Source organism: Oncorhynchus kisutch, linkage group LG17 (genome assembly GCF_002021735.2).
Source record: "Oncorhynchus kisutch isolate 150728-3 linkage group LG17, Okis_V2, whole genome shotgun sequence".
NCBI classification, from domain to species: Eukaryota; Metazoa; Chordata; class Actinopteri; order Salmoniformes; family Salmonidae; genus Oncorhynchus; species Oncorhynchus kisutch.
In genome coordinates, this window is record NC_034190.2 from 62239806 (window position 1) to 62348699 (window position 108894).

At 41.6% G+C, this 108894-nt stretch overlaps 3 protein-coding genes across 6 annotated transcripts; 2 read left to right on the forward strand and 1 right to left on the reverse strand.

The window, feature by feature from the left end:
* Positions 1 to 7381: 7381 nt before the first annotated feature.
* Positions 7382 to 60734, forward strand: ano11 (anoctamin 11). The gene is made up of 24 exons (XM_031794329.1): positions 7382 to 8113; positions 8287 to 8501; positions 9034 to 9172; positions 9470 to 9669; positions 11273 to 11380; positions 11494 to 11630; positions 11773 to 11830; positions 12003 to 12113; positions 12843 to 13008; positions 13309 to 13399; positions 19084 to 19180; positions 19366 to 19509; positions 21204 to 21341; positions 21679 to 21777; positions 21992 to 22094; positions 22445 to 22556; positions 22636 to 22690; positions 22839 to 22936; positions 26124 to 26260; positions 26657 to 26862; positions 27094 to 27230; positions 32516 to 32606; positions 33033 to 33195; positions 60561 to 60734. Exons 2-24 carry the CDS (start codon positions 8349 to 8351, stop codon positions 60614 to 60616), a joined length of 2799 nt encoding a protein of 932 aa, XP_031650189.1. The 5' UTR covers positions 7382 to 8113; positions 8287 to 8348; the 3' UTR covers positions 60617 to 60734.
* Positions 60735 to 66031: 5297 nt separating this feature from the next.
* LOC109908068 (rho guanine nucleotide exchange factor 19) lies at positions 66032 to 74907 on the forward strand. The gene is made up of 9 exons (XM_031794333.1): positions 66032 to 66385; positions 66636 to 66765; positions 66955 to 67029; positions 67752 to 67841; positions 68119 to 68282; positions 72924 to 73082; positions 73184 to 73263; positions 73426 to 73530; positions 73760 to 74907. Exons 2-9 carry the CDS (start codon positions 66754 to 66756, stop codon positions 73915 to 73917), a joined length of 843 nt encoding a protein of 280 aa, XP_031650193.1. The 5' UTR covers positions 66032 to 66385; positions 66636 to 66753; the 3' UTR covers positions 73918 to 74907.
* A 121-nt stretch (positions 74908 to 75028) lies between these two features.
* On the reverse strand, positions 75029 to 86778 carry LOC109908072 (probable pleckstrin homology domain-containing family N member 1). 4 transcript variants are annotated; one of them, XM_031794331.1, is made up of 14 exons: positions 86387 to 86778; positions 85090 to 85650; positions 84839 to 84932; positions 82715 to 82955; positions 80982 to 81081; positions 80262 to 80405; positions 80013 to 80099; positions 79816 to 79894; positions 79496 to 79632; positions 79116 to 79262; positions 76358 to 76444; positions 76086 to 76161; positions 75827 to 75903; positions 75029 to 75535 (listed from the first exon to the last, which is right to left on the reverse strand). In XM_031794331.1, the coding sequence occupies exons 4-14, from the start codon at positions 82807 to 82809 to the stop codon at positions 75425 to 75427; spliced, it is 1140 nt and encodes a 379-aa protein (XP_031650191.1). In that variant the 5' UTR covers positions 82810 to 82955; positions 84839 to 84932; positions 85090 to 85650; positions 86387 to 86778; the 3' UTR covers positions 75029 to 75424. The 4 variants fall into 4 exon arrangements, with proteins under 4 accessions (XP_031650191.1, XP_031650190.1, XP_031650192.1 ...); XM_031794330.1 differs by having other exon boundaries at positions 85090 to 85660; XM_031794332.1 differs by having other exon boundaries at positions 82715 to 82836; positions 85090 to 86778.
* Between the last annotated feature and the right edge of the window lie 22116 nt (positions 86779 to 108894).

Consider the following 108894-nt stretch of genomic DNA (forward strand, 5'->3'; position numbering starts at 1 on the left):
CTAATTGCTGATGTAGACATGTCAAAATTCAATTTTTGTGTTGCTATTGGCGAGAGGAGAATTTATCCAATGCCATTGCTATCCTGGAATTGCTATCCTGGAATTGCTCTATCATCAGGAGAAGGTTTCTGGAGGCTTTCAGCTTCATTGCCAGTTGCTCCTGATAATCATGTGGCCTTTTTCGTTACCTTAATTTGATTGGAGATAATGGCCTCAGGCCCAATTTTTACCAAATAAAGTATTACTCTTGAATGTGGCCTTCTACTGCTGTTGAGAATTGGGCTTCTGACAAGTCATAATACACACACTGTTTACGTGTCAGTATAAGACCTATGTGTGTTCCTTGTCTAACCATTGCATTATAGTAATAGTAGTAAACATATTCTCTGCTTTGAGCATTGTGGTCTTGCCTCTATTCTGCTTTTTCTGTAGGCGTGGGAAGCCAACATCCTAGCATTTTGCATCTCAGGTTAGAAATGGTACAAATAATTTAAATGTAGTAGCCTAGATCCCATGCAGAAAAGACCCAACACCTCAAGCCAGGGGTAACCATGTCCTACATTTTAGTTTCAACTGACTTGTCATTTTATATCTCCTTTCGTACCTATCCTATACTTAAGTCTATTTTAGAGAAATGTACAATTACGGTACTTATACACTACCGTTCAAAAGTTTGGGGTCACTTAGAAAATTCATTGTTTTTGAAAGAAAAGCAACATTTTTTGTCCATTTTAAAATAACATCAAATTGATCAGAAATACAGTGTAGACTTTGTTAATGTTGTAAATTACTGTTGCAAAGAAAAAGCCATATCTCAGACTGGCCAATAAAAAGAAAAGATTAAGATGGGCAAAAGAGCACACACTGGACAGAGGAACTCGGCCTAGAAGGCCAGCATCCCGGAGTCGCCTCTTCACTGTTGACGTTGAGACTGGTGTTTTGCGGGTACTATTTAATGAAGCTTCCAGTTGAGGACTTGTGAGGCGTCTGTTTCTCAAACTAGACACTATAATGTACTTGTCCTCTTGCTCAGTTGTGCACAGGGGCCTCCCACTCTTTCTATTCTGGTTAGAGCCAGTTTGCGCTGCTCTGTGAAGGGAGTAGTACACAGCGTTGTATGAGAGCTTCAGTTTCTTGGCAATTTCTCGCATGGAATAGCCTTAATTTCTCAGAACAGGAATAGACTGATGAGTTTCAGAAGAAAGGTATTTGTTTCTGGCCATTTTGACCCTGTAATCAAACCCACAAATGCTGATTTACAGATACTCAACAAGTCTAAAGAAGGCCAGTTGTATTGCTGCTTTAATCAGAACAACAGTTTTAAACTGTGCTAACATAATTGCAAAAGGGTTTTCTAATGATCAATTAGCCTTCTAAATAATAAACTTGGATTAGCTAACACAACTTGCCATTGGAACACAGGAGTGATGGTTGCTCATAACAGGCCTCCCTGCGCCTATGTAGATATTCCATTTGAAAAAATCTGCCGTTTCCAGCTCCAATAGTCATACAGCATTAACTTCTTGACGCTACCATCCCTGTCGCGCAATCATTTTCGTCAGCAACCGCTGAATAGCATAGTGCAACAGTCAAATAATATTACTAAAAAATATTAATATTCATGAAATCACAAGTGCAATATTGCAAAACACAGTTTAGCCATTTGTTAATCCACCTGTCGTCTCAGATTTTGAAATGATGCTTTACAGCAAAAGCAATCCAAGCGTTTGTGTAAGTTTATCGATAGCCTAGCATAGCATTATGTACACGTAGCATCAGGAAGCTTGGTCACGAAAATCAGAAAAGCAATCAAATTATCCGTTTACCTTTGATGATCTTCGGATGTTTTCACTCACGAGACTCCCAGTTACACAACAAATGTTCCTTTTGTTCCATAAAGATTATTTTTATACCCAAAATACCTCCGTTTGTTTGTTGCGTTATGTTCAGAAATCCACAGGAAAGAGTGGTCACGACAACGCAGACGGAAATTCCAAATAGTCTTCATAATGTCCACAGAAACATTTTTTTATAATCATTCCTCAGGTAGTTTTTAAAATATATATTTGATAATATATCAACCGAGTGTGTAGGTTTTTCAATAACAGCGGGAGGAACAATGGCCGCTTTACTCTGTAGCGCAAAAACTCACTCAGAGCACCCACCTATCCACTTACGCAATGTGATCTTTCATGCTCATTTTTCAAAATAAAAGCCTGAAACTATGTCTAAAGACTGACACCTTAGGGAAGCCATAGAAAAAGGAATCCGGTTGATATCCCTTTAAATGGAGGATAGGCATGCATAGGAACAGAGAGGTTTCAAAATAAGAGGCACTTCCTGATTGGATTTTCCTCAGGGTTTCGCCTACAATATCAGTTCTGTTATACTCACAGACAATATTTTGACAGTTTTGGAAACTTTAGAGTGTTTTCTATCCTAATAGGTCAATTATATGCATATTCTAGTTTCTGGTCCTGAGAAATAGGCCGTTTACTTTGGGAACTTATTTTTCCAAACATAAAATACTGCCCCCTAGCTTCAAGAGGTTAACAATGTCGACACTGTATTTCTAATCAATTTGATGTAATTTTAATCGACAAAAATTGTGCTTTTCTTTCAAAAACAGGACATTTTTAAGTGACCCCAAACTTTTGAACGGTAGTGTATGTATTTGAAAAGTTTGTCAATATTTGATTGAGGAAAGGAAATATGAAGCATCTTGGAATCGCGTATGCAGAGTTAAGTGAAGTTTGTTGTTATGAACAGTAATTTGAATGTTGGACATTGCTGGCCGATGGTGGATTACATATTTTTATTGACTAGTTCTTACATTTAGTTTTTATATCTACAGTACCAGTCAAAAGTTCAGCCACCTACTCATTCCAGGGTTTATCTTTATTTGGACTGTTTTCTACATTGTAGAATAATAAATGAAGACATCAAAACTATGACATGACACATAGGGAATCAGTTAGTAACCAAAATTGTTCAAAATATATTTGAGATTCTTCAAAGTAGCCCCCCTTTGCCTTGATAACAGCTTTGCACGCTCTTGGCATTCTCTCAACCAGCTTCATGAGGAATGCTTTTCCAACAGTCTTGAAGGAGTTCCCACATACGCTGAGCACTTGTTCGTTGTTTTTCCTTCACTCTGTGGCCCAACTCATCCCAAACCATCTCAATTGGGTTGAGGTCGGGTGATTATGGAGGCCAGGTCATCTGATGTAGCACTCCATCACTCTCCTTGGTCAAATATCCCTTACACAGCCTGGAGGTGTGCAAATGCATTAAGAAGAAAAGAAATTCAACAAATTAACTTTGACAAGGCACACCTGTTAACTGAAATGCATTCCAGGTGACTGCCTCATGAATCTGGTTGAGAGAATGCCAAGAAGTGTGCAAAGCTGTCAAGGCAAAGGGTGGCTACTTTGAATAATGTAGAATTTCAAAAATATTTTGAAGTACCACTTTTTTGGGTTACTACATGATTCCATATGTTTCATAGTTTTAATGTCTTCACTACAATGTAGAAAATAGTACAAATAAAGAGAAACCCTGGAATGAGTAGGTGTGTCAACTTTTGACTGGTACTGTATGTATATTGTTTTAGCAGTTTTTTAAATTTATTATATAAACGATAATGGGATGAATTTATTATGCTAACCCTTGATCACACTAAATCCTGCATGTATTGAATGTTTTTATATTGTTGATAATGAATGTATGAAAAAAGGCTTGTGAATAGGACTACATTAATAAAATAATTAAAACCTTAACTTTTAAAGAGCAGGTCTTAGTTACTTTGTTTTAATGACCTGATTACAGGTGTTCTAAGCAAAGTTAATGAACAACGTTGATGGATGGCTTATTGCAACGGAGACTATGGAGAGTAAGGACTAGGCTATTCTTCAACAGCCTTTTATTTTATTTCCTGTTTTGCTTTGGTTTTGTTTGTTTCTTTAAAATTAATCTAAGAGGTGTCATTGGGTGTTTGAAAAGCTGTTTTTCCAACACTTTTGATAAACAGGGCTAAATAGAAATAGGCCTATAACAGTGAGGATCAGCTTGATCTCCCCCTTTAAATAAAGGATGAACTGTGGCTGCCTTCCAAGCAATGGGAACCTCCCCAGAGAGGAGAGACAGGCTTGGAGATTATAGGGGCAGCATCCTTAAAGAAGAAAGGGTCTAAACCATCTGACCCAGATGGTTTCTTGGGGTCAAGTTTAAGGAGCTCCTTTAGCACCTCGGACTCAGTGACCGGCTGCAGGGAGAAACTTTGTAACGGGGCGGGGGGAAAAGAGGGAGGAGCATTGAGGCTAGTTGCATTAGAAGGGATGGGAGATATGGCTGAGTCAAATGGGAATCCTGACTTAATGAAGTGGTGATTAAAAAGCTCAGCCATGTGCTTCTTGTCAGTAACAACCACATCAACTTTAAGGGACATGTGCAGCTGTGAGGAGGAGGGTTTATTCTCCAGGTCTTTAACCGTTTTCCAGAACGTCTTGGGGTTAGACCCACAGAGAGAGAGAACTGCTCCTTAAAGTAACTAACTTTGGCCTACCGGATAGCCTGAGTGTACTTATTTCTTATTTGCCTGAACAATAGCCAGTCAGCCTGCATATGCGTGTGCCAAGCCTTTCGCCAAATGCAATTCTTGAGGTGGCGTAACTCTGCAAGATCACTGTCAAACCAGGGGCCGAACCTGTTTTTAATTCACATTTTCTTTATGGGGGTGTGTTTAACAATATCACTGAAAATATTTTGAAAAAGGTCCAAGTGTCTTCGAGCTGATTCTGTACCAATTTACAGAGGTCAGGTCATGAAGGAAGGCTTGCTCATTAAAGTTTTTTAGCAGGTGTCTATGACAAATCAGAACAGGTCGTTTCACTCCGCAGCCATTACGAACATAGGCTGTAAAACAGTGATCACTAAGGTCATTACAGAAAACACCAGACTGACAGCTATCAGGATTATTTGTAAGGATAACATTGAGGAGAGTAGCCTTTTCTAGGTGTTTAGAGTCATACTTAGTGGGATTAGCATTAATAATCTGAGAAAGATTTAGGGAGTCCCATTGTTTTAGGACTTGGTCAGGTGGTTTAAGCATGTCCCAGTTTAGATCACCTAGCAGGACAAATTCAGACTTAGTGTAAGGGGCCAGGAGAGAGTTTAGGGCAGGTAGGATACAGGCCGGTGCTGATGGAGGACGATAACACCCAGCAACAGTCAACAAAAAGCTATTTCTTAGTTGAATGCTTAAAACCAGCAAATCAAATTGTTAGGGGACAGACTTGGTGGAGACAATTGAGCACTGAAGGTGATCCTTGGTAAAGATTGCCACTCTCCCACCTTTGGAAGATCTGTCTTGCCCGAAAAAGGTCATAACCAGAAAGGTTAACATCAGTATTCAAAACACTCTTTCTTAACGACGTAATGACCAACACATCTGGATTGGAGCTGTGAACCCACACTTTCAATTGATCCATTTTAGGTAATAAGGTGTTAAAGTGAGGAAAACCCAGGCTTTTACAAGAACAGAAATCAGTGAACCGATATCAGAGCACTTGTCAGAATTGGGGATAGCAACAGTAGAATCAAGGCACGGCAGAGGACAGGGAGAGCTCTGCAATGTTGATTTATGACATTTGATGGCAACAAGATCATATTATATATCTATTTCATCAGGTAACATGAATACAAAGCTGGCGAGAGGTGGTTAGAGTAGGATGGGGGGCCATGAGTCCGTGTAACCAATAGAGAGTCAGAGTCCCAAGTGTGGGAACAAACATAGTCTGTCCCACGGTTGGGTAAACAAGAAAGTTCATAGTCAACAAAGCATGCAGGAGTCATGTGTGGGCCTGGGAGAGCATAGGCCCACTCACCTGGGAATTAGTTTTTCCCCACAAAAATGCTTTATTACAGACAGAAATACAACTCAGTTTCATCAGCTGTCCGGGTGGTGGGTCTCAGATGATCCCGGCAGTGAAGAAGCCGGATGTGGAGATTCTGGGCTGGCGTGGTTACACAGTCTGCGGTTGTGAAGCCGATAGGACGTGCTGACAAATTCTCTAAAACGACAATATGGAGACTTTTCCCATTTTCTCCAGTTTTGCATTTAGCATTTAACTTTCATTAACCGGTTTTCGGTATGTGGTAGATTCTGCCAATTATCCTCAATGATGTCTTAAAAATGTGTAGTTGATTGTGGTTGGTTAACTAGAGTTTCTCATTTAGATTATACTATATAGCATGTACTATCCTTTTTTTTCAGTCTATGAATTTGTCATCACCATGTGTCTATTGTGTAACATATAGTACGTTAATGAGGAGCACCATCCTCCTCCCTGGATGAGCCTCCACTGGCAAACTGAATGGTGGCTCAGTAATGTTGTGTACTTTTTTTTTCTCTGTTCCACTGCCAGGAGATCCTTTGGGAACAAACCACAACCAAATCCATACATTTCAGTTTGTAAGGATTAACACCCCAATTAACACCCCAATATGTTACATGTTATATGTTACATGACCATACTGACCCACATTTTGAGTCTCATGTTGGGTGTATTAGACAGAACTGTTATACCTACCAATCTCGTTCCAACCACCTATAATTTACTTTCACTTTTCCAGTTGTGCATTTAGAGGGCTTGTTCATGGAGCTATTTGCTGACAATAATTTTCTGACATTCCACATACAAATGGAAACCCATGGAAACCCACATGTTCCATCTCAGCAGTTTGGTGACATTTGTGTTCCTCGGCTGCACACAGAGAACAGATCCACCTTTCAAGTCTGCAGTACATGGCCAGCAGTTTGTCATGCTGGGGACACAGCTTCTCCAGCTGCAGCTCCTTGACCACTACACCCACCAGAGTGTGCTTCTGTAACAGAGGGACATTCAGATGAGCTCTAAATTGAGACTGGCAGTAGGACCACTTACACTCCTGACAGCCTTTGCTTTCCTCCTGGACCCTACAAGAGTAAACATGTCGGGACTGGCGTACGGATAACCAAGAGTGCTGTTGAGTAGAGTCATCTTCCTCAGCTTCTCCATCTTTTCCAGCATTGAGTTCTTGGTCAGTGTGGGGCGCCTGCTGAACGTCTCCAGGCAGCAGGAAACCTCAGTGCTGCTGCTTCCACTTTCATCCCTGCATTTGCTGATGCAGAAGTTGTGTCCATTTCAAAGAGTTGCATGGTCTGTCAGGGTGTTCAAACAGACTGGACAGCTGATCTGTTCCCTTTTCCACGGCTTAGAGGCAATTTTGTCAGAGTGAATAAAAAAATAATAAATACTGTGGTTTATAACAACAGGAAATGCAGAAACTTGTAACAATCAGGAATCATGAACCAGTTTGTGACATACTGGAAACAAGGAGCTCCTTCTGACACATGAGAATGCAGAAGAATGCAGTTGCGCTGTGTAAGCTTTGTCTAGTTTCTTCAATCTTGGCTGGTGGTTGGTGTCATGTTAACTACTTACTCATTGTTTTTTAATGAGCACAAAGGATCTGTCTTTCCTCATCTGAAGTAAAAGCAGGAGTCCAAGTTTGAGTGGAACATACACTGACACTGTCTCCCCCTCGACCGCTTCTCCCCTTCTGTGTTAAAGCCCATGTAGATTAGTTGACGTTATGGTCGGGGAAGTAATACAATCCTAAATGTATCCCCCCCCCCCTATTATTCATGAGTGTGTACCAGTGTGTGAGAACCAACACACACAATGTGTGTATTAATTAAGATTGGGGCAGTACACTCCGACAGGATAAATCATTTCCCCTCTCATATGCCCTACATCCATCACCACCCCTAAAATAATGCTGGTCCTCTCCCTTAGTGGGTGTTAGATTATTTATTGGCATGGGGCCATGTGCATGTTTCCTCTGCGGAGAGTGATGGAGCAAAACTCAGCTGCCTCTTTTCTGGGAGGATTACGGTATTCTACTCTGTTCGGCTCTCTCCCTGTGGAGAGGAGGAGATAGAGCGAGGGAGAGAGGCAGAGATTACTGCAGATCCACCCGTTATTCTCTCCTATTTCCAGCCCCCTCTCCACTGAGGTAGAAGTATCCTGTCATTTCGCCCCTCCACTCCTCCATCTCTTGCTGGAATAATGTATCTATTCTTCCTTTTCATTTAATCTGATTTGATTCATTTGAATGATAGCAATTAATTAATGAACCTGCATGACAACACTGCATGAATAGCTTCATCAGAGTTTGAGTGTATATATACGGTACATGTGACATACAGTTTGTATGTTTATGCATGTATGTTGTGTTTCGTAGTTCTCTAAGCAGACTGACTGACTAGAGACGGACACTCGCAGACCCTCCTCATCTTCTTCAACATGCTGAGGAAGGGTTCGGAGTTGCTCCTGGCCACAGGAGGTGACAGGGAGGTGCTGCTCGATCTGGATTACGTGACGGGCAATCGGGGCGAACCCCAAACCACAGACAGCTATGGGAGTCTGCAGAACGGGGGTTTCATCCCACCAAGATATGTAAGTGTCCCCCACTCCCTCCCTGATTTGGTCTCATCCTATTGCTGCTCTGATGATGACTTACCTAGAATGTTGAATGTTGCAGTGCATCTTGAATGGCGGTTAGTGCTAATTTGACTTCAAGCTTTCTCCTCATATAGTTGTATTGATGTCAATATGATCCCCCAAAAATATTTTTCCTAAAAACTGTGTTTTCATTTTGACTAAAATATTATTTTATGGTGATTGAATCTAAAATCAATATTGCGAATAAAGCTTCTGTGCTGTTGCCTATTGCAATAGCTACAGCTCGTTCCAAATCAGTCACATTTTATTTGTCGAATACAACTGGTGTAGACTTTACCGTGAAATGCTTGCTTAAGAGCCCTTCCCAGCAATGCAGAGTTTAAAAATAAGAATACAAATACAATAGTAACACGGGGACACAATTAGATTTCACTGTCATTTACAGCCATTTTTCAGTCCTATTTATTTATCTGATATGTAAATGGACATTATATTGATATACATTATATAACGGAAATATTTTCAGCTTTCAGCTGCAGCGGCTTCTTCTGATGATAATGACGATGATGAGGATGACCCCATCTATATACACTGTGATAAAACGAGTAGCCGACCGGAACAACCACTAGGGGGGAACTACTTTAGAGATGGAAGAACCAAAATAGGTGCTTTTATGCTTTCTGTATATCTATACAGTATTACATTTTACTTTAAGTTGCTTGACTTGAATGTTTCCACCACAGCACAAAAATCACCTTTTTTTTAATAATTAAATAATTATGGTCTTCACTTTGGGCCTTAATCATTTGAATCAGGTGTGTTAGTGCAGGTCTGGAATAAAAGCCTGCACACCCAGTAGCTTTCCAGGAACAAGGTAGCAGATCCCTGGTAACAGACAGTATAAAGAACAAGCCACCAATCAAACTCTAACCTATGGCTTTGTCTGACTGATCCTGAATCAGACTTTGTTCTAGTATGGGAGGTGAAACCGAGAAAGCATCGCTCCAGATGGAGGGGCCAATCTGAGACCAGCGGTCCGGAGGAGGTCGGAGCCAGGGCAGAGGAGGGGAGCAGCAGGTCTGAGCGGAGAAAGGCTCAGCTGGCTCGATGGAGGAACAAATTCACCCAAAACCTGCAGAATGCCGGCATACTGCTGGAAAAGGTAATATAATATACACTACTAACTCACCTAGCTCCACAAGACTTAGTGGTTAGATCTAGTGTTTCTACTTTCCCAATAACAATCGTTCCTTCTTAAAACTACTTGGCACCACACGTCCCGCTAGGGCACCTCCCCCCACTGCTCAACTGACACAGTAGCACACAGAACGCAAAAAATATTCTTAGAAATATTTAACCTCCACACATTAACAAGTCCAATAGCTCAAATGAAAGATAAACACCTTGTTCATCTAGCCACCAAGTCAGATTTCTAAAATGTTTTCGGCCAAAACATAGCACATATTTATGTCAAACCACCACCAAAGATAGGCTAATTTACATAGCCATTTTGTAGAACAATAGATGCAATCACAAAAGCAGGATTAAAAGTAAAATAATTCACTAACCTTTTGAAAATCTTCATCAGATGACAGGAATAGGACATGTTATACAGTACATTTATGTTTTTTTCAATAATATGCTAATTATATCCATAAATCACGGTTTACATAGAAGGTCATGGCTAAAAAATGCTACAACAATGCCTGGAGAAATTATGGTAACTCTGCCAGATAACAGAAATACACATCATAAACGTTGACTAAATATACATGTTCTACATATACTTAGAAAGATACACTTCTTCTTAATAAAACAGCTGTGTTACATTTATTTTTAACTTTACAGATTTCGTTCACTAGGCTATAATGTGAGTCGGCGCTCAGGAATTAGCATTTTGGCTCCTCCACAGAAACCCAAATTTAACACATAAATGTTCCCTTACCTTTGCTGTTCTTCCATCAGAAGACCTGGAAGGGTTTATACTTACCAAAAACAGCTTTAGTTTTGAAGTCTGTGTCTTTCGGTTATCAAACACGACATATTTCGGTTGAAATGCAGCCAAAAAGTAAAGTTAGTTCGCACCAAAACGTCGAAATTACATATTATATGTCGACTAAACTTGTCAAACTTGGTTCAGAACACAGCGTTAGCATGCTATATAGCTTCACCGCAATTCTCAGGACAAAGAGAAACACACGCATCGTTTAATCAATCTTGGAAGAAAGACAGAATGCGCGTCAGAGTAACCTGTTTTCTCGCGCGACCGAAAGGTTTCGGCCCGTCATTAATCTCGTGAGCGCGCGATTCACACAATGAGAAGCCCCATTGAAAGCGGACACCGCGCTGAAGGCATAGGAACTGTTCCCAGGACTGTAGGTGCTTGGGAAGGGTGGGGGCGATGACGTCAAAGTTGGGCCAACTTTTTGGATGACGAGAGAGTTTGGGAGAATGAGTGCCCTGAGAGTTCTGCTTTACTTACAGACATAATTTAAACGGTTTTAGAAGCTTTAGAGTGTTTTCTATTCAATAATATTTATTATATGCATATATTAGCAATTTTTTACAGATTTTTTTTCTGTTTACTATGGGCACGCATTTCACCAACGGGGGCAGTATTCTGCCCTAGCCTTAACAGGTTTTAATGCTAATGCTCTGTTGACAGTTTTACTGTTCAATCTAATAATGCTTATATGCTGCAGCACACTGTAACATATAATTAATAATTTTGTGAATGTTCTGTAATGATTGATGTTTGGCACTAGGAGGAGACGGCGAGCGAGAAAAAAACCATCCATTATCTGAACCTGAGCGCCCCTTGGGATGTGTTGGTGTATTACGCAGAGGAGCTCATTCTGAGAGCACCCCTACAGGTCAGTGCTAACACTACACTTTATGACAGTGCAAAATACAGTAGTGCAAAATACGGTAAAACTGATACTATGGTGTGTGGAGTGTTACGGAGAATGTTGTTTTTGTATCGCAGGCCCAACCGAACCCAAACTTCAACACTTCTGACCGGATCCTTCGGAAACTATACATTCCCAACCTCATGGTGGAGTCCTTGCCAAACAGGCCACTGGACTACTACACTTGTGCCTTTCGAAAGTCAAAGATGGAGAAGTGAGTCCCTACATCCCGGAAACTTCCTGATATCGGATTTGATTAGTTGAGCCACATTGCGTGCTGACCTTTATAAAAGACCCTGTTACTGTAAGTTGTAAATGACTACAGGTTTAACCTCGCTCTGTTTGTCACTTCTCAGGTTCCTCGGCTGTGAGAACCATGACACCTACTTTACTAACACACAGAGACACCGTATAGTGAGTGCATCCATTGACTTTCTGCATCTTTACCCATTTGTTGGATAATGATGGATGTATACCAGGAATAGATGGACATACTGTACTGTATATAAGCCAACCTATATGTGGTCAAAAATGCTTTACTTCACACTATGTCATTCTCATATGGCCAATTGGCTGTCCATGGCAGGTGTATGAGCTTCTGGCGAGAACGGTGTACGGCAAGAGGAAGAGAGCGGAGGTGGGCGTGGCTCGACTGCTCAACGAGGGGGCATACACTGCAGCGTTTCCCTTGCATGAGGTCAGAGACATTCTTAATGTACCGCCGCTAGGGCTGACACCATTAGTTGACTGGTCGATAGGCTGTTGGTCGACCGAGATTTCTTCTTTTTTTTTGCATGGTGCACAAGAATCCTGTCTAATTCACGCCTGTCTCAGTGGACTAATCCATTGCGGAGGCTACGGGGATGGCACAGTCCATCACTCTAAGACATGTGATAATGAAATTGTATATGGTTATATTATGTACAAATAATGGTACAACACGAATAAATCTAATATTATTTTAATGCGCTTTCTCCCGTTTGGGTACGGTCACTGTCCGCGGTTCTGAAACAATCTTGCACTGTAGATTTGGCGCCTTTTCCTATGTTGCTATGTGCGTAATAGCAAAATTAACACGCTTATTAGGATTGAGAACAATGTGGTGGAGGCAAGAGCAGCAGAGACGAGGAAACAACCTTAGCCTAATTGTCTTAGAAAATTGAGGCAAGAGGAATCTCCAACTTAAGTAGGTCTATAATCAGTAGCCTAACTGTTAAATGTGTCTGGCTTTATAAATCATCCATATATGTCTACAGAGATAAGGCAGATCTTGCTTCTGTTGCCTTCTGTGTTTGTTAAAATAGCCTACTGATTCTGTGAGCACCAAGCCTCATGCAAAGGCAAAATGCTAACCGCCACACACAAAGACATCGGCCTAGTACACCAGTCTTTGTTAAATGTGTGTATGTACTTGTATGTTTGTTAGGGTCCCTTTGAGCTTCCAGAGTATGAGGTGCATCCAGATGAGCTGAACCAGAGGCAGGTTTTGTTCCGGTATTGGGCCCGCTGGTCTAAATGGTACAAGTACCAGCCACTTGACCACATCAGAGAATACTTTGGAGAGAAAATAGCCCTTTACTTTGCCTGGCTGGGTAAGCAGGATTCCTCATATAGTAAATCTGATACAGTACCAATATTTTGTTCTGTACTGCTTTTATGGTTATACTTTGGGGTGGGGGGGTTATGAAACTGAACACACATCAGAAAAATCTGAGATTTAGTGGCAAGCATCATACTTACGAAGACTTAGTTGAAAGAGAGATCAATATCTTTTCACTTATGATATGTGGTCAATTTACCACAACAGTACAGTTTTGTGAGTTACCCCCATTGTATTCTTTGACATAGAGAGTTGTTGAGGAGGTTTTTGTCTCTCTGTTCCTCCTCTGTAGGGTTCTACACAGCCTGGCTGCTCCCAGCGGCGGTGGTGGGGGCCTTTGTCTTTGTGTCAGGACTCATGTCCATGGGGACCAATACTCCTGCGTGAGTCCTGAAACTCCTTCACTTACAATGCTTTTCTAACAGATTCATTCCTTTGGCTGTAATCAAGGTTCATGGTTTGAAAACTGTACAGTATAGAGGTCAGATTATATATCTTTACTATGAATAGAGACGAAAAGCTGGATCAAAGTGATGTTGCACCAGTATAATTACAGTATAATTTATGCAACAGAGTGGCCTAGTGTAAGGCACAGTCTGGGGCTCTGCAAATGTCATGCAGGCTGCTCAGACATAATGCATTACCCACAAGAGTCCTCTTCAGTGTACTCATGCAGCACGTAGTCTATTGCATTGCTTCACTGTGCTGTGTGTGTTTGTATATGTGTGTTTGTGTGTTTGTGTGTATGTGCACATTTTACTATACTTGTGAGTACCAGAAGTCCTCACAAGAATAGCAAACCAACTAAAATTCAGAGAAGTGAGGACATTTTGCCTGTCCTCAATTCAAAATAAAAAGGCTATTTTAGGCTTAGCTGTTAGGGTTAAGGTTAGGATTAGGGGTTAGGATTAGGGGTTAAGGTTAAATTCTGGGTTAAGGAAAATAGAATTTGGAATGGGAATCAATTGTTGGTCCTCAAAAGTATAGTAAGACGTGTGTGTGTGTGTGCTTGCATACACTTGCATGTATGTACGTGTTCGTTTCTATGTGTGTGTTAGGGGGAGAAAAACATTTTGGTCAGTGTTTTCCGTCTCAAATCTGTTTCCATGGCAAGATGCTGATGATTGCTTCCTCGGGTATCAGTGTTTGATGGCTTGGTGGTGAATCACAGAAGATTTACATTAAGAGCGAACATGGAGAAAGTGAGACTAAAGATGCAATAATAGAGAGAAGGAAGAATAGCATTGAGCCTCTTACAAGCCCAAGGGCATTATTGTAAATCCTCCTGTTCATTGTGGATTAGTGCTATCAATCACTGTACTGTATAAAAGCCAGAGAGCTTTAGTCTCGGGTAATGTACTGTGTAGCAGGAAATCAAGGGATAATAATCTTTGCATTACATGCAAATGCAGACTGGGGTTGTGTTTGAAATTGCACTCTATCCATTATAGTACACTACTTAATAATAAAGTAGTGCACTACAGATTTCGGATCTTAACTTGATCACTATTTTTATGCAGAGAATTTTCCTGCTTTATCTGAAAATTCAAATGAGCCTTGTTTTTATTAACATTTGCATTTCTCTCTCTCTCAATGCGGGGGAGGTCGAGTCATTGGGATCAGGGCTTGCTATCAAAATAGTATTCTCTCTTGCTCAAATATGCTTAGGTCCTATTACTTTTTTATCTGAAATGCAGCCATACACATCAACAACCGTTGTTTTATATAGCTTAATAACACAAGATAGATATTGATCTCCACTAGGCTACAACATAGAAGTGTCAAGTGTATCCTAACGTCATGAATTAACTTTCAAAATTGAGTTCAGTTGTGGCCTCGGGTCTAGCGGTTAGGGTTGCTGTCTTCAGTGCGTACACATAGACCTACCATGTCAGCTTGGGTTCAATTCCGGCCAATGCCCTTCTGGCATAACTAACAAAATTCCTCCTACTGACTTGATTAAGTTACACATTTTGATTTTGGACATCAGTTGATTGACAGATATAGAACGATAAAATTTCCTCCGGTGTGGATGCTCGCCCACGTTTTATAATTAGGCTATGTATCATTTGTTCATTTAGTTATGGTCTTTGGTGTGGATTAAAAGCCTGTATTGTGTGGCTTTAATATTTTATTTCATAAAGTTGTGATGTTAATCAAAATACCTTTTTGTCACATGCGCCGAATACAGCAGGAGTAGACCTTAACGTGAAATACTTACAAGCCCTTAACCAACAATGAAAGTATTTACTAAATAAACTAAAGTAAAAATTTTTTTTAAGTAACACAATAAAATAACAATAATGAGGCTATATACATGGGGTACCGAGTGGGGGGAAGGGGGTCAATGCAAATAGTCCAGGTGCCCATTTGATTAGTTGTTCAGCAGTCTTATGGCTTGGGGGTAGAAAATGTTAAGGAGTCTTTTTGACCTAGACTTGGCGCTCCGGTACCGCTTGCCGTGTGGTAGCAGAGAGAACATTCTATGACTTGGGTTACTGGAGTCTTTGACAATTTTTGGGCCTTTCTCTGACACCGCCTAGTATATAGGTCCTGGATGACAGGAGGTTTGGCCCCAGTGATGTACTGAGCTGTACGCACTACCCTCTGTAGCACCTTACGGTCAGATGTCGAGCAGTTGCCGTACCATGCGGTGATGCAACCGGTCAGGATTCTCACGATGGTGCAGCTGTAGAAAGTTTTGAGGATCTGGGGACCCAAGCTAAATCTTTTCAGTCTCCTGAGGGGGAAAAGGCGTTGTCGGGCCCTCTTCACGAGTTTATAGGTGTGTTTCGACCATGATACTGTCATGGAAATTCTTACACAGGGACACTCGAAGTCAATCTTAAAAGAACAATCCTTCATTTGTCAGTGCGCTGGAGAGGTTCCAACCAACTCAATGCACCATAGTACACTTCAATCAGGAGCTCCCCCTGGGCAGTCCCAGCAGTTGTCTTCTATACATCTATACACAGTTATATTTGCATGATTTAGCATAATTAATTAATCATTACCATTTTGTTTCATTCATGTGACCGACCAATACTGGTTCATAACATGTGACAGACCAATACCTCACAAGGCTTTGTCTCTCTAAGCTGAGACCTTGAAACTGAGATATCTTTTGTTTTTGTTCTCAAAACAAGGTCTGGGCATACTGCCAAATTGCAGCTACTGATAGTGAGGATTTGTTCAGTCAGCCACTTGCATGAACACAGAAACTGGTTTATAGAAGAGCACATAAATAGAACACAGAAACTAGTTATAAGAAAAGCACAAACACAAAAAATCTGTTACATGAGTTTGTTGGTGATGTGGACACCAAGGAACTTGAAACTCTCGACCCGCTCCACTACAGCCCCGTCCATCCTTTTCCTGTAGTCCACGATCATCTCCTTTGTCATGCTCACATTGAGGGAGAGGTTGTTGTCCTGGTACCACACTGCCTGGTTTCTGACCTCCTCCCTATAGGCTGTCTCATTGTTGTCATTGTATCGTCAGCAAACTTAATGATGGTGTTGGAGTCGTGCTTGACCACGAAGTCATGGGTGAACAGGGAGTACAGAGAAGGGTACTAAGCACGCACTCCTGAGGAGCCCCGGTGTTGAGGATCAGCGTGGCAGATGTGTGGTTACCTGTGGTGGTGTTCCTTTTGTCCAGGTGTTAAAGGGCAGTGTGGAATGTGATTGAGATTCCGTCATCTGTGGATCTGTTGGGGAGGTATGTGAATTGGAGTGGATCTAGTTTTGGAATGATGGTGTTGATGTGAGCCATGACCAGCATTTCAAAGCACTTCATGGCTACTGACGTGAGTGCTACGGGGCGGTAGTAATTTAGGCAGGATACCTTCACTTTATTGGGCACAAGGACTATGGTGGTCTGCTTGAAACATGTAGGTATTACAGACTCAGCCAGGGAGAGGTTGAAAATGTCAGTGAAGACACTTGCCAGTTGGTTTGCGCATGCTCTGAGTACACGTCCTGGTAATGCGTCTGGCCCCACGGCTTTGTGATTGTTGACCTGTTTAAAGGTCTTGCTCACGTCGGCTACGGAGAGCGTGATCACACAGTCATCTGGAACCTTTGAACCTATTTGAGCTCAATCAAAGATGATTTTGTTGAGCTGAGACACTCTTCTCTGATGTGTAAATTGTCAGACTATTCAATTTACTTCTTCAAAACATTGAAATAAATGCAATTAACGTGTGGGCCTAATGCAGGCTCAGGTTTGTCACTAGATCGCCCAGCACTGGACACGAACTCACGAAGCTCGGAGCCAGAGAGCACTGCCAGAGAGTAAGAGGCAAAGCGAAAGACCCATCTCGGCCAAAAATCTGTGTTCTCCAGTAGGTGACGCTGTTTTGTTACTTTCAATCAACAAGAGAGGAGTTTTTGTATGGAGGTCAATGAGTGTCAAATTTTGTCAACAAAATATGTAATGACGTATTTGCTTGCTATGTAAGGATGATTTGATCTAATAGAAGTTTTGTAATCCTTAGGTTGTTACGAGTGTACTGATATAAGTATAACGTGACATCCCAGCAACTTTTAGAAAAAACACTTTATATTGGAGTTGTCTTGAGATGCCTATGCATATTCATGGAATGAGGCGTTTGATATCAACAACCCTCATCGAAAATTGTGACCTGCCTTAGGTCACGATTTATGCTTGATCCGGAAATGTGGTCAGGAGGCTCCGTACAGAGGGTGTCACGCTATTGCAGAGGATCCGGAGGCTTACGGTGGACCAAATCAAGTGAGGGAAGTTGTCAAGTAAGTGAGTTTACGGGCTCAGGAGAGTCAACAGTCAAGAGCCATGCGTCCTCCGAAACACGACCCTGCCAAGCCGCACTGCTTCTTGAAACACTGCCTGCTTTACCTGGAATGCCAGCCGCACCAATGTGTCGGAGGAAACACCGTACAACTGGCGACCGTGTCAACGTGCATGCGCCCGGCCCACCACAGGAGTCGCTAGAGCGAGATGGGACAAGGACATCCCGGCCGACCACTTATGTAAATAAGTATTGATTGGGGCGGCAGGTAGTCTAGTGGTTAGACCGTTGGGCCAGTAACCGAAAGGTTGCTGGATTGAATCGCTGAGCTGACAAGGCAAAAATCTGTCGTTCTGCTCCTGAACAAGGCAGTTAACCCACTGTTCCCCGGTAGGCCGTCTTTGTAAATAATAATGTTCTTAACTGACTTGCGTAGTTAAATAAAGGATAAATATAAAGTTATTTATTTTTTAAATGTGCAAACATTTATAAAAACCTGTTTTTGCTTTGTCATTATGGGTTATTGTGTGTAGATTACTGAGGATATGTTTTTATTTAATCAATTTTATAATAAGGCTATAACATAACAGAATTTGGAAAAAGGGAATGGGTGTGAATACATTCCGAATGCACTGTTTTAAGCCTTCCCCAAACCATAGCCCGCCCCTAAACTTAACTCCTCGGAATTAATGCCTAAACTGTTAACCTTTTGTGTTGTTTCTTTTTTAACCCTTTTTTAACCATGTGGAATTAACCCTGTAACCACGTAGAATTAATGTGTCAAAAATAGGCATTCATCCATGAGTCAAAGGGGAGTGGGCCGGATTCGAACCCATGCCAACTCTGGCATATGTGTGTCGGGTAAACTGCTAGACTACACAGGCACAATTGCTTGCCTTGAACATATAAAAAAACGATTGATAATTATTATTTTTTTAAGATTTTCTGTAACGAAAACGACATATAGCCCCTCCAAATATGTAAATGTATTATAATCCACATAATAATCCACAAGAGATGCACTGCAGCCTGCACCTACCTTACATAAGGTTCAATGTAGGTATGGTACTGCATTGGATACAAACACTGCTTCCAGCTGCCCCCTGGCATCGATTCTAAATATTTTTCAGGTATTAAAGTCCTCCTGCTTCAGGATTATTTTCCTACTGCAACAAAAGGGGTCAAATTAAGATTCAACATCTGTATATAGGAAATAGGGTGCCATTTCAGACCATTTCAGCCTGGACTAAAAGTAGTGAAGTCTGTGTCTGTGATTGTGTGTCTGACTGTCCACAGCAAGGAGATCTGTAATAGTGGGGGCAGCTACCTCATGTGTCCTCTCTGTAAGACCTGCAAGCCCTGGAACATATCTGATATCTGCCCCATGGCTAAGGTATTGTATGCTGGACATTTAAAGTAACAAGGGGGTGTGAGTGACTGTTTGATGTGCCTATGGAAACCTCTATGCCTAATGTGTTTCTTTTATCACAATAATGAACGATTGTTATGGATAGCTTAGCCGTCCCACTATAATGAATCCATAGATGACAGGCCCATGTTGTGTGTATGTGTTGGCAGGTGGGCTACCTGTTTGACCACCCCGGGACAGTCTTCTTCAGTGTGTTCATGTCCTTTTGGGCTGTCACCTTCCTGGAGTACTGGAAACGCAAGATGGCCACCTTAGCTCACCACTGGGACTGCATGGACTTCCAGGAGGAAGAGGTCTGGATAATAGCCAATTTATTCATTTCAATTTCTATTCTTTCATAATTCTGTGATATGTGTTACCGTACATACTATAAAAACAGAGAATCAACAAAACTAAGTTGAGCCTCATATTTGACATATTTGTAAAATAACCCAGTTCTTGAGCAAGGGCACATCTTTATCCAGTTTTACTGTAGTATTGTTCACAGATATGGAGACTGCTTTGTTAACATATGCAGCGGTGGAAAAAGTATTCAATTGTCATTAGAAAATGACTCAAGTAAAAGTGAAATACTATACTGAACAAATATATAAACGCAACATGTAAAGTGTTGGTCCCATGTTTCATGAGCTGAATTAGAAGATCCCAGAGATGTTCCATACACTCAAAAAGCTTATTTCTTATTCACATGTGTGCTCGTCATCCTTACCAGGGTCTTGACCTGACTGCAGTTCAGCATTGTAGCCGACTTCGTAACCGATTTGCTGTTGTCGATGTTTTGGACAGAGTGCCCCGTGGTGGTGGGGTTATGGTATGGGCAGGAATAAGCTACGGACAACAGACACAATTGCATTTTGTCAATGGCAATTTGAATGCACATAGATACTGTGACGAGATCCTGAAGCACATTGTTGTGCCATTCATCTGCCGCCGTCTCCTATTGTTGTGCCATTCATCTGCCGCCGTCTCCTCATGTTTCAGCAAGATAATGCACGACGCCATGTCACAAGGATCTGTACACAATTCCTGAAAGCTGAAAATGTGCCAGTTCTTGGCCTACATACTCATCAGACATGTCACCCATTGAGCATGTTTGGGATACCTTGGATCGACAAAGTACGACAGCGTGTTCTAGTTCCCACCATTATCCAGAAACTTCACACAGCCATTGAAGAGTGGGACAACATTCCACAGGGCACAATCAACAGCCTGATCAACTGTATGCAAAGGAGATGTCGCGCTGCATGAGAGAAATGGTGGTCACGCCAGATACTGACTGGTTTTCTGATCAACGCCTCTACTTTTTTTTCTTTTTTTCTATATATATCTGTGACGAGCAGATGCATATCTGTATTCCCAGTCATGTGAAATTCATAGATTAGGGCCTAATGAATTTATTTCAATTGACGGATTTCCGATTTCCGAACTGCAACTCAGTTAAATCTTTGAAATGCTTGTGTTTTATTTTTGTTCAGTGTACTGTATGTACTTCAGTCAAAGTCTAAAAGTATTTGTTTTTAAATATACTTAAGTATATCAAAAGTAAATGTAATTGCTACAAAATTTATTTACCGAAAGTATAAATCATTTCAAATTCCTTATATTAAACAAACGGCATGATTTTTTAATTTTTTTATTTTATTTACGGATAGCCAGGGGCACACTCCAACATTATTTACAAATGAAACATTTGAGTTTAGTGAGTCCGCCAGATCAGAGATAGTAGGGATAACCAGGGATGTTCTCTTGACAAGTGCGTGAATTGGACCATTTCCCTGTCCTGCTAAGCATTCTAAATGTAACGAGTACTTTTGTGTCAGGGAAAATGTATGGAGTCAAAAGTACATTATTTTCTTTGGGAATATAGTGGAGTAAAAGTCAAAGTTGGCAAAAATATAAATAGTAAAGTATAGATACCCCAAAAAACGACTTTAGTACTTTCACCACCGAACATATGTCCCCCATTGGTGTGTGTGTGTGTATCTAGGAGCGTCCGCGGCCTGAGTTTGCGGCCATGGCTCCTTCTATAGAGTACAACCCAGTGACGGGAGTGAAAGAGCCCTACTTCCCAGAGAGGGCCCGGCTGTCTCGCATGCTCACTGGCTCAATGGTCATCATCATCATGGTAAGACACTGAGTTTTACTCTCTTCGTGTCCTTTGTTCTATAGTCTTTTACGTGGCGGAGTACGTCAGGGGTAGCCGGGTCCCAGATCTGTCACTGACATGACAATAATAATTATTATTATTTGAACTGTTATAGAGCTTTTCAAAGAATCTCAAAGCGCTTCAATGACTAAACGAGTTGGCAAAACGTCATACCCTACTGATGAGGAAAGGGCCAGGAAAGGATGCCATTTTAGAGTACTGCATTTGAGACACAAGTGTGTAAATAAGGTGTAGTTGGACTAATAATTGTTGTATTCTCCTCACTCCTCTTTTTTCTTTCTACCCCTGTCCCTAGCTGTGTGTGGTTATGATTTTCCTGGTGTCAGTGATTATGTACCGTGGGATAGTGAGTGTGATGATGTACCGCACAGGCAGTTTTGTGCTGCGCACTCAGGTACAGTACAATACTCTCTGCTCTGATAAATACAGCTGCTGACACTGGGTCAGAATACCCTTCAAAACACCTGATAATGGCTGACATCCTGCATTTAGCTAATGCTAGGAGATGCTGTACATTAGCTTGGAGTGATACATAATCTTGGATACATTAGCTTAGGTTTTCTGTGTGTGTGTGGGGGTGTGTGTGTGTGTGTTTTTTCTTCCCTCAGGCAGGGAACATTGCTAATATCTCCAGCAGTATGGTGAATCTGGCCCTGATTCTGCTGATGGGGCAGGTCTATACTGCGTTGGCACTGCAGCTCACTAAATGGGGTAAGAACATGACCCTCTGACACCTCTGCTTCAGCCAATACACTTCCACGTAATACATCAACCCACAGGGAAATCCACTTCCTTGGACTTAGATTAAGCGTCTACATCAATCACAGTGGCCTATAATATAAAACATTGTCTATCAGATAAGCGTGAAGACCATTTGAGCACCAAGTAGTATATTGAAAGTGGTGGTGTCATTACAGTACAGCATATGCATTTGGATACCTGTAATGTACATTTAATGCATAATATTACCCTCAAAGATTTTTCTCTTACTTTCATGGATTCATATTTGTTTAAATATTTTTTTTATTGTTTGATTTGTTTGTTTTGGGATGTTTGGACAGAGATGCACAGAACACAGACCCAGTACGAAGATGCATTTACCTTCAAGGTGTTTGTATTCCAGTTTGTCAACTTCTACTCCTCTCCCTTCTATGTGGCATTCTTCAAGGGAAGGTGAGAATAGAAGGTAGTGTTTATTGTTAGATGATGCAACAGGTATCTGGCTGGTTTGAAAACTCTATTCTATTGGCAGGTTTGTGGGTTATCCTGGACACTATGGTACCTTGCTTGGCATGAGAAATGAAGAGGTAACTTTTCAGAAATTACAACCCATTTTGCATACAAAGAGCCATGTTCTCATACAGACATTTTCATGTTACCTGATGTAAGTGTGTACCAGTATATTGATGTTATGCATTTCTGTGTGTCTCTACTTTGCGCGTGTGTGTGTTTCAGTGTGGTCCAGGGGGTTGTCTCATTGAACTGGCTGAGCAGCTCTTCATCATCATGGTGGGGAAACAGCTCATCAGCAATGTTCAGGAGTTTGTTATCCCGTATGTTTCCTTCCTGACTATCCTACTTCTAACTCTGGGGCGAATCCTAACTTCCACTTAAAGATGAACTATGTAGAAATCACTTAATAATTCTATTAATTTCAGTTGATGTCACAAAACAAGCAAGTATAGTGTAGAGCAGTGCAAGGCAGTGCAAGGCTGTCAAAGGTACGCCAAAAAAAAATGTGATTAACTTTAATGATTTTCTTCACATTTTCAAACAGTATATTCATATTTTCCGAACGGATCTATACATTTGGGTGAGTTTTTTTTCTCTTTCTTTTTTAAATTGAGACACAAGCTTAAAGTTTTCTTTACTGACCATAATTTTCACTTGTCTGACCGCTTGCATGATGACGGGTTTCTCACACGACCTGCCCATATGGGTGATGTTTTTTCTCGCCTGAATGATCTGAATCTAGGATTACAGGGACTCCGCAACTATATTCAATGTGCGGGACAAAATTGAGGCTATGATTAGGAAGTTGGAGCTCTTTTCTGTCTGCATTAACAAGGACAACACACAGGTCTTTCCATCATTGTAAGATTTTTTGTGTGCAAATGAACTCAAGCTCACGGACAATGTCAAATGTGATATAGCGAAGCACCTGAGTGAGCTGGGTGCGCAATTACGCAGGTACTTTCCCGAAACGGATGACACAAACAACTGGATTCGTTATCCCTTTCATGTCCTGCGTCCAGTCCACTTACCGATATCTGAATAAGAGAGTCTTATCAAAATTGCAACAAGCGGTTCTGTGAAAATTGAATTTAATCAGAATACCATTACCAGATTTCTGGATAGGGCTGCACTCAGAGTTTCATCATTGATCTATACATAGAACAGATCAAGCGCTTCTTAGACTTGTGTTCAATGCAAATGACAGATCTATAACACACATTTCTATGTTAATTTGATCACGCCACCCAAAAAGTTACATACTGCAGCTTTATGTCAAATTTTCCATTAGTCTACTATTGACATCAATCCATGACTCAGTGAACATTTGGAAGTTATGACTATGTCATCCTTTGTATAACTTTTTGGCCATGAAAGTATTATTTTTTTGGTAGCACGATCTGCTTTGCTTTAGCCAACCCTTTTGTTGTCCATTCACACACCTTTACTTTTTCCATATTAGGTTGTGTTACAGCCTGAATTTAAAATGGATTACATTTAGATGTTTTTGTCACTGACCTAAGCACAATATCCTATAATGTCAAAATGGAATTATGTTGTTAGACATTTTTACAAATTAATTCTAAATGGAAAGCTGAACTGTCTTGAGTCAATATGTATTCAACGCCTTTGTTATGGCAAGTCTAAATAAGTTCAGGAGTAAATATTTGCTTAGCAAGTCACTTAATAAGTTGCATGGACTCACTCTGTGTGCAATAATACTGTTTAACATGATTTTTGAATTCCTTCTGTTCTGAACAAATAGAGTAAAAACTCAAACAGATGACAAGAAAAAGCTCAAACCAAGTTTATTCAACCCACTAGGTGCTATAGTTGCAGAGACACATACAAGTCACACAAGCATACTGTATATTTATACTTTCTGACTAGGCGGAGTCACCTTATATGACTAGGATAGAAATCTGTCTATGTTGCTAGGCAAGAACGAACACTCTGTTCCTCTCATTGGTATTGTCATGGGCATGTAAGCGTGTGTGTGTGTGTGGACTGTAGATAAAGGGTTGTTATAGCGGGCCTCTCTGGCCCCCCTCCCAGAGGTTTCTTCTCTCTTCAACTGTTGACCTTATCTCGAGTTGAGTACCACATCCCTCCTGGTACTAATTTCCCCGAAACCGGCCTGCCTTATCAGGAACTGACTAGATTGTTGCTCTTTACCTCCTTCCTTAGGAATTTAAAATTCAACATTAAGATGTTTTGGAAAATTGCCTCTTGTCTCACCCAGTAACTTCCCATACACAAAGTTCCTATTCACCCTTAAACGTAATCAATAAGTTATAATATGGTGACAGGAATAAGTATATTTCAAGTTAGAATCCAACACTACATAATCTCTGTTCCCCAGACATACAATTATCTGTAAGGTCCATCAGTTGAGCAGTGATTTTCAAGCACAGATTCAGCCACAAAGACCAGGGAGGTTTTCCAATGTCTCGCAAAGAAAGGCACCTATTGGTAGATAGGTCAATTATTTTTTTTTAAAGCAGAGAATTAATATCCCTTTGAGCATGGTGAAGTTATTAATTACCCTTTGGATGGTGTATCAATACACACAGTCACTACAAATATGCAGGCGTTCTTCCTAACTCCGTTGCCGGAGAGGAAGCAAACTGCTCAGGGATTTCACCATGAGGCCAATGTTGACTTTGAAACAATTACAGAGTTTAATGGCTGTGATAGGATAAAACTGAGGATGGATCAACAACATTGCAAAACACTCATCCTGTTTGCAACAAGGCACTAAAGTAAGTTCTGCAAAAAATGTGGCAAAGACATTTAACTTTTTGTCCGGAATACAAAGTGTTATATTTGGGGCAAACCCAGTACAAGACATTACTGAGTACCACTCTCCATATTTTTAAGCATAATGTTGGCTGCATCATGTTATAGGTATGCTTGTAATCATTAAGGATTGTGGAGTTTTGCAGAATGAAAAAGAAACGGAATGGAGCTAAGCACAGGCAAATTCCTAGAGGAAAACCTGGTTCAGTTTGCTGAACACTGGGAGATGAATTCACCATTTAGCAAGACAGTAACCTAAAACACAAAGCCAAATCTACGCTGGTGTTGCTTACTAAGAAGACAGTAAATGTCCTGAGTGGCCGAGTTACAGTTTTGACCTAAATCGGCTTAAAAATGAATTTGAACCCCTTTTTCACCAATTTCAATCTTGTCTCATCGCTACAGTTCCCCAAACGGGCTCGGGAGGCGAAGGTCGAGTCATGCGTCCTCCGAAACATGACACACCAAACCACGCTTCTTAACACCCGCCCACTTAACCTGGAAGCCAGCCGCACCAATGTGTCGGAAGAAACACAGTTCACCTGACGATCGATGTCAGCCCGTAGTATACTGTACTGCTGTATTGGCCCAGCCAGCAAATGAGCCATTGTGGTGGTGCTGAGAAATGCTCTCTCTATTTAAATTGTTTTTACACTCCTCCTTGCTCATTCTCTCCTCCTCCCTCTCCTCCTTTCCTCCTCTCCTTAGTAAGGTGAAGGCATGGCAACAGAAGAGGGCGCTGAATAAGGTGCGGGGAACGCAGAACTCCCAGGAGCCTCGGCGGTGGGAGGAGGACTATCAGCTGGTGGAGTGCGAGGGCCTGTTTGAGGAATACCTCGAGATCGGTAAGACAACAACCACACTCTGAGACTCTCAGAAAATATTCCTTATGGATTCAGTGGATTTTTATTGCAACCATGCAAATACAATATTTGAAGGCTAAAATTACAGTGTAAATCCATCAAGTTAGTAGAACTCAAAACTCAGGGATTTCACCGTTCAGGGACACAAACAAACAAAGAACAAACACAAATCGGTTTGCATACATAAAAATTTGTGAATCTTGCTGTGCATGACTTTTTTGTTCTTTCAAGTGGATATTGTTGGTGTATTGCCAATGCATTACTTTCTTATATTATCATAAGAATAAAGAAAAATCCCTCCCGTCAACTCCCCCCACCCTTATCCCTCGACTTCCTCAGTAGAGTTGCTAACTTATGACCTTCTCCATTCGTCAACAGTGCTCCAGTTTGGCTTCATCACAATCTTCGTGGCTGCGTTCCCCCTGGCACCGCTCTTTGCCCTACTCAACAACTGGGCCGAGGTGCGCCTGGATGCCCACAAGTTTGTGTGTGAGTACCGGCGGCCTGTGGCCGAGCGCGCTCAGAACATCGGCGTGTGGTTTAACATCCTGGAGGCCCTGTCGCACCTGTCCGTCATCGTCAACGTGAGTCGCACAGTGGTGCTCTCATCATTACCCGTGTGCTGTATTTTTTTTTTTTAAACACCTGGTCTGAAAACATCTGATAAACTTTGATTTTGTAATGTCACTTTAAGCAGTATATTAAAAGGATTCTAATATTATTATGTCTATTATTATGTCGAGTTTTTATCATTTGTGTTCATTTTAATTTACTGTACCATAAAATAATTTTGCATGTCAAACTACCCCTTTCAGGCTTTCTTGATCGCCTTCACGTCGGATTTCTTACCACGACTGCTCTACCAGTACAAGTTTGACAACGATCTGAACGGATATGTTAATTTCACTCTGGCTTATGCTCCTCCAAGCTACACCAGCCATCCCATGTGCAGGTAACTGTGATCATAAATACACACTGGAACATAATATAGTAGATATAGTATAGCTGTTGTACATACTTAAAGGCATGGTTCAGTGAAATGACATGTTTAGATATGTGATTCCATCGCTTGGCAGCAGTATATAGAAAAGGAGTGACTGCAATCCACATTTTGGTGTTGTTAAAGGGATAGTGCAAGATTTTTGCAATTAAGCCCTTTATCTACATCAGGGATGGGCATTTTTGATGGGGTGGGGGCCACAAAAAATCTGAGCTCATCATGAGGGGCCACAGTGGCTCGCGGGTCTGCGTACCCAAATACATCCCCACCTTGCGAGTGTGATTGTGGAGGCCAGGTCATCTGTTGCAGCACTCTCCTTCTTGGTCAAATATCCCTTAAACAGCCTTGAGGTGTGTTTTGGGTCATTGTCCTGTTGAAAAACAAATTATAGTCCCACTAAGTGCAAACCAGATGGGATTGCGTATCGCTGCAGAATGCTGTGGTAGCCATTCTGGTTAAGTGTGCCTTGATATCCAAATAAATCACAAGAGAGTGTCATTGGCAAAGCACCTCCACACCATCACACCTCCTCCTCCATGCTTCAAGGTGGGAACCACACATGCGGAGATCATCCATCCACCTACTCTGCGTCTCACAAAGACATGGCAGATGGAACCAAAAATCTCCCATTTTGACTCATCAGACCAGAGGACAGATTTCCACCGGTCTAAAGTACATTGCTCATGTTTCTTGGCCCAAGCAAGTTTCTTCTTCTTATTGGTGTCCTTTAGTAGTGGTTTCTTTGCAGCAATTTGACCATGAAGGCCTGATTCATGCAGTCTCCTCTGAACAGTTGATGTTGAGATGTGTCTGTTACTTGAACTCTGTGAAGCATTTATTTGGGCTGCAATCTGAGGTGCAGTTAATTGCCTATTTCTGAGGCTGGTAACTCTAATAAACGTATCCTCTGCAGTAGAGGTAACTCTGGGTCTTCCTATCCTGTGGCAGGCCTCATGAGAGCTTGTTTCATCATAGCACATGATTGTTTTTGCGACTGCACTTGAAGAAACTTTCAAAGTTCTTGAAATGTTCTGCATTGACTGACCTTCATGTCTTAAAGTAATGATGGACTGTTGTTTCGCATTGCTTATTTGAGCTGTTCTTGCCATAATATTGACTTGCTATTTTACCAAATAGGGCTATCTTCTGTATACCAACCCTACCTTGTCACAACACAACTGATTGGCTCAAATGCATTAAGAAGGAAATAAATTCCACAAATGAACTTTTAACAAGGCACACCTGTTAATTTAAATGCATTCCAGGTGACAACCTAGAAGGCCAGCATCCCAGAGTTGACTCTTCACAATTGATGTTGAGACTGGTGTTTTGCGGGTACTATTTAATGAAGCTTCCATTTGAGGACTTGTGAGGCGTCTGTTTCTCAAACTAGACACTCTAATGTACTTGTCCTCTTGCTCAGTTGTGCACCGGGGCCTCCCACTCCTCTTTCTATTCTGGTTAGGGCCAGTTTGCGCTGTTCTGTGAAGGGAATAGTACACAGCGTTGTACAAGGTCTTCAGGTTCTTGGCAATTTCTTGCATGGAATAGCCTTCATTTCTCAGAACAAGAATAGACTGACAAGTTTCAGAAGAAAGGTATTTGTTTCTGGCCATTTTGAGCCAGTAATCGAACCCACAAATGCTAATGCTCCACATACTCACTAGTCTAAAGAAGGCCAGTATTATTGCTTCTTTAATCAGAACCACAGTTTTCAGCTGTGCTAACATAATTGCAAAAGGGGTTTCTAATGATCAATTAGTCTTTTAAAATTATACGCTTGGATTAGCTAACACAACGTGCCATATATATGTATATATATATATATATATATATATATATATATATATATATATATATATATATATATATATATATATGTGTATATATATATATATGTGTATATATATGTATGTATATATATATATGTGTATATATATATATATATATATATATATATGTGTATATATATATATATATGTATATATATATATATATGTGTATATATATATATATATGTATGTATGTATGTATTGCACAACTGAAGAATTTCTGCACAAACTGTCAGAAAGCCTTTCAGGGAAGTTCATCTGCATACTCGTTGTCCTCACCACCACTTGACCTGACTGCTATTTGGTGTCGTAACCGACTTCTGTGGGCAAATGCTCCCCTTTGACTGCCACTGACACACTGGAGAAGTGTGCTCTTCACAAATGAATCATGGTTTCAACTATACCGGGCAGATGGCGTGTATGGCGTCGTGTGGGCGATCAGTTTGCTGATGTCGACGTTGTGAACAGAGTGCGGTTATAGTTTGGGCATGCATAAGCTACGGACGACAAACACAATTGCATTTTATCAATGGCAATTTGAATGCACAGAGATACCGTGACGAGATCCTAAGGCCCATTGTCGTGCCATTCATCCACCGCTATCACTTCATGTTTCAGCATGATAATGCACGGCCCCATATCGCGAGGATGTCCCAGTTCTTCCATGGCCTGCATACTCACCAGACATGTAACCCATTGAGCATGTTTGGGATGCTCTGGATTGAAGTGAACAACAGCCATTGATGAGGAGTGGGACAACATTCCACAGGCCACAATCAACAGTCTGATCAACTCTATGCGGAGGAGATGTCACACTACATGAGGCAAATGGTGGACACTCTGACTGGTTTTCTGATCCACTTTTTTTTAAAGGTATCTATAATCAACAGATGCATATCTGTTATCCCAGTCATGTGAAATCCATAGATTAGGGCCTAATGAATTTATTTCAATTGACTGATTTCCTTATATGAGCTGTAACTCAGTAAAATGTTTGAAATTGTTGTGTGTTGCGTTTATATTTTTGTTCAGTGAGTATACCAAGCATTACGAACACCTTCCTAATTTTGAGTTGCACCCCCCATTTTGCCCTCAGAACAGCCTCAATTTGTCGGGGCATGGACTCTACAAGGTGTCGAAAGCGTTCCACAGGGATTCTGGCCTATGTTGACTCCAATGCTTCCCACCGTTGTGTCAAGTTAGCTGGATGTCTATTGGGTGGTGGACCATTCTTGATACACACGGGAAACTATTGACTGTAAAAACCCCACCAGCATTGCAGTACTTGACACAAACTGGTGCACCTGGCACCTACTACCATACCCCGTTCAAAGGCACTTAAATATTTTGTCTTGCCCATTCAGCCTCTGAATGCCACACATACACAATCCATATCTCAATTGTCTCAAGGCTTAAAAATCCTTATTTAACCTGTCTTCTCCTCTTCATCTACACTGATTTGAAGTGGATTTAACAAGTGACATCAATAAGCTTTCACCTGGATTCACTTGGTCAGTCTGTGTCAGTTGTTTTTTTCGTGTTTTGTATACTCAGTGTATATAAAATATATTACTTTATTTGTAAAATGTATCTGCAGGCCTACAACAATGGCGTCCCTCGGGGCCTCCAGTTGCCCATCCCTGATCTTTGGCTTAATTGCCAAAATCTTGCTCTATCCCTTTGTTGTGTCTTTGCTATTCCGGATTAAGTGATATGACATGCTATTCTATGAAATAATTTCTCTGTAATTAATATTACCTGATTGAACTAATCAGGTAAATGTAATTAACTAGGAAGTCGGGGCACCACAAAATAATGTTTATAGAGCTTTTATCTTCCGAATTAACTCTTACAGACCTAGCAATCTTTTACATCAGTAGCAGTCAATTATTAATCGTCACCTTATTCAGTCTCATCTGAACATCGTAGGATTCTTGGTTATCTTCACGAAGCCTGGCTAACAAGTTGAATCAGCAATACAATTTTTTTCTTTAATATTTATTTACTAAATACCTAAAAAGTCACACAGAATTACAGAAACACAGGATGGATCATACATTGATTACTAATTATGTCATACATGAAAAACGTCCCTGGTGGACGGAGCCAAAATGACGGCTGGTTACACAAAGGAAAGGGGGTTGGGTTTGAATGAAAGCCCGGGGAGACTGAGGAACAAAAGGTTCTGTGTCTCTATCAGACCTTAGGAAGCTATGCTATCGTAAATACAGAATCTTATGCATTCTAAATAACCGCCCATTTGGAAAAGAAAAATGCAATAAATATTTACTCTGAGCTGCGATTCGATCGGTTGGTCGTAGATGGAAGGCCGGGTTGTCCTTTGAAGAATGTCTGGTGGTAGAACGGATACTTGGTAGTACCGTCGTCGTGTGGTAAAATGGCTACTTTGTCCGTCCTTTCCTAGCCCACGTTTACAGCTGCTGTTGCTAACGCAACGGCTAGGAGGTATCACTTCTTTAATGAATAAAAGTTAAAAGTTCATACCAAGTTGCCATGCTATATGCTCATGCTATATTCTGGCTGGTATCGTCAAAATTCATCCTTCCAGCGTGTAGATCGTCACCTTCACGTTGAGATTCGATGCTAATTTCATTAAGTTCTTGTTGTTCAACCAGAGCTCACGCTGAGGTTGGCTTAGTTCTGTAGGTGATCTTGTCCTTTTAACGCAGGGACCACAAGTCCTCACGTCCTTGGAACAGAAAGTAGTATTTTTGTCAACGGGCTTATATCGTGGTGAAGAGAAGGGCGTGTTTCATAATTTACAACCAATGTCTGTTCACTTGGGCGGGGCCTCTGAGTGAGCAGAGTTTACTCTATGACAAACCTTTCTCTCATTAAGAAACTAAAATTACATTTAATCTTTTCACAAATAGTTTCCTATTTTAACATTTAAATTGCACAACAATTCCATGTGAATCTGATAACTAGAATGTGTAGACTTTCCAAGATACACTTTATCACACTATCATTAGTAGTAATGTCTCAGACAACAACTGATCTGACATCATATTCATTAAGTACCAATGCATATTTTCAACTGGGTGGATTATCGAAATATGGTTCTGTTTCCCACCTTTTGATGTTACCAAACTTTGGATTTTAACAAAGGCTTTCCAAGAATCAACTCTATAAAGTAGAGAGAGGGAAAAGGGGAAAGCTATTTATGGGGATCATTAACCTCCCCCAACAGGCCAACATCATGACACCTTTAAACTAGCCAACTGCTGACAAATGCCAGAAGCATTTTTATACCAAAACTCCATGAAAGTCGAATTTTAGCATGTTTTAAATGTCATGCCCAAGTATGTCCAGTAGAGGGCACACTTGATGTTGGCAACCCTGATCTGTTGTTCTTACCCTGACTGTGTGCTCTGTTGTCTGTAGATATAAAGCCTTTAGGGACAACAATGGAAATTACACTCTGATTTACTGGGAACTCCTGGCTGTGAGGTTAGGCTTCATCATCGCTTTTGAGGTACGCAAGGATCTCTCTCTCTCTCTCTCTCTCTCTCTCTCTCTCTCTCTCTCTCTCTCTTTTGTATTCTTTCTGTTATACTGTGCCATGTCCACCTTTCTATTCATTACTTGTCTTGTCCTGTTCTTACCCCCTTATCTACTACCTGTGTATGTTATTGTGTACCTTTGATCATTTGAAGCTTGCTTGCTCCCTACTAATCTTTGCCTCTCCATCCTCACATGGTATTTTACTCTTTAATATTTTATCACCTTAACTCTGTTGATACTGCTCTTCTCAGAATCCCTCTACTTCCACTGAGGTTTCTCTGTAATTTCACCCTCGGTCCTCTTTTCCATCTCTGTCTCTCTCTGTCTCTCTCTCTCTATTCTCTACCTTCCTGTCACCGCTAATGTGTGCTATTTTTCCCTCCCTCCCTCTCTTCAGCATGTGGTGTTCATTGTCCTGCGAGCGATAGACTGGATGGTGCCGGACGTCCCTGAGTCTCTGGGGCTGAAGGTGAAGAGGGAGCGCTACCTGGCCAAGCAGGCCCTGGCAGACAACCAGGAGGCCCTGTTGGTGAGTCATCGAGGTTCGGCCTCCAGCCAAGGTTAGTGGAACACAGCGATGCTCACACACCCTCACCACACACACACTGCTTTGCTGCACGGAATCATTGTGCTGGTCAGGTCGGTCAGGTCGTTATTGCAAAAGAGAATGTGTTGTAATTGGTCATGACTTTCCTGGGTAAATAAATGCACAAAACACAGACAGGCACACTCACACACACCCACTGCAAGCCACCATTGGCCCCACCTCCTCCACTTTCATGCTGTATCATTGACCTACCAAAGAAGCAATGCAAAGTCATCTGCTTGTTATGACTCTTTGATATGTCCTGGATCCTTTAAAAGGCTTCCTGGTTTGTCTCCTTTCCATCATGACCGGTGATAAACGTACACTTAATGGGTTTCCACCACCATGCCATTTTAACCTGTCCAAGGCCTTTCAAATCAATGGTCATCAGGAGAGCTGATCGTGGACTACAGGAAAAGGCGGGCCTGTTCGCCCCCCATTAACATCGACGGGGCTGTAGTGGAGCGGGTCAAGAGTTTCAAGTTCCTTGGTGTCCACATCACCAACGAACTATCATGGTCCAAACACACCAAGTCAGTCGTGAAGAGGGCACGACAACACCTTTTCCCCCTCAGGAGACTTGAAGAGATTTGGCATGGGTCCCAAGATCCTCAAAAAGCTCTACAGCTGCACCATCGAGAGCATCCTGACCGGTTGCATCACCGCCTGGTATGGCAACTGTTCGGCATCTGACCGTAAGGCGCTACAGAGGGTAGCGCGTATGGCCCAGTACATCACTGGGGCCAAGCTTCCTGCCATCCAGGACCTATATACTGTCAGAGAAAAGGCCCAAAAATGGTCAAAGACCCCAGTCACCAAAGTCAAGCAGTACCGGAGCGCCAAGTCTAGGACCAAAAGGCTCCTTAACTGCTTCTGCTCCCAAGCCATAAGACTGCTGAACAATTAATCAAATGGCCACCGGACCCCCCCCCCCCACACACACACTGTTTATTATCTATGCGGAGTCACTTCACCCCTACCTACATGTACAAGTTACCGCGACTAACCTGTACCCCCTCACATTGACTCGGTACCGGTACCCCCTGTATATAGCCTCGTTATATATATTTTTTTATTGTTACTTTTTATTCTTGTTTACTTCAGTTTATTTTGTAAATATTTTCTTAACTCTTTCTTGAACTGCACTGTTAAGTAAGCATTTCACGGTAATATCTACACATGTTGTATTCTGGGCATGTGACAAATAAAGTTTGATTTGAGAGAAAGCCTCTTGAGGGGAAGGAGACAAGGAGAGAAAGCATATTAAAACTATTGGGGTCACAGGCTCTTATGTGTTCACTCACCTCACTCCATTGTTTGATACAGTGCCAATAGTAAAACACCCATTACCTCATTAGGGAGTGTGTTATCCATGTTAAATATTATACCTGTGGCTACTCATTAGCTAGGGCTCCTGTTCATATGAAATTATACAGACGTACAGTAAGTCATTAAGAATATGAATTGATGACTCGCGGTGAATCCCAAATGGCTCCCTATTCCCTACGTAGTGCACTACTTTTGACCAGGGCATCCATAGGGCTCTGGTCAAAAGTAGTGCACTATATTGGGAATAGGGTGCCATTTGGGACTCAGAACGCTCATTGAATCCACTGTACATTTCCTGGAGTATTATGGGTGGTAAAACAGGAGACATGTTGAAGTAACTGCTTGACTGAAATGATCTAAAGCTGCTGTATAAATAGAGCAAGCTGCGTTGTTATTAAGTTACATATTACACTATCACTGAAACCAATTTGGTCTTAATAAATTAATTGCAGACTTTATAGCCTTTTAAATGCCCCCCCACCAAAGGCTTGACTCAATGCCCCCCACCAATGGCTAGCCTGGTTGCTCTGTCATTCATACTCAATCAAATTAAAATAAATCTGATTCTGTTGTCTGCCGAGTTGACAACCTAGTTGTGCACGAACACGTGCGTACACACACGCACACATACACACACATAAGCAATGGCTAACCACACGCAATGTTTAAAGACTGGACTACAATGGTCATAATATGGCCCCAGAAATGCTCAAGTGCTCAAAGCCTAACCCATAAAACATTAACCTAAGTTAATGCATCCATAACGCTCTTCCACTGGAATGTGTAGTCTCTCTCTCTCGCCGCATCCCATCAGCACGAGACTGGTGCTTTCTCACCCATTGTTTCTCTTTGTGGTCGTGTCAGTTGTGTGGTGGTGTGTGTGCTTCCCTGTGTTCTGACCATGCCGTTTTGGTCATTGTGTTTCTTGTCGTGAAGGTCTTGGATGGGGTGAGTAGACAATCTCACTCCTGCAGTCTGTTGTGTTTCTATTAGGTATATATACTGAGTGTACGAAACATTATGAACACCTGCTTTTTCCATGACATATACTGACCAGGTGAATACAGGTGAAAGCTATGATCCACATGTTAAATCCACTTCAATCAGTGTAGATTCATGGGAGAAGAGGTTAAAGAAGGATTTTTAAGCCTTGAGACAATTGAGACATGGATTGTGTGTGTGTACCATCCAGAGGGTGAATGGGCAAGACAAAATATTTAAGTGCCTTTGAACGGGGTATGGTAGTAGATGCCAGGCGCACCAGTTTGTGTCAAGAACTGCAACGCTGCTGGGTTTTTCACACTCAACAGTTTGCCATGCTTGTCAAGAATGTTCCACCATCCAAAGAACATCCAGTAAACTTGACACAATTGTGGGAAGCATTCGAGTCAACATGGAACAGCATCCCTGTGGAAAGCTTTCATCACCTTGTAGAGTCCATGCCCCAACGAATTGAGGCTGTTCTGAGGGCAAAAGGGGTCTGTGCAACTCAGTATTAGGAAGGTGTTCTTAATGTTTTGTACACTCAGTGTATGTAATATTCTGATATGAAGTTTAAGGCGGACAACAAGAAAGGCCATTCTTATCAATCCATAAAAGATGATGTCTTGTAAAATGAGTTTTATGCTATAACTCAGTAACATAATATGATGTAGCACCTTTGTGTCTCTACTGTCTATGTTTGCTCTTGTGTGCTTCAGTGTTCTCTACAGTTGTTCTAACCAAAGCTGTACTCATGTTGTCTCTCCTTCCTCATTTTCTCCCTGAACAAACTCAACTGTACTGTATGCCTCGAAGCAAGCAACGCGTCCTTTGGCAACATGAGTTAGAACGGTAGTGCTGAACTTCTGCACCAAGAGAAGCAGAACAGATGGAGAGGAGGGGTAGAGGGAGATAAGAGATTCCTTTGCATTTCGGGCCCCATCAATGGATTTGTTTCCCTGTTGCTCTCCGTCTGTTGTCTATGGTCAGTCTCTAGGTTTGTTTACGGAAGGGATGACTTATCCGCAAAGGGCCGGTGTGGTTGCAGGTATTTGTTCTAGCCAAGCTGTAACAAATCTGATTCAATGACCAACGTATAGTCTTTCATTAAAACTTTGATTAGTTTAATAAGATTTGTTACTGCTGGGCTGGGACAAAATCTGGCACCTACAGTGGCTTTTTGCTGGTAATATTGGCCAGAACGGCCACCACCTGGTTTTCAGTATGTGAGAGTGGGTTTGTATTGTTCCAATTTTTTTGCTTGACTATTAGCAGATGACTTGACCTCCTTCAACTCTGATGATTTGTAATGCTCTCACTGTGTTAAATGGACAAGCTTGACTTACTCAAACAGTAATGTTGTCTACACTTTTCTTCAGACAGCCTGCTCTGTTGTGTGTAGGTATACATAAATATTTATATATGTGAAACTGGTCCTGCTTTTCTATACTATCACTACACTATATTTGTATGGAGATAAAAACCCGAAACATATCTTGTTTATCTTGTTGGTATAAGAGTTACTGCTGTACTATCATAGGATTGAAGTCCTCCTGCATGTGTTACCCGTTTTGTGCGAACTGTTTTGCATTTCAATATTAATAATGTTTACATACTGTTTTAATTACTTATTACTTACTTATATATATATATATATATACTGTATTTTAGTAATGGCTCATCCTATATAACTACTGCTGTACACACATTTATATTCACATACTGTCCATAATGTCTATACACATCATTCACAGACACATATACAGTATTATTTATATTCCGGACTCATTTCTGGAAGCTAATTTCCTGCAATTCTATCCATTTTCCTACGTGGTTTTGTACTGTGTACTTACAGTATGTATTGTATTCTTGACATAGCTCATTGTAGTATTTATACTATTGTACATTGAATTTTAGTTACACTGTTTATACACACCGCATATTTATTTATATGTTGGATTCTTGACATAGGTCACACTAATATTTCTACTGCTCTATATATCATTTCTAGTATATCTTGTGTAAATTCATCCAATGTTTACACTGTACTTATAGATTGCATTTGGATTACTGTTACAGTGCTATTTTCGTTGTTAATTGGATTTGTTCCGACATTTCTTGATTTCTTGTTGTTCTTTCCGTTTTTTTGGTTTTTGAAATTATTTGTGTACCTCTTTGATATTTCACTGCATTGTTAGGTGCTACTAACATAAGCATTTCACTGCACCCGCTACAACATCTGCTTGGTTGGATGAATTTGACATTTTTGATCCTCCAAAAACATTTTCAAAGTGCTAGATACTGCCGTTGTCAAATAAAATCTCAAATATGTTCTCAAATTTCGAAATGCCCGGAGAACTTATCTTACCAAAAAATCTCCTCCTCCCTTCCTCCCCACTCGCTCGGAAACATGACCCCCTCAGAAAATGAGAAATCCAGACAGATGAAACCCCTCTGATTTATTAGGAGTCAGAGAGAGACAGGTGTTCTGTTAATGATTTCTCTCCCTCCTTTCCCTCTTCTCCTACGCACCCTTCCAAAATATTCCTATTGCCTTGGGCAACTCTCTCTCTCTCGCCCTGTCTCTTTTCTCTCTCTCTCTCGCCCTCTCTCTCTACTGCTGTAGCGTTCATGTTTTGATTGTTATGATTGCTGTGAGTGTGTTCCTTTGCCATTCAGCCTGCAGGAAGTGTGCGCTAGTACATGTCAACTAGTGGAGGCAGGTATGCAACGTGGACACAGCCTCCAACAGACAGTGTGTGTCCCAAATGGCACCATATTCTATATACTGTAGTACACTACACTACTTGTCAAAAGTCATGCACGATGTAGGCAATAAGGTGCTATTTAGGACAGAGACACTGTACTAATAGTTCTCCCCTTATACCTCAACACCACACTTAACAGAGCAGGGAAGCACTCAAAGGCAGGGAGTGAGAACCCATAAACACCACCCAATGGTATTCAGTTGATGTGTTGATTGAAAAGTGTCAACTTGTCATTTATCCACAAACAAGTTGCCATTGTAAGATTGAATGTACAATATTGAGTAGTTATGAAAGCACATCAACTGCCAACTAGAGACAGAATTTATATGATTGATTTCTGGTTAATTGTTAGACATCATGAAAATAAAACTCAGAAAATCAACTTCAAAACACGTCAGTGTTAACTGTTGTTTTTTAAATGTGTAATTAGGGAGTTACAGTGCTAGAGAGGTAGAAGCCAAGGAGTTCAAGCATGTCTTGCAGATACTTTCTTTCTGCAAACTGATATTTTTCTACCTACTTAATTACACACACACACACACACACACACATACACATGCCTGAGCACACACACTGTCTACTTCCCACCCCTTTCCCCCTCCTACCTGCCTGCTATCCACTTGCAGTACATTTTTGTTGACACACGAGAATCCGACCCATGCATGCATGCACACACACACACACACAGACAGACACACTCTCACACATACTCACAGAGAGGAAATATTTTTCACTCACGCAGATGGCTGCTAGCTCACTCCTCTCTCCCTCTCTTTCTATAAGCAGGTGTTAATATGCAACACTAAACTATTAGAGACCGACAAAGAGAGAGGAGAGGGAGGATAGAAAGAATAGGAGAGAGTGCACTACCCCAACAGTAGCAGAGGGAGAGAAAGGGAGCGAGAAGGATTGTGAGCAAGGAGAGGGAGAGCAAAAGCTTAAAGAGGGATCTGCATGGTAAGTAGCCAGAAGAGCGAACACTTAAAACATTTTCAAACTTAAAACAGCTTTTTGGTGGAGAAGGAGAAGAGGGATACAACGGAGGAGTCTGGACCCTGTCGACCAGTTCCCTTTCCTGGGCACACTGGTCTTCAGACAAGTGGAGTAAAAAGTGAAGGAAAACAACTGAAGGGAAAGAAGCCGGGAGGAACACAAGGCAGTCATGGATAGCACATAGAGGCTCAGCCAGACGCTAGGATGGCCTGGATTCTCACACTGTCGCTGGCAACCGTCCAGCCCAGAAGCTACTGATACTCATGAGGTAGTATAGCATCCATATGGATTCCTATCTCTCTCTCTCTCTGTGCATTGTAATGTGGAATGTAGACTCAGTGTGTACCATTGTTAGATGTTGTGACCTTCGGATAAGGGTGTGGTCTGGTATGGGGCGGATTATGATGTTGAATATGAAAGTTAATCCTGGCTGTGTTTTTTTGTTTTTTTTGGACTATTGCTTTGCTGCGGGTCAGATGCACACATTTTGAGGTAGATGGAAAAATAGATCATCAAAAACACCCTCAATTACCCTCATTATATTGAAAAAAGCACCTATTTTCATGGCATTTGAACTGAGAGTGTGTGTTCCTCTAATGTGCAGTCGACATAATGTGCTTTTAGAGTAAGACAGTTTGTGATAGTTCAAGGGTCAATTTTCATTATCATATGGGTGTACTCCATAATATTTCACTGTTATGGAATTAAAATGTATTTTAAAGTGCATTTAACAACTCAATAAATGTAATAGAGTAAAATATGCACAACAACAATAACAATCCCTGACATTTGCTCTAATCCAGAGACTGACTTTACAGTCTGAGATAGTATTGTGTACTGTATAAGGATTATGTATCCATATAATGCACACAGGCATCTGTCACTACATATAGATACTTTAGGAACACCACCTAAAGTACAGATTCAAACGTTCACATCAATTATTCATTAAAATTTTCAAATATTATATTGGAAGCGTTCAGTGGTGTAAAGTACTTAAGTAAAAGTACAGTATTAACTGTAAATAAAGTATTCACACCCCTTGACTTTTTACACATTTTGTTGTGTTTCAGCCTGAATTTAAAATCGGATTATATTTAGATTTTGTGTCAGTGGCCTACAAACAATACCCCATAATGTCAAAGTGGAATTATGTTTTTAGGAATGTTTTGAAATGAATTAAAAGAAAAAGCTGAAATGTTTTGAGTCAGTTAGGAAAGCTAAGACTAGCTTTTTCAAACAGAAATTTGCATCCTGTAGCACTAATTCCAAAATGTTTTGGGACACTGTAAAGTCCATGGAGAATAAGAGCACCTCCTCACAGCTGCCAACTGCACTGAGGCTAGGAAACACTGTCACCACCGACAGATCTACGATAATCGATAATTTCAATAAGCATTTTTCTACGGCTGGCCATGCTTTCCACTTGGCTACCTCTACCCCGGCCAACAGCTCAGCACCCCCTGCTGCAAATTGCCCAAGCCCCCACCCCCCCACCCCCCCCAATCTGGTTTCCGAGGTAGTCGTGAGTGCACCTCAGCCATGCTCAAGGTCCTAAACGCTATCATAACCACCATCGATAAAAGATAGTACTGTGCAGCTGTCTTCATCAACCTGGCCAATGCTTTTGACTCTGTCAATCACCGCATTCTTATCAGCAGACTCAATAGCCGTGGCTTCTCAAATGACTGCCTCGCCTGGTTCACCAACTACTACTCAGACAGAGTTCAGTGTGTCAAATCGGAGTGCCTGTTGTCTGAACATCTAGCAGTCTCTATGGGCTGCAACATGGTTCAATTCTCTGTATATATCAATGATGTTGCTCTTGCTGCTGGTGATTCTCTGATCCACCTCTACGCAGATGACACCATTCTGTATACTTCAGTCCCTTCTTTGGACACTGTGTTAACTAACCTCCAGACGTGCTTCAATGCCATTCAACTCTCCTTCCGTGGCCTCCAACTGCGTTTAAATGCTAGTAAAACTAAATGCATGCTCTTCAACCGATTGCTGCCCGCACCCGCCCGCCTAGCATCACTACTCTGGACGGTTCTGACTTAGAATATGTGGACAACTTCAAATACCTAAGTGTCTGGTTAGACTGTAAACTCTTCTTCCAGAGTCACATTAAGCATCTCCAATCCAAAATTAAATCTAGAATTGGCTTCCTATTTCGTAACAAAGCCTCCTTCACTCATGCTGCCAAACATACCCTCTTAAAACTGACTATCCTACCGATCTTTGACATCGGCGATGTCATTTACAAAATAGCCTCCAACACTCTACTCAGCAAACTGGATGTAGTCTATTACAGTGCCATCTGTTTTGTCACCAAAGCCCTATATACTACCCACCACTGCAACCTGTATGCTCTCGTTGGCTGGCCCTCACAACATAATTGTCGCCAAACCCACTGGCTCCAGGTCATCTGTAAGTCTTTGCTAGGTAAAGCTAGGTCTTTGCTTATTTTTATGTTATTTATTTATTTAACCTTTATTTAACCAGGTAGGCTAGTTGAGAACAATATCTCAGCTCACTGGTCACCATAGCAACATCCGCCCGTTTCACACGCTCCAGCAGGTATATTTCACTGGTCATCCCCAAAGCCAACACGTCCTTTGGCCGCCTTCACTTCCAATTCTCTGCTGCCAATGACTGGAACGAATTTCAAAAATCACTGAAGCTGGAGTCCTATATCTCCCTCTCTAACTTTAAGCATCAGCTGTCTGAGCAGCTTACCGATCACTGTACCTGTACACAGCCAATCTGTAAATTGCACACCCAACTACCTCGTCCCCATATTGTTTTTTAACCTCTTGCTCTTTTGCACCCCAGTATCTCTACTTGCACATCATCATCTGCACGTCTATCACTCCAGTGTTAATTCCGAATTGTAAATATTTTGCTGGCTGATTTATTGCCTTACCTTCCTACTCTTCTACATTTGCACACACTGTACATAGATTTTTCTATTGTGTTATTGACTACGTTTGTTTATGTGTAACTCTGTGTTGTTGTTTTTGTCGCACTGCTTTGCTTTATCTTGGCCAGATCGCAGTTGTAAGTGAGAACTTGTTCTCAACTGGCCTGCCTGGTTAAATAAAGGTGAAATAAAATAAAAATAAGTATTTAACCCATTTTTTTAATGGCAAGCCTAAATAAGTTCAGGAGTAAAAATGTGCTTGACCAGTCACATAATAAGTTGCATGGACTCACTCTGTGTGCAATAATAGTGTTTAACATGATATTTGAATGACTACCTCATCTCTGTACCCACACATACAATTATCTGTGAGGTCACTCAGTCGAGCAGTGAATTTCAAACAGATTCAACCACAAAGATCAGGGAGGTTTTCCAATGCCTCACAAAGGGCACCTATTGGTAAATAGGTAAAAAATAATAATAATTAAAAGCAGGTATTGAATATCCCTTTGAGCATGGTGAAGTTATTAATTACACTTTGGATGACGTATCAATACACCCAGTCACTACAAAGATACAGACGTCCTTCCTAACTCCCCTGCCGGAGAGGAAGCAAACCGCTCAGGGATTTCACGATGAGGCCAATGGTGACTTTAAAGTAGTGATATGGTTTAATACCTGTGATAGGAGACACCTGAGGATGGATCAACAACATTGTGATTACTCCACAATACTAACCTAAATGACAGCGGAAAGGAAGGATGCCTGTACAGAATACAAATATTCCAAAACAATGCATCCTGTTTTTGTTCTGAATACAAAGTGTTATATTTTGGGCAAATCCAACATAACACATCACTGAGTACCACTCTTCATATGTTAAACATGGTGGTGGCTGTATCATGTTATGGGTATGCTTGTCATCGGCAAGGACTAGGGAGTTTTTTAGGGTAAAAGGAAACAGAAAAGGGCTAAGCACAGGCAAAATCCTGAAGGAAAACCTGGTTCAGTCTGCTTTCCAACAGACACTTGGAGATAAATGCACCTTTCAGCAGGACAATAACCAAAACACACGGTCAAATATACACTGGAGTTGCTTACCAATACGACATTGAGGGTTCCTGAGTGGCCGAGTTACAGTTTTGACCTAAATCGGCTTGAAAATCTATAGCAAGACTTGAAAATGGCTGTCTAGCAATGATCAACAACCAACTTGACAGAGCTTGAAGAATTTTAAAAAGAATAATATGCAAATATTGTACAGTCCAGGTGTGCAAAGCTCTTAGAGGCTTACCCAGAAAGACTCAAAGCTGTAATTGCTGCCAAAGGTGATTCTAACATGTACTGACTCAGGGGTATTTATGTAAATTAGATATTTCTAAAAACTTTGTCATTGTGGGATATTGTGTGTAGATAGATGGTTGAATAATTTTGTTTTAATCCATTTTGAATTCAAGCTGTAACACAACTAAATGTGGAATAAGTAAAGGGGTATGCATACTTTCTGAAGGCACTGTACTTTAAAGTACTACTTAAGTTGTTTTGGGGGTATCTTTACTTCACTAGTTATATAAAGTACCAGTCAAAAGTTTGGACACACCTACTGTACACATTCAAGGGTTTTTCTTAATTTTTTTCTACATTGTAGAATAATAGTGAAGACATTGAAACTATGAAATGGAATCATGTGGTAACCAAAAATGTGTTAAACAAAGTAGGCACCCTTTGCCTTGATGACAGCTTTACATACTCTTGGCATTCTCTCAACGAGCTTCATGAGGTAGTCACCTGGAATGTATTTCATTTAACAGGTGGGCCTTGTTAAAAGATCATTTGCAGAATTTCTTTCCTTAATGCGTTTGAGCCAATCAATTGTGTTGTGACAAGGTAGGGGTAAAAGACCAAGTCCATATTATGGCAAGAACAGCTCAAATAAGCAAAGAGAAATGACAGTCCATCATTACTTTAAGACACGAAGGTCAGTCAATCAGGAAAATGTCAAGAACTTTGAAAGTTTCTTCAAGTGCAGTCGACCTGTGCAAAGGTGCAAAAACCATCAAGCGCTATGATGACACTGGCTCTCACGAGGACCCACCAGGAAGACCCAGAGTTATCGCTGCTGCAGAGGATAAGTTAGAGTTACCAGCCTCAGAAATTACAGCCCAAATAAATGCTTCACAGAGTTCAAGTAACAGATACATCTCAACATAAACTGTTTAGAGGAGACTGCGTGAATCAGGCCTTCATGGTCAAATTGCTGCAAAGAAACCACTACTAAAGGACACAAATAAGAAGAAGACACTTGTTTGTGCCAAGAAACATGAGTAATGGACATTAGACCGGTGGAAATCTGTCCTTTGGTCTGAGTCCAAATTGGAGATTTTTGGTTCCAACTGATGTGTCTTTGTGAGACGCAGAGTAGGTCAACGGAAGATCTCCATGTGTGGTTCCCACAAAAAGCATGGGGGGGTGCTTTGCTGGTGACGCTGTCAGTGATTTATTTAGAATTCAAGGCACACTTAACCAGCATTCTGGAGCGATACGCCATCCCATCTGGTTTGCGCTATCATTTGTTTTTCAACAGGACAATGACCCAAAACACACTTCCAGGTTGTGTAAGGGCTATTTGACCAAGGAGAGTGATGCCTCAGATGACCTGGCCTCCACAAACACCCGACCTCAACCCAATTGAAATGGTTTGGGATAAGTTGCACCGCAGAGTGAAGGAAAAGCAGCCAACAAGTGCTCAACATATGTGGGAACTCCTTCAAGACTGTTGGAAAAGCCTGTTGGAGAAGCTGGTTGAGAGAATTCCAAGAGTGTGCAAAGCTGTCATCAAGGCAAAGGGTGGCTACTTTGAAGAATCTCAAATATTAAAAATACTTTTCTGGTTACTACATAATTCCATATGTGTTATTTCATACTTTCAATGTCTTCACTATTATCCTACAATGTAGAAAATAGTACAAATAAAGAAAACCCTAGAATGAGTAGGTGTGTCCAAACTTTTGACTGGTACTGGATACTATATATATAGTATTCATTACTTTTATGACTTTTAGTTTTAATTTACTACAATCCTAAAGAAAATAATGTACTTTTTACTCCATACATCTTTTCTGACACCCTAAAGTACTTGTTACATTTTTGAATGCTTAGCAGGACAGGGAAATGGTCAAATACACACACTTATCAAGAAAACAACCCTACTTTCTCTGGTCTGGCGAACTCACTAAACACAAATGAAGCATTTGTCAATTATATACTGTATGTCTGAGCGTTGGAGTATCCCTTGGCTATCCATAATTTAAAAATCAAGAACATTGTGCTGTCTGGTTTGCTTAATATAAGGAATTTGAAATTATTTATTTTTTACTTTTACTTTTGATACTTAAGTATATTTAAAACCAAATACTTAGACTTTTACTCAAGTAGTATTTTACTGGGTGACTTTCAGTTAAGGTATCTCTCTTGGGTGCTTTTCCACCACTGGAAGTGTTATTGTTTGCATTGATTCTATTTCCATCTTCTTGGGTACAGTATAGGACATTAGGTTTTGTGAAGCTTTGAGGCTGAGGTGTAGTGGTTACAGTAGGAGGCAGGAGCTGTGAGTAGTTGCAGAGCAGGGCAGGTAAGTGCACGTCTGGAATAGGTTGGGGGGGTATTAAATGAACTGTACATTGCTGAAATTTGGTGCTGTAGTGTTCACACACTCTTTCCACGTCTTAGTCTACACCAGGAGACAGTTCAGTTCAGCTGCAGGCCCTCTAGTGACTACACTGTAAACTGAGGAGCAGCCGTGTGTGTGTGTGTGTGTGTGTGTGTGTGTGTGTGTGTTTGTGTTTCTCACAGCAGTGTTTGTGCAGGGAGCGTGTTTTTCTCTCCCTCACTCTGCCTCCTAGCATGTTTGTTTGCCCATTTAACTCTGTGTCTCATAGGAACTGCAATCTGGCTAAGCTGTTTACAGACCTTTTTGAGGAACAAACAACTGATGCAATGATGACATTCAACAGCTTAGCAATATAACTGTTTAGTGCCTGTGAGGCTATTACATGGAGTTTGTCCCAAATAGCACCCTATTCCCTATGTCGGTCAAAAGTGGGGCGGCAGGTAGCCTAGTGGTTAGAGCGTTGGACCAATAACCGAAAGGTTGCTAGATCAAATCCCCGAGCTGACAAGGTAAAAATATGTGGTTCTGCCCCTGAACCAGGCATTTACCCCACTGTTCATAGGCCATCATTGTAAATAAAAAAATTGTTCTTAACTGACTTGCCCAGTTAAATAAAGGTTCAACAAATAAATACTAGGGAATAGAGTTTCATTTGGGATGCAGGCATGCTCTAATCGGCTTTGTTTTTTTAAACTAAGTTTGATTGAGGCCATGTCCCCAAAGACGACTTCTTGTTTAGATATAGATAGTTGATGTCACACTAATGACTGTAGTGAGAGAGAGTGCCAAGGTGATGCTTAGAGAATACCCACAAGTAATTTAGTCTGTCTTGTGTATGACTAAGTGCGCTGTCATTGGGAAAAGACTGTGTGTGAGTGTGTGTGCCTGCGTCCGAGCCTGTGCGTGTCTCTGTCTGTGTCTGTGCTGGTTGAATGAATGTGTGAGAGGGTATATCTCTGTGTGTGAGTCTGTGCTACTGATTTGCCTACTGGCTTATAGCATATATCTACTTGCAGAAACGGATAGACATACAACAGCTGCTGCACTCCAGGCTTATATGAGGATCTGTACATAAAAATGAATTAAGAGCCAATGTTTCACTTTACATAAACAGATTCAATATAGATTGCATAATTGTCCAAGTTGAATGTATCTTTCGTTGGGAAATTAAACATATCCCTTGATCACTGACTGTTTTGCTCCTAAGCAATTTTAACACCAGAATAAATTGCTGTGGAAAGGAAAGTATTGACAGAGTAATTTTATCATATAGGCAAATATAATAGAATATACCATAACACATATTGGGTAATGTTGTGACTAAAGCACTCTTTTGATCAGACCATAATTATTGTGTGGCTGTGGGGGCTTCCCACCGTCTGTGATGTCACAGCCATATAGTAATGTTTGTTGTCTGGGGGAGGTGAAGGAGACAGCCATAACTTGACTGACTCAGACCCCACAGACAAAAACACAGCTGTGGTGGAAACATTGACAGAAGGTTGGTTCAACTATGCCTGGTGGGTTCCTTATCATCACTGATCATTGAGTCAGTGGTAAATCATTCCAGGGAAATGGCCTGTATATTACTATAAACTTAGAATATCCATAATGGTTATTATTAGTTATCATGTTATGACTATGTTGATCTAATGTTTTCTTGCTGTGAGTCAACAGTTGAGTGATGGATTTTTATTTGAGGTCAAGAGTGATGTGCCTTCACTTAGACCTCACTGAGGTTTACAACTTAATTTACTGCAGTGTACACTTTACTCCCTCCCCTTCTCTTTCCTTCATATTCCCTCCCTACGCCCCTCCCCTCCCTCTCTCTGGAGCACCTGCCCCATCACTTGTCACTCAGACAGTCTGTGTGTGTATACATGTATGCACGTGTGTGTGTTTGTGTGTATGCATGTGTGTGCTGTGTATTTAATGTGCACTTGTGGCTGTGTTTGAGTGTGTACACGTATGCATGGGTGAGAGTGGCTAGAGGTGTACAGTGGCTTCGGAAAGTATTCAGACCCCTTGACTTTTTGCACATTTTGTTACTTTACAGCCTTATTTTAAAATGCTTTAAATTGTATTTTTCCCTCATCAATTTACACACAATACCCCATAATGACAAAGCAAAAACAGGTTTATAGACATTTTTGCTAATTTATAAAAATATCACATTTACATAAGTATTCAGACCCTTTATCCAGTAGTTTGTTGAAGCACCTTTGGCAGCAATTACAGCACTGAGTCTTCTTGGGTATGACGCTACAAGCTTGGCACGTCTGTATTTGGAAAATTTCTCCCATTCTTCTCTGCAAATCCCCTCAAGCTCTGTCAGGAGCGTCGCTGCATAAATATAATATTTCATTTTTTTTTTTTATAAGTTACCAAAAATGTAAAAAAAAAACTGTTTTTGCTTTGTCATTATAATAGCAATTCAATCAATTTTAGAATAAGGATGTAACGTAACAAAATGTGGAAAAAGTCAAGGAGTGTGAATGTACATAGGGCAGCAGTCTCTAAGGTGCAGGGTAGAGTTCTGGGTGGTAGCTGGGTATTGACTGTGTCTTTCATTTAACCCTTATTTTACCAGGTAAGCTCACAGAACAAATTCTAATTTACAGCAACAACCTGAGGAATATCTACAGGGGAGATGAATGAGCCAATTGGAAGCTGGGGATGATTAGGTGGCCATGATGGTATGAGGGCCAGATTGGGAATTTAGCTAGGAAACCGGGGTTAGCACCCCTAGTCTTACGATAAGTGCTATGGGATCTTTATTGACCACAGAGTCAGGACATCCAATTAGCATCCCATCTGAAAGACAGCACCCTGGGGCATTGGGATATTTTGGGGGGGGGGCAAGAGGCAAAAGTGCCTCCTACTGGCCCTCCAACACCACTTCCAGCAACATCTGGTTTCCCATCCAGGGACCAACCCTGCTTCAGAGACAAGCCAGCAGTGAGATGCAGGGTGGTATGCTGCTGGCTAAGGTTCAGGGCAGGGTACTGGGCAGAGGAAGGCTAGTGATGACTGTTTGATGGCCTGGATATAGATGCTGTTTATCAGTCTCTCGGTCCCAGCTTTGCTGCACCTGTACTGTCTACGTGTTCTAGATGTTAAGGGGGTGAACAGGCTGTGACTCGGGTGGTTGAGGTTCTTGATGATCATCTTAGCCTTCCTGTGGCCCCATATGCTGTAGATGTCCTGGAGGGCAGGCAGTGTGCCCACGATGATGTACATATAATTTAAATTGTAAGCAAGTGTGACTTTTTATTATACATTTGACACATTTTCTGTAGTAACATCACGTTGATACGTACAGTACATTGATCAAACGTGGAAAGGATGGAATGATAAATCTAAAAATGTACATAACATAAAACAACCAACCAGTTTTTCCTCTTGATATCTCATATAGAAAACATATATTTTAAAATACCCATTAGATTCACAAACTTGTCTGTTTCTCCTTTTGTTTATGAGTGTGTGTGGTGGATCCTGTATTTGAATTATAAAACAGAGCTGAGGGGAAATTTTGGCCCTGGTCCTCTATGTGAATTATAAACCCGAGCTGAGAGGAAGCTTGGTGTCACGGGCTGTGTGAATTATAAACCAGAGCTGAAAGGAAGCTTGGCTCACGGGCTGTGTGAATTATAAACCAGAGCTGAAAGGAAGCTTGGCTCACGGGCTGTGTGAATTATAAACCCGAACTGAGAGTAAGCTTGGCTCACGGGCTGTGTGAATTATAAACCAGAACTGAAAGGAAGCTTGGCTCACGGGTTGTGTGAATTATAAACCAGAGCTGAAAGGAAGCTTGGCTCACGGGCTGTGTGAATTATAAACCAGAGCTGAGAGGAAGCTTGGCTCACAGGCTGTGTGAATTATAAACCAGAGCTGAGAGGAAGCTTGGCTCACGGGCTGTGTGAATTATAAACCAGAGCTGAGAGGAAGCTTGGCTCACGGGCTGTGTGAATTATAAACCAGAGCTGAGAGGAAGCTTGGCTCACGGGCTGTGTGAAAGGCCCTTCCTGACAATGTTTCTTGTACACCCATCTAGAGCTGAAGCCTGCAGGCTGTTCCAACCACTGAGTTGGCTATGGCCTCACATAATCTAAATTGATATAGGGAGGGTTTCACACATGCACATATGCACTCATGCACAATAATAAATTTCTGTCCTACAATAAAGTTAAACAGTTCTTCAATCAAAGACAGTTGTGCAGTGTTCTTCATGAGTTAATCCCTTCAGTTGTACATGTTAGTATTCTGTTCAAAAATGAACCCCAGATATGGCTGCAAGGTACAGTGTCAGTCATTTACTTGCCAACTTCAAAGAGAACTATGGAGTTTGTCCTTTGAAATGTTCAAATGTTAGCATTTAGCCTGACTCCATTTCACCTCCTGAGGCTGTGCTCTTTCATCCTTTGTTTTTTAATAGTTTGTATTTCCCCCCCACATGCAAAACGAATATTACTGCATATATTTTAGTAATTTCACAGATGCTCTTATCCAGAGGAATTAGGGTTAAGTGCCTTGCTCAAGGGGACATAGACACATTTTTAACCAAGTCAGGTTGGGGATTAGAACTAGCAAACTTCCAGTTACTGGCTCAACACTCTTAACTGCTAGGCTACCTGCCAGCCTATTCAACTTTGAGGTGGTTTCTCTACCAACCCCAATCATGTTTCAAAACAAGCAGCCCTCAGTTGACTTGTCCATACCTGTCCAGATTATAAAGGAGAGAGAAAGACAAAAAATGCTGTCTTGGATCGAAACTGGAGCAGAGAAAGAGGGAGAAGTGGATGAATACCACAGATGCATCAACAGAATGTTCAAAGTACATGTACAAGTTCTGACACATGATCAGATCTGAATTAAGCAATCTTTGATTGAAAGCTGTTTGAGTGGATCTGAACTAAATGTAAATAACACATCTATAACAGAACTTGGGCAAGATTCCTTTGCCTTACTTTTCAAAGTCATAAGTTATTTAAGGCCTTCACAAATGCATCCAAATTTATGGATCTACCATCGTCAATGAAACAGTGCTGTCCATTGTTACGATGATGTGGATTCTCACACAGGATTGTTGAAAAGTTCAAACATCTCAGGGCTTCAGTTTGCTTTGTGATGAGAGGTCTTCAGTTCATCCTTAGCCTACTTTTTACAATTCAATATTATGGCATTCACCTGAATTCAATGCTATTCCTAGAAGAAGATGTAATGTAATTAGTCATTTATCCCCATCTATTAGGCAGCATCTTGCAAAATAAATGTAATCTAAATGAGACTAACCTAGATAAATTAACAGATCAATACAAAGCAATAATAGAGCACATTTGCTAATATTTTGATATCTGAGTTGAGACAAGAAATCAGCCTTTAATTAGAGTACGTCCTTCATAAACTCGTCAGATTTGGATTCAAATACTTTTTTAAATCGTTCAAATATTTTGACTTTACCCTGCCTAAAGTGCCAGATGGGCGGGGATTGTACTTTTGGGACTTTTCTAATGGTTCATTGTGACACAGAAGCTCAATCAAGCACAGCTAAAGTATTTGAAATGATTTCTAATAGTATTTGAACCCCAGGTTTGAAACTTACCCTCCTGACTAAGCCGAGTCTGTGTCTGCTGCTCGTCTCCCTCACACAATCTGTCTCTTTGACAGGGGGGATATTATTGTTGAGGGGACAGGATGTGCTGGTGCACCGAGAGGGGGATGGCAAAGCTGCAGATGCCTTATTATTTACATGCGAGATGCTCCACATTTTTGTGGGCTTTTAAATAATAAATTGTTGTTTGTGCTGTCTGTTAGCTAGGATCCCGACTCTTTGCCGAGTTTGTCGGAGGTCATATACTCAACAAGAAATCTTTCTAATGTTGTGTCCCTCTAATCAAAGACAGCTAAAATCACTCTCTCGCTATACTCAGGTGTGTGTCCGTCCACCAAAGTTCTCCATGTATGTCAGTTCTTTGTGCCATGGTAAGCCAGAATGTCAGTATGTCTTAAAAGGGCAGGGGTAGCTGCCCTAGGATCTGAACAGGCTTAGGACCCACACCAAGTGTCAACATTAAGGGCACTGTCTTTCCCATCCATGGCCTCAGAGAACCTCACCTATGGGTGCACACAGCAGACAAGGAGAAATCAGAATACCCCTTTTTAAAAACATCTACCCAGCAAGTCACATCAACGACTATACACTTTAGTCTTTTGATTTTGAGGGAATGGTCGCAGTAAGTGGTTCAGAGTGTTGCAATTGCTTTTCAGGTGGGGTTTCATAATAAATACATTTGATGTCATTTTCATCTCAGTATCCAGTCCTGAATGAATCTCCTCACATTACTCTCAGTTCTAGTGGAGGAAAGGTTTGATAATCTCCTTCATAGTCCGATACCACTTTGCCCATAGAAATATAATTACTAGAACTTAACTTGAATGGGAAAGCCCAGTCTGGCCATTTCAATGATATGGCAGTGCCTCACCAGCATAGCCGATAGTGCAGAGTCCAATGATGTCACATAGGGTATATCGGATGTCTATGGCATAGTGGCAGAGTCCCCCAATGTACTGCAGGCCGATTAATGTCACGATGTGACAGGGCTTCACTGCCTCCTCACACACACACAGGACGGGGTCACACCACACCGCCAGGCCACTCTGCTCCGCCTGCTCAAACACACTCATCCCATAACAGACCACATGACTCTGGATAAGGGACATGGAGGAGACGCACGACTCCATCTTCAGGACAAGTCCCTGTCTGTCCCCTGACTTTCCATTTGAAACTGGGAAGAGATACAGAGAGATTTATGCAAGTTGATCGAGATTGAGGAGGACTGACTCTTGAGTGTTGACTGTCGTAAGGCTGTTAATCAATCCCAACAGTGACACCAGTCATCATACCATATTACCACAGTCACAATGTGCTTGTTTAACTGCTGTGAATACCACGATGACATTATTACCATGTCTATCCCATAGAGATCACACTATGTTCTGTCTTTATGGTTTGTCCTGCCAAACGGAAAACATGCTAACTTAAAGTGTCTGAGGATACAGACATGGAGTGTAACGAACGTCGTAGGTGGAAGAAGGTGAGGACCAAGGTGCAGCGTCGTACGTGTTCATAATAATTTTTAATAGAACACTGAAAAATACAAAAACGAAACAGTTCTGTCTGGTGCAGAGACAGAAAACAAACACCCACAACCAAAATGGGGAAAACAGGCTACCTAAGTATGATTCTCAATCAGAGACAACGAACGACACTTGCCTCTGATTGAGAACCATACTAGGCCAAACACATAGAAATGTAACAACCTAGAAAAAAGAACAAAGACTACCCACCCCAACTCACACCCTGACCAACCTAACACAAAGACATAAAAAAGGAACTAAGGTCAGAACGTGACATGGAGACTTGAATCAGAATTGAATTTCAAATCAAATTCTATTGGTCACATACACGTGTTTAGCAGATGTTATTGCGGGTGTAGCGAAATGCTTGTGCTTCTAGTTCCGACAGTGCAGCAATATTTAACAAGTAATATCTAACAATTTTACAACATACACCCAATACACATAAAGGAATGGAATTAAAAATATATAAACATATAGACGAGCAATGTCAGAGCGGCATATTTAAGATACAGTAGAATCGTATAGAATATTATACAGTTTATACATTTGAGATGAGTAATGCAAGATATGTAAACATTATTAGAGTGGCATTATTAAAGTAACTAGTATTCCATTTATTAAAGTGGCCAATGATTTCAAGTCCATGCATATAGGAAGCAGCCTCTCTGTGTTAGTGATGGCTATTTAACAGTCTGATGGCCTTGAGATAGATATTTCAGTCTCTCGGTCCCAGCTTTGATGCACCTGTACTGACCTCGCCTTCTGGGTGATAGTGGGGTGAACAGGCAGTGGCTCGGGTGGTTGTTGTCCTTGATTATCTTTTTGGCCTTCCTGTGACATCGGGTGCTGTAGGTGTCCTGGAGGGCAGGTAGTTTGCCCCCAGGGATGCGTTGTGCAGACCGCATTACCCTCTGGAGATCCCTGCGGTTGTGGGCGGTGCAGTTGCCGTACCAGGCGGTGATACAGCCCGACAGGATGCTCTCAATTGTACATCTGTAAAAGTTTGTGAGGGTTTTAGGTGACAAGACAAATTTCTTCAGCCTTCTGAAATTGAAGAGGCACTCTTACGACTTCTTCACCACACAGTCTGTGTGGGTGGACCATTTCAGTTTGTCAGTGATGAGGAACATAAAACTTTCCACCTTCTCCTCTACTGTCCCGTCGATGTGGTAGGGGAATACTCCCTCGGCTGTTTCCTGAATTTATGGTCATATCCATGATATATGAGTCTGAAACGGGATTATGCCACAAATTACATTGTTCTTAATCATATTCAAAAGAGATGCTAGTGTACTACTAATTAACGATGTAGACATTCTGTCTTACAATGGCTTACTAAAATGACACAGAAACACCTACACCAAAGTTCATAACACTCCCAAATAACACCTTATAACCAAAATCAAATTATAAACTTTTGAATTGAATGAATGAAAATGTAACTTCATTAGAAATGTAATGAGTGCATGAAATACATAACTTACTCGGATGTATTTATGGAGATGACCTTGTTGGCAGTTATCAGTAGATGCGGTGCCTAGATGGATGGGCAGACATGGCAGGTTTGCAAGGTGTTACATGTTTTGCTGCATGATAGTAGCGACACCCTAAGGCTTTGGGGCACAACACAGTTGTAGACTGGATATGAACAGGTTATAGACTCAGACTGGATACTGTCTTATTGTACATGTGTGTTTGACCATCTAACTAACTGAGTGTGTGTCAGCCAACTTGTGTCTCTTATACTATCCCACACTGCTTTGGTAATAACATTTTCCCCACCTGACATGTACAGTGCCCTAATTATTGGGCCAGTGAGGCATTTTTTTCTTCTTTTGGCTCAATACTCAAAGTTCGATTTGATATCTGTCACGCCCTGACCGTTTTATTTCTCTATTTGGTTAGGTCAGGGTGTGATGTGGGGTGGGCATTCTATGTTTTCTTTTCTATGTTTCTTTATTTCTATATTTTGGCCGGGTATGGTTTTCAATCAGGGACAGCTGCCTATAGTTGTCTCTGATTGGGAATCATACTTAGGTAGCCCTTTTCCCTCCTTTCAGTGTGGGTAGTTAACTTTGTTAGAGGCATCATAGCCCTGTTAAGCTTCACGGTCGGCTTGTATATTGTTTTTGTTGGTGACATTCTAATAAATATGTGCGCTCACCACGCTGCACTTTGGTCCGCTTCTTACGACGCCTGTGACAATATCAAATAATGACTATGAGGTTAAAGGGAAGACTGTCCGCTTAATTTGAGGGTATTTTCATCTTGTCATGTGTGCTCCCTCTCCGGATTCTAGGTCATCAGGCTGCTCATTATGGTGCGTATCTGTCACCATCGTTACGTGCACCTGAGCGTCATCAGACACCTGGACTCCATCACCTCCCTGATTACCTTCCCTATATATGTTCCTCACTTTTGTTCCTTCCCCAGGCAATGTTGTTTCTGTTTCGGTTCCAGTGTTAAGTCTGTGCGTTGTTCTTGTTTTGTTTTATGTTGCATTTATTTATTAAAAACACTCACTCCCTGAACTTGCTTCCTGACTCTCAGCGCACATCTTTACACATCCACATTGGGTGAACCGTTTAGAAATTTTACGTAGTCCCCCCCCCATTTTAGAGAACCAAAAGTATCGGGACAAATTCACTTATTAAAAGGTTAAGTATTTGGTTCCATATTCATAGCACACAATGACTACATCAAGCTTGTGACACTACAAATTAGTGAGAAAATTATAGACACAAATATCATATCCCCTAAGACATGCTAACATCTCACCCTTGCAAAACAAGGGGAGGTTAGCATTTTGTGGGATGGATGATATTTGTGTGTCTGTAACTTTATCACTCATCATTATTCACGATTCATTCAGGATTATCCGTAATCATGGTAATATCCATTTATATGTAGAATTGTTTAGAAATATATTCTGACTCCAGAATGACACAATACATTATTTACCGTTCATTTCAATTGGGCACAAAATAATCTGAAACACAACCAAAACAAACAGCAAATTAATCCAACAAATTTGTAGAGACACAAGCTTGATGTAGTCATTGTGTGTTATGGGACCAAATACTTTGTTTTTACTACTTTAAAATACAGTGCATTCGGAAAGTTTTCAGACCCCTTGACGTTTTCCATACTTTGTTAGTTAAGGCTTTATTCTAAAATATATTAAATTATTATTTGTTCTCATCAATCTACACACAATACCCCATTATGACAAAGCGAAAATTAGGTTTTGAGGAATGTTTGCAAATGTATTAAACATTAACAGAAATACCTTATTTACCTAAGTATTTAGACCCTTTGCTATGAGACTCGAAATTGAGCTCAGGTGCATCTGTTTCCATTGATCATCCTTGAGATGTTTCTTAAACTTAACTGGAGTCCACCTGTGGTAAATTCTATTTATTGAACATGATTTGGAAAGGCACACACCTGTCTATATAAGTTCCCACAGTTGACAGTGCATGTCAGAGCAAAGACCAAGCCATGAGGTTGAAGGAATTGTCCCTAGAGGTACGAGACAGGATTGTGTCGAGGCACAGATCTGGGGAAGGGTACCAAAAAATGTCTGCAGCATTGAAGGTCCCCAAGAACACAGTGGCCTCCATCATTCTTAAATGGAAGAAGTTTGGAACCACCAAGACTCTTATAGCTGGCCGCCCAGCCAAACTAAGCAATCGGGGGAGAAGGGCCTTGGTCAGGGGAGGTGACCAAGAAACCGATGGTTACTCTGACAGAGCTCCAGAGATCCTCTGCGGAGATGGGAGAACCTTGCAGAAGGACAACCATCTCTGCAGCACTCCACCAATCAGGCCTTTATGGTAGAGTGGCCAGACGGAAGACACTCCTCAGTAACATGCACGTGACAGCCTTGGAGTTTGCCCAAAGGCACCTAAAGGACTCTCAGACCATGAGAAACAAGATTCTCTGGTCTGATGAAACCAAGATTGAACTATTTGGCCTGAATGCCAAGCGTCACGTCTGGAGGAAACCTGGCACCATCCCTGCGGTAAGGGATGGTGGTGGCATCATCATGCTGTGGGAATGTTTTTCAGCGGCACGGACTGGGAGATTAGTCAGGATCGAGGGAAAGATGAACAGATCAACAAAGTACAGAGAGATCCTTGATGATCCTTGATGAACACCTGCTCCAGAGCACTCAGGACCTCAGACTGGGGCGAAGGTTCACCTTCCAATACGACCCTAAGCACTCAGGCAAGACAACGCAGGAGTGGCTTTGGGACAAGTCTCTGAATGTCCTTCAGTGGACCAGCAAGAGCACGGACTTGAATCCGATCTAACATCTCTGGAGAGACCTGAAAATAGATTTGGAGTGACGCTCCCCAGCTAACCTGACAGAGCTTGAGAGGATCTGCAGAGAAGAATGGGAGAAACTACCCAAATACAGATGTGCCAAGCTTGTAGCGTAATCTCTGCCAAAGGTGTTTAAACAAAGTACTGAGTGAAGTGTCTGAATACTAATGTAAATGTGATATTTCAGCAAAAATGTTTAATAACCTGTTTTTTGCTTTGTCATTATGGTATACTGTGTGTAGATTGATGAGGGAAAAAATAATTTCATCCATTTTAGAATGAGGCTGTAACGTAACATAATGTGGAAAAAGGTCAAGGGGTCTGAATACTTTCCCAATGCACTGTGCATATACAGGGTGAATTTGTCCCAATACTTTTGGTCCCCTAAAATGAGGGGACTACTATGAACTACAAAAAGTGCTGTAATTTCTAAACTGTTCACCCGATATGGATGAAATAACCCTCAGATTAAATCTGACAGTTGGGACTTTAACCTCGTCCAACATTTAAAGTATAGAGCCAAAAGAAGAAAAAATGCTTCACTGTCCCAATAATTATGGAGTGCACTGTATATATTCAAGATGCATTCATTTACTGTGAGAGTAATTTACTCTTCTCTAGTGTGGAAGGATCACAAACAGTTCCCACACCCTCTTAGATATCTTGTGTACCAGGCAACCTACCCCGAGCCATAAGGATAAAGAAGGCCTTTGTCTAAAGCAGGGAACAGGCAACCGATTGTGTCTGCATTTGTGTGTGCTTTTGTGAGTGTGTGCGTGCGTACGAGGCAGAGAGGGCTGCAACTTGCCTATCTGTGCACTCACGAGTGGGTGTGGTTATGTGAAAGGAGAAGGAGCTGTTTGTGCAGCAGGTGTGCGTCCGTGTGTGTCTCTCTTTAACTGGGAGCCTGTGCCTGTTACCTGAGTGGTGTTAGAGAGAGAGTAAAGAGAGTTACCTGTGCTGTGAGGAGGGGTGCAGTAGGAAGAGACCGATGGCTAGGAGGATGTTCTTTTACTTAGAAGGCTACCTCTTTTTTCTTTGTCTATCTGAGTATATCAATCAAGTATGTGGTGAGAAACTATCACAGAATTATGAAGGTCTGTTGTGAGAAACTATCACAGCATTATGAAGGTCTGTTGTGAGAAACTATCACATCATTATGAAGGTCTGTTGTGAGAAACTATCACAGCATTATGAAGGTCTGGAAGTAGTTTCAAATTGATTAAATGCAATACTCCACTACCCCAAGACACTAGTATAAATGGTAATCATACTCACTGTCTGGGTTTGAAAACCCGTATACATTCCAAGAACATCCCTCAGTGTTCATAATTTCCTTATAGTTAGTAACACTAGTGTGAAGTTCAGTACTCTTATTCATGAGTCAGTGGATGAATCATTTGTGGGCCAACGGCCCAGACTGTGACTCTCTTTCTCCCTTCCCTCTCTCTCTCTCTCTCTCTCCTCTCTCTCTCTCTCTCTCTCTCTCTCTCTCTCTCTCTCTCTCTCTCTCTCTCTGAATCTATTGACCACTGATCATAACATCCAGGTTAAAGGTTAAACACTGTGAGAGAAAGATGGGTCTATATTCTCAAGTGAAAGGGTGAAAGGTCACAGGGGCTGAGGATACTGTCTCACTTGGTTTGGCCGTCTGTTGAAGGGTTCTGAATGTGTGTCTGTTGTGGCACTGGCCATGCCATCTGTAGATGAAGGAGGTGTGTGTGTGTGGAGAATAAATACAGGGGGCTGAGAGCTGTATGTGGAGCAGTCTTTAATTAAAGCAGGAAGTCATGGCTCAGCAGCCGCACAGGGCCAGTCCTGGGGGGGGGGGGGGGGGCAGGTGAAAGGCACACTCCTATACATGTATCCAAGTTCAACCTCCATTGTGCTCCAATGAACAGACTTCTTCCTCAACGAGTATATCTTTCACACTGTCCACAAGAGATTGTTACATAGTGAGTGAGAGGTAGAACAAACTGAATATATCACAGGAAACATACAATTTGTGAACAGTATACATTACAAAACCTGGACAATTATGAGTGGAGGGGGCCTGTTTTGGCATACACAAACTGTAAGCAATGGCTTCGGGACAAGTCCCTGAATGTCCTTGAATGGCCCAGCCAGAGCCCGGACTTGAAGCCGATCTAACATCTCTGGAGAGACCTGAAAATAGCTGTGCAGTGACGCTTCCCATCCAACCTGACAGAGCTTGAGAGGATCTGCAGAGAAGAATGGGAGAAACTCCCAAATACGGGAGTGCCAAGCTTGTAGCGTCATACCCAAGAAGAATTGACGCTGTAATCGCTGCCAAAGGTGCTTCAACAAAGCACTGAGTAAAGTGTCCGAATACTTATGTAAATGTTATATTTCAGTTTTTTATTTTTTATAAATGTGCAAAAATGTAAAGTCAGTATAAATGTGTGTGCATTTTATGTGTGTGTTGAAGTGTCAGTGTGGGTGAGTGCGTAGAGTCCTGTGAGTGTGCAGAAAAGTCCTGTCAGTGCAAGGGTCAACTCAGATAGTCCGTGTAGCCATTCTGTTAGCTATTTAGCAGTCTTATGGCTTGTGGATAGAAGCTGTTCAGGAGCCTGTTGGTGTCAGACTTGTTGCAACGGTACCGCTTGCCGTGCGGAGCCAGAGAGAACAGTCTATTGCTTGGTTGGCTGGAGTCTTTAACAATTTTCTAGGCCTAGCTTTAGACACTGCCTGACGTAGAGGTCCTGGATGGCAGGGAGCTTGGCCCCAGTGATGTACTGGGCTGTCCGCTCCTCCCTCTGTAGCGCCATGCAATCGAGGGGAGTGCTGTTTCCATACCAAGCAATGCTGCAGACAGTTAAGATGCTCTCAATGGTGCAGCTGTAGAGTTTTTCGAGGATTTGAGGGCCCATGCCAAACCTTTTCAACTTTCTGAGGGGGAAGAGCCGCTGTTGCGCCTTCTTCAGGACTGTGCCCGTGTGAGTGGAGCATTTTAAGTCCTTAAAGATTTGTACACTGAGGAACTTGAGGTTCTCGACCTGCTCAACTGCATTTCATGCCTTCTATAGAGGGAAGCAGGAACGAGACCAAATTATGAAGTGTTTAACAAAGATAAGTTAATACAATATAGCCTACAGTCAGTGCTGTTTTGCCAGATATGGCAAGAGGATATTATGTTGGCAATTGAAGTTTATGGCAAAAACATTTTCTCCTTTCTTCTGCAGCTCCCATGTGTTCTCTCAGTCATGCTTCCTGGGTATGGATTCTTCCCTCTCCCTGACTTCCAGCCTCATCTACACGCCTTCCGTTTCCGAGGAAAGAGCCCCATTATGTGGATCCCGGTCTCAGGCGAGTCCCAGGCTTTGAGCGAGGCCCCGGACGACATGCCTCTCCTCCGGCAGTGCCACCACAAGCACATCGCTGTGTGTCAGCAGGAGACTCTGACCTTCATCGAGCTGCAGCCGCCTGTGACACCCAGCGTCAAAGGCTGGGGCTCCCCAACTGCAGACACTCAACGCTTCAGCCCGTTGTCTCTGAATCATCCTAAACACACGAGTGAAGCACAAATTGGCAGTGGGAGAAGTGATTATTACACTGATACTAATACGAACCTGAGTTTACACTCTCCGATGCTAGGGGGCGAGGTTGAGCTGGTTATCCAGGAAGATATCAGGACTAACCCTCCAGTGCAGGAGCATGAGAGACCCATGACGGTGTCATCTGTGTTTCTTCCCCTCCACGCAGCCCTCAGCCTGCCCCTGTCCCTCCCTCTGTCCTCCCTGTACAGAGACACAGACTCCTGGGACTCTCAGCCACCTGGCTCTCCATCCTCTCCTGAGCTTCCATGGCTGCAGAGCCCAGATACCTGTCGACCCCAGAGGAGGTCATCACAGAGCTCCCTCAGGGAAAAGTCCATCCGTATGTACAGTATCTATCCATTTCAAATCTTCAACTCTCTGTTAGTCCTCATCATGAGAATGTTTTATCCCCCTTCACCTATTTTTATCTGTAGGACTTAAAAATCACACTTACTTCAGAAATATTTTGCACATGTCCATATCCAATATGACTGGACTGTAATTCAGGGGGGGAGCATTTTCACCTGAGTCTTGTTTGTGTTGTGTCCCAGGGCGTAAGGTGCGGGTGTACTCACCAGACAGCCTGAGTGACGAGTCTCTGGCCAGCCCCATTCTGGACGGCGACTACCTTTTCCCAGGACCCTTTGACTTCTTTCTGGAAGAGGACCTCAGGGGAGACCCTGAAGACGCCGTGAGTCCCTCATCAACAGGGGGTGCCGTAGACCCCCAAACCCCCAACCCTCCAAAGATTCCACCTCTGTCCGCAGAGCCACATCGGTCGTCAGAGGACTCCTCTGTCTTGAACTCTGGGGCTGTAGAGAATTCCTCGGCCACCGGGGGGAGCGCTTTAGCCTGCTCCCGTATGGCGGAACATGAGCGGCGGCGCTTCTCTGCCTCTGAGCTGATCTCACGGCTGCAGCTGTCCCAGAGGAAGAACTCGTTCACGCTAAAGCTAGGCAAGTCGTTGTCGGCTCGCGTGGCTTCCCGTGACAGGCAGACCTCCAGCAACCTCAGCCCCAGCGCTGACTGTAAGTGTCCCGCATTAGCCAAGAATGCTAATAAATAATTTTGCAATTTGAGGCAACATTCTGTGGTGGTTGTGTGTCTGCTAGTTTCCTCCACCTCCATCTAGAGTTCTTCATGGGTCCACCTGACCCGATATACATAAATTAATTTGAAGAAATTAAACAGACCGTTCTAAATGGACCCTCGGACAGTCAGACCCAAAAAGGACCTTGGAAAACAGACCCAAACAGACCCATGCTGGTTCAGATCCGAGAGACCCTTTCAGATCCGAGAGTAGAGAGAGAAAGAAACCTCCAACTGTGCACTGCCAGTGCCATCAATAAACAAACTATATTAGCCAAATTATCCACAGTTACGTGTCTTTAAAAACTGCCAATAGCAACTTTAAAAAAACTATTGTTGTTTTTCAATGTGTAGCATATTCAAAACATATAGTCTATTGTTTTATTGGTTTTTAATTTCCTAAAACAATAATTGTGTACCACATGGTTTAGCTGTCAGAGATTTGAGCACTAAATGCATCAGGGCATTACTTGCATATAGGCATAGGTCTGGGCGTCAACTGTATGATATTCATATAAAAAAATATTAAGGGAGACAACATTAGGCCTAGCGCTATAGAGACCAAGACAAAGATAGAGATATGCCGGCATCGTGTTCTCTACATTGACATGCATTTCTTTATACTTGTCAGAGAAGCTACTACTGCTATACAGATATAGGCGTACAGAAAGAGGCTAATTCGTAAATTTTCTAGCAGAGTATTTTTATAAAGATAAGCATTGTATTTTTTGATTAAAGGAGTAACTCTGGTAGACCTAAAACATTATTCCTCACCTCAAGTTCCACTGTCGGAGTCAGTTGTAGTGCCGACGCGCACTGCCTTCACAGGCCTGCAGTAGCTAAACCTATTCTAAACCTAACAATAGCCACACCACACCAAACTTTCACAAAAATTGCTTAACTTTATTAGGGTAAGATTAAAAGTAAGTAAAGTCATTGTTTACATCTTGCCTTCTATGGTTATTCCTTTTCATGGTTTGAGTGCGAGTAGCATAGTGGGCCTACAGGTAATTCTATTATATTGCAACAAACACAACATTACAACAAAAATGGCAAAAGAATGAAATCTTAAAAAAAGTTTTGAACAGGCTTATATTGCAGCTATTACCAACAAAGGTGGTTGCCTACCTTAGGCATACCCAACAAATGACAGTAATAGGCTAATGCTATTTATTTTACAACAGGCCTATAATAATTATTATTATTATTATTAATGACTAAACAATTGATAATAAATACTAAATAAATAAATGAAAGGTAGAAAATTGCATCAAACCTAAAGAGCTAGTTGCAGACAGTCCATTTGGCCGTGCGAACGTTCTTCTCATCTTTGTCCACTACAATATTAAAACTTGTCCCCGAGGACATTCCCCTCGTCGGCTTCTCTTCTTCACTATACTCTTTGTTTTAGTTTTTTTGTTTGTTTTTTTACCCCTTTTTCTCCCCAGTTTCGTGGTATCCAATTGTTTTATTAGCTACTATCTTGTCTCATCGCTACAACTCCCGTACGGGCTCCGGAGAGACGAAGGTTGAAAGTCATGCGTCCTCCGATACACAACCCAACCAAGCCGCACTGCTTCTTAACACAGCGCGCATCCAACCCGGAAGCCAGCCGCACCAATGTGTCGGAGGAAACACTGTGCACCTGGCAACCTTGGTTAGCACGCACTGCGCCCGGCCCGCCACAGGAGTCGCTGGTGCGCGATGAGACAAGGACATACCTACCGGCCAAGCCCTCCCTAACCCGGACGACACTAGGCCAAGAGTCTCTAACCCAGAGTCTCTGATGGCACAGCTGGCGCTGCAGTACAGCGCCCTTAACCACTGCGCCACCCGGGAGGCCTCCACTATACTCTTTGTCCTCTAACTTTCATTTTACTTCATTGAAAGAGAATCCATCCTTGCAATCAACAGTAGCCTCGCCCAATGCTTTGTTTACTACCTCTCTCTCTCTCTCTCTCTCTCTCTCTCTCTCTCTCTCTCTCTCTCTGTGTCTCTGTGTCTTTGTCTCTCTCTCTCTCTTTCTCTCCCCTAAGCAGCAGGTCGCACGTGAGGTGAGCAGCTGGAACCAGTTTCAGCTGGACATAAGCGTTTTATTGAGTTGCAATTGGCTGACACAGATAACAAGCTTGTGCAGTTCTCATCACACAAACAGTAAATTAACAGAGGACAGGTCCAAATGGGTCTAGTCGGTAAATCTATTTTAATTGCACATGCCCATGGCAATTATATCAGACCCACCCAGATCCAAGACAAAAGTCAGAATTTAAGACCCGGGCCTGCTCGTGTCCTGGGTTGGATCTCAGAATTTTGAGTCTGTTGGACTTATGAAGACCTCTACCTCATCTACCTTCTTCTTCTCCAGATAAGGCCACTTCCAGGCACCGTGGCTCAGGTGGTTCCAGTCACAGCGCCCCCCACAGTCCTGTAGGACCTGTACCGCCACTACCCACTGCTGACAATAACACGCAACAACATCGACGGAGCACTGGATTCGCAATCAAAAAGTGTGTTTTAACAGCTAAAATGGGTATATATTATCAAGATTAAACTCACAAAGTCACATTTCAACTATACGTCTTTGCTGGAAGTGGGTCGTAAAGATGTCTGCTGTAAATAACACTGCTATAATGATTATAACCACAACCCTTCCCACAGTATAAGGAAGAAATCCATCGAGGAGGATTGGTTTACTCCTCCCACAGTCAGCAGCTCCAATCGTCTGTCACGGTTTCTCCCCAGCTGTGAGTCTTACTTTCCTCTTATCCTGTGTCAATAATTTGGTTAATTCCACCTCCGTTCTCCACCTCTAGTGTCAGTGGTATTTATATGGCATAGCAATTGTTTCACGCTCGTTCAACTACATGCTACATAACAACATAACATCTGAAAGTATTTTTTAAAAACTTTCTTCAATAACGATTTTAATTCTCAATCAACCCTGTATACTCTTCTTACTTCTCTCTCTCTCTTGCGCTCCTTCATTCTTTCTTTCTTTCTTTCTTTCTCTCTCTCTCTCTCTCTCTCTCTCTCTCTCTCTCTCTCTCTCTCTCTCTCTCTCTCTCTCTCTCTCTCTCTCTCTCTCTCTCTCTCTCTCTCTCTCTCTCTCTTTCTTTCTCTCTTGCTCTTGCTCTTGCTCTTGCTCTTGCTCTTGCTCTTGCTCTTGCTCTTGCTCTTGCTCTTGCTCTTGCTCTTGCTCTTGGTCTCTCTCACTCTCCTCAGCAATTCTGTACCAGGAGTACAGTGATGTTGCAATCAACCGAGAAATCCAGAGGCAGCAGGGAGAGGAGCCAGGTGCTGAGGAGGAGAGGCTAAGGGTAGAAGGGGCTGGGGAGGCCCCATCTCCGTCCAATCTGTCTCCGTCTAGCTCCTTTTGCTCGTCACGAGGCTCCGCCTTCTCCCTGTGGCAGGACATCCCTGATGTCCAGACCAGCGATCAGCTGGACAACTTCAGCAACGAGGAGCGCAAACTACAGGAGGTGAGAGCATGAGGATGACATCAAGCCACATTGGGATTTAGGCAGCACTCAAAGAGATGCATAGAAGTTGTGCATGACTTTTGTGGAGGAGTGCACCCTCTATACATCTCTATGGCAACCCTACAGGCTTTTAGCATGTCCAATTAGCCAGCTAAGTGGATTTGTTTCATCTATGTGATGGATTACATTTTTTATGACATAACATTTGTGGTCATAACATTATATTCATGATTTTATTTTAACTATGTGTTTCCCCATAATGTCTCATGATAATATTTGATATTTTTTATATAAATAAAGCACCTTGATTTGAATTGTGAGTGAGAGGTGCTCCTATTGCTTCCGAAAGGCCCATAATGTCTCCTCGTCACAGGCCAAGTTTGAGCTAGTGACATCTGAGGCGTCGTACATCCGGAGCCTGGCCATCGCGGTGGACCACTTTATGCTGTCCCAGGAGCTGGGGGAGTGTCTGGGGACCCAGGACAGACAGTGGCTCTTCTCCAAGCTCCCTGAGGTCAAGGACGTCAGTGAGCGGTATAGTATAGTAACATGACACTGATGGGAGAGTACATTTCTTGAACATATTTCATGAGATTATTTCTGTTTTTTTCTGTCTTGTTTTTTCGCTCAGTATTTGGGGGTTCTGTTTCTCTGGCTTTCTATCTTAATCACTCACTCTTTTTGCACTGAATTCTTCACTTTCTTTGTTTCTCCCTCTCTTCCTCTCGCTCTCACTTCCTCTCGGTCTAGGTTCCTGCAGGACTTGGAGCACAGGTTGGAAGAGGACATCTTGCGTTTTGACGTATGCGACATCGTCTTGACCCACTGTCCCGCCCTGCGAAGGGTCTACCTCCCTTACGTGACCAACCAGGCCTACCAGGAACAGACCTACCAGCGCCTGTTGTGAGCCATCTTACTTTGTGTTTATTTTTATTGGTCTTTGTTGCACATTCGAGTCTGTAAGTATGATGCTTGAAAATGACCGTAATAATCAACTAATCATCAAGACCAAGTGCGTTAGTGCTGGGTTGGAACGAAACCCCGTAGCTCTCCAGGGTTCGTGACCATGGATATACACTACATATCCAATCCATACCAGTGAAGGTTTTCCGACTATGTTGCTTGATTTTAGTGTTTTATATTTTCTCTGTAGACAGGAGAATGCTCGCTTCCCAGGTATCCTGGCTCGTTTGGAGGAAGACCCCATCTGCCAGCGTCTTCCCCTTGCCTCCTTCCTCATCCTCCCCTTCCAGAGGATCACACGGCTTAAGATGCTGGTGGAAGTACGATATAGAGCGCCCCTGTTCACCATAAAATTCAACTATTCATGCCTGGCTGTAGGGACAGAACATTACTCTACCTTACATCAGGTTACTGACCAGCGAATATGCCAGGACACAGCAGTAAGTTTTTGCAGTGCCCTGAGGTGAAAGTCTAGATCCAAAATGTTCTATCTTCCTTCTATCTTATAGAATATCCTGAAGAGGACAACACCAGGCTCTAGGGGTGAAGACACAGCCACCAAGGCCTTCAATGAACTGAAAAGGGTAACAGAAATATACAAAATACTTTACGCACATTTTTGTGGTCACCCTCCCTTTACATTTCTCACTGTCAATCGTGATTGCTAATTCTTCAAGTTTTACCAGTAAAATGTCCATGCAGCATCTGCAAGCCAACCATTTGATCTCAATCAGTTTCATGGGGATATGCATTTGGGTCTTCTTGAGTTATGTACAGTGCTGTTTCGAAGTGCAGTGTTGTTTTGAAATTATGAACAGTGAGCACATTTTTGAGTAGATGGTGTTAACAAACTGTAACATAGGCCTACCTGTGTTTTGTTTCAATCAAAGCACACATTTTTCCGCATGAGTAAAAAAAAAAGAAATGAGGTGGTGTTTTTTGTCTTACAGTAGCCTTCTAATATGCTATTATAGTCGGTTGTGTTATGTCGAATACTGTCATCTTGCACGAGCACCATTCCCCAATCATCACTGAAATTCGCCAGATTAGCCTGTTCTTTGAGCAGCGAACAAGCAGAGCAGAGACTGTGCGTAAAGTAGAGAATCCTGCACATGCACAGAAGCTTCAGATCGTTAGTTATCGGCAAGAGGGTTACAAAGAATTCAAAACCTCAGCCACTCCTTATACCAAAAGCTGGAGTGAGGCCAATTTCTGGTCATTAACAGTAGACTTTGCATAGACATAGACATTGCATTTTGAAGAAACAATTAAACTTTTTTCTAATAGACTATTGTGCCCAAAACAGCTTATAAAGGAGTGTAACTCCAGTGTGCAATCAATGAAGAGGATGGAAGAGCTCATTCACCTCAATAAGAAGATCCACTTTGAGGGCAAGGTAGATGAAAACATCACTCATTATGAACATGGAGAACATTCATTCTCAGTACACCTACTGTATGTTCATGTACAGTATGTTCCCCTTTCCTCTATCCATTTCAGTATTGGTTTTGAAGAACAAAGAATCCTATTTCTTATTGCCATAGTATGGGTTAACCCTATCATGTTTGCCCATTGTATATCCCAAGTAAAGAAACTACTATGCCTCTAAACCCAGTAATAATTCATTAACTGTTCATTCATGCTCATTAATAACATACATCTCCCCATTTAAGATATTCCCTCTGATCTCCCAGTCTCGCTGGCTGGTCAAACACGGGGAACTGCTGGAGGTGGACACACAGACCATGAGTATTTCTGGGTCAAAGTTCAAGTTGCCCACAAGGCCTGTTTATCTGCATCTGTTCAATGACTGTCTTCTGCTGTCCAGGAGGAAAGAGTGAGTTCTAAATATGTAAAATGTACAGTTGAAGTCGGAAGTTTACATACTGTACACCTTAGCCAAATACATGTAAACTTTTTTCACATTTTTTAAAAATGTTGACATTTGACATTTAATCCTAGTAAAAATTCCCTGTCTTAGGTCAGATAGGCTCACCACTTTATTTTAAGAGTGTAAAATGTCACAATAATAGTAGAGAGAATGATTTATTTCATATTTTATTTCGTTCACACATACACTCAATTAGTATCTGGTAGCATTGCCTTTAAATTGTTTAACTTGGGTCAAACGACTGGGCCGTGACTGGGAGGTCCGTGGGGCGATGCACAATTGGCCTAGCGTCGTCCGGGTTAGGAAGGGTTTGGCCGGTAGGTATATCCTTGTCTCATCGCGCACCAGTGACTCCTGTGGCGGGCCGGGAGCAGTGCGTGCTAACCAAGGTCGCCAGGTGCACGGTGTTTCCTCCGACACATTGGTGCGGCTGGCTTCCGGGTTGGATTCGCGCTGTGTTAAGAAGCAGTGCGGCTTGGTTGGGTTGTGTTTCGGAGGACGCATGACTTTCGACCTTCGTCTCTCCCGAGCCCGTACGGGAGTTATAGCAGTGAGACAAGATAGTAACTACTAATAATTGGATACTATGAAATTGGGGATAAAAAGGGGGTTACATTTTTTTATTTTTGAACTTGGGTCAAACGTTTCGGGTACCCTTCCACAAGCTTCCCACAATAAGTTGGGTAAATTTTGGCCCATTCCTCCTGACAGAGCAGGTCAGGAGTCAGGTTTATAGGCCTCCTTACTCGCACACGCTTTTTCAGTTCTGCCCACAAATTGTCTATAGGAATGAGGTCAGGGCTTTGTTATGGCTACTCCAATACCTTGACTTTGTTGTCCTTAATCCATTTTGCTTTGGAAGTATGGGGTTATTGTCCATTTGGAAGACCCATTGCAACCAAGCTTTTTAACTTCCTGACTGATGTCTTGAGATGTTGCTTCAATATATCCACATAATGTTCCTGCCTCATGAAGCCATCTATTTTGTGAAGTGCACAGTCCCTTCTGCAGCAAAGCACCCCCACAACATGATGCTGCCACCCCCGTGCTTCACTGTTGGGATGGTGTTCTTCGGCTTGCAAACCTCCCCCTTTTCCTCCAAACATAACGATGGTCATTATGGCCAAACAGTTCTATTTTTGTTTCATCAGACCAGAGGACATTTCTCCAAAAAGTACGATCTTTGTCCCCATGTGCAGTTGCAAACCATAGTCTGGCTTTTTTATGGTGGTTTTGGAGCAGTGGCTTCTTCCTTCCTGAGCGGCCGTTCAAGTTATGTCGATATAGGACTCGTTTTACTGTGGATATAGATACTTTTGTACCTGTTTCCTCCAGCATCTTCACAAGGTCCTTTGCTGTTGTTCTGGGATTGATTTTCACTTTTCACACCAAAGTACGTACATCTCTAAGAGACAGAAGGTGTCTCCTTCCTGAGTGGTATGACGGCTGCGTGGTCCCATGGTGTTTATACCTGCGTACTATTGTTTGTACAGATGAACGTGGTACCTTCAGGCGTTTGGAAATTGCTCCCAAGCATGAACCAAATCAAATCAAATCAAATTTATTTATATAGCCCTTCGTACATCAGCTGATATCTCAAAGTGCTGTACAGAAACCCGGCCTAAAACCCCAAACAGCAAGCAATGCAGGTGGAGAAGCACGGTGGCTAGGAAAAACTCCCTAGAAAGGCCAATACCTAGGAAGAAACCTAGAGAGGAACCAGGCTATGTGGGGTGGCCAGTCCTCTTCTGGCTGTGCCGGGTGGAGATTATAACAGAACATGGTCAAGATGTTCAATGTTCATAAATGACCAGCATGGTCGAATAATAATAAGGCAGAACAGTTGAAACTAGAGCAGCAGCACAGTCAGGTGGAAGTTGAAACTGGAGCAGCAGCATGGCCAGGTAGACTGGGGACAGCAAGGAGTCATCATGTCAGGTAGTCCTGGGGCATGGTCCTAGGGCTCAGGTCAGTTGAAACTGGAACAGCAGCATGGCCAGGTGGACTGGGGACAGCAAGGAGTCATCATGTCAGGTAGTCCTGGGGCATGGTCCTAGGGCTCAGGTCCTCCGAGAGAGAGAAAGAAAGAGAGAAGGAGAGAATTAGAGAACGCACACTTAGATTCACACAGGACACCGAATAGGACAGGAGAAGTACTCCAGATATAACAAACTGACCCCAGCCCCCCGACACATAAACTACTGCAGCATAAATACTGGAGGCTGAGACAGGAGGGGTCAGGAGACACTGTGGCCCCATCCGAGGACACCCCCGGACAGGGCCAAACAGGAAGGATATAACCCCACCCACTTTGCCAAAGCACAGCCCCCACACCACTAGAGGGATATCTTCAACCACCAACTTACCATCCTGAGACAAGGCTGAGTATAGCCCACAAAGATCTCCGCCACGGCACAACCCAAGGGGGGGGGGGGGGCGCCAACCCAGACAGGATGACCACAACAGTGAATCAACCCACTCAGGTGACGCACCCCCTCCAGGGACGGCATGAGAGAGCCCCAGCAAGCCAGTGACTCAGCCCCTGTAATAGGGTTAGAGGCAGAGAATCCCAGTGGAAAGAGGGGAACCGGCCAGGCAGAGACAGCAAGGGCGGTTCGTTGCTCCAGAGCCTTTCCGTTCACCTTCCCACTCCTGGGCCAGACTACACTCAATCATATGACCCACTGAAGAGATGAGTCTTCAGTAAAGACTTAAAGGTTGAGACCGAGTTTGCGTCTCTGACATGGGTAGGCAGACCGTTCCATAAAAATGGAGCTCTATAGGAGAAAGCCCTGCCTCCAGCTGTTTGCTTAGAAATTCTAGGGACAATTAGGAGGCCTGCGTCTTGTGACCGTAGCGTACGTGTAGGTATGTACGGCAGGACCAAATCAGAGAGATAGGCAGGAGCAAGCCCATGTAATGCTTTGTAGGTTAGCAGTAAAACCTTGAAATCAGCCCTTGCTTTGACAGGAAGCCAGTGTAGAGAGGCTAGCACTGGAGTAATATGATCACATTTTTTGGTTCTAGTCAGGATTCTAGCAGCCGTATTTAGCACTAACTGAAGTTTATTTAGTGCTTTATCCGGGTAGCCGGAAAATAGAGCATTGCAGTAGTCTAACCTAGAAGTGACAAAAGCATGGATTAATTTTTCTGCATCATTTTTGGACAGAAAGTTTCTGATTTTTGCAATGTTACGTAGATGGAAAAAAGCTGTCCTCGAAATAGTCTTGATATGTTCTTCAAAAGAGAGATCAGGGTCCAGAGTAACGCCGAGGTCCTTCACAGTTTTATTTGAGACGACTGTACAACCATTAAGATTAATTGTCAGATTCAACAGAAGATCTCTTTGTTTCTTGGGACCTAGAACAAGCATCTCTGTTTTGTCCGAGTTTAATAGTAGAAAGTTTGCAGCCATCCACTTCCTTATGTCTGAAACACATGCTTCTAGCGAGGGCAATTTTGGGGCTTCACCATGTTTCATTGAAATGTACAGCTGTGTGTCATCCGCATAGCAGTGAAAGTTTACATTATGTTTTCGAATAACATCCCCAAGAGGTAAAATATATAGTGAAAACAATAGTGGTCCTAAAACGGAACCTTGAGGAACACCGAAATTTACAGTTGATTTGTCAGAGGACAAACCATTCACAGAGACAAACTGATATCTTTCCGACAGATAAGATCTAAACCAGGCCAGAACATGTCCGTGTAGACCAATTTGGGTTTCCAATCTCTCCAAAAGAATGTGGTGATCGATGGTATCAAAAGCAGCACTAAGGTCTAGGAGCACGAGGACAGATGCAGAGCCTCGGTCCGATGCCATTAAAATGTCATTTACCACCTTCACAAGTGCCGTCTCAGTGCTATGATGGGGTCTAAAACCAGACTGAAGCATTTTGTATACATTGTTTGTCTTCAGGAAGGCAGTGAGTTGCTGCCTTCAGACTTGTGGAGGTCTGCTACTTTTTTTCTGAGGTCTTTGCTGATTTCTTTTGATTTTCCCATGATGTCAAGCAAAGAGGCACTGAGTTTGAAGGTAGTCCTTGAAATACATCCACAGGTACACCTCCAATTGACTCAAATGATGTCAATTAGCCTATCAGAAGCTTCTGAAGCCATGACATCATTTTCTGGAATTTTCCAAGCTGTTTAAAGGCACAGTCAACTTAATGTATGTAAACTTCTGACCCACTGGAATTGTGATACAGTGAATTATAAGTGAAATAATCTGTCTGTTAACAATTGTTGGAAAAATTACTTGTCAGGCACAAAGTAGATGTCCTAACCGACTTGTCAAAACTGTAGTTTGTTAACAAGAAATTTGTGGAGTGGTTGAAAAATGAGTTTTAATGACTCCAACCTAAGTGTATGTAAACTCCTGACTTCAACTGTATGTTTTTTATATATATGGAGTTATTCTATGCTAAGATATGCTAAAATATGCTATGCTATACTACAGTATACTAACCTGTGCCATGCTATACTATACAATGACATGTATGGCTCATAGCATTATGTCCTAAATGCTGGTTGATTGAGTGATGCATGGCATACATTGACAAATTCCTGTCCTTGATCTGTCTGCAGCACGTGGAAGTTCATGGTGTTTGTTCACGCTAAGATTGGGCAGCTGAAGGTGAAGGACTTCAGTCAGAAGCTCCAGGGCATCTCAGGCTTTATATTCCACCTCCAGCTGTGTGAGGGCCAGCAGCTCAAACACCACATCCTGCTCAAGGCCCACACTGAGTGAGATAGTGCACATACCACTATCAATCACGATCATGATTTGTAATGGTAGTGATAATGTAAGAACTGACAGCCTCTACATGGGTTTTGTTTCTTCCCAGGAGTGGGAAACAGAGATGGATCACAGCCATGTTCCCCTCTGATCCATTGGAAGACATTGAGCAGGCCAGTGAGAATGATGGTGAGTATAAGCAGTCACATGTTGCAGTGTCACTGAGTTTCTATTGTTTAATTGACTGTAACCTGGAAGATATTGCTTCATGCTTTAAAAAGTTGTAAAAATAGATTTTAACAGCACTACACCTTTTTCATGAATTTCGATACATTTTGTTTCTCCTCTCAGATCTTTCTCAAGTTCAGTGCATCAAGAGCTACCAGGCCCAAGAGCATGACGAGCTAACATTGGAGAAGGCTGATATTCTTCAAGCCAAGACCATTACAAGTGACGGTGAGACACTCCATTTGGCGACCTCACATTAAACACTATCATAATAAGTATACATTTAAAGGGCAACTTCATTAAGATAAAAACATTTTACCCTTAAAGTAGTTCATAGGACTTTTCTATCATATGTCAAACCCAAAGTTTCAGTGTAAAACATATAGACCACCACAAGTGATAATGTCACTGGGTGTGATTTCGTTTGCTGAGTTTGTCGTGTATTCTATATCCACAGGCTGGGTGGAGGGCATTCGGCTGTCAGATGGGGAGCGGGGCTGGTTCCCCAAAACCAATGTAGAGGAGATCACAAATCGCAGTGCGCGTCTCCGCAACCTCAGAGAAAACATCCGCATCAAGTGTGTCACACAGAAACTGGAGGAGGAGCTCTTTTAAGTGTCCTCTCCACCCTGCAGCTTTTAACTTACACTTGGAATGTCCAATCGTAATGGTGTAGTAACTCTCAACCCCAAATATCTATAAGTCCCAGCTTTTACGCAACACCAGTTATATAATAGCTGAGCAGTTTCAGGTGATCTGGATGTGGGAGCTTTATTTAGTCTGCAGGTGCTCATAAGATTTGGCGTATCTTGACCATAAGCAATATAGCTAAGTAGTATGGTTTTCCAGCTGCATAGCAGTAATTTCCTTTCACTCATGCTTGCTATGACTGCATATACAACTACTGTAACACAACTACTGGGACATCAGAAATCAAGTGTTTTTCTTTGCCTCAAGCACTTTAATTGTCATCTTAAAGAGTCCTCTCAGCATTCGAAATAAACACAATTTCAGACATACTGTACATTCAAATCATGACTAGCCTACTAATTTACTAATGGAGAAAGTCCATTTCAACAAAACATTGAGGATTACAGAGTTTGTACATCTTCCCTGTGATTTGACATTGAGAGCTGTTTACGCGTAGACCAAAATTAAGATGGAACACATAATACTATTTACCAACCACTACTACAATCTACATGTAGATGTACACCATTCCATTGGCACATTATTATTATTTTTAAATATACCTTTGTTGAATTTCTGAAATGTTAGTACTAATTTAAATGATTGCTGTTGCAGCATGTGTATTTGTTTATGCTCCTAGCTGGTTATTCTCTATGGAGAAAATGATGTAAATGTACATTCTGTAGATGTACTTACATGTTTAAATGAATATATGTCTAATTTACTATTATGACTGTAATTTATAAGGGCCAGGATCTGCCAAAAACATACCATTATAACAAATATTAGAATTGAAAAATATAGATGACAAAAGACTAATAACACATGTGAGCTACTTGAGATCTCTGGTTGTGAGCACAATACTGTAAATGCTTTACCCCTGAAATAAATGCACATACTTACATTTTTCTGTGATTTAAATGACGACTGACTTTTTTTTCTCCCAATAATACAGTATGTAGGTGGAGCCTGAATGTTTGCTGACATGACATAAAGTTTGAGTTCCTTGTACAAAATAAGTAGGCCTACGCAATTTGGGAAAGGTAGTGATGAAAAAACAGTTTTTTATTGAGTTTGTACATACAGTATCAAGAACAACCTAATAGAAAATATGGAAAAGGTCATGAACAGCACTACAGTTTCTATTTTGGTTTAAACAGCGATTTGACAAAAAATATTGTAAGATCAGTGCACTAAAAATATACTCCCAATTTAGCCTATCCATTGCTATTAATGTCACTAGTGAAGCAGAGTTCTACAGACAGTAACCTACAGCATAAGACATTTCACCAGAATCTCTTAATTTCATTGTACCCGACTGAATAATGTATGCATATACACTGTATACAGTACATGCTATCCACAATTTCAGTGTCTATTGATGAAAAGAGGCATGAGTCTTCTATTGAGTGAGGCCATTGGCCAGTGAGTCTCAGTCTTGTGCTACTGTCATTGGTTCCCGGGACTCCTTCCTGCTCCACAGTTTTTTCGGCATGAGGGGTGGAGCCGTGTAGTTTGAGGTAGCTTGGAGTTTTTTTTCCAGCTATGTGAGAAAATAAATTAATTTTTAGGTTATTACATTTTGGGACTACTTTTGTGGACTTACTGTCACTAACTTGATTTCTTCTGTAAATTAATCTGCCATCACAACAGTTCAAGGCTAAGCTAACACATTTTTAGCATCCTGCATCTTCACAAAATGGATATACATGTATATATGGCTCAATTGGAATCAATATATATAGGCAGAGAAGGCTAGCCACACAGTTTTTCCAACCAGTTTTATCTTTGTTCCCTCATTTCCCTTTTTAATGGGACTGTAATGGTACTGTACCTGTTGTAGCTGGAAGATCCAGTTCTGATAGTCTTCAGGACAGGTGCAGGATACCTGCAGCGGCTCCATCAGTTCACCTGCACCACACAACATACAATAGAAGGACAATGCTCTTCACCACTGTCTACAGCAACACTTGATACAGTTGACTTGCTGCAGATCTAGTCGCAGTTTCAATGGTTAATTTAGGGTCCTTTTGCTTCATTATGCAAAAGTGTTAGAGCATTTTGACGTACGTTATGCCTGTTTTGTATTTTACCTGTTAACTCAAATTCCAGCCTCCCAGGTAATGCAGACCTCTCCACGGCTGCGATGCTTTTCCGAGACAATTTACCCTAAAGTGTTATGACAAACAGGTTGAAGTGTCATGTATTGGATCAGCTCTATAAATTACAACATCTTCTGAACTGTACATTTTAGAATGTCACACCAACATCTACTGTATAGCGGAAATTGGCAAACTAGGTAAGGTCACCAGATTCACAATGTTTACTGTGACATTGTATCCTTGAGAACATCATTTGACTGTACCTCATATTTCACACTGAGGCGCTCGTTATCCACAGAGAGCAGGAGGACATCTTGAGGGAAGAGCACGAGTAGCCGCTCATGAAGTCCCTGCAAGAATGTATCAACGTTGTCACAGTGTTTATTTTATCTCAAGTCCACTATTATCATTATAGTTACTGTTTTCATTAGCAATATGACTATTTGCATAATCAAGTACTATTATTAGCCCTATGATCATTATTTACTATTGGGGCGGCAGGGTAGCCTAGTGGTTAGAGCATTGGACTAGTAACCGAAAGGTTGAAAGTTCAAATCCCAGAGCTGACAAGGTACAAAATCTGTCATTCTGCCCCTGAACAGGCAGTTAACCCACTGTTCCTAGGCCATCATTGAAAATAACAATTTGTTCTTAACTGACTTGCCTGGTTAAATAAAGGTACAATAACAAAGATATGTATTAACATTATTTATATATGCTTTTTTATGTAGTAGATAGTTCTGACAGAGTACTGGACTAGTGTAGGATTCTTTTCTGAGTAAACTAGTGTAGGATTCTTTTCTGAGTAAACTAGTGTAGGATTCTTTTCTGAGTAAACTAGTGTAGGATTCTTTTCTGAGTAAACTAGTGTAGGATTCTTTTCTGAGTAAACTAGTGTAGGATTCTTTTCTGAGTAAACTAGTGTAGGATTCTTTTCTGAGTAAACTAGTGTAGGATTCTTTTCTGAGTAAACTAGTGTAGGATTCTTTTCTGAGTAAACTAGTGTAGGATTCTTTTCTGAGTAAACTAGTGTAGGATTCTTTTCTGAGTAAACTAGTATAGGATTCTTTTCTGAGTAAACTAGTGTAGGATTCTTTTCTGAGTAAACTAGTGTAGGATTCTTTTCTGAGTAAACTAGTGTAGGATTCTTTTCTGAGTAAACTAGTGTAGGATTCTTTTCTGAGTAAACTAGTGTAGGATTCTTTTCTGAGTAAACTAGTGTAGGATTCTTTTCTGAGTAAACTAGTGTAGGATTCTTTTCTGAGTAAACTAGTGTAGGATTCTTTTCTGAGTAAACTAGTGTAGGATTCTTTTCTGAGTAAACTAGTGTAGGATTCTTTTCTGAGTAAACTAGTGTAGGATTCTTTTCTGAGTAAACTAGTGTAGGATTCTTTTCTGAGTAAACTAGTGTAGGATTCTTTTCTGAGTAAACTAGTGTAGGATTCTTTTCTGAGTAAACTAGTGTAGGATTCTTTTCTGAGTAAACTAGTGTAGGATTCTTTTCTGAGTAAACTAGTGTAGGATTCTTTTCTGAGTAAACTAGTGTAGGATTCTTTTCTGAGTAAACTAGTGTAGGATTCTTTTCTGAGTAAACTAGTATAGGATTATTTTCTGAGTAAACTAGTGTAGGATTCTTTTCTGAGTAAACTAGTATAGGATTATTTTCTAAGGAATTGTTTAATTCGTATGGCATTTATACACATTTCTAATATGTGGTGAATCTGTGTTTTAGAAGGAAACTGTTAGCCTAATTCTGGAAATATGTCATTCAGTATTAACCTGTGAAAAGAGAAGAAGAGGCGAAGTGAGAGGGTTTACTCCGCCAAAAATCTGTCCATGAAAATAAAACCACGAAGTGAGGAATTCTTGTATGGAGGTCAATAAGAGAGTGTCAAATTTGGTCAACAAAAAAATCATTACTAATATGCTACATGAAAATGTATTGCTCGAATAGAAGTTTCGTAATGGTTAGGTTGTTACGAATGCACTGATGTAAGTGTATGCATTATGACAGATTTGAGAAAAACAACTTTATATCAGAGTTGTGCCTGTTGTTTACATGGGTATCTGCCCTCTCATTGGCTAGAATGGTCCCATCTGATCTCGTCTCCTCCCGACTGCCTTCCATCTTTGAGGACATGAATTTACATTGTTAGAGCGGTCATTAGACTATCTTGTCAATATAATAGAAAATCTTTGCATGGGAACTAATGATCTGTTATCTGATTTACCAATGAATTAATTGTGTTTTAATACCTTTATTGAAACAGGAAGAGACAGAGTTATTGAGTTGTGGCAAATGGTATTCGAAGGGTTGTCACTAGTTACCACAGCCTATTCAATGGGGTCTGCCTAAATAGTTATCCATCTCCATCATTCTCCATCATCCAGTCCTTGCTGCTTACAGGAAGTCATCCATCCAGCTGTATACAACCCCTGAAGTTACAATGGTGGCAGCAGTGATGCCATTTTTGGTGGATTTGTGTCTTTTGGTGAGTTTTAATCTCAGTACAATTTGGTTAGCTAGCTTCACCTACCCAGCTTACCACTTGCATAAAATACTGTTGAGCTCTTGAGCAGCTGTTGAGCTTTTGGGGCTTAGTGCTGGAGATATAATGGATTTCTGCAGTTTTATGGTCATTGTTCCACCATTTCTACCACCATTTGGTCCCGTGTTGCTCAGTTGGTAAAGCATGGCACTTGCAATGCCAGGGTTGTGGGTTTGATTCCCATGGGGGACCAGTACAAAAAAATGTATGAAAAATGTATGCACTCACTACTGTAAGTAGCTCTGGATAAGAGTGTCTGCTAAATTGCAATATATTGCTAAATTGCAATATGTCTGCTAAATTGTTTGACTTTTTCATTCCTGGACAACGTGCCTTATTGTGACATATTTCAATCGTTTAGCATTTCTAAAATTCCGGCTAGCATGACAACTATTAAGCTATCAAGACCCCTTGAAATGGACTTCAGAGTAGTGGTGAGTACAGAAGTTACAGCGTGGGTTGTGTTAGATACCTGTCCCTGTGTATTGAAGATGTGGACCATGGATATGTATCCTGGCTGGCCCATGTGCTGGATGGGGGCCCCTTCCCAGTGCCTTATTGGGGCTTTCAGTAAATACTTTTTCAGTTCCTCTTTCTTCCAGCTCTCATCGCAGGGTACCTACAGTAAATTACAACAGAAATGTAGCTTCATATTTGGAGAGTTTCTTTTTTACAAATGTCCTTTCATGATGATGTATTTAGCTCATTAGATGTTCAATTTGTGATCAAGCAAAGTAAACCTCACAATTGTTAAGAAGTTTTAGATTTAACAATGACACATCTGTTTAAGATCTATAATTTACTGCAAAAGGGGGTGGTTCTACTCGGGGGTGTTCTGATTGAATACCTTACCAGGTAAGACAGCGCACAGCTGGAGGGGCTTAGCGGTTGGCTAATGGATTTGTATCTCCTCTCCTCCATGTGGTGTATCCATTTGTTCAGCTCGGCTGCACTGGCACAGGTGAAGACTTTGGAGTCTACCATTGGACCTAATAGTGGGAGGGAGATGCTTGCCATGTTCAATACAATAATTAAACCCTTTTCTGATGGCTTGCTTCACACCTATGACCATAGCACAGCTGTGACAAACCACAATAAATCAAACAGCCTTGTGTATTAATTGCTTTATTGAACTGTGAAGCTTTTTGATCCATTATGATAATAGGACTCACCACTGATCTGGAATATGTGTTGCTTGTTGGAGTCCAGTGAGGTGGCTTGGAAAGACAGTCCAGAAAGAGGCAGGATGCCCTGAGAAAGAAGAAGCAACACACTGACTAGCCTTAGGGGAATGACATGTACATTCAAGTTAAATGTTCAACATGCATCTGTGTCATTACAGTATTTCCCCATTTGTAAAGCAACCAACCTCGTAGATAAAGTCTTGACGAGAGGGATCCAGATATAGAATCAATAAGTGGAAGGAGAACAGCACCAGATAGTGTTCACTTGTCTCCTATAGGAACATAAACAAAGAAAACATGAACAGAATATCAGTACAGAAGTCCTAGAGTCGGGAAAGTGGGTACTGGACAGTGAGTGCTGGACAGTGAGTGCTGGTCAGTGAGTGCTGATTGACATCTACAGCATATATGAACATGGTGTAGAGAGATGTTACCTGTGTGTAGCTGTTGTGGAGAGACACACGGGAGGAGTGCACTATCTCTCCATACATGTGTGCAGGCTGGCCCTCCCAATCACGGATGGGCTGGTTGTATATGCTGTGGTATAGCTCCTCTCTGCTCCTGCCCCATAGCACAATCTACGGGAATAGAATATAATATTTTAGGTGTCATGAAAAAATAAGATGTAGTGGAGGAGTTTACATTAGTATACATCAGTATTATTGTATCATTAATGTGGGGCGGGGCAGGGCAGGGCAGGGCAGGGCGGGGCGGGGCGGGGCAGGGCAGGGCAGGGCGGGGCAGGGCAGGGTAGCCTAGTGGTTAGAGCGGTGGACTAGCAACCGCAAGGTTGCAAGTTCAAACCCCCGAGTACAAATCTGTTGTTCTGCCCCTGAACAGGCAGTTAACCCACTGTTCCTAGGCCGTCATTGAAAATAAGAATTTGTTCTTAACTGACTTGCCTAGTTAAATAAAGGTAAAAAATAAAAATGTGATATAACAACTTTGACATAAAATGATATATTGGCACCATTGATACCATGCATTTACACTCGCTTGCACTCAAATTATGCGGTCCGCTGGGGGTTTTACCGTGTGATAAGTGCATGGCAGAACTTTTTCCAATTTATATCTTAGTGTCATTTTCATACAGACACTCCCTTTCTCTCTCTCTCTCTCTCTCTCTCACATACACCCTCTCCTTCTCCACTGACCTCCTGATCGAGGTGTCTCACTGAAGGGTAGCGAGAGGTTGGACCGTCTTTTCCATTCCTCACAGAGAGCTGAAGCCTGCTCTCTCCTAGAGTCCACATCCTGAAACAATAATATATACTGTATCAGCAGTCAACCCCAAATCTCATTTTACCATATCCCATTAAACCATGTTACATTTACCCCACACTCTACTGTAGCATCTCACAAACCTAACTAGTCTACAAACACATGTGCAATTCCCCTGAACTGAGTGTGGTGACAGCAAATGTAGAAGAGGGATTTATTTATTTATGTATTACTGTAGACCAATTTGCCCACCCCACTTACAGCCTGAGCCCTCTCCACCCGACCAGCGTCCATTCATAAGCAGATTAAAGTGGGGTGCACACAAGGAGCAGACACCCACCATCTGATCACCTCACACAAAGACCTGTTGCCCTCATTGGACCATTTATCTGGTAGTGATATAGTAGTCACACACCCCTAAACCATTCCTTAGGTATGGTAACAGTTCTGTTACATCTGTGTTTGTGCTTGTGTGTCTGTCTCTGTGTGTGTACGAACAAGCATCCTTGCGTGTGTGCATAGTATATGTTGCTGGTGGCTGATCCCTCGTCTTCTCTCAGTTTGGACACATGCTGTCTGTGAGCTGCTATTTTGATTAGCTCCTTGTTTTAATCCCCCATTCCTTTAATGAGGGGATTTAGAGGCCTGGTCAGTGTTAGACCAGGCTGGACAAAAGAGAGATGAGCGGTAGTATTGTCTGCTAATTAGCGAGACAATATCCCTCCCTCCTGTGCTTCTGCATCTGAATTGTTTGCTCTTTGGAGTTTTAGGCTGGGTATCTGTATAGCACTTTGTGACAACTTCTGAAAATACATTTTGATACATTTGATTGATTTCACCGGCCGTTCATGTCCTAATCATATCAGTGTCGCATCAATATGTTCATGTCTAAACAGAGTCCAAACTAGCGTTCTGCCTCTGTGTGTGCTTTTGTGTGAATGAAAACGACACAGATATATTCATTGTTCCATAATATATGCCCTCAAATGTTATTGTTTCTTACTCATGGAACTGAAGTGCTCAGAGAAAGAGGTCTTCCAATTTCATTGTCCATTTTTTAGTAAAACCACGATCAGCATCGCTTCGCTGTAAAAACTAAAGCAATATAAGATTGTGGTATTGCCTTAGGCTATATAGTTATTCTGATTGACTGGTGCTGGCAACTGCAAAAACTCTGCAGAAACACAGACGAAGACAATTGAATATAAACACGGACTGTTTACCACAGTGATCTCTCTTCCATAATTTGAAACGTGTTTCTTTGAAAAGGATAGTGGAAGCCACAGTGATTGAAGCACAATTTTTTCCACCCATCACCCAAAGGTTTGCCACTTCCTCTCAATGCCTCGTCTTATGACCTTTAATCAGCCAAAACCCAACAATAGGTACTATTTAATAGTATTCATTCAAACTTTCCTCCAAAGCTAAGAGGCTCAGTATTTTCAACAGAGATATCAGAGAATTTTCTTGTTAGTCTTAGATGCTGTCGTGTCATAAATATATATAAACAATCTCCACAGTCATGTTTCTGAATCAACTTAAAATGGGATTGTGAGGTTGTGAAAAGCCGAATGGCTATCAAACTTAAACAGACTGCTCTCATGAGGGATTGATATAGTTCATGGTCCTCTGTTATACATCAAACTATCAACAAACAAAGACTCACCCTGAGTTGTCAATCTCCAGAAGCTCGATCTCGTCAGGGCCCACCTCGTCAATCCCAGAATGCGCTCCTCTCTGAGTCACACTACAGCATCCCATGACCAGGTAGCCCTCTCCTCTTGCAGCCTAGTCCAGTCCAGACAGACAGAGAACTCTTTCCTTCACCCTCAGGCCCTACTCCTCACACTAACTATACTGTACCATTTGCCTCCATCTGCACCCATCCCCACAGCTTCTGCACCGCACTAAGACCAGACAGGGGGATATGTAGAGAGAGGGAGGGGGGATGGAGAGGAAAAGAGGACACGCTTGTCGCTTAACTTCTTAGTTCCCCCTTTTTCCTAAAACACAATATCACTATCCCTGAAATACCAAGAAAAAGGTGCCAAAGTTCCTGAGATGAGTTTAGTCAAGAAGCGAAAAACTGTGAGCAGCGTAACAGTGCACTCTTTCTTCCTTCCTGTCAGTTTGCACTCAGACCACCCAGAGAACCACGCAACTTCCTCAGTGGTCTTTTCACTTTGACGGTGTCAAAAAGAAAACTTAACTTCTTCTGAAGCCTGTCAGCCTCCCTTTTAGAATTCTGCAGATTAAGCAATTGAGAAACAAGAGACACTGTTGATTGTTGTTGAAAGAATCCTCCTGTTTACATGAGAGACAAAGCAGTCATAAAAACAAGCCACAGCTTCAACACGGTTGTGTGTGTATTGTGCTGCAGTTGTTATTGTTGTTACAGATTAGAACAGTTTTGAGTAAGTGTGCTAGGACCAGTTGTCATACTGATCGTGCAATTGTATTGTTGAAGCCACCTCAAAATGCAAAGCGTCAAAGACAGAATCATCTGTTTTGGTCAGAGGATAAACATACTTTATTATTTTCATACATGATCTAGGGATTTTCTGTAATGAAAAGCTAAGCGGGATTCCTTTCATGGCGAGGTTCCATATTGCTGCCAACTAACCAAAATGAGTGTCTCAGTGTGAATATATCACAGCTCCGTGTGCTCTTTCTCATCTTTCTCTTCCTTGGCTGAGCTCTGTGTGTCTTCACCTGGCTCCTGGCCCCCCTCTCCTCCCTGCCCCCCTTCCTTCTCCTGTTTGTCTGTCCACACGGGGCAGCTGGTGCCGGCTGGGCCAGGTGGAACTGGATGGGCCTTACGGAGTAGCAGAAGGGTTGGGCCTGGTCGGGGTGGGCATGGGGGCAGGCTTTGGTGACTGGCAGGCGTCGCACAGAGAGGTGAAAGCCTTCACTCAGAGCCAGAATGGAAAGGGTCATGAAGGTGCTCTTCACCTGCAGGAGGTCTAGGGGCTTGCAGTGTTACGTGTTCCCCCGGGAGCCACTGCCAGAAATTGCTGAGACGGAGCTCCAACTGAGTGCGGTCTCTCTTGGGGGGCCGAGTACTGGGTTTTGGGGTGGGATGGGCTCTGGGGGTGCCTGCTGGGCCTGTGGGTTGGTTGGGAGCAGCCTGCAGGGACGGATCATTAAGTGTAGTGACAGGGACAGGAGGGTCGGCGGCGGTTGAGTGGTATCAGTGCCAGTGAGGGATTCAGAGACAGCCATCATGACTGTAGGAGAAACTATGTTTCTACAATTACCTCCCCAGACACAGATGCTACAGACTCGGCCTTCTGAGTCCTGCTGGTGGTGGAGAGCTTTTGGGTGGAGGCACTATTTGAGTGCTGGACTCGGAAGTATACTGCCGTTTTGCTCCTGCGGCTGAGAGCAGGGACAGGGGCAGTCTCCTCATTATACAGTTGCACAAAGTTCCTTTTACTGGCCAGTGGCAGCAGCTTCAGCCAACAGTGACACTTGCTGAAGATCTCCAGAGTCAGACATGCAGGAGATAAGGCATAAGGCAGTAAGGCCTGAATAACCAACAGCTGGGTGGTAGCTACAGTATTACACAATAGGCTATTTTCAACGCTCCAACAGAAAAACAGAGAGCAGCCACACATGGGCAAACTAACAAATTAAAGGGGAACTGGGACACATCAACAAATCATCTCACTATCATGAATACCGAAGGCAAAGTTCCGAAATTAGTTTATTTCTGAGATCAGCTGTATTCGAGGAGAAATTATTTAGGTCACACAATCCAACAGAACTGGTTAAGGTAGTGTGTGCTCACCTGAAGTGTCCTCAACAGTACTGGGAATCACTTCCTTCAGGACCTTGCAGTTGGTGTGGTGGACTGGGTTACAGTTCATCTTCAACAGCCAAACCTAGATTAGGACAGACCCAGACACAGCAAGTACTTCAGCTGTTAATTTCACCAATCGCTCACTAATACATTGAAACCCACACACACACTGTGTATTAAAAACCAATTAGCCTTAAAGTTCTCGTCAATCATGAAGTCACCCAATCAGGTCAAAATACCTAGTACCCAGCACCCATTCCCTAGGCAGACCCTTGTCAACCCTGAGCTTGTCATTGATGTAGGTGTTAAATCAGTCCATGAACAAGTCGGCCTCCTCCTTCAGGACACTGTACAGAGGGTTTTTCTTCTGCTTGTACTGTGGGGAAACAGCAAGGGGATCAGGATACACATGAATGGGCCAGAGAGAGAGAGAGTTGTTGAAAGTGGACTGGTACCATTATTTTATGACCTGGTTTCTTTCTGGTCTATTTTCATGTATTTTCAGTATTCTATGGCGATGCATCTGTTGACTACCTGATTCAAAAATAGTGAATGTCAGATTATATTACTAAACTTGCAGGTCAGGGGATGCAAAATAATTTTGCAAGCCGAGCAAGAGAAGCATCTTTTTTCTACTCATCTTATTGGTCAAATGGGAAGAGGGGTTGTGGGGGTTGGGGTCATAAAGGTCACAGGAAGTGCAGGTAACCATGGTGAAAGAACAGGTGTGTGGGTGGGGCGCAGGCAATGAGGAAATAGAAGCACACGTCAAACTTTCTCTCCTTCAGGAGCAGAGTGTTCTGGACATACCTGAGGAAACATTAGTTATTATACATTATAATCCACTTGGCTGATCTAGGATCAAGCCAGTCCATATAATCTTATTCACTTTTATCTATAAGCTAAACTGATCCTAGACCAGCACACATACAGGCCCAAAGCATTGTATCCACAGTACATCTCTTTTATAAACAGATCTTGTATTCTCTCTGTTGGTAAAAAATTGAATAACATATCCGATTCTGGTTGACACTGGCAGTTTTGCAATTCATGGAGAATTTTCAAACACTTTTCTAAATTTGGTTTATACAAGCTGCGTGGCTGCCGCGGAGTACTACAGTATAACCAAATTGAATTAAACATGAATTTCTGAATGTATATGATCCATAGAGAATGATAGAGACCTCTAGTGGCCATTGAGGACATCGCCATTGAGGGCATCCACCACTTCAATGTAGTCAACTGCGTGGGACTTCCAACTTCATTGACTGATCCCTCCTGGTGACCTTGTTGGAGTCATGTCCAACCGAGTCATCAGGAGGGATCAGCCAATCGTGAAGAAGAAAATGTACTTCTTGAAATTGGAGATTGTCTTAATGGCGCTGCCCATGCTTTCACAGACGCAATAATGGCTCAGCTACAAGGATGTCCTCTATCTATCTCTATGATATGATAATATCATCTGCAATTCCATATGGCAGACAAAGTACTGAATGTCCTAATAGAGCAGTGTTCACAGCCCTACTGTTCATCTACCGCTGCACGATGCATTCCTGGGGCAGGCGAAAAAGCAGCTTCCTGTTGCAATGACTCTCAGCGATGTTCTGCAGCTTGAGTCTAAAGGCTGAGATATCAACCTGGTTCTTCAGGAGGAAGAATATCTCATGTCATCTTGGATTTAAAAAATGATGAGCAAGAGCAGTGTGTGGGTTTCTTTTTTCTTTGACGTTATCACATTATTCCCATCACATTATTCCCACGTGCCTGCAACAAGATAAATCAGATGTGTGAGTGCGTTTTTGAATATCTTATAAGAATATCTCAATTAGTAACCATTGTAGTTACAGTTGAAGTCGGAAGTTTACATACAGTTAGGTTGGAGTCATTAAAACTAGTTTATCAACCACTCCACAATTTCTTGTTAACAAACTATAGTTTTGGAAAGTCGGTTAGGACATCTACTTTGTGCATGACACAGGTCATTTTTCTAACAATTGTTTACAGACAGATTATATTACAGGCAATATTACCAAATACTAATTGAGTGTATGTAAACTTCTGACCCAATGGGAATGTGATGAAATAAATCATTCTCTCTACTATTATTCTTACATTTCACATTCTTAAAAATAAAGTGGTGATCCTAACTGAATGAAGACAGGGATCTTTACTCAGATTAAATGTCAAGAATTGTGAAAAACTGAGTTTAAATGTGTTTAAATATATTTCAATGTGTTTAAATGTGTTTAAGGTGTATGTAAACTTCCCACTTCAACTGTATATGTCACATATACTGATGAATTAGTAATAGCACCTGTGCTGACTATATTACCTATATCAAATCAAATTTATGTATATAGCCCTTCGTACATCAGCTGATATCTCAAAGTGCTGTACAGAAACACAGCCTAAAACCCCAAACAGCAAGCAATGCAGGTGTTGAAGCACGTTGGCTAGGAAAAACTCCCTAGAAAGGCCTAAACCTAGGAAGGAACCAGGCTATGAGGGGTGGCCAGTCCTCTTCTGGCTGTGCCAGGTGGAGATTATAACAGAACATGGCCAAGATGTTCAAATGTTCATAAATGGTAGGTGTGGAACAGGTAGCACGTTCGGTGAGCAGGTCGGGATTCCATAGCCGCAGTTGAAACTGGAGCAGCAGCACGGCCAGGTGGACTGGGGACAGCAAGGAGTTATCATGCCAGGTAGTCCTGAGGCATGGTCCTAGGGCTCAGGTCCTCCGAGAGAGAGAAAGAAAGAGAGAAAGAGAGAATTAGAGAGAGCATACTTAAATTCACACAGGACACCAGATAAGACAGGAGAAGAACTCCAGGTATAACTAACTGACCCTAGCCTCCCGACACATAAACTACTGCAGCATAAATACTGGAGGCACTGTGGCCCCATCCGGTGATACCCCCGGACAGAGCCAAACAGGAAGGATATAACCCCACCCACTTTGCCAAAGCACAGCCCCCACACCACTAGAGGGATATCTTCAACCACCAACTTACCATCTTGAGGTCAAGACCGAGTATAGCCCACAAAGATCTCCGCCACGGCACAACCCAAGGGGGGGCGCTAACCCAGACAGGAAGATCACATCAGCGACTCAACCCACTCAAGTGACGCACCCTTCCTAGGGACGGCATGGAATATATATGTCATAATAATTACTTATTTATGTCACAAAGCAATGGCAAGAGCACTGGCAAATTCAGCTCTGTTCTGTTGTTCTCCAGGCAGTATATCTCACTGGCTCACTCAATCACACGGGGGTCTCACACAGATGGTGGTACAGTATCTTTGGATTTGTTTACTTTGTGATAACCGCATGTTATATTTTACCTGATTGTTGTCATTTTGCCATAGTCTTGAGATATGCTGTTTCAGTTGATAACAATATGCAGATGCATCACTGTCATCCTTGTAACTTAACTTCAATTAAAGTTATTATAAACTGCATGTATGTTTCTACTTTTATGAAGAAACATGATGATTAACATTGCAAATTATACTGCATCCTTCTTCTACGACAGCTGAGTCAAAAGTCTATGTGTGCTTTGGTGTTAAGTGGAAGAACTGACTGTGTCATGGTTTCTTCTTCAACCCCTGTCTCTCTAACTAACCTTCTTACTATAGAAAGCACACACATCCCTGGGTCGCTCGTCTTCTCTGTTCACTGCAGCTAGCCACTGGAATGAGCTGCAACAAACACTCAAGCTGGACAGTTTTATCTCAATCTCTTCATTCAAAGACTCAATCATGGACACTCTTACAGACAGTTGTGGCTGCTTTGCGTGATGTATTGTTTTCTCTACCTTCTTGCCCTTTGTGCTGTTGTCTGTGCCCAATAATGTTTGTACCATGTTTTGTGCTGCTACCATGCTGTGTTGTCATGTGTTGCTGCCTTGCTATGTTGTTGTCTAAGGTTAAATAAAATAAAAATAAACAGGTTTGAAATTTGGAGAGACTTAATGGTGGAAATCCTTCTGAGGCGAGGCAGTAGGGACTTTTCAAAGGACTGTGGGTGTCCTGACTTCTCCCTGTGTAGCTCTCTCTGTGTCTCAGGCCTGCCCTCTGCCGACATGTCTCTATGGCAACAGAGCAGGTTTCTCTTGTGATTTTATCACACTAGCCTGCTGGGAACTAATGTTCTGTACTCTACAGTATGTACCGTAACTTTCCAACATAAAATCAACAAATAATAATACATTAAAATCACAAGGACGACTATGGTGTCCCTCAAACCTGTCAGTTACAAATTATTTGTTTTCATAGTTTGCTTTCATTGTCTCTTCCATGAAGCACAAATTCCTTTTTCAACTCTATCCCCCTACAGAATCTAGTTCTGTATTGTAGTGTGCTGTTATTGGCGTGTCATTGTGTAACTGGAGGCGTTATATTTGACCTGGGCCCATTTCTACCTTCCCACTGGGCAAAGAAAAGCTTTCTCTCATCCCTCACTTCCATGTGGATGGTAGCGGGGGAAAACTCCTCAATCTTCAACCTCCTACAAGGCACAGAAGCAGCTGTTAGATGAAAGGAAGTTTAACTGTCTTATTTAAAGGGATAGTCTACTTTTTAAAATTTAAAAACGGTTCTAGGAAAGACGACACCCTAGAGAAGTAAATAAAAAAAAGTTATTCTAAGTTAATATAGAACAGTGACTACAGGCTAATACTTCCGGGAACGCTGCCTCACGAAGCAGACTCGACAGACCCGGGTTTGGGTGTCAATGAGAGAAGTGAAAAATGTGTCCTTAGTTAGTTCATTTTCTCAATTTCTCAAGGCACAACCCATTATTGACAAACTGCCATGTTTTCATTTTTTTTTAAAACAACTTTATATCGAAGGAGTGCCTTGATTTGATGGCCTGCACATACAGATTTTGGCGAGACACAACCATTAGATCCAATGACGTGTTTCTGCACGAGCTTAGCTATCGCCTACAAGCGTGATCTGAGATTTATTTTGGAGAAGCAGTTTCTAGGCATCTTATTAAACCATATTTTGCAACAAAAAAATAAAAACATTACAAAAAGGCCAATACCATCATTAGTTATGTTTTTAAATGAACACTAGATGGGGTAGGTGTTCAAATTGAAATGTTTTTATTAATGGGTCACTCTTTTAATCATGTTAATGGACTTTATTTTATGTAAGTTTCACTGAAATTCAGTTTTCTTTCATGTAAACTGCCAAAGTGCACCATTGTGGCACATGTATTTGTGAAAACTTAACCTATCTATATCTTTGACTGTACTGTGAGTGACCTATGCACCCTCTTTGTCTCAGATGCCTCACCTCAGTCCTGGACCGTGGTTGACCTTGCTGCTGATGCAATCATACTCCCTTAGGTTGCTAAGGAGGACGATGTTAGTGGTCAGCACCTTGTTGTTGGGGATCTGGTACAGAAGCTGTTTACCTACAACAGGGTTTCCCAAACTCGGTCCTCAGGACCCCAAGGGGTACACGTTTTGGTTTACACCTAGTACTGAACAGCTGATTTAATCAACTAATCATCAAGCTTTGATCATTTGAATCAGCTGTGTAGTGTTAGAGAACAAAAAAAATATGTGCACCCCCAGGTCTCAAGGACTGAGCTTGGGAAACACTGACCTACAACATGATGACATATTCAAAACCGTTCTCCTTCCTATTGTTGTCCTCCACAAAAGACACAACATTTCAAACACTGAACCCAGATCTATATTTGGTGCTTATTTAGAAATAATCAAGACTGAATTCAAATGTAATGTTACTGTCACTGTATTGACACCTCTGAGGGGTGAACCACATGAGCTTGTATAGTACAGCTACCTTCTTTGAAATTGTAGTAGGTGACAGGAGATTTGGTCTCGGACCACTTGAGTTTAAAGTCCTCCAGTCTTGTCGTAGATCCGTTGCCATCCTCTACTCTCACAATAGGAGGTTAATACTCTAAATATTTAATCAAGATCTATGTTGAATTGTCTTAAAATGTCACATCATTGGTATAGGGGAGTGACTCCAAAGAAAAAGAAGGACCCCGGGCCCCTAGGCTCCTCTGTCCCTCTCCCTCTCTGGGTACGGTAGTAACAACACCACCCTGGGGGATGACCTCCTGCTCCCACTGAGGCACCTCTCCTCCAAACACACACCTTCCACACCCAGAAATATGGATTAAAACACACACACACAAGCGTGCATACACTCGCACACACACGCGCACGCACACACACCTAAACACACACACACATACATACACTCATAAAGTACATGCACGCATACAGCATACACACACTTGAATGTAGGTATGTTTAGTGTAGTACAATGGAGTTTCCGTGCCCTATTCATGTGTGAGCCTTCAACTCTGCTATTCACTAAGGCTCAGGCTGGTACAGTAATAACATAGAGGGCGTGGGTGATCCTATCTATTTAACCCTTCAGGAAACCAAGACCATGCATTGTTGGATAAGATATGCATCTCATTTTACTCATGAGGCTTTAGTGGTATACTGTATCGCTCAACTGACTCAGAGTGCCAAATTCTATTCAGCAAGTGTCAATAGATACTATAACTACAAAGGTGGGAACTCCAGAGAAAGTATTTTTTCCTAAACTATAAGAAATAACTTTGGTTGGACACTGTCTTTTCTTTTCTTTGTTCATGGAAGCACATAGGAACTGTTTTGCACTGTATGAGTAACTGGCAGTTTATGCCTCTCCTGTTACTTATTATCAAAAAACTTGAACAGAAATAATAGAATTGAACAAAATCCAAAATGACATCCTACCATTCCCCACACACACCTGGCCCTCCATTCTCTGTCGGCCCCCCTCCTCCAGTGCTGCAGACGTCTCCTGGTTACCTCGGAGGCCAGCCTCCTTGTCCTTTTGCGGTTGGCCTTCCCCTATACTGGGTTCTGATGTCACTTCCTGTATTTGGTTGTTGTAGGCCAGGGACTTGCTGTCTCCCACCTCCTCCTGCTGTGTTGAACCCCTGGCTCTGGCTCTCCTTGGGCAGGTTGTCTCCACAGACCAGCTGGGTGTCCGGCAGTCCTCTAATATTCAACTCTATTAAGACATGAGCCCAATATACACTAGGGTTTGACAACTGATGTACAACAATGGTTTTGATACTGATATTTTTGTTATGCAACCCAGTTCTCCGATGACATCACTGACCGCTGACCCAGATAGTGGGAGTACTGGAGCAGGAGGAGTTTTTCCATTCAATGTCAAAGTGGTACAAATTGTATTTTTCATTTATAGCCTAGAACATTTTGTCAAATTGTATCATTCTTCTATGCTTTATAGATAATTAAGAATGAAAATATTTTTATTTATTTAAAGTAATTCATATGTTACCAAATGCATGAAATGTAGGCCTGTTTTGCAACATGCAGAAGTAGGTAGGCAGTACGTGATGACCTCTGACCTTATCTAGAGCTGGTCCTGTTGCACAGTGATGCCTGTAGAACTGGAGGGAAAACTTGAGATATGCATATGGCTAGGTCCTAAACACAAGCCTTTTATGTATGCATTTCAACCAGTTGTCCACGAGGCCAAGAAAAGGAGAAAAAAATTGCCCATGCTCAAATGAAATAGTGTCAGCCAATATGTTGCAATTCAGTGTTAGTCGATGTAGGTCTTGATCTGTACCGTGCCAACTGAGTAATAAAGTGTGTAAACAACCACTGGTTGCATGGGAGATTGGTGCTTTGGCAACAGTTAGATTGAATCTTGCAACAATACCACCACAAAATATACTACTCAAGGATATGAATACCATTTGCACGCCACCTCCAAATTCGGCATCATTCATTATTAAAGCCCTTCCCAACAACGCAGAGAGAAAAAAAGAGAAATAATAGAATAAATACACAATCAGAAACAATAATTTGGATATATACAGGGGTACCAGTACCGAGTCAATGTGCAGGGGTACGAGGTAATTTAGGTATATATGTACAGTACCAGTCAAAGGTTGTTGGCTGCTTTTCCTTCACTCTGCAGTCCAACTCATCCCAAATAATCTCAATTGGGTTGAGGTCAGGAGATTGTGGAGGCCAGGTCATCTGATGCAGCACTCCATCCCTCTCCTTCTTGGTCAAATAGCCCTTACACAGCCTGGCGGTGTGTTTTGGGTCATTGTCTTGTTGAAAAACAAATGATAGTCCCACTAAGCGCAAACCAGAAGGGATGGCGTATCGCTGCAGAATGCTGTGGTAGCCATGCTGGTTAAGTGTGCCTTGAATTCTAAATAAATCACCGACAATATCACCAGCAAAGCAACCCCACACCTCATGCTTCACAGTTGGAACCACACACCACACACTCATCAGACCTATGGACAGATTTCTACCGATCTAATGTCCATTGCTCATGTTTCTTGGCCCAAGCAAGTCTCTTCTTAATATTAGTGTCCTTTAGTAGTGGTATCTTTGCAGCAATTCGACAATGAATGCCTGATTCACGTTGTCTCCTCTAAACAGTTGATGCTGAGATGTGTCTGTTACTTGAACTCTGTGAAGCATTTATTTGGGCTACAATTTCTGAGGCTGGTAACTCTAATGAACTTGTCCTCTGCAGTAGAGGTAACTTTGGTTCTTCCTTTCCAGTGGCGGGTCTCATGAGAACCAGTTTCATCATAGCACTTGATGGTTTTTGCAACTGCATTTGAAGAAACTTTCAAAGTTCTTGACATTTTCCTGATTGACTGACCTTCATGTCTTAAAGTAATGATGGACTGTTGTTTCTCTTTGCTTATTTGAGCTGTTCTTGCCATAATATGGACGTGGTCTTTTACCAAATAGGGCTATCTTCTGTATACCACCCCTACCTTGTCACAACACAACAGATTGGCTCAAATGCATTAAGAAGGAAAGAAGTTCCAAATTAAATGTTAACAAGGCACAAATGTTAATTGAAATGCATTCCAGGTGACTACCTCATGAAGCTGGTTGAGAGAATGCCAAGAGTATGCAAAGATGTCATCAAGGCAAAAGGTGGCTACTTTGAAGAATCTCAAATATAAATTATATTTTGATTTGGTTAACACTTTTTTGGTTACTACATGATTCCATATGTGTTATTTCATAGTTTGGATGGCTTCACTATTATTCTACAATGTAGAAAATAGTCCAAATAAAGAAAAACCCTTGAATGTGTAGATGTGTCCAAACTTTTGACTGGTACTGCACATATAGATAGGTGTAACGGATGTGAAAAGGCTAGCTTAGTTAGTGGTGGTGCGCACTAAATAGTGTTTCAATCGGTGACGTCACTTGCTCTGAGACCTTGAAGTAATAGTGGCCGTGGCTTTTGTGGAGCGATGGGTAACGATGCTTCGTGGGTGACTGTTGTTGATGTGTATGGGCGAGGGGACGGTCTAAAGTTATACTGTTACATAGGGATGAAATGACGAATATGATAAAGTATGGATAAAGTGAGAAATATGAGAACAGTGTCAATCAAAAGGATTTACCAATTTTCAAGGGATTGTATCTAACAAAAGTGCAAAATAATATTTGATAGTGGATGCACACATGCTTTTACATACTGGTATTATAATGAAAATGAAAAATCTATCCAGGGGACATTTCTTTCAAGCTTCAGGTACTCCACACCTTATTTATTCCATTTATTCAACTTTGATTGAATTGTTTTCCTAAATATTGCCAAATTTGATATGCTTTCTAGGTTTAACTTTGTACACTTTTTGTTTATTTTTGTGTATCATTTTTCTGCAATATGGATCAACTGGCAAATACTAGTAGCGAAGGAACCCTTTTCCTTTTTTCTCTCCCAGATAATGTTTTGCTTCCTGTTTGGTAAATCCATCACTCCCCATCTCAATCATTTGCTTACGGAGGACCCAACCCATTACAGTTGGCAATTACCACTAATCCTATCCCTACCTCCCAACACCCTGATCATTTACTGCTAGTGGTGTCATTGCATCTACCTTTAGCGGAGTTGCCAACAACCACAAGTATCCAGTTTTCAGAGACATACCTATCTTCAAACTAGCTTCCTTTGCAGATGAAAACCGGATGTGAGAACTTCGCTCAGGCGATCCTTCTACGTCTGCTATGTTAGGTTACATTGCATCAAACAGCCATGCAACTCTACAATATCCTATTGTCTGATTGGGTAGGATAAGGATTTAGATTTTATTGTATTTTATGTATGAATGGATTTTGTATTTCTTTATGAATATAAAAGTTGGTAAATAATGTCCAAAGGAAGTAATGACCAACAATACACCAATCAATTTTCCCGATAAATCCAAATATTACATTTAAGTTCAGTTGTTGCTTGTTAGGACATTGAAGACGCTAAGCACCCCTACCTTTTACATGGAACCCTCCCATATTATTGTGTTAAAGTGCTTTGTGTTTTGTTTGTGTTCAGCCAATGTTAGTCACACCTTGATAAAGAACTGCCATCTGATAGACACTGTGCAAAGTGCTGCGTAGGTAGACAAAGAAACAGGTTTGTTTTACAACCCTGACTGTCGGGGTTGGCGGGAGTCTCCGCTGACTCCCGCCTATTTGTGCACATTCATTGATTCATTGTGTCAATTGTGTGCACTTTGTTTGTCAACGTCTATCAATCCCCGCATTTCCCCAAAACTCGATAATGTTTGGTTATTGTAGCCTAATTTATGTTCAGTCATTACCTAAATATATTATTACATGCATAGCCTATATTTCTCATTCTATAAGTTGTTTGAAGAGCTCAGAAACTGCGCAACACTTGTTATAAAGAAGCTTTGGTTTATTTAACTCTATTTACCAGTTTTATGTCAATTGTTTCATTGTCTTTTGCTTGGAGCACATGTCTGGTTTTTCCACCTTGTCCGATGGTGTGTGAACGTGCCATTCCATAATGGCTACTGTGGCTAATGCTAGCTAGCATGAGGACGAAAAGGGCAGTTTTCCAAGAAAACTAGCAGTATTTCAATCTTCTCAATGGTGCATTGTGGATGAAGGTCAAATTTAGAATACCTGCATTGAGGTACGTTTTCCGATCCGATCTCGCACCGGCTCCACAGTGTCTTAAGGTAACCATGATTGAAAGTACGAAAGTCGCTCTGGATAAGAGACTCTGCTAAATGAATAAAATGTAATTGAGTTCCAACTCCAGTGCAGCTCAGAGTAAACTAGCATAATGGCTGTGACTTGAATGGTTAGTACAGATTTTGTCATATAATAAGCTTTTTATTTAGAATAGTCCGTTTGAAGTCTAGAACTTTGTATACATAATCAATTGAATTGTAAATGTATCACCATCATCACCAGCACTGTGTGAATAAATTCAACCACCATTTACACCTCTACCTGCCGGCCTACTGCTGAATCTTTGTCCTCACGACTGCTACAAGGTCACTATTTTACACCATGGCTCGCCATCAGCCAAGATAGAGAGAGTGTGTGTGTGTGTGTGTGTGTGTGTGTGTGTGTGTGTGTGTGTGTGTGTGTGTGTGTGTGTGTGTGTGTGTGTGTGTGTGTGTGTGTGTGTGTGTGTGTGTGTGTGTGTGTGTGTGTGTGTGTGCGTGCGTGTGCGTGTGTGTGCGTGCGTGCGTGCTTATGTGTTTGCCATTGGGGGAGACAGGGGAAGATGTGTGTATGTGGAGATTTGCCTATTCCCATGCCATCCCAACTGCCTCATGCACCAGGTGATAAGCAATTGTAGTGCACCCTCCAGTCATGGTGTCTCTGCACAACCCATTATACAGAGGGATTCTCCTTGTCAAGGTGTTATAGTGGAAGTGAAGGAGTTTGGTGTAAAGAAAGGCTGTTTTCAATGGCTCTCTCACACCATTCATGATATCCTTACAGAATTACAGTGGCAGTGGGGGCTTTAGGGGTGTTTCCCATGCTTAGGGTCAGATCCATTCCACTGAGGGAGAGATATACATCCTGTTACGTAAGACAGGATTTGCCCGCCTCCCCCAACTGTGAGAACCAGGTAAGAAGTGTCTATCATGTTTTTCAGTGAAACCTCATCCCTTTTGAGGGGAAATAGCAAAATGTTGTGAATATATTGTATGAGAATAATGCACTATTCTAGGATAGAAAAGCTCCTTGTCTTGAGTTTTGCTTTTGTGGATGTTGCTATTACACAAGATGAATATGTTTTTTTAGGGTGGTAGAACTACCTCCAATAGATGTTGGCTCATTGAGGATCATTCATCATCATAAATCTTTATACTAAACTATAACTGTAATGTCCCTAATCGAGACATACGCTCCCATCCAAATGAACCCCTTCTTGTAATTCAATTGACATACCCGTACGTGTGTTTGACTTCTCTCAGTGAAGATGGCTGTTAGAGGAGCTAATGACACTCGATGAAATAGCTCATCACTGCTCTAGAGGAGATCTGCATGGAGGAATGGGCCAAAATACCAGCAACAGTGTGTGAAAACCTTGTGAAGACTTACAGAAAACGTTTGACCTCTGTCATTGCCAATAAAGGGTATATAACAAAGTATTGAGATAAACTTTTGTTATTGACCAAATACTTATTTTCCACCATAATTTGCAAATAAATTCATAAAAAATCCTACAATGTGATTTTCTGGATTTTTTTTCTTCTAATTTTGTCTGTCATAGTTGAAGTGTACCTATGATGAAAATGACAGGCCTCTCTCATCTTTTTAAGTGGGAGAACTTGCACAATTGGTGGCTGACTAAATACTTTTTTGCCCCACTGTATGTATAAATATACAGTGTGTGCAAATGAGGTAAGATAAGGGAGGTAAGGAAATAAAATAGGCCATAGTGGCGAGGTAATTACGATATAGCAATTAAACACTAGAGTGATAGATGTGCAGAAGATGAATGTGCAAGTAGAGATACCCGAGTGCAAAGGAGCAAAATAAATAAATAAATACAGTATGGGGATGAGGTAGTTGGATGGGCTATTTACAGATGGGCTATTTACAGATGGGCTATGTACAGGTGCAATGATCTGTGAGCTGCTCTGACAGCTGGTGCTTGAAGTTAGTGAGGGAGATAAGAGTCTCCAGCTTCAGCGATTTTTGCAGTTTGTTCCAGTCATTGGCAGCAGAGAACTGGAAGGACAGGCGGCCAAAGGAGGAATTGGCTTTAGGGGTGACCGTAGGGATGGTGCCAGGTTTCTTTCAGACGTGGCGCTTGGAATTTAGGCCAGAGTTCAATCTTGGTTTCATCAGACCAGAGAATCTTGTTTCTCATGGTCTGAGAGTCTTTAGGTGCCTTTTGGCAAACTCCAAGCGGGGTGTCATGTACCTTTTACTGAGGAGGGGCTTCCTTCTGGCCAAGGCCCTTCTCCCCCAATTGCTCAGTTTGGCCGGGCGGCCAGCTCTAGGAAGAGCCTTGGTGGTTCCCAACATCTAGGAAGAGTCTTGGTGGTTCCCATTTAAGAATTATGGAGGCCACTGTGTTCTTGGTGACCTTCAATGCTGCAGAAATGTTTTGGTACCCTTCCCCAGATCTGTGTCTCGACACAATCCTGTCTCAGAGCTCTACGGACAATTTCTTTGACAACTGTGGGACCTTATACAGACAGGTGTGTGCCTTTCCAAATCATGTGCAGTCAATTGATTTGACCACAGATGGACTCCAATCAATTTGTAGAAACATCTCAAGGATGATCAATGGAAACAGGATGCAAACATTGAGCTGAGCTCAATTTTGAGCTCAATTTTGAGTTTCATAGCAAAGGGTCTGAATACTTATGGGAATAAAAAAAAAAAAATTGCAAGCATTTCTAAAAACTTTTTTGCTTCGTCATTATGGGGTATTGTGTGTAGATTGCAGAGTTTTTTAACATGTTTTATCCATTTTAGAAAAAGGCTGTAATGTAACAAAATATGGAAAAAGTCAAGGTGTCTGAGTGCTTTCCGAAGGCACAATATACCAATATACCAACTATGCCACAATGCCCTAAATCCTACTACATGTTCAATCTCTCTGACTCACTCTACCGGAGATCCCTCCCTGTGTGTGTGTGTGTGTGTGTGTGTGTGTGTGTGTGTGTGTGTGTGTGTGCGTGTGCGTGTGCGTGTGCGTGTGCGTGTGCGTGTGCGTGTGTGTGTGTGTGTGTGTGTGCGTGTGCGTGTGCGTGCCTGAATATTTTGGGTTCATTTTGTTAAGACCCTCCAGGACCGGACTTGTCCAGAGCAGATTGTTGATAAATACATTTTTCCTCTTTCTATCTGTCAAATGCATTTTTTATACATTTTTCAACAAATCAACAATTCCCTCTGGGCAAGTCTGGAGAATATATCTAAGGATAACCACACAGTATTTGGTGAATGCTTCTGAAGCTGAGAAACATTTCTTTGCATGAGTCTGATTTTCGGGCAATGTCAGTTAAAGACAAATATATGCAATTTATTCTACAAAACGCCAAACGTCGATTTAGACCCAATTACCAACTTTTCAAGGTTACTAAATATAGTCCAGTTTGTAACATTCTTTATGAAATGGGCTTTAAAAGTCTGTGTAATTAGAAATGATTGATGCATGTCCATTTTAAAGTGGTTAAAATTCATTAATATTTTGATGACCATAGTATGATAAACTAAAGAAAATGTACTTTTCATTAAGTGTTTTACATTTTTATGTATACTTTATGGAAATTCTAATATTAATAGACAAAAATCCAACAAATCTCAAAAATGACAGTTAGATGCAAAAATGTCAATTCAGCCTGTGGGGCCTGGCCTTAAACACGGCCCCTCTATCATGGGGCCGTTTCACCTCACTGGTAAACCCAGGTGAACCTCACCCTCCGTGGTGAATCGCAGGAATCTGGTCGGACGGCACTGGCGCATGCACAGACCAGCACTGGAATCCTCCCTCTCCCAGCTACGGGCAGTCTGTGATGTCACACAAATGTTCAAATAGTTGACTACCCCTGAAGTTTTTACATGTTTTATGTAATTTATTTAAATAGTTGAAAAATATATATATCTGCACCCCTTCCTTGATTTGGCATGAATATATCATTTTGTGACCATGAACTCACACGGAAAGTGGATGTTCAGTCAAAGCATCAAGGGAAATAAAACTGATGCAATTCATTGCATGGTATTAGTCAGTTACACATTTGTTGGCTGTTTGTTAACCAAACACCTATTCATTAGCATTGGAAAACCATTACATAGTAGTGAGGGATGAAGACTATTTCCTCTGAACCTTTTAACTTGCTCAGCTCTTGTTCTGCATCGGAGATCAGTGGGGTCCCGGGCCTGGTTTAGTAAATGGTCGAATGGACTCTGTGTTTGTGTTCCTCCTGATACAATCAGAGTTCCAAGGAAACCAACCCCACAGAGGGGTATACTACAAAGAGGATCAATGAGTTAGCCAGCTAACTTTGATAAACAACCAGAAATAACTGTTGATTTTCTGATTCATTAAGAAAGCTAAACATATATACTGTGTCTGTTTTTTGGTTGTTGAGTCAATTAGACCATTCCCAATTCAAGCTTATCGTTCCAATTTTTTAAAACTTATTTTAGAATATTTTGGCAAGTTAGGACAACTCCTCGATCCTCCTTTATAGTGTACACCGCAAGCCTCTAACAGCTGTAATTAAACACCAATGGGGTTTTGCTATTTGTGTGTTTGTGTGTGTCTGTGTGAGTGCGAGCGTGCATGTGTGCATGTTAAAGCTACAATTCGTAGCGGTGAAACTGCAACGTCCATTTGCGATATTACAACAGCAAAGAAGTCCCTTCAAACACCGTTTTTTCCCTCGAACATTGCTGCACATCATTGCACATAGAACAGCAGAGTATGTGCTAAACAATTTGACCAAGATGCTGGATGCTCCTTTCCTCCTGTCATAAACAAAACAAAAACAACAACAAATGCTCCTGGGGAGTCCAGTGGCGCTGTTTCACTTAATGTGGATTCCAGCTTTAAGAGGGAATCTCTGGCCCTAAAATCTGTGAAAAGTGGCCCTATGCATCTCAGTCTAACAACGAGACACACTGGACAGCCTGTTAGGAGGTGCTTTCGAGCAGGAGTTGGAACACAATGAGGGCTTGGCTTGGCTGATAGGGGGACCTCATGGGTAAATTGAGACATTTAAAAAGGAGCTCTGTTCAGATGTAACCTGATCTCCACCTGACTGGGGCCAGGCATTGCACTCTGCCTGGTAAAGAGTCCCCTGAACACAATGATCGGAGAAAACTGCAAGGACAGGCCTACATATCATCACATTCATATCCCTTCAAACAAAACTATGTGACTAGAAAACATAATTCAATGCATTCAGACAACACTTTATGATCACAGTCAAAAAGAAAGGCGCAAAGTCAAATATGATTTTTCTTTCAGGTTTATTTTATATTTTCATGTCATATTTTTATTGCCAAACATATATGGTTATCTACAGCTTGGTTGTTACAAGTTTTACTGTACCTGGAGAAATGCCAAACTCTGGGCAAGTTTCCCATGTAGAATTTAGTAACCATGAGAACCCTGAGGAACACTGAGTGAATACGCAAATCTTTATTTTATTAAGTAAGATAATAGCAAATTAAATGTTCTTCTAAATCCTTTATTTACATGAACATAATATTACATCCATATAGATATAAAATAATAGAGAGAGAGAGAGAGAGAGAGAGAGAGAGAGAGAGAGAGAGAGAGAGAGAGAGAGAGAGAGAGAGAGAGAGAGAGAGAGAGAGAGAGAGAGAGAGAGAGAGAGAAGATTTGAATGCACCTTTAAGCATTTAAATTACTTCTGGCATCACAAATATCCCAAAATGCTGTATAGCTTTCTTTTAGACATCCTGGGCCGCTGCTCAAGGAAGAAACTCTGACACAAGCTTGGCACATGGAAAATCACTGGCAACTTAATCAATCTTCCAGTGCAAAGTTCCTTTATAGTTATTGTCTTTATGACCATAAACACCATATCTCAACCCATCTGTCATTTCAACCATTGTGTCCATGTTCTGGTCATATACACACACAAACACAGTGTATACACATAGTGTAGACCTAAGAGCTCAAACTTCTGTGCAAGAAGGAGAGAGGGAAAAAAGAAGGTAATGCCATTCAATGGACGGCATTACCAGACAGTATTAGACAGGGATAAATAGATCTAACCATGTCTGGTAAGACGCCAATCAACAGGCCATGGAGCTAGGACTGAAGGACTCTCTGAACCAACCGTCCCCTGTACGCAGAGGGAGCCAGCTGGAAAAAGGCAGGATGAGATGCAAGAAGAGACAGGCTGAAAAATATACAGTATGTCAGTCTGTCTGTCCGTCCGTCTGTCTCACACACAGACATGGATACTAGTTTGTCTTTTTCGTATTCTCAAAGACTATGTTATTTGGAGTTAATTTACAATGAAGACAAAAGACACATTGATGATTGACTGGTCACGTCAAAGATATAGAAAAACAGCTTAAGTGGGAAAATGTGGTGCCTTTTCACCTCAAATGAAATCCTCATGCCACTTTAAGGTTCAGTGCAACATCTAAATGGTCTTTTTAACCGTGTGAAAAGGAGAGGGGATAAAAAAGGGAAAGAAAAAATATGACAAACATTGAACCATTCCGTGTGTCTATGTCATAGATAAAGGCAAACGACATGAGGTGAGCCAATAAAGGTGTGGTTCAATATTTGTGGGGTAATTCTCCCTCCTTAAACAAACATTCAGACTGTGCCGGCTCCTTGTTTATTATTTTCCTATGTCTGTGCTGCCTGTTTGAGAGCTTTACCTACTCAATTGGGATTTATTTTTCTTCATGGAAGACCATGACAAATGGGAGACATGGAACGAGATAGAAGTTTTCCTTAAGGGATCAATTCATTCAAATCTATGGCTGTTTATCAGTTGCTTATGACAAAAAGGAAACACAATAAAAACATTCTAATTGTAACCGTAAAGATGTGAGGCAAAACACTTTTGTTCTCCAAGAAAGCCTAGTAAAACGACAAAAGACACTACAGATAGAGTTATGGGATATACTTAGCTGTGATTAAAAAAAGAGCAATAATTCATATGAAGGGAGAGAGAGAGAGGGGAGGCTGGGGGAGTCAAGGAGGATGTTGTTGAGTTTCTTTCTTTCGTAAGTGCTCAGGTGAGCTCGTGTCAGTTTCAGGATGTGCCACGCAGGTAAGGCGAGCTGAACCAATCACAGTGACACAACACAAAGCCATACGCTGCAGGGGGGAGGGGACACGGAAATGAGTAGTACGACCGGTGGAACCATCAACCGACTGGTATTCTTTAACTCAGGCTGGGTGGGGCCACTATAAAACAGGACAGGGAAGTGGATAATACAAAGACTGGTTGAGCTAGGGCCCCTAACTGTCTCCTCTACTTGTCCTCTCGGTTCTCGCAATCCGTTCGTGCCACTAATCTACTCCACTTGCTTAAATTGATTCCTAACTGAGTAACACTAAGATATTTCAACTACTTTGATTGACAAAGCACCCCAGTCATATCTGCCATACATTTTTCCAATATGATTCACAAAATAAGCACTTCATATGCCTATCTTTTTGACAAATAAATGTTGAAACGGATCATTTTTCAGATGTGTAGTTTTAGCTAGTGTAATAAAGATGTGCCAAACGGAAGATTTAGGACAATCTCCATGGACAATCACCCATGTAGAATCAAGTCAACTCAAAAGAGGGGAAACACAATATCATTCTCTTCCCAGTTTCCTGGTATAGCCAGCAGACCTCTGCATGCTAGCAAAATTCTAACCAAAATTACAGATGCGACGCTCAACCAAGTCTTCTTATCGGTGACGTTATCGGACATCAAATCCTTGAAGAAAGATGGAGTGTTCAAACTGTGTGTTCAAACTGTGTGTTCAAACTGTGTGTTCAAACTGGAGTCAAGTGCTACCATTACCACAGTACAGTTACCACAGATAATCTGATCAGGTATTGCCTATGGTAGGTTTTCATCAAGGGGTCACACCTGACCCTCTAAGTCTGCCCATAGCTGAGGAGTATCTCTGGAGGTATGTGAGTCACCCAGGAAACATCGTTACCAGACAGTGTTAGAACACAGTTGTACAATCCAGCACTGTCAGGTAAGATGGATCCTGAAAGCCATTTCAGTGGGAACCAAGCCATTTCATTTGAAACAAAACAGCCGCCAAGTTGAGGTAAAGTGTGTTAATGTAGCTAGCTAATGTCGTAAGTTGTGTGGTGTCTCACTGTAGTTAGCAGATGGCTATCATCATCATTACCAGGCAGTATTAGAGAGAGTGATTATATCCAATGCTGCCTCGTAAGATGGGGATGACCATCCAAACATGAATAGGAGACAAACAATGGGTCATAAAAGTTATTATTTTACAGATCGCATTAATAATATTTTCCTCTGAGCATTTTCCAATACATGTTTCTCTTGTATATATTAGTGTTGTGATATCTCCTGATTTTGACTCACAAAAAAACTTGATAAAGGCTAACCATCCTTTGGTAGGTTTGTGTGTGGATAAGCCCCGCCTATGGGCATAATGGTGGCTTCAGGGACATTCCACTCTGAAAAGAGAGGGGTGTTCTAAACTGTTGACAACCCTAACTGTGGATGCAAATGATCATTAGAAGGCCAGTCTATCACATCTCTGAAACTACATTTATATTTACCAGAAAGAAGGAGAAACTTATACAAAATCAAGTATACCCCCCTACCCAGGCACACATACAACTCGTCATCAATATCCATTACAACCCCACTTCAGTTAACTCAACAAATTTTGGCTTTGGGTGGACTTCACTACCTCAAACTCAAACTAGCAGTGATAAGTGTCGATATATCAATTAACCCTCAGGACCTGAACAAGAGATGAAGTCGGGGAAACCACTTATTTGAAACTTGCCTCAAAACTAAAAATACAGCTTGTTGTACGGCAGACAGGGTCTTTGTTCTAGTAGGGGCTGTAGCTTAGGCTGGCTGTTACAGGAGAGTGGGCCACAGTGGCTGTTAATGATTGCCCAAACCTGTTCTGACTGGTCTGGTTCTATGGCACAGCAAGGCTGAGAGGGCTGCTTTTCTTAAAATGGATGCAACTTTTCCCTCATTCCGAACATCCATTCTAGACTAACCCCACTGCATTTTTCATCATCAAAACTGAAGTAACAAGGCTTTGGGGGGAGTTGTTCCGTATTCACATCGCATGTCACTGAAGATGTTAGCACAATTAGCACGTTGTTGCAACATGCTGTTTTGGCACCAAACTCTGCTAATTTTAATTTCAACAGTAATTTGATGAAATGTTGAAAACAAAGGGGGAAATTAATGCCTTGCTTTTTCCTGTTCCTCATTTATTTGTGTTTGTAATGTGATGAAAGCCTGGAGGAATGCTGGACTGACCTGAACTGTTCCTATGCAGTGTGTGCAGAAGGTCATTGAGACAGCCTTCGTTTACTGAATAACATGGGCGATTCACAGGTACTGTACACAGTGTGAAAATATCACACTCATTAGAATCCCATATTACGTAATGCTGCATGCTCATTATTTCTATTTATGTAAGATAAAGACTCAAATATAGTATGTTACAGTATTCCTTAATTAGTCATTCTATTTACATTGCCACTTAAAATAATAGTGACACCAGTCTGAATTAAAATTGAAATATGTATACATTTAGTCGACAATGAAAAGTGCCTACAAACTACTTGCATCGTGCTTTGTAAAAAAAAATGCTGTTAACTGTTAGAATATTTTTGAGACTTGGTACATTAAGTCAGCAATACTTATACCAATGAACTATTTTAATATATTTTAAACAGGAATCATTTTCTGTAAACCTGAAACAAAAATAGAATCAAGACAATCTTGTGTCCAGAGGGAAAGAATAAAGTGACTTCCAGTCATCCTGCCAGTGAGCTAAATGGAAGAGCTTTAGTGAATGAGAGAGAGTGAGAGAGCAGGAGAGAGGAGAGAGAAAGACAGAGCATAAGGGAGGGAAAAGCACAGGCAGCAAAGGGAGGTGGAGAATGAAAATGGAGAATGCACCTGTAACCTTACCGTTGTGAAAAGGAACCCAAAAGGAAAGAATGTAACAAAACAAAGTGATTAAAGGTGGGGGGAGGGAGGAGAAAATATCTTGAATTTCCAGAAACCAGAGCCTGTAAACACTTCAGCTTCTTCCCGGTCAGTCAGTCAGGCCCCATGAAATGAGAAAGCCAAGCAGACCTGCTCTCTGCAGCAGCCTCTATTTAGTTAATCATCAGCATTATAAACCAGGGCTGCAGGCCTGAGGAAGAGAGAGAGAGAAAGAGAGAGAGAGAGATTTGTGAGAAAGAATGAGTATTAAAGCTTTTGGAATGAAGAAGAAGACAATGGAAATAAAAGTTCAAGTCAAGTAGACCCTATAGTTTCAAGTATTACTGGAGTACTTGGCATCCTACCATCAACAAGTACTTGCTATGCATTTCTTCTGTTATCTTTCCTTCTTTTAGCTTCGCTTAAGTTTTCTCCCTGGAACTCATCCCTGTTTTGGCTGAAGTTATTCCGTTGTTGGAGCTGTTGTTCATTTGGCATGGCGCTTATGGCTGCCCATGCTGTAGCCTTACTGAGTTGTGAGGCGTGATCAGGTAACTCTGCCCTCTCCACTGGAATGTGACTCCACTGTGAAATGAACAACCTGATAGGTAAACCAGCCTGGCCCTTAATCAATAGTTGGCATTTTTGTGGAGAACATTGGCAGGGAAATACAAAACCTTATTTAAGGTTAAACCTTATCTCAACACAACTAATTAACCCTCCAGACTACTGGAGAGAAAAGCTTTGTGGCTCGATTTGTCGCTTTTGTCACTTGTTCAATTCCCATCTGCTAAATCACTGAATTAAGTTATCTGAAATTCTATTAACTATTCTACTATTTTATCAGAGTGAAATATTTCAGTTTAGAACTATCACTGTTTCCTTTCCCTTTCAGTTTTAAATATTTCCTATGAGTGAGTGAAATTTACAAGACATTTGTTAAGCAAAAAAGGTTTGTAGACTCTCTCATGCATGGTGCCTTAATTCAGTAATCCATATTTCAGTTTGGGTTGGTATAAATCTCACAAATATAGATTAGCATTTCCAATTTTCCTCACATTGATATTAAAGCTAGGAATAGATATATAATATTTCCATGGTTTGTCTGATTATATTTTCTTCCCTTAACATATCGTTAAATAGATTGCCTTTAACGTATAGTTAAATAAAGGTTAAATATATATATATTTTTTTAAATATCCTTAAAACCCTGCCAACGTTTCACATATTTTTATAGCACCTATTGCCATTGATTTATCGAGGCACAAAGCAACAGCATTCCATCAAGGTATAACAACTATAACGTTAATGGTTTAAACCGATTATTGCACAAGCTGCATAGTCAGTCATACTGTACCTATTTAAATTGCCTGTTCTTCAGTTCACAAACGTAATGTTTTTTTTCCTGACCTCTCACCTTACTCCGTGATTGGCACTACAGTTTTCTCTCACCGAGAGGAAACACACTAGTAAATTTGTTCTTAGTTTCACATGTCTGTTTCCTAAGCTGTAAAAAAAAACTAGAAATGATATAAAAAATTCAACCACCATTTTGTATGGCCTGCCAATACAGCAAGTCACATACTATGGACATTCTCTACAGACCAGTCGTGATATCTGTAATGCCCAAACCATAGCCATAATCTTTAAAAAGCTATAAACAATTACAAATGACTCATTCATGTATGTGTAATAATTGCGCAAATGTCTCTCTCTCTCTCGCCACCAAACAAAATCTTCCGCCTCACTCCTCACATTTTCCCTCCATTTATAAACAACCCCTTTATAATTCCATGAAATATGCAAAATATTAGTTAAATCTTCTTGCCAACATAAAACATTCCAAAAACATAACCATCATCATGGCGATTTTATAATCCCAGAAGTCTAACAATATATAACAGTCCTTATTGACTTGCAATTGAAACCACACAGGAGAGTAAAATGGATGAGCAGACATTTTACATTCAACATACATCCACTACATGAAGCCTCTTATTTCTCACATCAAATATTAAGACAAACAGAGATTTATATTTCAAATTTCTATCTTTACATTCCAAAGGAAACAAGTAAGAACAAGCCTTGCTATTTTAGCCTCCTTTTCAAGACATGCAACATCCTAACAAAAGGCTGCGATGAGACTCTAATTCAACAGGTATCATAGATAAGTTATCAAAAGCCATTTTAAATCAACAAGAAATGCTCCCATGCATTCTTTATAATTGTTTATCAGAAATAGATACATTGTTTGAGATACATAATAACAATGTTTCTTTTGTGAAATAATCAAAACATTCAACATGATTTCTTCGTCAATTGATCATCATCAGCTTTTCTAGATGTAAAACTAAACTAACTGCTCAAATGTTCCTTCAAATGTGCATTGGAGGGAAAAAGCCGCTGTCTTTATATCCTTTGACAAGTCTGGCTGTTTGCCTCTACCTGCCCCAACTGGTCTTTCCAGTTTAGTAATGAACGTTTGGCTCTATTGTTCCCTCTTTTTCTTTCTCTTTAAATGGACTGGAATCTGATACGGTTTATGATATGCTTGCCATCGAAGCATGCATTTTCCTGTAACAGCACACAAATACCAACAACCTTTGTTTGCTTGCCATCCACTTACTGGCCATTACACAAGTATACACACAACTGGGCTTCAGTGTACCTGTAAGCCGGTGCTGAACAAGGGCGATGACAAAGCAAATATATCACAAATAATGTCGGAGGAAATCGTACACTGATCAAAGAGAAAACAAATAAAGAGATATCATGTTGGTGAGTTACCCTTTCCTTCTCAGGTGTGGTCAAGCGAGCCAGAAACCCATGACAAGAGCCATCATTGTGCGCTGGCTGCTGGCTGCTGGCTCCTGGCTGCTGGGGCTGCTGGCTTCATATGCTTGTCTTCCTCTTCCCTCCTCTCACAGAGGAGCCTCTACGATGATTGCTTTGAAAAAGTCGTCAATCTCAGGCAAGAGAATTAGCTCGGCTTGACTAGACACCCAACGAGGAGGCAAAGAACTAA

Coding starts and splice junctions, on each gene's coding strand:
- LOC109908072 (XM_031794331.1), bottom strand. CDS start 82,809: ATGGGATGCTGTAGTGTGACTCAGAGAGGAGCGCATTCTGGGATTGAC. Junction 81,082..82,714: donor CTGGAGATTGACAACTCAGG/GTGAGTCTTTGT, acceptor TTATTGTTTCAG/GATGTGGACTCTAGGAGAGA. Junction 80,100..80,261: donor TCCACAACAGCTACACACAG/GTAACATCTCTC, acceptor ATGTTCCTATAG/GAGACAAGTGAACACTATCT.
- ano11 (XM_031794329.1), top strand. CDS start 8,349: ATGCTGAGGAAGGGTTCGGAGTTGCTCCTGGCCACAGGAGGTGACAGG. Junction 9,173..9,469: donor AGATGGAAGAACCAAAATAG/GTGCTTTTATGC, acceptor ATCCTGAATCAG/ACTTTGTTCTAGTATGGGAG. Junction 11,381..11,493: donor TTCTGAGAGCACCCCTACAG/GTCAGTGCTAAC, acceptor TTTGTATCGCAG/GCCCAACCGAACCCAAACTT.
- LOC109908068 (XM_031794333.1), top strand. Junction 73,264..73,425: donor GCAGGCCAGTGAGAATGATG/GTGAGTATAAGC, acceptor TTCTCCTCTCAG/ATCTTTCTCAAGTTCAGTGC. Junction 73,531..73,759: donor CAAGACCATTACAAGTGACG/GTGAGACACTCC, acceptor CTATATCCACAG/GCTGGGTGGAGGGCATTCGG.